The sequence below is a fragment of the Podarcis liolepis genome, assembly GCF_965112155.1.
Source record: "Podarcis liolepis genome assembly, chromosome: 7".
NCBI lineage: Eukaryota > Metazoa > Chordata > Lepidosauria > Squamata > Lacertidae > Podarcis > Podarcis liolepis.
This window is the reverse complement of record NC_139561.1, coordinates 57,363,255-57,505,217: the sequence shown is the minus strand read 5'-3', so window position 1 is coordinate 57,505,217 and position 141,963 is coordinate 57,363,255. Positions and strand designations below refer to the sequence as shown.

The window sequence follows — 141,963 nt, the reverse complement described above, 5'->3', positions numbered from 1 at the left end:
AAATGTGCCATTCTACTTCCAAACACGAAATACACAGATTACGGTATCTGTGCAGGTCCAAACATCTCTGAGATGCAGGAGCCAAAAGTGGCTGTCCCCGCCAGCCTCCGCCCCACAACGTCACCTCTCCTGTTTGTGGTTTCTTCTGTTTCAGGTGAAATGTGTTATGCAACCCATTCCCTTCTCATTCTTCTCTTTAGGCACTTTTCTTCTACCATTTGAGGAGGCAATTGCATAGCTTCTCTCGACAAGACACTTCATGCCCAGTATAATCTGAGCACTGGGCTTATGGGGGATCAGCCAGGAGGAGGAAACTCAGCAAATGGCATTTTCCAAGGACAGGCAGACAACTGGCAGGTTGTGCTGTTCAGAGCCCTGTTGCATCAGACCAAAGGCCCATCTAGGTCGCTGCCATGTTTGTGGCCCATTCATCCTGATTAGTCCATGGGGAGATTAGCTGGCTTGGGTACTTCTTGAGCATTCATTCCAGTTGGTTTGCAGGGAAGTGTCAGACAACTGTGCGCCAAGTAAATATTATTCCATACTTTCCAGTCCATTTGCCTATTATTTTACTTAATCACAAAGAGTTTGATTTTGAGGGTTGGGCAAGCGGGTTGTTGAGCAAGAACTCCCAATCTGCTTTAATTGCGCAAACTGGATTTGCCAGTATGTGACTGAATCTCATCCCAAAATAGCAAGAGCATGGAAGCACCCCTTAGTCCAGCATCATCTTGTCTACAGGGACCAACCGATGGGGAACTCACATGCAAGACGTGGATGTAATAGCATTCTCTTGCTCTTTCACTGCACAGTCCCATGCAAGCTGACTTAGAATCATGGAATCATATAGAGTTGGAAGGGGCCACAAGGGTCATCTTGTCTAACCCCTGCAGTGCAAGAATCTTCTTGGTGGCAATTCTCACAGTGTTCAAGTGGACTTCCCCCCTGTGGTTAGTGGGTTTAGGATTGCTGCGAAGGCTGAAGTTAGGGTGTTTCTTTCTGTCTTCTTTGGAGTGTTTGTGTAAATTAATTCTTAATTGGAATTCTGCTGTGTTTAACCACACAGAGACTTTATGCACCTCTTAGGTTTTTGATCTCTGCGTAAGTCACTTTGGGAACTGTTTCATGGAAGAGAAGGGAAGATGGCAAAGGGGTGGAGGAAGGGAGTGCAGTGGGGGGCGGGTCACCCCGGGTGTCACAACTGAGCGGGGTGACAAAATGCCAGGTGGCACCCATTGCGGGGCCTGCAGCATGCCCGAGCCAAGCGCCTGCCCCAAATGGTCTGTCCGCCGCCTCCCCCTCAGCTGTAGGGCGGCTGAGTGGGAGGAGGTAGGCAGACTCCTCGGAGGCCCCACAGAGTGTCCTGCCCTGGCTGGCCCCGCCCCTGGGCACAAAGCACGTGAGCTGCCCCAGGCGCCCGATTGGCTTGCTCCACCGCTGGATGGCCAGGGCTGTCCCAATACATTTTGCTGCCTGAGGCTGAGCACTAAAAGACACACTCACCCACCCCCTTGCCTCAAGGCACACAGCGCGAAGGCTGCTCAAGCAGAAAACCCCACAAGCGCCTCTCCTTGTTCCCTGACAGTAAAGCCACAACAATAAGAAATTAAATAATGTAACCATTTTTTGGTGTTTCATGAGGACAACCAAAATCAGTCACTCAATGTGGCCACCTCAATCTGCTTGACAGTACAGCTGGCCTGGGGGTATAAGCGTGTCTGTTTGTGTGTATATATGTGTTTGTTCCATATATATATGAAAAGAGCAGAGGAAACGCTTGGATTCAGTCCCTTTTCTGCTCCCCTTCTTATCGCGCCAACCTCTTACGCAGGGCCTGAAGTAGGCATTTGAATGGCCTAAGTACCTCAGGTGAGCCCTGCTGGGTCAGATGAGAGATCTACTCAATTCAGTTTCCCATTCCCATCCATGGCCCACCAGATGCTTCTGGTATAAGCAAACCAAGCTTTTTTTTTTTAATTGTCTGGGCTGGCAGCCAACAGAGGGTTGACCATGGTTTAAATCATTTTTGTTATTGAAAGGGCTAATGATCAACCCATGAGCAAGTCAGGGAGAGATGAAGGAAGTGCAGAAGAGTTTCTCTCTCCTGATTCTGTAGAATTCCAGAGACTTTGCATGTGCAAGACGTCTTGGGCAATGTGTTCTGAACTTAGAACAAGCTTCATAGAAGAAATCAGCAAAATAACTAAACAGGTACTAGAAGTCATCCCAGAACTGGCCCTACTGAACCTCTTCCTTTTTTTTTTTAAAAAAAATTTTTTTATTGGGTTTTCCACTTTTATAACAACAAAACACACACAAAAAAATAACACATAACAAAACATGTATAAATTCAGCCAATCCTCGTTTCATGACCTTGTTCCCTGACTTCCCCCCACCCCCCCTCGTGCATCCCAATTCCCAAAATTATATCAGCAAATTGGTATTTCTCCTCTTAACCATCTTGTTCTTCTTATTACCTCTTTTGTAATTAAAATTGATATTCCTAAGTTGGACTTAAGTTCTCTTCCATCGATTTTTCATTTTGTCTTAATTAAAAGTCATATTAACCAAACCTAAAAATCTTAAGAGTTTCTAAAAGTCTCCTCTTCCCTCCCTCCCATCCCCGGTTTTTGTCCCTTCCCGATGAAAGTCCAAAGTCGAGATTCTCAGCCTGGGTTCCTCACGTCCGAGGCTTTCAAGTCCCTTTCAGTCCCTCTCCGCCGATCTTGTTGGTAGCCCTTTATGTCAGTCGTCGAGTCTGGAAAAAGCTCTTTCAGCATCCAAATATATTCTCTTCCCACAAGGAGATTTGTAATCAATTGCTGGAAGATTTCCACCAAGCCTGTATCCTCAGAACAAAATGTCCAAACAAAGGCCCCAATCATGCCTCTTTGTTTTAAATTCCTGTATTCCATATTGTCCCAGGGCCTCTTCCTTCTTCTTCTGCATCTTTCGCAGACTTGTGGTAGATGTGTTCCCAAGATCTCCTTGCTTGTATTCCACAGATGTCAGCTTTTGGATGTTGCTTCCCAAAGTTACTTTCTCTTTTTCTTGTTTAGTCTCTTCCACCTCTGAAAGTATTGTTTCCTCTTCAGCTGTGGATTCTTTCTCATTCAAGTCCTCAACACAAACAGCAGAGTTGCCTGTTCCCAAGGTCATAGTCACAAGTTGTTTATTCATAGCCAAACTCTGCTCTTGTAAGGTTCCCACCAACTGAAACATCCTTTCAATTTCAGCTAGTAACTTTCCATCCACAGCCATTGTATCCATTGTAGTTTCACAGAATTCCCCCTAGAGGGAATCTGGTTACTTATTAATCTTTTACTCAACAACCCTTTAACTTCTTATTGTTACTTTGTTTCCAACAATTTTGATTCAATTGTGTCTTAGTCCAGGGGGATCTTAAACAACAATTTTTCCGCTTTAAATTGCCCGTTTGTCAGCTTTGACAGCTGTCAAACTCCGCGGCTCTAACACAAGCACCAAGGCAGGACGTTCCCGAGCCCGGGAGGGGGGGTAGTTTAAAACAAAAAGAAAGCTTCTGAAACTCCACTCTCCAGCATAAAATTTCCCTTAGCGAAATCTTGAAAGTTAGTGTCCTTTTTAACTCACCCCACCAAGGGCAGGCTCTCCAGCTTAGCTCTTATGTCGTTGCTTAGATCTTCTGCAAGGGGGGGGGTGCGGACTTCCTTTTAGCACACCCCCCGGTCGTCTCTAATTCAGGGTAGAAATTTTTAAAGTCCCAATCCGTCTTACTCACGGGTAGTTCTTTCAGGCCAGATTTTCAAGGAAGGAAGTCGGCGCTCTCTGGTTATGGCTCGCGGCTTCGCTCCACCGAGGTAGCGATCGACTCTCAGTGCCACGCCACCCCCGTATCCCCTCCGCAGCCTTTAAAAAGGCTCTTCGCGAATCAGGGGGGGCGCTTAAGGCACCCGCCGAGTCTCCTACTGAACCTCTTCCAAGATAACAATGGCCACTCACACTATAAATAGTTCATAACCCACGTACTCTCAGCAGCCAGAAACAACATAGCCAGACACTGGAGGGACCTGTCAGGAGTAAATATGGACCACTGGTATCAAGTAGTATGGAAAACAACCTTACTAGAAAAGCTAACCAGTAGACTGAAACTGACAAGGGGACAAACAGAAGAGGACGCCTTCACTATGGCGTGGTGTAGTGGTTAAGAGCAGTGGACTCGTAATCTGGTGAACCGGGTTCGTGTCTCTGCTCCTCCACATGCAGCTGCTGGGTGACCTTGAGCTCGTCACACTTCTTTGAAGTCTCTCAGCCCCACTCACCTCACAGAGTGTTTGTTGTAGGGGAAGAAGGGAAAGGAGAACGTTAGCCGCTTTGAGACTCCTTCGGGTAGTGATAAAGCGGGATATCAAATCCAAACTACTACTACTACTACTACTACTACTACTACTACTATTCTTCTTCTTCTTCTTCTTCTTCTTCTTCTTCTTCTTCTTCTTCTTCTTCTTCTTCTTCTCATACACAGCCCAGCAAGACAACAACACGAACCCACTAGTAGCATACAATTCAATATGCCTAACTTAACCCAACAACCCCCCCACCCGACCAACAAACAAACCCCACTGGAGCCAACCAAAGACAATCAACCACATCCTTGGCCACCCCAACCTGTCTCCCCACCAAGGAAACATAACAAGCGAATAGAAAGAGAACCTACGCAAGTGACACTGACACAAAAACCCCACACATATACTAAGTAGAAGAACACAAGCCTTATCACCCCACCCACTCTCTCCTGTCCCCCCCTTTTGTTTCCTACTCATATTGAAATACTGCCCCTCAATGAGGCCAAACAAAATGTTTAGGGGTATGCGTACCCCCAGAAAAAGCACTGCTGCATATAACACCATCTCACAACAAATGTAACTGATCTGTAGAAAACACAACCTGAAGAAAGAGACAGTACTTATGCTTTTGTAACGAAGAAAATATTTAATGAAAATTATTTTTAAAATGAAACAAAGTGCCTGGGGCAGTGGGGCAGTTGTTAACTTGGAAGCAGCTAAAAATATATTTCTTTTTACTTTTCATTTCCCTGCCCTCCTGTTTTTAAGCTTAGAGGTTGTAACAAGCATCCTATGCCTTGCTTGACCTTTTGAACTCCCTTTGTAATAAAATATAGGTGATATCCATCTGCACTATGCATTTAAAGCAGTGTAGTGCTATTTTAAACAGTCAGGGCTTCCACCAAGGAATCCTGGAGATTGTAGCTTGTTAAGAGCTGTTGGAAAACCCCTATTTCCCCACTCAGAGCTGTAATTCTCAGTGTGGCTCAACAGTCAATCCCTGTTCTTACTAGGGAGCTCTGAGAACTGTAGCTCTGTGAGAGGAATAAGGGCAGGCATAGGCAAACTCGGCCTTCCAGATGTTTTTGGGACTACAACTCCCATCATCCCTAGCTAACAGGACCAGTGGTCAGGGATGATGGGAATTGTAGTCTCAAAACATCTGGAGGGCCGAGTTTGCTATGCCTGAATAAGGGTCTCCTAACAACTCTCAGCTCCCTTAACTAACTACAGTTCCCAGAATCCTTTGGGGAAGCCATGACTATTTAAAGTGAAATGATACTGCTTTAGATGTAGAGTGTTTAGAGTGCCTAAGCCAGTAAGTCATATTCAGAGTAGACAAGGCTGGTTTAGCCATCTCACAGAAGTGCAAGGTTGCTTGCCCCATCTGAGGACCAGAACTGCTTGTCGCACATCCCTTTTCCTTATAATTGGACTGCAGGGGGCATGTCACTGTTGGATCAATGTCCTTGCTTGTGTCGCAATGATCAGAGCACTAAACCAGGCATAGGCAAACTTTGGCCCTCCAGATGTTTTGGCCTACAACTCCCATGATCCCTAGCTAACAGGACCAGTAGTCAGGGATGATGGGAATTGTAGTCCAAAACATCTGGAGGGCTGAAGTTTGCTTATGCCTGCACTAAACCTTTGGGTAGAAACCACCAACTGAGTTTGAGCCAGGACAGGCACAGCCGTCGTTGCTTGTGACCGCTGCCTTGTTTGTCTCGATGGCTGAGCCGCCCCCGCTTACAGGAAGCTCAGGTGTCAAGCGTTTCTGGCTGAACAGGTGACACACCTAGCAGAATCCAGGAAAGAGAAAGCTGACCTTTTTGATGTTTTTGCCAATGTGGTTATGACTCAGCCAGCCACACTGTGCAACCGGATGATAAACTGTACAATGAAAGTGGTGGGTGGCATAGAGAACTCATAATACTTTGACAAGCTCAAGGCATTGTCATCCCCATCAGTGTTTCTGTTTATTTGAAAAGCTTGCACCTATCTTTGGACATAAAACAGCTCACGTTGTGAAGTTTAAAAATGAAATTAAAGTAAAAACAACAAACACCTAGAATAAGAACCATACAAGGCAGAAATGGGGAACCTGTGGCCCTTCTGAGAGGCCATTGGACTACAACTCCGATCATCCCTGAGCATGGGCTGTTCTGACTGGGACTGATGTGAGTCCAACAACATCTGGAGGGCACCATATGGACAAAGTCTATTTATATATCCCCTTTCAACTGCTTAGATTTCATGGGAGTTTAAGATACATTACAAACATAATATTGTACAACAAAACTACTTTTACTCGGCACCATTACACATGTATTGGTCAAAAGAATCATTTTTAAGGGACTCTTTGAAGGGTGTGGCTAGACGGGAGTTGTAAATTTACCATGTTCCCCAGCTACAGACTTCCTCTGAATCTGGAGACCCCATATCCTCTACAATATCAGCAGCCACAGTGAGAGGAGCCAGGGAGCTGGCTTACCCACATTTTGAGGAATTTCTCCTCCAAGAAGTCTGTCGTCTGGCTCTTATTTGGGACTCTCAGTGCTGAGCTAAGCTTCACTTCCCCCTTGCCGCTTCTTTGAACTGTGAAGCGGTGTGTTCCAATGAAAATGTGTGGTCTGGTGTTTTCTGAATTGTGTGGCTGACCTTTATTTTTTTCATTTGTTTTTGCTGTCCCCTGTAATTTATAATTTTTCCACTAAATGGCCTCCCCCTGCCTGCAGAGTTGATGAAGGCTTTCTCACTTTTAATGTCTACCATTTATTTTAGCTCTGCCCTTGTATGGCTGATATGATATCCACAATATTTTTGATTATGACTCCGGAAAGGTCCCTGGCCCAATCCCCAGAGCTCTAGGAAGGGCTGGGAAGCCCTGGTCAGTTGCTGCCAGCCAGTGTAGACAATATTGAGCTAAAAGAATCCATGGTTGGCATAAGTAAAGCTACCTTTGTATATGGGGTAGGTGGGTGTCAATGTCTCCCTGCTCGCTCTGCTCGCCAGTCCTCCCACTACTTCTCCTCCTCCTCCTCCTCCTCCTCCTCCTCCTCCTCCTCCTATTATTATTTATTAAATTTATATACCACCTTTCACCTGAAGATCTCAGGGTGGTCCACAGCATAAAAATACAAGACAAAAACACAAAATATATCATCTTCGCCTTTGAGCCAGTGCCAACGACTGGGCTCAACTTCTTCAGCCCCGATTGGGCCAGGCGAGCTGGAAAAGCACTCCCAGAGACCTTCCACTGCGGGGAGCAGGTCTAAGTGCTGTGGACTCACAACTTAGAGCTGTGAGCACCAAACTCAGTTCCAAAAGTCAGCGGAGCACAGCAGAGTATGAACCACACGAACGACAACTCTGAAGTATAACTTCTTTTATTCTCTACAGCTACTGCATAAACTACCGTAGGCATGCCACCCGTAGGCATTCCCTCCATAACACGCACAGACATTTCCCCTTACCTTTTAGGAGGAAAAAAGTGAGTGTTATGGTGCAAAAAATACGGTAACTAACGACTAATCGGAGATGATGGACTGCATGAGTGTTACAGCTACTTGAGCAGTCACCTTATCTATATACAGATAACACTCAGACTCCCTTTGAAGTCAGGCTGGAGCGGAAGAAGCAATGAGCAAAATCCGCCCCCTCCTTTCTGAAACATTGCCAGCAGATTCTTGCAATGGGAGGGGTGAAACATCCTCAAAATACATAAGAACCCCCCCCCCAACCCCATTCCCCCACCTCCTCCCACAGACACATTTAAAGTAGCACATAGTGCTAGTTTGGCTACAAAGCCATGTCTCCTCAGAAATAAATATTATTGCATTCAGTGTGACTTATTCCCAGGTGAGTGGGTTTAGGAGTGCAGGTTTAACTACCTGCCTTGGAAATACATTAAGATAGAAATTCAAACAAACGTAAATGCTTCCATTGCATGGAAATGGATAGGGACAGGAAGAAGAGGCAATACTTTGTCAGTAAGAGGAAAGTGAACAAGGGAAAAGAACTCCTAAATATTAGGCAACAGCTGCATTTAACATTTTAAGGTAGAAAATTGTAACAGTGTTGGATGAAAGGTTTTCAATCTCTTCAGTAATCTTTTATCACTCTAGGATGAAACATGCAGTAAGAAGCAGTAGAATTGGCAGTATTGAAACTATGAGGGTCTAAATCACTACTGCTAAACATTGTTTTAAATCAATGTTTTCAACTCCCTGCCAGTTAACTAAGAATGGTATTTGTTCTGCACCTTATTTAGTCTGAATACTGCAAGCTTCTGAAACAGTACAAATACTTAAGTGAGGTACTACTGTATTGTGATTCTGACCATGACGCAGAAATGGTATGGTTCACTGGAAGCTATGACAACTGCCACAAGAAGACTTTCTGAAAGTCTTTCCCACTTAGACCTTCCTGGCTTTGCCTCCCCCTTTCCTCTCCCCCTTTTCTTCTTCCTTTGGTCGTGTCTCCCATCATTAAGGGATACTTTATCTGTGATTGCAGGGAGTTGGACTAAATGGCCACTTGGGTCCCTTCCAACTGTACAATTCTATGATTCGACGATTTACTGCAGATACAACCTTCCTCCAGGACCCCCTCCCTCCCAATCAGCTGCAATTGTGCAACCTGAATTTTCTACTATGAATCCCAGTCAAAAGAAATGAGAGTCTGGAAGTGTGAGGCATCTTGATCTCCTATAGCTTATAGTATATCGGAGAAAGGCATGGTTAGTTTGCTGGACCCCTAAACAGGAGCAGTCCTGCTAAGATGTGTGGATGTACTGCATTATTCCCGCGTTTAGGGCCCTCTCCCGCTCTTGGGGATTTTCTGGATAATCCGCAACACTCTGTCATTAAATATTACAGCACATTCAGTACATGGGGCATTAGTCATAGCCATTCAGAAATCTGGATTGAGGCCATTATCTATTCTGTTCAGCAGAGCCATGACTTAATGCCCCCAAATGCCTCTTGAATGGGTTGGATCTGTTTGCTTTTCACAGGAGAACAGAGGAATCAGTCAGGGGAGTGGTACTAGTCCTTCTGGGAAGAAAGCCGGCTGGGAGGAATATGAATGAACTTGAATGCCACTCAGTGGTAAAGCACAAGACTGGAATGCAGAATGTCCCAGGTTCAATCCCTGGCAATTCCAGCTACAGCTGGGAAAGACCCTTGTCCAAAAGTCAGAGAGCTCCGGCCAGCCAGAAGGACCAGTGGCTTGACTCACCAGAAGGCATCTTCCTGAGCTCCTAAGGTTGCTTCTTACTTGCTGGAAAGCATTTCTCCATGTGTGTTTTCAGGACCCACCTAATTCCTGTGACTGTCATTTGTTTTAACTGTTTTTAATTTGAAATTGTTGTAACCTGCCATGGGGCTTAATATAATAATAGGGTGGAATCCAACATCATAATAATACAGTTGTTCCATCAACACAGATATTTCTCCTTGCTAGACAGAACCATCTCTCCCCTGCCCTCTGTGCTGTCCTGGGGGTTCCACCCCCCAGAGCCAATTGAGGGGTGCACAGGGCATGCAGGAAGAGGAGAAAGTGGGAAAGGCCCGTTGCTCTAGAAGGCTAGCACAACTATTTAGCTGAGTCTGGCCCAAGAGGATGATGATGATTTCCCAGTCACTTGCCGTCTATGTGAGATGCTGTTATCTTTCAATTTAGCTTGACAAAACAGAACCCACAAACTTTTATACTCCGACTTCTACGTTGGTCTAGGCTTCATTTACTTTGTGTTACTGTAATGGCTGATGAAGGATCAGGTCCTAAATTTTGAGTCCAATTTAATTATGCTGAGATTACACCCATTGAAATCAATTTAAATTAGTGATCATTAGCTTATTTCGCCTTGACTTAAATGGGTTTACTCTACAAATGAGTAGGGTTGCAATGTTAACCCCACTTACATAAAAGTAAGCTCCATGAAAACCAATAGGATGTATTTCTAACTTGATGTGGTTAGGATTGAGCTGTGAGTCTGGATCCAACCTATCCGGTATCTCTGAAATAGAGGTTGCCAACACAGTGCCTTCCAGATAATTTGGACTACAACTCCCACTACCCCCAGCCAGCATGGCCACTGGTCAAGGATGATGGGAGTTGTAATGCAAAAACATCCAGTGGATTGACTATCCCTGCTCCAAAGTGTTACTTAAATCCTCAGTAATAGCCATGGATTATTAAGAGGGATTTGTGAAGGGCTGTGAGGATATGCTGATGAAGATATAAGGAGATTTTTATAGCACAGAAGATTTAGAAGATTAAGGCTGGATTCATCCTACATTCCTTATTGGTTCAGATCTTATGTGTTGACCATTGTTCTGAGATGGTTTAAACTATGGGAGATTCTAACTAAGTCTTAGTAAGACCTTTCTGATGGTAAGAGCTGTTCGACCGTGGAACAGACTCGCTCAGAAGGTGGTAGACTCTCTTTCAATGGAGGTTTTTAAGCAGAGGTTGTGAGGCCGACTGTCAAGGATTCTCTAGCTATGATTCCTGCATTGTAATGATGACTCTTGGGGTCCCTTCAAACTCTATGATTCTTTGATGGGGCATGGACACAGACATGAGCAGCACTGACTCCATAATAAACTGCCATTTGACAATGGTTAAGACCTGTCAAACCTGTCCCAATATAATTCTTCAAAGACTAACCCATGTCTACTATAGCCCCTCAATTCCTCTGCCCTAATAGTTTTATCAGACCAGAGAATTGGAAGGAAATTCCATGCAGCATCTGGTTTGTGTGAGGCTTTTAATAGTCATTTGTAGGAAATGGCATTCAATGCCTTGTGGGTGTGTTTACCCCATCCCTTCCCTATATAAACAAAGCTGGGGAATGAATATTCAAAAACATATCCCACCAAGGAAGGCCACCTCTGCCACATAATTTCCAACAATTCTGCTATAAATCGGGTCCAAAGTATGAGGAAGTTGGGGCTGAATTCTTGCTGGGCCTTTAGTGCCTGGAGCCTTTGCATATAACTCCATGGCTCAGCTCTGGAATGTGTGTGAAGCAAGGACCAATGAGGGGATTCTGCAGGAAGTAGAGAGAGAATTCTCCACTTCCCCCACCAAATGCACTGAGTCATCATAAGCACCGAAAGTTGTCTGATCTCAGGGATTATGGTGAATGAAGGTGGGGAGGAGGTGGAACAGGAAATGGGTGCAGCTTGGAGTGCTACCAACTTGGAGAAGGAGGAGGAGGAGGCAACCACCGTTGGAGGCAGCAATGCTTCTGAATACCAGTTGCTGGGAATCTCTTGTGCTTGAGTCCTGCTTACAGGCTTCTTTTTGGAGCATCTGTTTGGCCACTGCTCAGTTGGTTAGATAACATCAAGGTTGCAGGTTCAATCCCCATACGGGGCAGCTGCATATTCCTGCATTGCAGGGGGTTGGACTAGATTATCCTAGGGGTCTCTTCCAACTATGATTCTAAGATGCTGGACTAGATGGGACATTGGCCTGATCCAACAGGCTCTTCTTATGATCTTCTTTCTTCTGAGGCAGACAGTTAGAATAAGAACGTCTACTGGCGGTGAGTTCCACAGGACATGGCATTGCTACATGAAAGGCTTGGCCAGCGAACCTCAGGGGCATGTGGTTCTTGTGAAGATTTTAAAAAGCAGGGGGAGACCTTTCTATGCATGCCACCCTGAGCAGCTTGGAGGAAAATGTGGACTAGAAATGTATTAAATAAATAAATCTCTAAAAGGGGGAGGAGCTCAAAACAGCACATTGAGGACTGAGCATGCTTGGTGAGTACAGAATGCTGACATGTGGGAGGAAGGCACAGAGGCTGTGTACACACTGTGCATTTAAAGCACACTCAAAGCACATTCTTCTGCCCAAAGAATTCTGGGTATTGTAATTTGTGAACTCTAACTCTGGGTACTACAGTACCCAGAATTCTTTGAGGGAAAGAATGTGCTTCAAATGTGCTTTAATGGTATAGTGTGGGGGCAGACTTTGGTCTTTCAAATTTCAGCAAGAATAGAAGAACAATTGAGGACAAAACGAAAATTCAAGTGTTCACTTCAGAAATATCAGTATACCTCCAAAAATCAAACCAAAAGAAAACAAGGATGTATTACAAAGACAACAGGTTCTCTCACACAACATAACACTTCAGTATTTCTATTTTCATGTTGAATTAATTTCTTTTAGTATCCCAAGCTTTGAGAGATGCTGCCAGCAGCTGCTGTTGCAAATCAGTACATAATAACATGCCCCCAAAGTGCATGGAAGGCATATGGTGTCTCTATACCTTGTAAGGTTCTCAAGGGAGGCTGGCAATATTTCAAAAGTTTTTGTACCAAAGAGAAAGTTCCAGGTCCTGTAGAGCTTTCTGTTTCTGTACAATTGACAGTCTCACAGCAGTTCGTAAAAATGTTGGAAGGTCCTAGGGCTTAAGATTCACGTTTGTATCCACATCAGAAATATGCAAAGGAGAAAGCGTTTCAAAGTGCTAAAATTCTGAAAAGCTTTTTCCATACAAAAAGTTGCAATCACATACTGTCAGCCCTTGAAGTGTTTAAAGCTAAACCCCAGCACAGTTATTATATGGGGCCTCAGATTTGGACGGGCCCTCACCTTGGATCTACAGAAGCTGTTCAATCTAAGTTCCTAAGGCAATTTTTTTTCTGTTCCATCCTGTGTTCCAAATGCTTCTTTGTACTTGGAAGCTAATATCCCCTCTGTTGAATGACAGATTTGGTGTAGGACATTTTATTATTGGCTTTGGCTAAATTTAAACCCCATCAGTCTACTACTCTTAGTATCACAAGATTGTCATGAGAGCGCTTGGACTAAAATTGTCATCCAAAAGCTTTACTTTCCTGGTTTATCACCACAACAGTTATTAACACTGGGCTTCAGTAAAGCAAATAATTTAATTAGACAGCACCTATATGATATCAAGCGACAGAATAATCTGGCCACAATAAAGAAATCTTGTCCATGGTATTATTATTTTCCACCTCGTCATTTTGATACGTTGGCACCCTATTTGCAAAATTTAACAATTCCTAAATACAGGTGTGCTTTCACGTACGCAAGATTAAATATACTGCCTTCAGCTGTACTTGAGGGTCAATTTCAAAAAATTCTGGTGGGAAAATGGTTATGTCCATGTGGAGATGGCAGTATTGAGTCAGTGGCTCATGTGCTTCTAGCTTGCACTCTTTATAAAGGTATGAGGTTATTTCCCCTCTACTAATGTCCATATCGGGTTGCTCAACCATTGCTACTGTGTCCTTTCTTCTACAAGATCAAGATGACCAGGTGACAGCAAAAACTGCGATTTTTTTAGCAGGGACCAGTAGAATAAGATATATTATTTGATTATGGATGTAAACCTCCAGAATGTATTTTGTATAGTTAAGTTTTTACCTCTACCTTCCATACACTGTATTTTATTTTATTGCTATGGCTAGTGGCTGATGCAAATAAAGATTTTTTTCTGATTCTGATTCATGTTCACATCTTCAGACACTTCACTTCAAACACCCAACACTTCAAACACACATGTTGGGAATTTCTTGAAACACAGTAGGCCAAAACTTCTTTCAGGTGGAGATCCCCACCCTGGGTGCTGGTATGTAAAAGGTAAAAGGCAAAGGCCCTATGAAGGGTTAAGTCCGGTCAAAGGTGACTATGGGGTTGCAGCACTCATCTCGCTTTCAGGCCAAGGGAGCCGGCGTTTGTCCACAGACAACTTTCCAGTTCATGTGGCCAAGCATGACTAAACCGCTTCTGGCGCAACGGGACACCATGATGGAAACCAGAGCGCACGGAAATGCTGTTTGCCTTCCCACCACAGCCGTACCTATTTATCTACTTGCACTGGCGTGCTTTCAAACTGCTAGGTTGGCAGGAGCTGGGACAGAGCAAAGGGAGCTCACTCTGTCGTGGGGATTTGAACCACCAACCTTTTGATGACAAGCAGAAGAGGCTCAGTGGTTTAGACCACAGCGCCACGACTTGAGGCCATGCATGGTAATTGAATCCAGGTCTGTGCCACCTGTGGTAGATTTTAAATAAACGGAAATTGACTCTGTTGGTTTACTGCAATGGAGCCCCCCGGCCACGAGAGAGGGCATGATTGGCTGAAACACTAAACAGAAGCACTTAACAAAACAACATCATGTTAGGGGACGTGTCCCGTTTGTCTCAAAGCCTTGCTGTTTCTGGATCCTTATGAACACACGAATCTACATTTAGATTTTGATGGATCTATCTGGTTCTATTCCAAACCCTTTCTAGCTAGCAAGGTTTCTCGCGCGCGCGCGCCCTGACTTAGACACGTCTTTGCAAAAAGTACCGGGGCAAACCCCGAAGAGGGGGCGAGGGGCCAAGCAGGGAGCGTGACTGCCGTTGCTGCCGCCAACCCAATCAACCATCCCCAAGAGAATCGCCTGGATTTTCCCAGAGGTCGGACTTGGGCTGCCAAGGGAGGCGTGCCGCCCTCGGGAAGGGAGGGGAGAGGGAGGGAAAGGAGGAAGGAGGCGCAGAATCAGGGAATGGCGCTGCTGCTGGTGGTGGTTCTGCGAGGTGCCCATCGGGCTTAGGAGCGCCCGCCTCAGCCGCCGGGGCAGGAGCATGCGGGACCCTCTGCTGGTGGCGCTGGGCTGGGTGGTGGCGGCAGCGGCCGTCGCCTCGACGTGGCACGTCCAGGTGGCAGGTGAGACCCCAACGGGGAGAGAGCGAGAGCGAGAGAGTCCCCAGCAACCTGGGCAGGGCGTCCCATGGACCACACGGGGGTTTCCTCTCGAGGAAGTGGGCAAGAGGGTGGCTTTTTCACTGCTCACACGGGATCCGTTTTAGCTGTTGGTTATTCAGTTCATGAAATGTGTATTCCGCTTGATCGTAAGGAAAAGCCTCCAGCGGTTTACCAAAACACGTTTTAGATCGGCTGCTTTTAATCGATTGGCTGGTTGTTTGGTGCTGAGCTTACTTTTCTTCTTATTCAATGGACCCGTTGCTTTGTTTTGTAAAATAAAACTGTAAAAGCCGCCCTAATAGTTGGGTAGAAGAAGGCAGTGATTGGAGAGGGGCATTTGGTGATTTGCTCTTTTACCTGGCTTTGAGTGACTGCGCACTCTGTTGCTTGTGTGGGTGTGTTATGTACTGTATTAATCTGTCTAGCATATTGAGGGGCCAAAAAGTGATATATAAATAAACCGTCGTTGTTGTTGTTATGCCCCCAAAGTGATATCTATTTTATTGCATAAAATTTATACGCTGCTTGATTGTAAAAGAAACAAAGAAAGCTCAAAATAGTTTTCAAAAAAAGATAGAATAATTAAATTATCAATAAGAAAAATTAACAACAGTGATTTAAGACTTTTGAAAAGTCAATATAACAGTAGACTAAAGACAAATTAAAACTCTCAGAAACTCAACTTTCTAAACACCTGGGTAGGCTCACCTAAAGACGAATGTTTTTAGAATATTTTCAAAACAAGAATGATATAAGAATACATGATAACAATGAATAATAATAATAATAATAATAATAATAATAATAATAATAATACAACAGTGATGAGGGGCTCCAGCCTGTGTTGAGAACCACTGGCAGCTCTTGCCAACCTGCTGCCTCCCAGGTGTTTGGGAGCTGCTGATGGGAGTTGTAGGGCAACATGGGGAAGGGTCACTACCACCCAACCCAGCCCCCAGCATTGCTCCTCTCTCTTTAACAGTGGTCCACTGCTGAAACGTCCACACCACCTCTTCTTATTTCCCTATCAGGAAAATCACCACCTGCTGAATTTCTGTTGAATTTGCTTTTTAAGGCACAGGAGCAATGGCAATTAAAAAGGTGGCAATCCTGAGTTACCTTTAAGGTGCTTGCTTGGACCATGGTAATTGAACCACCAGCAGATCAATTTATTAATTTTTAGAAAGGGCCATACAGGTGTGAGTCACCCCACTGCTTTTGTACTTGCCAGCCATCTAGGCAAAGGGTGCCTGAGCGTGTTTTGTTTCTGTTTCCCTTTCTCTAACTGCGTAGGCAACATGGGGCACCTTTTCTCTCTTGTACTTCCAAACGGGCCAGGGGGAAAGCAGATGCAGCGGGCCCAGCTATGTTCACCCCACTCCATTCAAGCGCAAGGGTTTGAGTCTTTTTAGCTTAGAGAAAAGGCAAGCGATTGGCAACGTGATAGAAGTTTATAACATGGCACTTTGAAGGTGCACAGAGAAAAGTCCCCCCCCCCTCTCTCTCGTAACGCACAAATTGGTGGATGTACAATGAAGCTGAATGTTGGGAGATTCAGGATAAACAAAAGAAATTCCTTCTTCAACCAGAGCATATTGAAGCTATGGAGACAATGATGGCTCCCAACTTGGATGGCTTTAAAAGAGGATTGGACAAATTCATGGAGGGCAAGGCTATTAATGGCTACTAGGCATAATGGCTAAGCTCTGCCCCCACAGCCAGAGGCCTCATGCGTCTGGGAATCTCAGGTGGGCAGAGTGCTGTTGCACTTATGTCCAGTTTGCAGACTTCCAACAAGGATCTGACTGGTCACTGTGCAGAGAGATGGGTCATTGGCCTGATCCAGCAGGCCTGTTTTATGCTCTTATGTTCTTATGTCAAGGTGATGGGTGGGATGCTGGATTTTGTAAATTAATAAAGCGGGGGTGGGGTGGGGTGGGAGAGACATTGTTAGCTCACATTAAAAATAAGAAAATTAATCTCAATGATATCCAAATGAGACTAATGATTATAAAGATATATGCTCAGATGTAGAAGGGGCAATTCGATCTCCAAACCGTTGAATAATGGATGGTGGGTGTTTTTCCTTTCAGTCTCTTTGGGACTTGCCAGATCCCCTTTCGTTGTTCATCCATTAGCCCCCATCTCAGAGGGACATACCGTATTCTTTGCTCTATAAGACTCACTTTTTCCCTCCTAAAAAGTAAGGGGAAATGTGTGTTTGTGTCTTATGGAGCGAATGCAGGCTGCACAGCTATCCCAGAAGCCAAAACAGCAAGAGGGATTGTTGCTTTCACTGCGCAGCGATCCCTCTTGCTGTTCTGGCTTCTGAGATTCAGAATATTTTTTTTCTTGTTTTCCTCCTCCAAAAACTAGGTGCGTCTTGTGGTCTGGTGCATGTTATTGAGCGAAAAATACGGTAATTTAAAAGTGCGTGAACGTCTGCAAACACCAAGCATTTTGATTTTAGCATAGGAAGAGGTGCTTGGGTGAGGGGTGCTGTACTCCCTCACCACCTTTGCACCCTTTGTTCCATCGCCTCAGGTGCTTTTCTCACAGCCACCTCTGATTCTGGAAATGGCTGGACAGAGGAGAAAAGTGCCTGAGCTGATGTAGCAAGAGGAGCCCTGGTGGGGGAAGGGGAGAGGGCTCAGCTTCCCTTACACTGTAATGTAGGGGTAAGAGCAGCTTTTGCCAGCCTGTTGCCTTACAGGTGTTTTGTATTACACTTTCCAGGAGCTGCAGCCATGGTACTGTTAACTCCAGCATCTGAGAGCCCAGCTGACTGAGGCTGATGGGAATTGTAGTTAGGAATGGGAGAGGATTTTGGTTTGCTCCAGAATTGGAAGCAAACCTCTCTGGTCTTCATCCGATGGCTCACATTGGATCACATGTCTAGATTGGATTGCATGTATGTGAACTTCTCAGGTTGTGGTTATTTGTGCTAACATCCTGGTTTTAGTTTCATTTCTATACAAGGTGGTTCGGGAGCTTTCTAGCTCTTTTTGCCTTTCTGTTCAAAAATCATTTCTAGCTGCTTGAAAGATACAGTATCTGTATTGGAGTTTTAAAAAAGATGTTATTAAGGTGTTTTTATTGCTTTATTGTTTGTCACTCTGGGCTCCTTTGGGAGGAAGGGCAGTATAGAAATTGAATAAATAAAAAACAAATTAAAATTAAGTGTGTGTATGTGAAAATTGCTTAAAATATCCATATGGTTATAAGATGGAACAGACTTGCTGGTCCACTTGTGTTCAAGGGACACAAACCAGATTAAGGCTGCATTCACAACATACATTTCAACTGCAATGATACCACTTTAACCAGTCATGGCTTCCGCCAAAAAAATTATGGGAGTTGTAGTTTGTTAAGGATGCTGAGAGTTTTTAGGAGACCACTATTCCCCTCACAGAGCTACCATTCCCAGAGTTTCCTGAGAAGAGGGACTGATTATTAAACCACTCTGATGAAATTATAACAGGGTAGATAATCTATCAGAGACCCTGATTCCCCGGACCATTTGGTAGGATGGGTCCTTTTTGAAGTGGGGTTGGTCTAGAAGACCCTTGGGGTCCCTTCCAACTCTATGATTCTAAGTGTAGCCACATGGTGAGGCTTCCCCCTGAGGGCAGCTGTTCACATCTAGCACTCTTGAGACTTGATTCAATGGCTTTTAAGATGCCACCAGAACTCACCCACTGTGCTTTGTGGTAGGCTAGCCAAAACCACAGGATGAAGAATGGTGCCTCCAGAATGTCACCATTCTGCACAACAAACCCACTTTCTTAAAATGAAATAAAAAGCCCCCCCCCCCGACTTTTAGTGCTTAGGAAAGTGACAGGAGAGTCACAGGGAACTGTACTGAAAAGTGTGGGGTGAACTAAAGATAAATGGGAAGACATGTCGGCACCACCACCCCACGCCAATTGGAATGAATGCTCATTGTCCTATAACTGCCCCATAATAATATTTGTTAACAAATGCTCAATACATAGTCTAGCCTCTGTGTAAGCTTTGTGCAAGCAGATCAGGATGCTGAATAGCAAAGAGTCCTCAGTGTGATTTAATTTAAAGTGTCTGCTATGCTACCATTTGTCTGCATGAACTGGGATGAAGGGCCTTCCACTTTCTAGTGCATATCTTAAAAGTATTTGTGTGCATGTTTGACCGTATGTGTATTTGCAGAAACGTGGATTGTTCAGGGACACTGTGTGTTGGGATTGGACCTCGGACTGGATATTCAGCCTATTTGTTTGCTGCTGTGTGTGACTGTGTGAAGCAGACGCAACTGAGTGAAAGATGCTTTCATCAAAAACACTTGAGTTCGCCAGCAAACGACGCCAGCTGTCAGGTCTTGGTTACTCTGTGCATATTGAGCTAGGCATCTCTTGCAAAAACAAAAACAAAACAAAACTTAGCAAAATTAAAAGTTTTGAAATATGGGTTTGGTCTCTGTTCCCCACCCTGCATCAAAATATAACTTTTAGTAGTGAGAAACAATTGGCAGCCTTTATTGATGTGTTCTTCCTGCCATCGCGGCCACTGCAGGATGCTACTTCTCACAGTGAACAGCAGGGATTTGTCTTGGGCTGGGAAGGATTAAGAACAGGCAATTAATCTGAACCAGCCTTGCTCAACCATCCACATTCCTGCCTGTCATGCCTCATCTGGAGGAGTCCACAATCAGAGGCCAATGTGGAGCTCCCACTACTTAGTGAAGCCCAGGACCCAACGAGATCTGTGGACAAGGACAAGTTAGGATTCCGGGACAAGGGTGCTAGGTGAGCATCCCATGGAGACCTCTCCTTTGACAACAACTCGTGGGATTCGGCTGGGTGTGGTTCCAGCAAGCTCTAGCTGAAAAGCCCCAGTATCAGGTGGGAAGAGCTGCTTTTTGCCTTGTACCTGGCCCTCTACTTGCGTGGGATGAGACCTTGGACTGCCCCTTGATTTGCATCTTTCCTGAGCCCTTGCTTGAACCACTGTTTACTTGGGACTGGACCTCGGACTGGCCTTGGGTGTTGCTGGTGTCTGCATCCATGGCAGCTCTGTTTATATGGATGTTCCTCTGCAGCTCAGGACCCAGCTAGGGCAGGACACTCCCCTCCCTCTTTATTCAGCTGTAGCCAAGGGTCAGGCAAGGCAGAGAAAGGGGGTGTCCCTCTTACGCCCATTAAAGTGAATCTAATTTCTCCTCTGTTGTTCTTTGGAATGCAGAGGCACCCCTTGAGGTCAGATCCCCAGGCCCTTTCAAATTCTGCAAGGCCTTGCTGTTGCAATTCAAGGAGGGGAGGTAAGCTGAGCCCTTCCCCCCGCCCCCCCTACTTTCCTCCTCACTTCCATCAGGCTCGCTGCTCAACTCCTGTTCTCCTCCTAACTGGCTAAAGATGCTGGCTGAGTTTATTTTAGGTGTGCTCAGGAAACCCAGCTGGCGCCTTTGTGGGGAAGGGACTTGTCCAGGGATAAACACATCTTTCCAGGGCCCAGATAAGATAATATTTGTCTCTGCTGGCACTTCAGCCAATTATGTTGGTTCTTTTTTTTTACTTTGCTGCTTGTAAAACATGATAATTTTCTGGATAAAAATATAGTTTAAAGAACCCAACTTTTTTCAAATGTGTGTGTTGGGGGAGGGTTTCCTAGCATATTGTTATTCAAATGGATTTTTTTATTTAAATATTTACAAAACACAATTTTCAAGCGTATCAAGGTGGCTTACCGAACATACAAAATGTAATAAAATTGCCTGTAAAACTTAATTTAAAACATCAGTAGATGCCAGGGCTATCAGACAGGCAGTACCACCCACAAATGTCAAAATGAAGACTCCCTGTGTTCACTCAAGCCAGCTGCTTCTACCACCTATCAGCTTGTCCCCTCCTCAGACCTGTCCTCAGCGTCCCACCACCAATGTCGTGGGTCTAAGTCTTCTTCCTCTGTGTCATCCCTGGGGATTTTTGGGCTGGCGTCTCCCACTGCTCTTCATCAACCAGCCAGTCTCTGACAGTAGATTGGTTAGAAAGGGAAGCTCATATTGCAAAGGCTTGCCTAAAGAGTAGAGTTTTCAGAAGAGGACTGAAAGAAGGCAGGGATTAATGCTGCCAAAAATAGTTCCACAGGGCAGGGCCTTCCACACTAAATACTCAGTCCCTACTAAAGGCCAATCAAACTTCAAGGCATGGAGATTCATCCAAAGAGCCCCATCAGATGATTTCAGTGATTGACACACAAGGGAACAGACAGTTTTTCAGGTGTTTCAGGCCCAGGGCTTTGTGGATTAACACAAGAACTTTCGAACTGTTGCCTGCAGTCTGCTCCTGTGAGCAGCCTGGCCACTGCCGGAATCAAGTCTTGAGGCTACCAGTGCACGGACCACTGTATGGTCAGGCTGTGTGGTCCAGGAATGGTTTCAGTTGGCATACCATCTAGAGCTGGTAAAAAAAAAAAAAGCACTCTTGGGCATTTTTTAGGCATCCCTCAGTTTTGATATGGTTTGGGCAGTTTGAGTATGGAAATTGAGTTCATCTCATTTATGTACATATTGTCGCTGGCATTGCCTGTCATTTAAGTCCTTAAATGCACCTAGTGTGTCCAATTGTCCAAGAGGATTGGTGGATAAATTCATGGTGGATAAAGGACTATCACTGGCTACTAGGCATGATGGCTCTGCTCTGCCTCCGTGGTCAGAGGCATCAATGCTTTTGAATACCAGTTGCTGGAAGCCACAGGAGTGGCACATGCTCTTGTGTTTGGGGTTGTGGGTTTCCCACAGGCATCTGGTTGGCCACTGTGAGAACAGGATGTGGGCCACCGGCTGGATCCAGCAGCGCTCTGTGTATAGTCTCTTGGGTTGGCGTGCTAATTTAAAAGGGGGGGGGCTCAGTTTCGCTTTTCCCCTGTGCTTTCGCCCATTTAGATTGTGATCTCCTCCGAGAGCTGTTGTTTAAGCACTTCTGTGAGCATTATATAAATAACAATAAATTATCCATTCCATATGGGCTGGATATCACACAGTTGTCCTTGAATGGGGCCCTAAACAACTGTTGTGCAAAAGCCAAATCTAGCTGGGATCACTGATTGCTGAGTAAATCCCTTGAAGGCAGAGGCCAGATTCCACAAGGGTGAATCTGCAGAATATTCATGCCTCCAGCTATTCAAAATCCCACTGCAGGCACTTTGTGTTGTGGGGAAATTAGCATCCTACACCCAGTTTGCATTTAGGTTAAAGCAATACAGTATCTCCCAAGATCAAGGTGGGGCAATCTTGGCTGTTCTTGCCTATCTCCCCTTGTGCAATTCTCCAGAGCCATAGGTGAATATTTCCCAAGTAGCTGAAACTCTTTCTGAGAGGTGTATGTTCCAGATTAATTGATAACCCAGAAGCTCAGTCCTACCTGGCCAGTCCAGGAGCTACAGACGAAGACCCTGATAAAGCACCCCAGCCTCCAGACGGCAAACAGTCCTGCTCTTCCTTTCAACCTCTGCCTTGCGACAATACCTGCACTGTTCCAGATGAACATGTTCAGCTTATTGCTGTTATTCTTTCATAATCTGTGAATCACTTTGTGTAGCTCTGTCCCAAGGTGATTTGCAGCCACATTCTTAAAAACAGCTAAGAGAATATTGTAAGCAGTAGGAAAACAGCTGAGTATATATTTAAAAACAGCACAGAATGAACACCTAAGGCAGATTCGTCTTCATCCAGCTGGAGAAGCCTGTCGAAACAAAAAATACCTTCAATTGTTTCTGGAGAATACAGATATCAGTTGCCTGTTGTATCTCAACAGGAATGCTGCCCCTCCAGAGGACATCATAACCTGGGGTGCATGAATCCACTCTCCTAGTCACAGAGGGATGCAATTTCTCCAACTAACCCCATTTTATGGTGGCTTAAGGTGCGGGAGGGGGTGCGTCTTCTGCAGCAGGATAAATGTTGCTAATCAATGGCTAAAAACCAAGCTGCTGTCAGCTGCAATCCAGGACATGGTTGAAAAACTGGCAACCCTGATCTCACAGTGAGTGCCAGCTCTTAGATCTGTACTACTAATTCTTGAAGTGGATTAGGGGTGGCTGTTCTTGCCTCAGAACTCCATTGAAAATGTGTCTGTGCTGGGCAATCTTACCTTTTATCTCCCTGTGTGTTGACACTCTGCAGCCATAAGCTGCCTTGCTTTCTGTAAAATGGGTGAAAACAGTTTCACCAAAGGTGTGTCCTAGGCAACAATGGGTCCTTGGAGATGTGACTGCAAAGTTAGTTTATTCCTTTGTCAAGCTTGTTTGACCTCAGTGCTCTTTGAGGACCTGTCCCTGAACATTTTACTATGAAAACATGTTAACATTGTTTGGGGTAATGAAAACACCCTAATGGCAGAATTTGATGCATTTCAGGGACATTTTATGCCTCAGGTGGTGTTTTGTTTGTTTGTTTGTTTCCAGAAGAAAAACTGAAAGTGATAGGTAGCTAAAATGTGGGGACCTTGTATGGGTGACAACTTGTGACAATGTCCTAGAATGACTTCCTGGTAGGTTTGTTTCTATGTGAATTGCACAATGATAAGGGTGCTGAGGGGACACTTGGGTACCCACAAAACTGGAAGAAGGTTAAGAAGAGGCTGGAGGGGGCTGCATTCTGCATTATAGACACTGCCTTGAGACACCGTGGTACTCCAGCACCACCCTGAGTGTCTCCCATCCCTACTGCCAGAGACAGTGGAGAAGCAGCGGCAGGAGCTCAGAGTCCCCTGCCTTCTGCTTCTTGTTTCTGCAGCAGCGGGCAGCATGGTGTGGCAGTAGGCAGGCACAGGGGCAGGATTTGCTGTCTCAAGATTCCACCTCCACCTGAGGCAGCTGCCTCAGTTTGCCTAATCATAAGGCTGGCTCTGTCTCTAAGCTCCCTTCCAGCTCTTTATGTGATGCAATAAATCATCTGCAAATCTGCAGAATCATTTCCTCCCAGTTTGCCCTGAGAGAGGAAAAGGTTGAATTGAGCACTATGATGAGGTTACCAGATTTTTTTCAATGAATCCGGGGACACTTCAAATAAATAAATAAATAAATACTACACGTTTGTGACGTTGATGCTGCAGCAATGGCAGTGGCAGAGGGGCGGCCGCCGCCTTGACCTCAACCGCCACATTTCCCCTTCCTTTGAGGCTTCTATCTCCTTTCTCCATGAATCTGGGCAGCCCCTGAGTTGTTGGTTCTTCAGTGGTGGTGGTGGGGATGCAGTGCGCAGTGGGTCAGGCATGGAAGGCAGAGAAGGAGGGGCGAGAGTGGTGGCGGCGAGGCTCGGGCAGCGCAATGCCTTCCTTCCCATCGGAGCAGCCCCAATCCCATTCCTACTTGCGTGCAAGCAGGAGGGGGCGGGGATCCCTCAACTGGGAAGGGAGGCTTCCCATTGCCTAACTGAGAGATCCCTGCCCCCTCCTGCTTGCACTTAAGCTCTGATAGGCAGCATGAAGCCTCCCTTCACAGCTGAGAGATCCCCGCCCTGTTCCTGCTTGCACACAAGTAGGAGTTGGGAGGCTGCTCCCATAGGCAGCATGAAACTTCCCTTCACAGCTTCGTTGCTGGGGTCAGGGAAGGTGGAGGCAGCCCGGAATCTGCATCTTCAAGCCCCTGCACCACCATCATATGGGGACTTCTTAGCAGCTCCTGTTGCCAGCCAGAGCCAACTGCTCGAGGCTGCCGCCCCTGCGTTTCCCGGGGACATTAGATGAAATCTGGGGACATTCCAGGGATGGAATTTGTCTGGGGACTTATTCACAAATCCAGGGACTGTCCCTGGGAAACGGGGACGTCTGGTAACCCTACACTATGAGGGCACTTTGAAACTCCTTCCCCCATTATGAGAACACGATGCCTGCTCTACTCTCACAGAGAGTCTGTGAACAGGGCAGACCTCAGCCAGGTGCCTCTAAATATCACAGAACTAGCAAGCACAGTTTCCTGCTTCTGCTCCATAGGGGCACAAGGGTCCCCTGCAAGGTTAGCTGCTGATGTGTATCTCGGAAGTCACGGCCATTTCTTTTGTTAGCCTGACATTTGGGTTGGCTCAGTGGTGTTAACAGGCACAGCTGCTCGGTTTCAAAAATAAAATAATGAGATTGCTCATCAAAGAGGAAAGAGTTGGGCAATCACAGTCTATGCTGGCAAATCTTTCTCACATGATCCTTTTTCCTAATGCAACCAGAATTCAAGGCACATTTTCTGCAACAAGAATTCAAGAGAGTTGTGCAACCTGCAGCTGTTTTGAATATGGAAACGATTTTATATAATCGTTTTCTGGTTTGAAATTGGAAATGTGTCATTGGCAAAGTATAGTTTTGCCATCTGAAGCCTTGGGCTTGTGTGCTTCCTAAACTTTATTTATCGTTCTGACAATTTGTATAACACTTAATAACAGTTGCCTCTAAGCAGTGTACAAGAGACTCAATGCAATGAAACTAAAAATGAGCTAAAACGATAAAAGCAAGTGTAAAAATGTTCTCTTGCCATCCACATTGATTTCCTCCTTCACCTCCTAGTTTGATCAGGCCATAGTTTACTACTACTACAGCTGAATTAAGCATGCTAGAACTTTAAGCAATAGACCACATAGATGTGTGAGCATCCTGCCCTGAAAGCAGTGGAGCCTTTGAAAACATTCATTCATTCATTCATTCATTCATTCATTCATTCATTTCATTTCATTTATAAATTCCATGACAGCCAGTGTTGCATAGTGGCTAGAGTGTCTGACCAGGACCTGGGAGGCCAGGGTTTAGCCATGAAACGCACTGGGTGACTAGTTGCTGCATCTGAGCCTAACCTACCTCACAGGGTTGTTGTAAGAATAAAATGAGGAGGGTGAGAGCCAGGTACACCACCTTGAGTTATTTGCAGGAAAGGTGTGTGTGTGGGGGGGGTATAAATATAATATATAAAGCACCCAAAAGCAATTTAACAATGAAAGCTTCAACAATAAAAATGTACATAAAAACACTTCCATTACTGATTCAGAGTGGGATAAAATCTTTATTTAAAAGGCTTGTTGTAAAGGGAAGATCTTCAATAGGGGTTAGAACGACAATAGAGACGGCAAGTGGCTGATATGTAATGGGAGTCTGTTCCAAAGCGTAAAGGCCTGATTCTGACACCATGCAGAATGGACCCCTTGATGAGCTGCTGTTGGTTATGGTCCCTGATATGAGTGCAGTGATTTGTTAGGTAAATGCACAGCAAGATGATATTTTAGGTATTGTGATCCCAAGCTGTATAGATTACCAGTACCAGCATCTCAGATATAGCCCAGTGGCTGCTTGGTAGCAATTCAAATCACTGCAGATGTTTGCAAAAGTCTCAGAAGGTGCTCACTGCTGCCTCCCCCTGTTCCCCAAAGACCAAGTGATTTATCTGGGACAAGGCAAGGCCCTGGAGAGAGGGGTGCATGCCAGGTCCCGGCTATCTTTTCCTGCCTTGCCACAGCTAAGTCCCTGGGCTTAATGGCAATAACTACACATACTGTACTTGGTACTCTGAATCAGACTCAAAGTTTGGCATGCTACTAGTCAGGAGAGTGTTGTTGCACTCAGGTCCTGATTTTGGGCTTCCCATAGGTTTTATCTGGCCGCTGTGACAACAGGATGCTGGACTAGATTGACCGGCTTTGACTTGATCCAGCAGGGCTTTTCCTATGTTCTATTTTGTATTTGTTTTTCTCTCTCTTCTATTTAGTATCAGGCATTTTATTAGGCTAGCTTATTTGCATACAGTGTTCTTTAGACTATGCTGTTAAATTAGGTTTGCTCATTTGTATTGTTTTGCACAACGTTGTATGGACTGATGCCTTTTTTCTATTTATTGACATTGTGACTTAGAATCCGTTCTAACGTTTTTGAACAGTAATGCTTATTGTTCGTTTGATGTGTTGTGAGCCTTTTGGGGCACAGTTTTCTGGGAAAGTGGCATACAAATAAACACGCAGTGATTGATGTGCTGTTTTCTTGCTGCAGGACAACCAGAAGTAGGAAAAGGCTGTGCAAACGAATGCATTCAACACTTATCCAAGCCGATTCACCAGACCAGACTTCAAAATTATACGAAAAGGACATGTGGGACGAAGACTTCAGTAATGTAAGTGCCTTGTGCCATTAATGCTATGCCAGTTATTATACAATCCAGTTTTCTTCTCATCAGAAGAGATGGAAGTTAAATGCAGTTGTCACAGGAGACGTGTGTCTTCCAGTTTTCTTTCTACCTATCCAAAGCTCTTTAAGAAGGTCATAAATGATTAAACTGATTTCAGGAACAAAAAAGGGTGGGAACAGGCTTAAAATACATTGATGTTGTTATTATAGCAAAAAGCAATGGCTGTAGTGATGCTGTCTTTTGTTTGACCCTTCCCACCCTGACTTCTATAGGGTGAGTGTGTAAATTCAATTATTACTATGAGTATATTATATATAGTGCTATCAATTTGCATGGTGCCCAGACATTAGCAATGAGAAGACAGGGCTCCACCTCATACAGTATATAATATAAAACACGACACAAGCTCAGACTACAGAGGGAAGAGAGGGAAGGAGAAGGAACAGTGAAGCAGGGAGGACGGTGGCTTCTTAGGGTGCAGAGGTGACAGGGTGCCAAGCTTCACTGCAACTCTTTGGTTTATTTCTGCTACTCTGCAACACAATGTTGATGAATATTTGCAAGGCCTTTTTTTGTTAAATGGAAATGGATGTGGAAAGATATTTAAGAATATCTTAACTAAGCAGTGCTAAAGGATGTGCTTAAATCTGTCCTGTTGATGATCACTGAGTTTTAAAACCGCTTAACTGAGCTGGATCGTGTCCCTTTTAAGTGTTGTTTCCCTTCTCTGTCCAGACTGATCACTAAGATGAATCGGAAATTCTGTGCAAGACCAGAGGATGTCTGGGTACAGGAGGCCATGAGGCAGCTGGATGCAATGAACGCTCCTACAGAAGTGACAGCTGGGTTTGACAAACAAGTGGGAGATACTGTCTCCATATCAGCTCACCCTGGGGCTCCACCTGACACCACTGTCACATTTAGCACAGCTACGTACACTCCCAAACCAGCAGTGATGGTGACCGGAACGACCCTTCATCCCCAAACCCTTGTAAGCGGCACTACGGTTTCCCAAACCTCTGTTGGACCAAAGAGATATGAGGGAAGTCTCACAACTGCTGGGAAAGGCCTGGAAGAGTTCCCTGGATCAACTCATGATTTGGTGGCATCTCCATCCAGCTCCCCCATAAGCAATTTTATTATCGCAGATTCCACGGCAAAAGGCACAAAGCCGACCACAGCATCTGCCGCTCCCCCAGCTTCCTCCAAACAACTGACTCCAGTTCTGAGCAGCTCCAGCACAGGTACCGGAAGGCAGTCAACTGTGGGGCTCCCAACTGCTGAAGCAAACATGCACACTTCTACCAAATCAGCAGGTACTTTGTCAATGTCAGGCTTTCACCAGGAGAACGCAACCGGGAAAAGCAGAGCAAAGCCAACCACAAGCACTCCCGAGGTTGCCTTCTCTCCCAGTGCTTTGGCTGGACCCAGAAGTCACATCATCTTCTTGGCTTCCGCGGGGACTTTTGTGTGTCTCACCATTGTCGCTGTTGTGTGGGCATGCGCTAGGCCCAGAACACCACCTAAGGAACTGGTCCAAGGCTTGCTCTTCACTTCCTCTGACTCTCAGTCTGACTCCTTGGCCATGGAAGTTCTTTAACTTGCCTGTGACTTTGTCTAAGAATGCTTCTTTCACGGCAGGGTTTTAACCAAGGCCATTGAATAAAAGAGGGGGAGCAAGTCAGCCCCATCCTACATGTTCAGTCACAAGATGCAGTGCACACACATCAGATGAATGGCAATGCTGCCAAACTGGGGGGGGGGGGAAGGCTGGCCCCCTCAAATATGTTATTAGTTGACTTCTACGTTCTAAGGCAAGGCAGGTGGTGTGAGCTTCCCCCACAAGAGCGGGACCTGTGACATTAGCTGCTCTTGGGCAGCAGGATGTAGCAAACACATTGCCCAAGGTTAGAGAGAGAGGCCTTATCCTGCAGGAATATGAACTCAGGCCACTTCAAAGTGGGAGGCAGGCCTTCTCACCAAATCCCTCTGCTAGGGGAACAGAGAGCGGCTCCTTCCTGAGCCATTCAAGCCAAGTTGGTTGGAAGCAGAGCTGGAGCAGTGCCAAGGCAACTGTATATTGACCTGAGACCAAGGTCAAAGGCTCACCGGGGACATATAAACAAGCATCCTTGGATGGGACTCCTTCTAAAGTTGTTTGCTTGATCTTCCTTTATTTGTCAAAGTAGGCAAGTGTTGAATCTGTTGGTGTCTCCGTAGTCCACCAAGATTCAAATCTCACAAGGTCGCTTAGACCCTGTAGACCAGGGTAGACCAGGGCCACATTCTGCCAAGAGCCACATTCCCTTCAGGGTAATCTGATAGGGGCCACATGTCAGTGGGAGGGGGGCAGAGCCTCTCACCTCCCTCCTTCTCTCCCTGCCCTTTGGCCTGCAAGCAGAAGGGCAGATCGCTCTTGTCAGAGGTCTGAACTGCTTGCTTGTGGTGGTCTTCCCCTCCCTCCTTCCATTTTGCCTTCCTCCTCCCCCTGCTCTGTCTTTCCTTCCAGGCTTTTGCCCCCCTCAAGCAAGAAATTAGGCAGGGGGCTCCAAGTAACCTGCTGGCTACAGACTCTCCACTTCTGCAACCCGCACCTGCTGGTATCTGTTAGCACATAGAATTACCATTTCAAGTATGGGAGAGAAGTGGGAAAGCATTACGTATGTTGAAATTTGCACTAAACGCTCAAGACCAAAAACCAGGTCATTTAGCCAAGCTCAAGGTGTACAGTAGTTTTTTATCCTTATCCATAGAATGGGTATTTTCTGGGTTTGCTATATGGTGTTTTGTATTTTCTTTAAGTAAATAAATAAAAGTTTAATCCCATGTAGTGTGTCGTCTTTCACAAATGCAAGGTGGAATAAAAAAAGAGGGTCGTCCAAGTGAACCACTACGGAACCACTAACAGATTACAGATGTAGGGCCATCACTTTGCTTTATTTACACCCTGCCTTTCAATTTTATAAATGCCTAAAGTGGTTTAAAATTGAACAAGGAATGGTACTGGAAAAACCAAAACAACAGTTTAAGCAGGAAGGGAAAAAGTCAAAGCATCAAAATCAGGCAGTAGCAAGTCTCAGAGTTTTTTTGTTGGTTTTCGTTTTAACAATTTTTATTGGTTTCTAAACAAATTCAGATACAAGAACCATTAAACACTTATCCAGCAATACATCTAATGGTGTTTGTTTTAGCTAGACTGGTGACTGGGAGTGGCTGCCAAGACCATATAACACCGGTCCTGAAAGACCTACATTGGCTCCCAGTACATTTCTGAGCACAATTCAAAGTGTTGGCGCTGACCTTTAAAGCCCTAAACAGCCTCGGCCCAGTATATCTGAAGTAGCATCTCCACTCCCATTGTTGAACTCGGACACTGAGGTCCAGCTCCGAGGGCCTTCTGGTGGTTCCCTCACTGCAGGAAGTGAGGTTACAGGGAACCAGGCAGAGGGCCTTTATGGTAGTGGCGCCCGCCCTGTGGAACGCCCTCCTATCAGATGTCAAGGAAATAAACAAATAAACAACAATCTGACTTTTAGAAGACATCTGAAGGCAGCCCTGTATCGGAAAAAAAATTAGTGTCATTTTTTTTTACAATTTTCTATTTGCAATAAGCCACTCAGAGTGGCTGGGGAAACCTAGCCAGATGTGCGGGGTATAAATAATAAAATTGTTGTTGCTGTTGTTCTTGTTCTTGTTCATTGACTATAGACATAAACTTGCAAAAAGAATGTTCAAACATATTATTTAATGTAACCTCTGCTCTGAGAATATTGGCATGACAAGGTCTTGGTTTTGGTAATTAACATGCTTAAAGAAATGGGCCCACGTTTCTTGGAAGGTATCTCTATTCTGAAATATAAATGGATGGCAAAGACAGGCTCGGAGTTAAGAGGTTAAAAGGTCTGGATGAATTAAGAAGACAGGAATGAAAAAGTACACACTTGTTAAAGGAATTGCTGGTCTGGTTTGCACATAACACTAAACCATGGTTTTCTAAACAGTGTTGATGGGGTGCTTTTATGAAAAAGTGTACTCACTCCCATAGGAGGCAGTGGTGGCCATCAACTTAGATGGCTTTAAAAGAGGATTTGACAATTTTATGAAGGATAAGGCTATCAAACGGCTCCTAGCTATGATGGCTATGCCCTTCCTCCAAGTTCAGAGGCAGCAATACCAGTGGCTGCAAACCTCAGAAGGGGAGAGTGCTCTTGAGCTAAGGCCCTGTTTGTGGACTCCTCATAGGTTTGTCACTGTGAGAAAAGGATGCTGAACTAGATGGGCCATTGGCCTGATCCAGCAAGCTCTTCTTATGCTTAATAGACCAGCCTCCTAGTTACCAAAGGTAGCTCCAAGGACAGCAAATGACTTGGGCATGTGGAACTTCAGGCATCTATATCTGGCCCTTGAGACTGCCAAGGCCACAACCCCTCTGTAGGCCACACACCCTTTTGACGCTACCACGCCCCTCTTTTTGCCTGGCTGGACTGTTTGCTTGATGATGGCTTGTGCTTTCCTGGGTGAAGAGGGGTATGTAGAAACTAACCTGCAGTATAAAGGTAAGGAGCCACCAAGCTAAGGTACCAGTGGCATGTGGTTCCTGGAAGGAAGTCCAGAGGGGAATGTGGAGTTCAGGCTGGAAAAGGTTTTCCAGCCCTGAATTAAGGACTGGGATGAGAAGAAAGCTTGGAGGCAAGATTAGGACAGGAGGGAGTTTACTCCACATCAGCAGCTGAGTAGATTAGATGGGAGCACTGAGTCCCACAGGAAGGAATTTAGTGGGGGAAATTTGCAGGGATTATAAAATGCATTATGAATAGCATTCATTTTGTGTTTTACTTTCTTTATTGAGCCCTTGTCCTTAGAGTCTGCCCCCTGTTTATAACTGCACAAATGCTGGAGTTCTTCCACTTGATAGCGACTTCCTCTGTAACGTTGATTCTTATCAGCAAAACCAAAAGAAAGTATGACATGTTTCAGTTTAACGCGTCACCATCTGCCTTTATATCGAAAACAATTGCAAACCCTTCTGCTTAAGTGATTTATTCTGCTTCTAACTACTCCTTTTATGGCAAAGTGGGAGCAACACTTGTGGACCTCCTAGTGAGGCGTCCTCCCAGCCCAAAGCACAGGCCTGATGGAGAAACTCTTCCAGTCCCATGAGATACAGCGGCGCACAAGATGGAACAATGCTGTCACTTCACATAAGGCAGCATCGTATGGACAGAGTACCCAGGAACATTTGCAACATTGCGGAATGTCCCTTGCTCATGCAAAGCTGTGGGGTCTGACTTCAGGGTTGTGAGCACCCCTAATTAGGGTGGATGCAAATGCACACCCTCCAACACACTGAATCTCAAAACCGGGATGCTTGTCATCGCGGCCATGTTCCCATGCAAGTCACGTGACCCATATGAGATCACGGAGCCCAAAATATGCACTGGAGGGGGGGCTCTCACATGAGAGCACAGCATGCAAAAATGTGCATTTTGGGGCACCACACAAGATCGTGGCTCTGGAAAAAGCGCTTTTGGGGGGGGGGAGATTGCGGCACAAGATCGCAGCCTAAAATTGCCACCATGCTCTCACGTGAACAAACGGGATGTCCCGGTTTTACCGGGGCACTCGCAGGGTATGCAAATATGGCCCTCCAAGCTTCTCTGCTTGGCTCTTGAGATTCCCTCAAAGGACATTCCCACTCCCCAGGCCACACCTCCTCCCCCCAAACCATATCCCTCACCAACCCTGCTCTGTAGTCTCTTCCATTGCTTTTGCCTGTGTCCTTGGAACCAGGCCCACGCAGAGCTTGTCTGAGGCCCGGGGGTCAAGTCTTGTTCATGGCATGACAGTGTAACTTCAGCCAGCCACTGGCAGGGCCCCCCAGTCAGCTTAGCCCTCTGAGGCCTGGAGCAAGTGTACCCAGCTCCCCCCCTCCCCAGCTTGGAACTGTGATCATGTCACAGAGGATGAAGAGGGTGGTTGGGTGGAGGAGGAGAATCCTCTGACTTCTGCTTGGCTGGAATGTACCCTGTTGTGCAACAAATAAGAGCCACCCACACCTATTGTTCTGCCCACTTTCCCCCCTGCACTTTAGAATGGAATGCAGCTGGAACTCTCAGCCTGAAAAAGGTTCCCCCACACCCCTACTGTAGGACCACAAGTTGTTTGGGACTCGCCCAGCTCACCCAAACTATCTGTTCCTCCTCCCACACAATTTTCTCTGTATTTTCACTTCCTTTTCCATCCTCCTTTCCTTCCGATTGTGTCATCCAGTTTCATTCCGGACTTCCTCCACCCACAGCCCATACTGTCCTTAAATATACCATATTTTTCCGCGTATAACATGCCTCCATGTACAATATTTTTTGGGGAAGCAAAATTAAGAAAATGGGGGGAGATTGCCCTCAGTTGTTCAGCTTTTGGGAGGGAGGATTGCCAAGACTTCTTGTGCTTTTGTGGAGGGGTGGTGGATTTTTTTTAGGGAGAATTGACGAAAATGGCTCACCCATATGGATCGCAAAAGCCACCCATTGTGTGTCTCTGTGCCAATCGTCCACCCTAGTACCGCAGTGACAGCCAATCAACAACAGCCCTTGCCGCAGCCACCAATAACACGCCAAATAGCTGATGATAATCTTCGCATAGCAGCAGTAACCAATCCCACGTCCCCTTATGCAGTACAGTGGTACCTCAGGTTAAGTACTTAATTCGTTCCAGAGGTCCGTTCTTAACCTGAAACTGTTCTTAACCTGAAGCACCACTTTAGCTAATGGGGCCTCCTGCTGCTGCTGCGCCACTGGAGCACAATTTCGGTTCTCATCCTGAAACAAAGTTCTTAACCTGAAGCACTATTTCTGGGTTGGCGGAGTCTGTAACCTGAAGCGTATGTAACCTGAAGCGTATGTAACCTGAGGTACCACTGTATCCCCAATTTAAAACATAATTTCTTAATAAATAAACCTTGTCTTATACATGAAAAAGTACGGTATATCATGCATACGAAGAAAAGAAAAAAACGTCCATGATAAAATGATTTTGTACCATCTGTACCTAGAAACATTGATCCAAAGCCAGAATATTTTCAACACAGCATCTGAATCTATAGACATTTGCCCATAATGGATACATCTCTATCTCAATGCCTATCCCAATTATTTGCAGAGGATGAGGATTGTAAGGGTGGGAAGGGGAGGAGGAGAATATTTCTTCCCTGAAAAGAGTTTTGGGATAGCAGAGAACCCTCAGCTGATCTCTGCCATGGAAATAAGGCTCTTAGTGGCTACCAGCCATGATGGCCAATTTCTCCCTCCAACCACCGGAGGCAGGATGCATTTGAATACAGGCATCCCCGTCACTTATGTGCAATTGACTTGCATGTGGCCACATGTATGCACGGTGCCAGAAAATAATTAAATAATCCAATTCAAACCTGGAAATGATGGGAGAGAGCTGGAGAGTCCTCGTGGCTTGCGAGGAGACCCTTCCTAGAGCCCAAAGACGATGTCAGTGAGGGCTGAAGAAGCTCTGAAGAGACTGGAGATGCAGTGGGGCTTTGCTTACGCTGCTCAGCCTCCCCGCCTAACAGCTGGTGTGTGGGGTAGCACAGCAGTAGCAACCACCATTTTTCCACATGTCTTCCAGAATCCTGCCGGCCCCAGAGCTTCAATTCTAGTTGCGGGTCATTTTTGGATCCGGTGTTTTTTTGTCTGGATTGAAGAGAGAGGAAAGTCCCAGGTTCAGTCTCTGGCATCTCCAGACAGGGCTAGGAATGTACCATCTGAAATTTTGGGGTGTCACCATGGGTCAATGTATAATATTGAGCTAGATGGACCAGCAGCTGGACTCAGTATAACAGGGAGGAAATATGCTCCAGTCCAACAGACAAAAAAACCTCCTGCAAACGTGTTGGGATCTGAACATCAGAATTTGACAAAATAGAATACTGTACCATGCAATAAAAAATAACAATAATAATTTTATTTTTTATACCCTGCCCCTCTGGATGGATTTCCCCAGACACTCTGGGCAGCTTATAGCATATATAAAACACAGCAAAATATCAAACATTAAAAACTTCCCGATACAGGGCTGCCTTCAGACGTCTTCTGAAAGTTATGTAGTTCTTTATCTCCTTGACATCTGAAAGGAGGGTTTTCCACAGGGAGGGTGCACTAGTTATGTAAAACAACTTTGTATCATGAATATGAACCAAGTATGGAGAATATTGAACTGGTACATTCTTTGTATATGTTACACATTGTATAGATTGCTTATAATAGCTCACTGAAGGAGACCCATGGACAAAATACATTGGGTTTAGTTATATTTAGGTTGATTGTGTCAATTAAAATTTGTTTGCAGGGTTGGTGTTTTTACATAGGCAGCTTCCTATGTCGAGAATCATAGTCCATAACCTCTGGAGGGCCCTGCCTTGGCCTCTGCTGCACAAGTGCATCCTTCTATCTGTGGCAACAGGCAGACAGGAGTTGCTTCTCCTCCTCCAAAATAGGCTAGACATTCGCACCTGAAAAAGCGAGATTTGACTCTCTCTACTTCTCCTCAAAGGCCTCCATCTCCCCCTGCTGTTTCCCGCTGGGAACTACATCTCCAGGTTCTCTGGAGCGCACAAGGATTGCCCTCTACTTGCTCAGTAGTAGAGATTCAGTAGGGGATTCAGCAGTAAAGATTCAGTTTACATTTAAAGATTACATTCACACTTTCCAAAACAATGAGAACCGAAACACCGACATCTTTTGAAATCCATCCCTACCTGAATTTTACAATGCAATTCTCCAGCCAAGCAGTGTTTACAAAAATGCATAGCCATGGCGAAAGCGTGCATAAAAATGAATATATAAGTGAAAATAACACTCAGAAATGCATTATATTAGGAGACATTGCTTGCACACATTTGTACACCAGTCAAAACTGCATGCGAAAATCTGTTAGGTAAATTTGTACTAAGACGCTGAAGAATTTTCGGGGGTTTTTAAACACACCTACAAATTGCTGCAAAAGTGTGGAGAGCTGAACTTAAAGTTGGAAAAATGAGAAACTGAGAGAACCAAAATGGATGGATCCTTCTATCCCTTTTGAGGAGGACTAGTCCTGATGGCATCAGCTCACCAAGGACTGAGGGAAGAGATCTGGTTTTTGGCTATTTGGTTTTTAAACTGGGTATGGAGATGCCTGGGACTGTCTGCATGTGAAAGCATTATTTTGACCCCTGTGGTGGCAGGAGCAAATGAACATTTCTGAACTCATGTTTTCCACAGTAACATTGAATGGAGGGGGGGGGAGTATTCTCATTGTGCAAGAAGATGGGCAGGTGGGAAGGAGTGTTTAGCTCTTTATTCTCCTTCTTCCCTGCAAATGGGCTCTAGCCAAGTGGATACCATATCTGCTTTACATGCAAAAGGTCCCTGGTTCAATCCCCGACAACTCCAGGTAGGGCTGGGAATGGCCCTGTTATAAAATCATGGAAAGCCGCTGCTGTTCAGTGTAGGCAATACTGAGCTACAGGGACCAGTGGTCTGACTCTGTACAAGACAGCCTCCTATCCAGCCTTGTCATTTGTGCCCCATTATCCGGTCAGGCTTTTATCTGGTCCCTGGAGCTGGTCAGGAAACTAGTAAAGAAGGGCCGGGGGGGGGGGATGAAGGTGTGTGGAGGAAGGTGGAGGGTGTAGGAAAGAGGGCATATACTTAAAGAGTATACTGAAAAACCAAAAGGAGCCCCAGCGGCTCAAAAACCTGACAGCTTCTAACTTATTCACTAACACAGTGTTCCTAGCTGACTCTTAAATAAGCCGTGAGGATGGTCTGCTTCCTGACAAACAGTAAGTCACAGCTTGGACCCCCAATGGTTGCACATGACAGCTCGGTTTTTAAAGACTTTCTCACATGTGCTGATGTTTCAGTGAATAAACAGACTTCTCTTGAAATAAGCATCCAAGTAGGGGCCGTTTGCTGCTTCCATCATTACTGCTGCAAAATTCAGCCAGTTAAATATTTGTGCCCCATTCACAAATATTTCACTGCATCGTTTGTGTGTTCGTGTCTTGCTTGTGAGCTTCCAAAAGGCCTCTGGTTGGCCACTCTGAAAACTGGATTCTGGGCTAGACAGGCCTTTGGTCTGATCCAGCCTTGTCTACTGTCTTTCGCCAGTTAAGTCATGGTGCTTTTGCACCCAACTTCAAAAAGAAAAGCATACAGTAGCTCTTAGATTCCTTAAAATGCACTCCAAAAACCTCTATTATGACTGAAATATGTAAACATGAGCAAATCCATCAATCAGGTGAAAGGTGATTCTGGACAACCAGAATTACTATATTGTAGCAATACTGGTGGATTGTTGTTTTGTTCTTTAACCAGAAAGGGGGGGGGACTCCCCCACTGATTTTAAATGTATGCAGTGCTACTGCACTGTAGGATAGTGTAGATTATTCAGCCTTATCTAGCAATTCATAATAATCCGGGAGTTCCGGCAGCGATGGTTGTTATGAATAGAGGGGCATTATGAAGCATGTCCCTATTTTCATCTTTGAAATGTTATTAAAAGGTATGGTATATCTGCTTAGCCTGCTACACATGACGCCAGCCTCTTGTTTAGCAACGGGAATCATAGGAAGCTGCCCTGTACAGAGTTAGACCATTAGTCTATCCAGCTCAGTACTGCCTGCATGGACTGGCAGTGGCTCTCCAGGATTTCAGATAGCAGGGATTGAACATGGGAGTCTCTGTGTGAAAAGCAGATGCTCTATGGCTGAGCTATGGCCTTTCCCCTGCAGTTCCCCCAGCCTGCCTTCTCTGACCTGGTCCACCGCGCTGAGTAGCAAACAAAATTCCAGATCCCCCTCTTCTGAAGTAAAGATGTGCCGGTCTGGTTTCACTTCTGCAAACTGAAGCTTTAGTCGCGCGTCGCAAATGCTTGGATTTGAGCTGTGGGTGCCTTTTCTCTCGAAAGGAGAAGTGAGACCCACCTCTCGTGGAATTACGCTTGACATTTTGTGAGTTTCTCTGGAAAGAAATGTGGGTGGAAATACATGGGTAGAATCCTAGGAAAATCCACACTGGGGATGGAAGTGTATATATTCACACAGCTTCGTCCCCAAGGACACACTCTCCAGCTTCTACAAAGGCAGCAGGACAGAAGAAAGCTCCAGACCTTGAGAAGAAGCCAACCATGGGCAGTCTGAAGACCGCATTCCTGATCGCCCTCATCCTGACTCTCTCTTATCAATACACAGAAGGTGAGCAAGTGGCACTTTCCTCTTGTTATACTATATATATGTGTGTGCTTGCTATAATATTTAAGAACTATAAAGCCTCAGAGTCTCTTGCACTGGGAAAACCCAGCAGATCACAGGCTGAGGTTCTGGCATCTCCAGTTAAAGAATCTCAGATATCAGATTCTTGGCAAGCAGGCGTTGAATGGTGGCTTAGTGCTCATACATTGGTGTGCATGAGTGCTAAAGAAGGGGAAGGGACCTCTGTCTCATAGAGCTGCAGTAAGCGAGAGAGTAGGCCATGCCCCAGCTAGGGTCAAACACGCAAGTGGGTTTTGCCAACTGATTAGAGGCAGGAGGGATCAGTGCATCGCTAACAGCAGCTCAATGGGAAGATGGAGCTTTTCACAGCATGGAGAGAAGAACATGGTCACCTGCCGTCAAGTGTCTATGAAGCATCTGTTAAATTTTAGCAGTGACAGGGATTGCAAAGCCGGCAACCCCAAGTGTAACTGAATCAGCGTTCCTCCTAACTGCTTCCTCTCCAACCTGCTGTGTGTATAGAAAATGCCTTTGGGAGGTTTGCTTTGGTAGCTCACAGCACTCCTGTTTCATCTTGCACTTCCTGGCTAACATTCCAGCAGGGTATCAAAGTGACTCTGCTACCAGACAGCTATCCTCTGTCCTTAGAAGGAAAGCACCTCTGAATATGCAAAGGAGCATTGCTGAGTAGACATGTGTAAGATCAGGCTACATGCCTCAATGACAGTAAATATGAGTGTTGTGTCATAATAATGGTCAAAATAATGTTCCTCTCTTCTCTCCTCTTCCCCCACCACCTTCAGCACTGCGTCCTCGGATTCCGTCAGACTGTTGTGAGAGATATAGGATGGGAGGACAAATTCCCCGCAACAGAGTGCAGAATTACTACAGGACTCCCAGTGATTGCCGCTTGGATGCTGTTGTGTGAGTACAGAACGCCACTCCCCAATTATGTGTTCTCCTAACATTCAAATAAGGACACCTAGGTGGCCTTGACTGGGGTGAGGGTGTCAGAAAAATCATTTCTCATTCCATTAAATGGCATTTCATGAAGTTTCTCAAATTTGTGTTGAGCTGCAGTTGGAGCATTTGTTGAACCATTTGCGATGAGACCAGGCGAGTGGAGGTTTGGGGGAAAATAACAAGTAAAAAGCAGCCTCTGAGAGAGGTTCCTCTGAGCTGCTTTTCTAGGACTTGATGGGAAGAATTGGCCCCAATGAAGAGATGGACAGATCTGTCAATTTCAGAGACAGACAGACAGACAGACAGACAGAGATGAACAAGGGTTTGGGGGCAGGGGAGAAGGTAAGAGTTGGAGAGGAAGAACAGCCAAAACACAGAGAAAAGGAGGATAAGCATTGCTGTCCCCACAATGGATAAAAGTGGGGCCACCTGCCTCCATATGTGCCCCTCTGTCAACTATTGCAAGGGGATGAGGAACCTTAACCCAAGGTTCAACTGCAACCCTCCAGGCCTCTTTCTCCAGCCCTCAGGACATTTCCTAGACCAAGGCCCTCTCCAGCCCCACTTTGCATCTTCTTTGTGTCTGGAATGAACCTGCCATTGAACAGGGACCATGCTTCTTGATTGCCTGCATGGAGGATGTGAACATTTGTGGAAATCTCTGGCTGTGGAGAAAGAGCCTTCTCAGTGGTGGGGTTGGTGGCTTCCCCCAGGAAAGTGCCTGTTTTTGTGTCATTTCAATGCTTGGCAAATACCTTTAGGGGTGTTTCTTTTAAAAAGATTTCCCAGGCTTTTAAATTCTTTGCTTCAGTTTCTTTTTCAGTACTGCTCTTTTAGGTGCTGCTGCCGTTAGTATCACGTTGACCTGCTTTAATTGTGTCCCCCAGCCACCCCACTGTGTTTCCACCTGCCCTGCCCTGTCACTGATCTGGCCTGCTGCTTCAGGTGTCATGGAACATACTATCCCATTTGTGTCCAAATCGGATTCAACTGTAATGAAAAAACGCAGTTTGTTCTGTTATGTACATTGATGTTGCTTTGTTCTGCTGTTTATATATGTCATTTTGTTATTATATAAAAATGACAAAAAAATAAATGGATTAAACAGTGGCCAGTCAGTGGGGAACAGGTGAGATTTTGTGCACTTCAGGAAGTGAAATCACATCTAGGGCTGGCCCTGTGGATTCCTGCACTTCCAACAGCTAGTAGATCTTCTACACAAGAGGAAGGGAAATATGATTACAGGAGGCATACGCCAAGAGATCGTTTCTAAACCAAGTTATTTTGCCTTTTCTCTACAGGTTTGTTACAAAGATCGGTAGGCGTGTCTGTGCTAATCCCAGGATGCCATGGGTGAAAAAATTAATGTCACAGCTGAGAGAAATTAAACCATAATTTTGGAGAACCAAAAGAAGAACCTCTGCTGAACAGGAAGGAAGACAAAGAGCCGCTATCCTCCTTTCCAGCTTCTCTGCTTCCTTCTGCTTTTTTGCCACTCACAAGCAAACATCTATAAGCATTTAAACAGCACTGAAAACAGTGTAGCTGTGGCCACTTATGCACTGTCAGAAATGCAACATCAAAGAAGAGGATATCAATTTGCATAATGAATATGTATACATGTAAATTAAGATGTGACTGTTATAGTTTAACTGGAAATACAATGCATCTCACCATTGTGGGGCAGGCTGTGACCTAGGTGGTAAATGGGGATGGGCAACTACAAGGCCTCTGCTCCTTTCTTTTTTAAAGGTTCTTTTAGAGTCTTCTGAGGAAGGGTAGTATATAAATGTGATAAATAATAATAATAATCTTTAACTGGAATAGGTTTAAGGAGATGTATCTCCTCCGACAACCCTTCAAATATAGAAGGGCCCATCAGATTACGTATATAGGCTAGTTAATGCTATATGTTTCCCAATCTCCTCCCAAAAATCTGGGAATTGTAGTTTGTGGCCTACTAAGAAATGCCTCACTCTTTATTCAGTGACATTTCCCAGAATTGCTTGGGCTGGAAACCACAATCGTTAGACCATGGTCAACACTGCTTTAAAACTGAACTGCGGACACAGACATGGTCATGGAAGGAGCAGAATAACGGCAGAGTCTTTGAGGGTCCCTTCTCCACCGTTTGCACTGTGGCCTTTCTGAATTCATTCATAAAATTAGCTAACACCAGATTATGTATGAAACCATCAATAGCAACTGGCAACCAAGCTGTATTTACGACTGTCATATATATTCAATGCCGCTGCCATCGCTGAGCTATTGATGCCTCCTTGCTTCCTTGGCCCTTCCTGGCTTCCTCCCTCCCCCCATTTCTTCCCTGCAAGTATCTGCAGGGTCCAAAGCAGCTCTCAAAGGAGGTCTTCCCCCTCCTCCTCCTTCTGCTGCTGCTGCTGCTACAGAAATTAAGCTGAACCCTTCATGGAGCAGGACCTTTTCCATGCTTGGCAAAGTCCCTCCTGAAGGAAGCCAGGCAACAGCCTCAGTCAAGAAGACCTTTTGTTCTGTTAGGCTGCAATTCTTCCTGCTGACTGACATTAGCTTAAACTTTCCTATGTTTATGGAAGTTTGAAAGAAGAAAGATGGAATATAAGCTTAAAATAATAAAGATTTTTTTTCAATTTATTCGATTCATTCATTCATTCATTTAGTCACTAACAGCATTTGTAGGCTGCCCATTAACAAAAAGTTCTCTGGGTGGGCTTCAGTAAATGGCATTCACGATCCTTGGTGTCATCCCTTCGAGCTTGCCCAGTTCTGGTCTTCTTCCTTTTTTTAAGCACAGAGCATTAGGTCCAGTCGTGGCCGACTCTGGGGTTGCGGCGCTCATCTTGCTTTATTGGCCGAGGGAGCCGGCGTACAGCTTCCGGGTCATGTGGCCAGCATGACTAAGCTGCTTCTGGCAAACCAGAGCAGCGCACAGAAATGCCGTTTACCTTCCCGCCGGAGCGGTACCTATTTATCTACTTGCACTTTGACGTGCTTTCGAACTGCTAGGTTGGCAGGAGCAGGCACCGAGCAACGGGAGCTCACCCCGTCGCGGCGATTCAAACCACCGACCTTCTGATCGGCAAGTCCTAGGCTCTGTGGTTTAACCCACAGTGCCACCCACGTCCCATAGCTAATGCATGGCTTACTTACTTCACAGGCACAGGCAAAAAGCCCTGTTGGTTCAGATCAGAGGCTTGTCTAGTCCAGCATCCTGTTCTCACAGTAACCAACCTCACGCATCTTGGGAAATCCACATGCAAGACAAAAGCACTTTTCCCAATAGAATTCTTTAGAAACTGGAATTCAGAGGCATGTTGTCCCCAATAAGGGAGACAGAACATAGGTATTGTGGCTAGCGGCCATTGATAGCCCTCCCCTCCATGAATTTATTTAATCCCTTTTAAACTCCATCCAAGTTGGTGGCCATCACTGCCTCCTGTGGAAGTGAGTTCCATAGTTTAACCATGGGGTGTATGAAGAAGTCCTTTCCTTTTTTCTCTTCTAAATCTCTCAACATTCAGCTTCACTGGATGGCCCTGAGTTCTAGTGCTATAGGAGAGGGAGAGAAACTTCTCTCGGTCCTTTTTCTCCACACCATACATAATTGTATAGATCTCTAAGATGTCCTCCTCACTCATTTTTTAAACTAAAAAGCCCCAAATGTGGTAACCCTTCTTCATGGGGAAGGGTTGTGCCCCAACCCTTTGGTAATTTTGGGGTTTTGAACCTTTTCCAGCCATGCAATGTTCTCTCTGCTGTTTGAGCATCGTTTTCCTCTCTCTTCTCCCTCACTCCAACTTACAGTGAACCTGAGAGTTTCCTAAGCTTCCCTTCATTCCACCCAAATCCAAACTGTAAATGCCACTAAACTTTGAGTTGCATCCCTTCTATAAATTGTATGGCTGGATCTGTAATTTGACAAGGTAAGGGGAGGGGGGTATCTCTTCCAAGGGAATGAAAGGAAGTGACGATCAGTTGGATGACTGTGGTTATGACTACCAAGCCTAGGAGGGAACTTGGCAGAGACATGTACAAATGCTATCCATTAGATGGCACCAAACGTCAGGCTACAAAGCACAACTTCAGGGAAATATGATAGCAATAATCTTGCACGTTTGTTTCCCTGTTGAGATAGTGGGTGCAATGGTTCAACCCATATTCTCCTGGTTTTTCATGGTGATTTCAGATGATGCTGTCGTTTCCTGGTTTGGGGCCTCATGGAGCAAATTGCTTTTGTCTTTAGCGCTAATTTAGTGGTTTAGGTTCCACCTGCCACTAACCCTTGGGGGCAGCCCTTGGGTCTGGTTTGGAAGCTCCAACTGGGGCCAGACTGCTGAGGGGGCATCTGGCTGACAACACATGACACCATTGTTAAAAGAGCTGCTTCACTGGCTGTCCATCTACTACCGAACCCTTATATCCCAGCTTGATCACTGACGTCATTTGCAGGAATGTCATTGGTCGTTTCCTGAGTTGGCGAGGCTCATGTGACAACAATAAGAAATCAAGCCTTTAGTCAACAGTGGAGGAAGTTGCTTGGGCATCTGGGGCGGCACGCCCAGGAGCAGGGTGAGCCGTCCATAGGAGTGGGGAGAGGGCACCACCACGTGGCCTCCAGAGTCTGTCTGCCTCCTCCCACTCAGCCGCCCTACAGCTGGGGGGTGCATTGGGCAGCAGGTGGTTGTATGACCATTTGGGCAGCATGGAGCCTGCGTGCGCCCATGCCACCGGGTCTCTCCCAGGAGAGATGTATGGCTTGGGCATGCTGCAGGCCCCTGGCATTTTGTCACCCCTCTTAGTGGTGATACCCGGGATGGACTGCACCCACCGCACATCCTTTCTCCGCCCCTGCCTTTAGTGTCGTTGGCTCAGTCCTACAGAACTCTCTGCCAACAGAGATTCAGCCAGCATCTTCTGTGTCAACTTGTAAATGCCTGCTGAAAACATTTCTATTTCATCAAGCTTATGCAGGCAATTAAGACTACGTGCATCCTTCCACAGTGGTTAACTGATGTCTGTTTTTAACTTTATTATGGTTTGTATGGTTTTAATCAGTGCTTTTTTCTAAAAAAAATGTTTAGGGGTACTCTCATTTTGACTCAAGAAAACCACCATTTTATAGTTCAAATCAGGAAAAATAAATACAGTAAATGGACAAAATTACAAAGATTCACAAAATGTTTAAGGGTATACATACCCCTGCGTACCCCCCAGAAAAAAAAGAATCAGTTTTAATGTACTGTTTTATGTTTTTATTGCTGTAAACCTCTTTGATATCTATTAATAGATTTTTATTGATATAGCAGTATACAAATACCTGATCTGTGACAATTGCGATGGATGCTGCCTGCTGACATTCCAGATTATGTAGATTCCTCCTCCTCAGCCTCCATTCTGATTCTAGGATCATTTCTCCTCCCTTCATTAAAAATATATATTTCCTTCAGCTTTTAATTTCATGGCTGGAAAGGAAATGTCAGGTTACTCGAAGGCTGACAGGACACATGCAGCCCTGTCTGCCACACAAGGCATGCACACAACCTCTCCTTGGGTACTCCTCTGCTCTTGAGATGAGGGAAAGGACTAAGATCATCTTACCCATTTATGAAAGCTTGTGTTTTTTTGGTGCACAGAAGTTTCTGAGGAGGTGGGAAAGACTACGGCCCAGGGCTGCAATTCTAACTGCATTCATACATAGGCCAGGCAGCCTGCATGAGGGGAGGAGTGGTGTAGTCAAGAGGGGGAGGAGAAAACAGGAATTGTCAAGCCACGCCCATCACTGCGATTGCCTTGAAGCACAATTCTTATGGGACATTGCAATGGAAAATCATGCATGTTGTGAATACATCGTTGGAACCTGCTAACAAGAGAGCCCAAAAACCTTATGCAAAAAGGTTTCTGTCTGAAAACACACTTTCTGGAATCATCACTGTTCGTTGCAGGATATTCAGTAAAAGCAATGAGCATTGCCATGATGGGCTTTTCCAAGGAAGTTTCTGAAAAGGCTGTAAATGTGCTACCAAAGGTACACTAAGATTTTAAGTCAAATAGAACTGCACTTTGTTGTATTCATGACTTGATTATGCACTATGGCAGGTACACTGTAAACTTAGGTGCCAACCCGACTGGAGCTCCTGTTATGGTTCATTTATCTGGAGGTCCTCAGGGTAAAAGTGTGTGTCTCTGGGAACGGTTCTTCCTGTATGAAGCTCCCTCAAACTTAAGGTATGTCAAGACATCCCTGCTGAAGATTCCATCTTACATGATTAGCTTCCACAAGAAACAGGGCCTTTGCTGTTGCTGCCCCATCAGTCTACAAATGCCCTCTTTCAGCATACCTTCCATAGTTGGTTTGTTAAAAAGCTCATTCTCTGCTGCTTGGTTAGTTTCAGCATCACTTGATTTTTAGAAGAAGATGAAGGAGGAGGAGGAGGGGAGGAGGAGGAGGAGGAGAGAATATGTACATCTCTTTGAAATGTGCTGAAAATCTTGTATATAAATCTTTAAAATAAACGAAATGCATTAAATCCTGCTCCCCTCACCTTTCGGAAGTCCCTGCAGCTCAAAGCACTGTAGCTGTTCCCTCACCACAAAACTCAGAGGCAGAGTTGATATTCCGAGCTGGACGGAAATGCAGTGTAATATGTGTGGCCTGCCAGAGTGAAGGACAAATTATTTTGAAAGGAAAGTATTTTCAGGAAGTTGTGCACAGGGTTCTGGGAAGTAAGAGTTGCTAAGAACTTCCCTGCACTCTGATGTAGCTTTCCTTTTCCTGATGAACTTGCTCCAGCTCTGTCAAACCATTGAATAACAGAACCACATGCCATTTCTGGAAAGACGGGATCCCCATGCACTTTTTTCTGAATACTGTGAAAGTGGAGGCAAGGGGGCAGCCCGGCTGATTCCTCCCTCCCCTGGTTAGAGTCATTTCTGGTGCATTCACATGATTTGTGTTCATGATGAGATTGGGGTGCTGGTCACATGTGATCCTGTTTGCCCCTGCAAAACGTTGCTCCATTTCTGGTCAAGGCAGACCTCTTTCTACTGAAATCCTATAACTTTTCACACCACAGACATTCAGTTTTTGCTGTTGTCCTGCTTTTGTTGCACTATAGCCACTCCAGACAGCAATAATGTGGCAGCATTGGAGAACAAATAATAAAGTAGCACAGAACAAAGCCACCACTGATACGCTAGGATTGTGTCAAGAACATGTTGCAGAATATACCTGCAGTAAGTACTTCAGTGTGGAGGTGCTCAAAGCAGCACAAGGAGCTGCTTCTCCCTTGAGAAAGCCTGTTCTTGCATCTATGCTTTTTAGCAAATGCAACATTGGAACCGGATGTCTCCAGAAAGAATATGCATCTCCATCCTAGGAGTGAGAAATGATGGCCTTTCTGAACTGGAGAAAATATGGATAAAACAGTGAAGTCTCTGTCAGGAGTTCAGCTTACACTCGAGTAGGACCCTGGTAGAGACACATGCCTGACTGGCATGTTCTCTCCCTCCTGGTCGATCCTTTGGGAGCCTCAAAGGCTTTCTTCAGCCCGAACATCACAGTGACCGATGCCAACCAACACCAGCACACTTAGGGATCTGCAGAGTTTGCGCATCTTTTGCGTAACAGACCTCAGCAACTCAGCATTTTGGCTAATCTACTTATTTACATATAAACACACACGAAGCACTGCAACATGGCTCCCTCTCTCTCTAGCATCAGACAGCAAAGAAAAAAAGAACAAAGGACAATAGTCCCACTTCACGGAACACAGTCACACAAACATCCTGCCTCCGTCACGTCCCATACTGTGGAGTCAAAACATACCACGTCATGTGAAAGACAAAAATCCCATGACTGCAATCATGGAGCAGGAATTCTAAAAGTCTCTGTTTAGACAATCTGCAGTGGGATCTTCTTCTGATCTATAGCGAAGGTCACAACATGCTAAATATGAATTGAATAATCTATATTCTGCAAGAGATGAATTCAAATTGGCATATTTGCAGCAGACATAATTGCAGCAGAGCTATTAGGAGAGAGGCTGGGTATACTGCTTATAGTAAAAAAAAAAAGAGGATTTTTATTCCCTTGATTAATGATGAACGTAATATGGTATACAGTATACAACACCAAAAGAAATAAAATTAGAATGTTAAATGATACAGGAAGCCTAAGGAGCCTATCAGGTGTGAGTTTGAAAAAAACATTTATTGAAGCTGGTTCTCCTGCACCTAGGAAACCCTTCTAAAACCACGGTAGTTAAGCCCGCTGTAGAAGAATTGCTGATAAAATTATTGGATCTGGCTGAGATGGCAAAGTTAACATGTTTAATTAGAGAAAAGTCATTACTGGCATTTGTTAAGGATGTGACATTTCATATGAACTGGTAATGAAAATGAACTGGTAATGTCAGGATTTGAATATTGAAAGAATACTGGTTTATAGAAGATGGAATGGTTGGATTTTAAGTTGTTCTAGCAGAAGCCACTGCCTGCTGCTTCTGGCTTTTCAGGCAAATGAAGTGCTTTGAGTCTGCTGGTAGCACTCTAGCAAAGGAAGTGGATTGAACAAGTGGCATTGCTCTATGCAAAGAGGCGGTTCCTCTGAACTCTACACTAGAGCTGTTATTTTTTCTCTGGAAATTGCTCCACTTGTTTCCTCGAAGTCCTGGAGTGAATCAAAAGACAACCAACAACCCCAGGCAGAGTTAGGAGTTAAGTTCTTAAGGGGAGGAATTGGATGGGCACCAGGGTTGGGCAAATCTGTCAAGTTTGCTTTAAAAAAAATTCCTCATAGGAATTCTTCAGCATTTTAGTGCAAATTTATTCTAATAAATGTATTGTTATTATTTATTTATTTATTTATTTATTTATTTAATTTCTATACTGCCCTTCACCCAAGAAGCATGGGGAAGTTCACAATATACAAACACAAAAATACATAGCATAGCATATAGGGCTGCCATACATCTGGATTTTCCCAGACATTGTTGGAATCTCAAAGGCGAAATTGACGTCCAGGAAGGATTTCTGAAAGGTGGCGCTTTGTCCTGGATCTTAGGTAAGTCAGTAGAAAAAACACAGGTTTTTTGTTTTTGGGTGTGGTTTTTTCTTCATTTTTGTAAGAGAAAGCTCAACAACTTTCAGGGTGTCCTGGTTTTTACTTTTTGAAATATTGCAACACTAGTATGGTAACAAACAAAATCAATACCCGCCCCAATAGTTGAAAAGGCCATACTGTAGATTAATTGGCCAAAGGCCTGGGGGAAGAGAAAGGCTTTTGCCTGGTGCATAAAGATTTGAAAGGAAGGCACCAGGTGAGCCTCCCTGGGGAGAACATTCCACAAGCAGGGAGCCACCACAGAAAAGGCCCGTTCTCATGTTGCTGCCCTCCACACCTCCCGTGGAGAAGGCACATGAAGAAGGGCCTCAGATGATGATTGCAGGATCAGCTCATAAAGTATTGTGGTCCCCAGCCATTTGATATACACATTTTTGCAAGCGATTTCTCTCAGTACGATGAAATGTCATGTTGTACTTTTCGCTAGCATATTTATTTTTATGCACACTTACCCATTAATATGCATTTTTGTATACACTGTTCAGTTTGAGAACTTCATTGCAAAATTCAGATAAGTGTGAATTTTGACGGATGACTACATTTGGATCTTGCATTGTTTTGGAAAGTGTGAATTTGATTGATTTGACCTCCAATGTGAACTGAATCCAATTTCTCCCCCCATCCCTAGCCTCACATACCTGAAAGACTGAATACTCTCATATAGACCAAACTGGGAGGTAGAGAGCCTCTGCTGCCCCCAGAGGCTGGAGGGATGGTTATCCTTAGCAGAGACTTCTAACTGGTGGCCCCCAAGCTCTGCAACTCTCTCCCTCTGGGTGTGAGTCTGAAGAGCATGTGCCTTTCCATCCATGCATTTGGGGACTGGTGAATTTGAGTTTGTTCTTTTGTGTATCTAAGGCTGCATTGTTTTGTTTGAATAGAGATTTATGCTCTTAAGTTTTGGATACCATTGTATTCTTATTCTTACTGCACCCTTTTGTGTAGGGCAGGTAACAAGCCACATTCTGCAGTGGAGATTGGGATAGCGATGGTGAATTACTGTTTACATATCTGAGCTCTCTAGGACACCTGATTCTGGATGCAATGCTGAAACCCGTCTCCTGAGAGCTGGCAGCAACCCTTCCCATCTCAAAAGGCTAAGAACATAAAACACTTGTATTTACCTTCCTCAGACAGCTATAGCCTTAGTTCCCTTTTCTTCTAGACTGACTTCTCCACAAACCTGTTTCTGACCACCATTATGCTCTTCCTCAGCCTCATTGCCTGTCGTTTCAAAATATTTAACTTCCCAGTTCCTTTCAGACAAGCTGAGTCTCTTTACATTTTCCAGACCCCTTCCCTGGGGGGGGGGGAGGGGTCCCTGACCCTTCTCAGGGCTCATCCCTAATGTTGCTTAATGTGGGTGGTGAGCTTCCTGCACCTCCATTGATTCTCTGTTGTCCATATGAAGTCCTCCTCCAAGTCACCACATTCCCATGCTTCTAGTTCCTTTTCCAAGCACCCCTGGTATTAGGCTATCCAGATTAGGGAGGGGAAAGTGTGGGAAGGCAGTGATTTGGGGGAGAACACCATATTGTTTTGTGCTACCCCAATTTCCAAGCGATGAGAGACTCCTGGGGTTCCAGGCATTTGCCCCGGTTCAGGTTCCTTGGAATGAAGGTCTTCTGAGACTGTGCTGTCTTTAGGATAGATGGTTTTATTCACACATATACACAACCTGAGCATAAGATGGAGGGGCTCACAGCATTGACACCCCAGCAGATCTTGCTTCCCCATCAGTCACAGCTTTGGATCCAGCACAGATCAAGCATAGCTCTATGTCTCCAGCTTCTGGCCTGCTTCCAGTTCACACACCACACTGGCTATCATTCTTCTACCTAGCAGTTAGGTGTTGGAGTTGAGGAAAGGCCCATCCAATAGCCTAGTGGACACCATCACTTAGCTATAGCTCTTGCACCCTAATTTGTTCTTTTGTGGTTGCTTCTTTTGAAGAAATGCAACCTTTCCCCACCCCTGTAGAGCAAGCCCATCAGATTGATTTAGGGCAGCAGCAAAATAATGTAGGCTACCTCAGTGCCCCTGACTCTACAGCTTTTGGAGCATTTTCTTTTGCCTTCTGGTGCAAAATCAACCTTCACTCTCACTCCCTTGCTTTCCTTCCCTCTTAATTCCTACAGACGCTCTCTCTCTCTCTCTCTCTCTCTCTGTGTGTGTGTGTGTGTAATGGGGGTGTCCCTGGCAGCCCCCTCCCTCCCACAGGCCAGCCTGTGCCCCTCCCTTCCAAGTCAAAGTGCATTGTCCCCAAGACCAGTCAAGTTATTTTGGCCAGAATAACCTTTCCCTCCCATGGCTTCTTTGGGCAGGATATAAATTCAATTATTAGCCTTGCACTCAAAGGCCCATTCCCAGTTTTCATTTTAACAGTCTGATATAGCTTGGGAAAGGCATTTCACTGCAGCTATGAAACAACTGGGAGTCAGAAACTCTTGCTGATCTTGCTGATCTACTGCAAATTGGTCTACTTACTGCTCACCCCTCATGTATGGTGAAGCTTAAGGCTGTCTGCAAACCCTCCATCCATTTACTTGGGGTGTAAAAGCTGCATTGGACAAAGTGAGACTTACTTCCCAGTCCACATATGTAAGACTGGGCTGTAGGATTGCCAGCCCCACCCTTGGCTGTGTAGGTTAGCAAACAGCAGATCTGCAAGGCAGAATGAGGAAGACAAGTTCAGATGCGGTGCTGGTGTAAACAGAACCATCAAAGTCAGATGGGTCTGCAGGCTACGCCATGCTTTGTTTTGGCCCACAGAGATTTCAAGGCTGAATAGGGGAGCTTTTCTCAGCTGGAAGGCTGGACAGCAACCTCATGCCAGCTCATGGTTGCTAGGAACCAGAGACAAAGGAAGGGGACACAAGGCATCTTTGTTGGTTCCCCTATTCTTGAGGCATCCGGGTAGACCCACAGAGCTTGCTCAGAACTGAATGCAGAGCAGCAACACGTCAGACAGAGATTTCCAGAAAAACCTCAGAGCCTAATGCAAAAACACACAAATACCGCTGACAAGCAAAAAAAGGGAAAATGTCTATTTTTGATGCAGAACAGGCTCACACTTTTAAGAGCAGGTTTGCTTATTGAGTTTTCAGACATAACAACATACAAGCAGAAGAAACGGTAAGGAAACAAAGAATAGCAACTATTTGGGGAATAGCAACTATATTGCAGTAGGGATAAAACAGAGCAAAAGGTTTGGTACACTTTTGCAGACATTGTAATGAAAGAGTCCATGAAGGGATGTTTCACTTCCGAAATGTCCCTTGATAGACTTTGTTTCATTACTATGTCTGCAAAAGTGTACCAATATCACATCAAGTGCACCAGTATCAACATATCAGTAAGGCAGCCTCACAGTAAACAGAGACCTGTGTCGTTGGGGGCTTCTGCCGCACTCTGTTTTTATTGATAAAGGATATAATCAGAAACCATACAATGTTTGGATCTCGGTTTGATTCTGCTATCCCTGCATGGATTTTTCCAAATTTCCCCAGGTGGCGTAATTTATTTTTAGATGTCCAGATGGGACAACTTCCCCCCTGCTTTGTGCCTGTGGTCTGCCAGGGAGCAGCTGTTGATGCCAGGAGACAGGCAAAGAACATGCCACCTGCTAACATTTGCTACCTGAGTAGCGATGAATCTAAGGAGCACAATGCACTTGTGGCTGTGGTGTTGCTGCTGACACAAGGTGCTGGATGGATGCATCATAATATGCGTGACTAAGATATACAAGAATACTTAAGGTTAGGTTTCTCCTGAGATATCACTTCCTACCCCGCATTTGCCAAGACTCCAGTTATGTTCAGGTGGGGGGAGACATCAGCTGGGATGGAGTCACAGGGAGGAATCCCTTCACCTGCCTGTGGATTCTATCCTGCACAATAGTGGCTGGTGCCTGCTGGGACTGGCAGAACAGAAGACAGGGTGTCAGGGAGAGCTACTTGCTGACCACAGGGTTGGCCCAGGATGCTTTGCTACATGAGGGAAACCCCTGCTGCTACCTCACGTTCTCTGCCTCCTCCTGGAGGCAGCCTGGCTTGCTGAAGACAGTGAAAGGGAGAAAAGGAGGCAGGCAGCTGTCTTTGTTTGCAGTATCCAATGCTGAATAATTGCTGAAGCTAAGCCAGAGATGAGAGTCTAACTGGGCCATGGTTCAAATTCTTTCATTTATAGCTGTTTGAGTTGCCATCTCTATGGTTCTCAGGGTCTTTTCAGTGATGACCCCAAAATAATGAAATGCTTGGGGAAACGGCAGATGTCTTGTTTTAAAATATTTTTGGTGTTTTCTTGCTTTTTTTAAAAAAAGTTGCTGCTGAATCCTAACCATGTCTGCTCAGAAATACGCCCTATTAAACTCAATGGTTATTTCTGCTGAATATACTCATCAGACCTGGGTTCTATTTCTGCCTTGTTTCTGCCTTCCAATTTGCGTCTCACGTGACCGGACGGTGCTAGCCATGATCCTTGTGACATCAATGTGGTTCTGAGGTTGCTAGAGCTATGGTTTCGGTTCTGCTGCTATGGTTTTGGCAATGTCTATTCAGGGAGATGCTTTGTAGCTCTGCTTGAATGTTGGTCTCTATGCTCTGTCTACTATGGCAAGAACATGAAAGTATAAGAATAGTTGGCAGGATCAGGCCAATGGCCCATCTAGTCCAGCATTCTGGTCTCACAGTTCCTGTGGGAAACCAGCAAGCAGGACCTGAGCAGAAGAGCAATCTCGTCTTCTGCAGCTTCCAGCAACCGTGAAGGCAGAGCACAGCTATCATGGCTAGTAATAGGTTGATGAGTTGACAATGAATGCACATATCTCAGCTGGTTTCCACAAACAACAGGTGTTTCTGAACTAGACTGGATTAGACTCCAGGTGGGGACAAATAAGGATGTTATTCCATGAAATGAAATAAAAATCTGGCCTAGCCTTCCCCCACCAACCTAGCTTTGTGTGCACGTGAAGCATTCAGTTATGCAAGGCCCCACCTGCACTCTGAAGTACCCAGATATAGGACTGGATCCAACTAGCCCCACTGAAATTAATGGGCCACATGCACACCACACATATAAAACACTACAATACTACTTTAAACAGTCGTGCTTCCCAAAGAATTCTGGGAGCTACAGTTTGTGAAGGGTGCTGAGACTTGTGAGGAGACCTCTATTGCCCTCACTGAGCTACCATTCTCAGAGTGGTTTGACAATCAAGCCCTCTTCTTTTCAGGGAACTCTTGGAATTGTGTGTGAGGGGAATAGGGATAACTCACAGTACCCTTAACAAATTAAACCTCCCAATATTTTCTGGGGGAAGTCATGTCTGTTTAAAGTGGTCTCATGGCGCTTTAAAGGTATGGTGTGAATGGGGCCTTGGTCATGCTCATTAATTTCAATGGGGCTACTCTAAGTAGAACTAGCATTGGATACAACCCATAGCTTTTGACCTTGAAGGGGAATTAAGCCTGCAAGTCAAGCCAGACATGGCAGTTTCCAGGGTAAGGTCCGAAGGACCATGAAACCACTGCCTAGCTGATGGGTCTGGTCAACATCTGTAAGTGCATCTGCTTATGCCACTGATAGCCTTCTGCTCCAGGAGTAAGCTGAAATAAATCCCTTTTAAACCTGGAAGTGAGAGCTGGACCATAAAGAAGGCTGATGAAGGCCAAAGAATTGATACTTTTGAATTATGGTGTTGGAGGAGACTCTTGAGAGTCCCATGGACTGCAAGAAGATCAAACCTCTCCATTCTTAAGGAAATCAGCCCTGAGTGCTCACTGGAAGGACAGATCATGAAGCTGAGGCTCCAATACTTTGGCCACCTCATGAGAAGGGAAGACTCCCTGGAAAAGACCCTGATGTTGGGAAAGATTGAGGGCAGAAGGAGAAGGGGACGACAGAGGACGAGATGGTTGGACAGTGTTCTTGAAGCTACGAGCATGAGTTTGACCAAACTGCGGGAGGCAGTGGAAGACAGGAGTGCCTGGCGTGCTCTGGTCCATGGGGTCACGAAGAGTCGGACACGACTAAACGATTAAACAACAACAAGTTGCTGGCCATCACTACAGCTTATGGTAACGAATTACATGGTTTAATAAGCATAGGTAACAAAGCCACTGTGGGGTCAACAATACTGCTCAGTACATTTCCAGTACAGTAACTGCAGAGTTTTGACAAATGTGCAAATTCATGCAAGCAGTTTTCATGTGCAACTTACATCAGTGTATGCACTTGAACCTAACGTATACTTTCTCTTTTTGTACACATCATTTGGTTGGAGAACAGCATTGCAAAATTCAGGGAAGTGCAGCTTCCTAAGGAGAGCTGCATTTAGTTCAACAAGTGCAAATCAGGTAGTTTCACATCCACCGCCCCTGCATAGCACCCACAGACATAAGTTACTCAACTGACAACTCTTTTGTCTTCAGACCAGATCTTCCCATTATTTCCTCATTAAGAGTGACAGATGCTCATGGGAGAAAGTCCGTACTTCAATGGTGCAACGATTTGGTATCTTGTTCTCTTTCTCTTTCTCTCCTCCTTCCTCCCCTCTCATCCTTTCCCATGGAAAAAGAAGAACCCAAGACAGAAGTTTGAACTCATTCAAGCACAGGTCCTTGTGGGGGAAATGTGATGCATTTGGCAGCATGCTTTAAAACAGTTTTTGGAAAGAATGCTTCCTGCACTGGGAAGGAGGAAAAAATAAGCTGTCCCTTATTAAACAAGCTGTACCTGCACTGTATGCAGATAGTGAGGGGAGAGCAAAACCTGAGATGAGAATGGAGGGCAGCAACCCTGTAATGTAGGCCAGGCTTATGTCCGCCACACTGTAGGGGGGCTGGAGATGTTTATGACAGGGGTCAGCAAACCTTTTCAGCAGAGGGCTGGTCCACTGTCCCTCAGACCCTGTGGGGGGCCGGACTATATTTTTTGGGGGAGGGGGGAATGAACAAATTCCTATGCCCCACAAATAACCCAGAGATGCATTTTAAATAAAAGGACACATTCTACTAATGTAAAAACATGCTGTTTCCTGGACTGTCCGCAGGCCAGATTTAGAAGGCGATTGGGCCGGATCCGGGCCCCGGGCCTTAGTTTGCCTACCCATGGCTTATGACAACCTTGCAGTGCAGTTTACTGTTATTATCCCATATATTGTGGTGGTGACAGGGGGAGGAGGGAGGGCTAGAGCTGAGGGAGAGTGACTCATAATGACAACCACATAATGTGCTGTAGTACAGACCACCATTAACAACCCCCATATTGCAGGTTGCAGGTGTGAAGCATCTTACACATGGGTCCATCTAGCTCAGGATTGTCTACACTGACTGGCAGCAGCTCCCCAGGGTTTCAAGCCAGGGTCTCCCCACAGCTTACCTGGAGATGCCACAGGGGCCATCAGCATGTATAGCAGCTGCTTGGTGGGATGGGGCAGACAATGAGAGACAGCGGCTTGTGGTGGCGGCTAGGGTTGGTGGCAAAATTCAAATCAGTTTGCTTTTAAAGGCAAACATACTGAAACACAACCACAGCAACAGCCCTCCTCCAAACAACACCTCAGCCCAAGAGTGTGTTCAGCAGCCTCAACTTTTGTAGTTGGAGTCAGTCAGGGTCCCACCCTCCCAAGCCAGGTGGGAAAAGACCTGCAAGGCAGGGAACACGTCTTCCAGGACTCGCAGCCAAGATTCTCTTGCAGTTCAAGGTTGCCCACTGAGGGTGCCTCATTTGAGCAATGTCAGAGATAGCAGTGGCAATGATGCAGCTATTTGGCTCCTCCTTCCTCTGGTCCCTGGCACAGTTGCTCCCCTTGATCTCTCTCCATGTGGACTTGACCCTCAAGCATCGTAATCAGAGGCACAAAGGTCCAATTGTACCCAGAGTGGACATGAAAAGCCATCATGTTGCATTCGTCAGTCTGTTTCCACATTAGGCCATCTGTTCAAAGGAAGATGCATTATCCACGGTCAAGCTCCATTTCTGGGTGGGGATGTATGTGTTCTTTCGGTCATGTTCTTTCAGCCGCTGTGTTCTGCAAATCTGCCCTCAATAAATCCCAGCAGGGACTGGTTCTTTTTTCCCGTGGGAACAGAAGCATTAAGTTGGCACTAAGCAAGCAGCACTGCCAGACCTCAACTTGAGGCGGGCAGGTGTGGGGGACTCCCTGGTCCTGAATGGGGTAACTGTGCCCCTGAAGGACCAGGTGCACAGTCTGGCAGTCATTTTGGACTCACAGCTGTCCATGGAGGCACAGGTCAATTCTGTGTCCAGGGCAGCTGTTTATCAGCTCCATCTGGTACGCAGGTTGAGACCTTACCTGCCCGCAGACTGTCTCGCCAGAGTGGTGCATGCTCTAGTTATCTCTTGCTTGGACTACTGCAATGCACTCTATGTGGGGCTACCTTTGAAGGTGACCTGGAAACTACAAGTAATCCAGAATGCGGCAGCTAGACTGCTGATTGGGAGTGGCCGCCGAGACCATATAACACTGGTCTTGAAAGACCTACATTGGCTCCCAAGTATGTTTCCGAGCACAATTCAAAGTGTTGGTGTTGACCTTTAAAGCCCTAAATGGCCTCGGTCCAGTATACCTGAAGAAGTGTGTCCACCCCCATCATTCTGCCCAGACACTGAGGTCCAGTGCCGAGGGCCTTCTGGCGGTTCCCTCGCTGCGAGAAGCCAAGTTACAGGGAACCAGGCAGAGGGCCTTCTCGGTAGTGGCACCCATCCAGTGGAATGCCCTCCCACCGGATGTCAAAGAGAAAAGCAACTACCAAACTTTTAGAAGACATCTGAAGGCAGCCCTGTTTAGAGAAGCTTTTAATGTTTAATAGACTATTGTATTTTAATATTCTGTTGGAAGCTGCCCAGAGTGGCTGGGGAAACCCAGCCAGATGGGTGGGGTATAAATAATAAATAATTATGATTATGATGATTGGGGGGGGGACTTATTCTGTATTTTGTGTTTTTATACTGTAAACAGACCCATGATCTTCAGATGAAGGGAAGTAAATAAAATTTAACAACAACAACAGATGGGATGAAGCCTCCTTAGTGCTAGAACCCCACACTTTTACTTGGGTTCTTCTGTAAAACAGCATGTGTATTGATGTGGCAATTTCAAAATGCTTTGCAGCTTCTTGGAGTATTTTTGCCCCATTGAAATGATCTTTTTAATGCTGATAATGCCTCTGGTTTGCTTTAATGTAGGGCTAAAGAAGTGTGTATGTGTGTGTTGTAGAAGCTAGCCTGCTGCAAAAAGGTAAAAAGGCACATTTATTGCTCCACCCATTTTTGCCTCTGGCACTGCCACCCACTGGCATGTGGCCCTGGGAGGTTGCTCTGGACTGGGAATCTGGCCTTCAGGCTGAAAAAGGTCCCCAGGCCCTGTTTTAGAAATGAAAAGGTGAGGTTTTTGGTGCTTGGCTCCGTGGAGAACCACCTGCTCTGCTGCTGGTGGGAAAACTCACAGCAACCTCCAAAGACTGTTGAGGCAAACTGTGTGGCTTCAGGCAACAGGCACTTGCAGGTGTGATATCAAAGGTTGTTCAGTAGACCAGTGTGAGCAACTCAAACAGGCATCCTGCAAAACAGCGGCACTGAGCAGTGAAGGCCCCAGGCCCCCAACTGTAAAACAATGGATCTCTACACGTGTTTTGGGAAGCAAGTCCCATTGAGTTTAGCGGGTCTTATTCACAGATGACTTGGTATAGGATTGTAACCTCAGCATATCTTACTGCATTTGCTTGCTTTCATCTTTGGCAGCAAGAGCTGAAATCTGTAGTGCCAACCTGGTGCCCTCCAGATGTTTTGGACTGTCCCATCAGCATCTGTAGGGCACCAGGTTGGCGAAGGCTGATCTAGCAGAGTCACTTGTTAGAAGGATTAAGAATATGAGAAGTCCCTCCGTTATTAGCTACTGTAAGAATCTGGTGTGAAATTGAAAGCAGGATATATGTGGGTCTATTGCCTTTAACTTCCCCATTTTATAATGAATTTCTAAATCTGGAATCAACAATAATGGCAAATTTCCAGCAACGGCAAAATACTGGTTTAGAAAGCATAAAAATTATTCCACAGGGTCAAGTCATGGAGAAAAGGAAGCTTCCACTCTTCCAATATTTTCAAAATAGAGGTACAACCTCCTCTCCTACACAAAAATTTGGGGAGGTCAGGAAAGTGAACAAATAGTTAAACTTGGATATCTGAGAAAATGGGTGTGAGATTTGGATCAAAGAATAACCAGGAAACAATGGACTTGGATTTGGGACAAGTTACATTCTAATATAATCTCAGCAGACCTAAATGATAACTACTTTATAACCATTTATCAATGGTAGTTAATTCCTTATAAACTGAATTGGATAAATGTTGGAGATGTGGTTTAAATAAAGCAGAGAACATACATATATTTTGGAATTGTTCTCCAATAGAGATATTCTAGAAACCCATTCAGGCTTGGATATGTTAGGATATCATATACTGTACCCCTGGAACCTAAAATATTTCTGCTTGGTTATCTAAAAGTCGTTATTCTGGAAAATGATCAATAAATAGTGTTCAACCTTATAACTACTGCTAATATTACAATAGCTAAAAATGGGTGGAGCATATCTCCTACTACATCTGAATGGACTGAGGAAATTTAGTTCACAATAACCATGATTAAACTAATTTATTATAAAATATACATATAAGCTAGCCTAACAGGTTTATGGAAAAACGGGTATTTTTGTAGTACTTTGGAACACGAAGATCAGTGATAATGTCCAAAGTTATGCTGCTTTCAACCAGCTGTAACAGTATTTCTTTATGCTCTAGCTTTCATTTATTTTGTTTATTATAGGGACACCGGTGGCATTGTGGTCTAAACCACTGAGCCTAGGGCTTACTGACTGGAAGGTCAGCAGTTCGAATCCCCGCCACAGCATGAGCTCCTGTTGCTCTGTCCCAGCTCCTGCCCACCTAGCAGTTCAAAAGAATGTCAAAGTGCAAGTAGATAATTAGGTACCGGTCCGGCGGGAAGGTAAACGGCGTTTCCGTGCGCTGCTCTGGTTTGCCAGAAGTGGCTTAGTCATGCTGGCCACATGACCCGGAAGCTGTACACCGGCTCCCTCGGCCAGTAAAGCGAGATGAGCACCGCAACCCCAGAGTCGTCTGCAAGAGGTCCCTTTACCTTTACTATTTTGTTTATTAATACAATAAAATTTATTAAAAAGAAAAATGGGGGTGGGGAGAACATGGGAAGCATCCTGCTGAAACAGGCCAATGGCCCATCTAGTCCAGCATCCTATTCTCATAGTGGCCAGCCAGATTTCTATGGGAAGCCTACAAGCAGGACACATGGACCACACAGAGAGAAATCTCCTACTCACAGTCCCTCAACAGCTGGTATTCAAAGGCACACCGCATCCAATATTCGCCTTCCATAAATTTGTCTAATTCCCTTTTAAAGTTGTCCAGTTTGTTGGTTACCGCTACATCTGGGTAACTGTTTGAAGACGTACTTTGTTGTGTCTGTCTTGATTCTCTCACCATTCAGCTTCTTTGGGGTTTATACCTTGACTGATCTAAAAAAACCCTCAAACATTGCCACCTTATATTGGTAATTATTGAGTCCTCACAACCACAGGACAAAACCAAGACATTCTCACCTTAATCTATTCAGAACAATTTCATCAATTAAGGAGGTGTCTCCAGTCATACAGGCAGCAGGTTTGTGTGTATATATAAAAACTCTTCACAAGCTCAAGAGGTCAAGACACGAAAGCTTTAGCAACTAATCCACACCTAATGACCCACCTAAGTGGTACTCAGAATATCACTCAAGAAATCACTCAAGATATCCCTCAAGTAATTAAGGAACAAAAGAAGAAAAGGCACACTAACCTGGGAACTTCCTCTCTGCCCAGAACGTTGGAGGCTATACACCACACCCCCTCAACAGTATTTATAGGAACTCAAACACTGAGATCCTGCTCTGTTCCAGTAACAAGAAGCCGAAAGCACCAGCCTGAAGATGACGAGTGAGACCTCGTCGAAACGTCGCCTAGACACCCCAACTCTTACACGGGAAGACACCCGAAGACACCAAAACCTGCATTCCTGTACCCGTGAAAATCTACGAAAGCATATATATATATATATTCAATGTATTGATGTTTTTAATACGAGTACTTGTCAAATCATTTTAGAGAAGGAATCTTCTCTCAGATAATTTTTATGTTGCTAGTTGGACATCACATGTACTTGAGAAACCATGCTTCCCTCCCCTATCAGAAATGTAGGGTCCCCCCCCCCCACATACAGTTTTATTCATATTAAAACAAGTCATTAGTTTTTTTAAAAAAAAATCCCTCACACAATTCATTAAATATGTGTGTTCTCTGAAAGTGGGTCATTCCCCTGCTTTGCTTAAACCCTTCTCCCTCTGTCTTGTCTTTCTTCACTGTAGAAATTAAAAATGTAAACTCTTTGGGGCAGGGACCTGCCTGTTTGGGGTGAGGTTGTTTATGAAATTTTGCAAAGTGCTTTATTCACTGATTGAGCAAGGAATGCATTAAACGTACCAGCCAGCCAAGGATGTTCTCTTGGGCAGATCTTGCAGAAAGAAACCCCTTGACTGAACCTCATCCCTGTTGTGCGACGGGGAGGGAAATGCACTCTGCACATGCTTTGGGAGCATGGATCTATTCTCATTTAAAGCACGGGGCCGTTGTCAGTCTGCACCGAACATGCCTTGCGTTGGCTGAGCATCGACCATGAATTTATTCCCACTAGATGCGTGGGAGGGCGGAGAACGCAGCGCACCCTGCACTGGTTCCAGAGCAATTCACATTGATTCTTACATTTAAGGAGTCGGAGGGCTGACAGAGCCAGCACCTGGGGGTCATTTTAGATCCTGTAATCTTACGGGGAAAGGGATTGGGGGCTCTTCCCTTCCTCCGACACTTGAGGGCCTCCTCTCTCAATCTCCTTTCGTGAAGCTCCCAAACCCTGCTGGCCCCACTGCACTCTGCACATGCTCGGCATTGGCGCTCTCCTTTCGCAAGTCTGAAAAAGCCCGATCAGTGACGAGCGAACACGCGCGGGGATCGAGTGCCCCCGGAGTGGGAAACACCCACCCAGACGCCGCCGCCGCTGCCACCTCCGCGGCCGCCGACGAGTCATCCTTTCCCCGTCAGCGAGGGACCTTGTTCCACTCCCTGCAGACGAGAAGAAGCGCGTAAGAGGAAAGTCCAGCTCCGGGACGCGCGGAGAAGCAGCAGCAGCAGCCCTAGCGCAAGGAGACGCGCCAGAGCAGGTGGGCCGCGGCTGCTGGAGACGCCTCTTTCTCTCTTCGAAGGGGCGGGCAGGCGGGCGGCTTCCCCACGCCGAAGAGCGCCGCGCCCAGCGTCTCCTCCGCCTCCTCCGTGCACCCTTTGCGAGGCGCGTCGCAGGCGGGCAGCAGGTGAGCCGGTTGAAGGGGGCGCGCGCTGGACGTCGGGGACGGGCTACGTGCGCGCTTACTCGCTGGGGTTCCGCGCTCGCCTTCTGTCAGGCTTAGGATCGGGTCGCCCGGTGCGTCTGTTTCAGTGGGGTAAGTGCGCGCGAGCCCCTAATTGCGTGCATTGCAGTTAATTATTCTCAACCCCCCCTTTAAATTAATTCTCAACCCCCCCTCTTTAAATGGAAATGGCAATCGCGGAGCAAACCGAGCAGGGGAGGGGGGTGGCGTGCTTGATTCGTCCCCACCCCACGCCACCGCTGTGCTTTGCAGCTGAAGAGAAGCCTTCAAATCCCGGTGGAAATGGAGAAAGGGGGGTGGGTGGCATGTTGAATTTCTCTCCAGGTCACACCCACCTTGCCCTTGCCTGTGCTTGCATAAGAAAAGCCGTTCATTTTAATTGCGCGCAGCCGTGTAATGATTAAGCCGTGCCCAAGTCTGTTTTGATCCCAGAGCACCTTTCGCCACGCGAAACCTGGGGAATTGTTCTCTAGGAGGCTGCGCTATGCTTTGAGCAGCCTGATCCTGTTCCTGTTGTCTTGGGTTCCGTCGGGTTTGTTCCCCAAGTCAGCGTGGATTAGGATGGCAGCCTCGCCACTGCGACCGTAAAGTCTCTGGGATTTGGGTTGATTTTAATTTCTGGTTTACCTCCAATTAAGGGTGGCAGGCATCTTGGAATGTCGTGGGCAGGATCCAGCCAAAGTAGGGCTTTGAAAGCCTCGTTTGGAAGTTGAAGAGGTGTGAGTGTTTTAAACGCTAAGTCCTAGGCATGCTTTAGTTCATAGAATTACATAGAGTTGGAAGGGGACCCCCAAAGGACATCTAGTACAACCCACTGCAATACAGGAATCACAGCTCAAGAAGCCCTGACAGATGGCCAACCAACCTTGGAAAATGTCCAGTGAAGGAGAGTTCACCTTTTGAAGGGAGTCTCTTTCGCTGTCAAACAGCTCTTACCACCAGACAGTTCTTCCCAATGTTGGGAGTCTGCATAGGATTATGGTGCATTTCTCGCCCTTCAAAAAGAAATGTCGTTTCAAAATGTTTAAATACTTGGGGTGGACCATGTCCTTATCAGTATTCACCAGCCAGACAACGAATGCAAACTGGTTTCCATAGCTACACTAGGGAAGGACCAATCACCTTGTGATGTGGTGGTCAGAACAGGAACTCATTCATGCCTCAGCCTAAAGACTGTAAGTAGCCTCATGGCGAATTTCATTGTGAAATCTGTAGTCTATTTTTATATTTTAGTGGGTATGTTAGGGACTTTCTTTTCTTCGTTTTATACAGTTGCGGCATCTCCTGTTTTGTACCGTTCTAATCCTTTGTAAACTGCTTAGGGTCTTTTTAACAGCAGCAGCAGCAGCAGCAGCAGCAAATTAATCGGGATTCAAACAAATAATAATAACTTAAGACAGCCCTCAAGGTGGAGCAGGGTGAAATTCTAAATAGATAAGTAAAATAAATGGGGGTGGGAACCTAAATAGGATTATTCAGTCCTATGGAGGTAGTTGCTTCAATTTCAGCTCAGAACTGCTCTTTGTTTGGGTGTGTGAGAAGCCAGTCATGGCATTATGAAGCAAGGAGACGAAAGGACCCCCCCCCCGACCCCCCTCAATGTACATACTTGCTCTCCTCAGTTGATTAATGCAAAATTCATGTGTGTGAGTCCCGCCCCCACTCCAATTTTCAATTCTTAATTACTAGCACGGCATACAATCCCCACTGGGCTCATAACCTGCATTGTGCAGCTGAGGTCCGGGCATTCTCCGCCAAAGCGCCGGCAATTGTTCATACGGTGCCGGGAAGTGAGCTAAAGAGAGATATTTGACTGTTTTACTTTAGCACTGGGGAAAGTGACTGATGATATGCGTAATAAAGGGAGACTAAATGGGGGGGTGCGGCGGGGGGGGGGGGAGAGGTAGGAAGACCCTGAATCCAGATCAGAGACCCTGGGTAACCAATTGCTACAGTTACAGGTAGGTAGCCGTGTTGGTCTGCCGTAGTCAAAACAAAATAAAAAAAATCCTTCCAGTAGCACCTTAGAGACCAATTAAGTTTGTTATTGGTATGAGCTTTCGTGTGTATGCACACTTCTTCAGATACTATGCACACGAAAGCTCATACCGATAGCAAACTTAGTTGGTCTCTAAGGCGCTACTGGAAGGAATTGCTACAGTATATGCCTCCCAAAGGACACCCCCCCATCTGCTGCTCTATCCAACATGTAACATTTGCTGTGCTGGGTTGTGTTTGCTTCTTACATTCAAAATATGTACCGTATTTTTCGCTCTATAAGACACACTTTTTCCCTCCTAAAAAGTAAGAGGAAATGTGTGTGCGTCTTATGGAGCGAATGCAGGCTGCGCAGCTATCCCAGAAGCCAGAACAGCAAGAGGGATCGCTGCGCAATGATCCCACTTCTTGTTCTAGCTTCGCCGTGCGAAGCCACTTCAGGGCAGCTGGGAGCCTTCATCCTGCTGCCCTGAAGAGGCTTCGCGCGGCTATCCCAGAAGCCAGAACAGTGAGAGGGATCAATCCCTCTTGCTGTTCTTCTGGCTTCTGGGATTCAGAATATTTTTTTTCTTGTTTTCCTATGGTCTGCTGCTTCTTATAGAGCGAAAAATACGGTATCTTGGGAACTGTAGTTTACCCTTCACACAGTTGCAGTTCCCAGTGCCCTTCGCAAACTGCAGCTCCCGATTCTTTGGGGGAAATCATGTGCTTTAAATGTATGTTGTGTGTGCAGCCTTAGATATATAGTACAGTAATTTGCAAAATCAGAATTGCAGAGTAGGAGGGATCCCAAACTTCATCTAGTCCAACCCTCTGCAGTGCTAGAATCATAGGTAAGGAATCTCTGACAGATGGCCACCCAGCGTCTGCTTAAAAACCTCCAATTCCAACCAGCTGTCTTGGCAAGAGGGCCACATCTCAAGTCCAGAGTCTGAGACCATGCTGTTCTGGTTAGCTGGTGCAGTGTAGTGTATTGGTTAGAGTCTTTGACTACTGCATCCACACACTTAGGGCTGCGTACACACCATACTTTTAAAACCCATTACTTCCCACAAACAATCCCGGGAACTGTAGTTCACCTCTCACAGAGCTACACTTCCTAGCACCCATAGCAAACTACATTTCCCAGGATTCTTTGGGGGGAAGTAAATGTGCTTTAAGTGTTTGCACACAGCCTTAGATACAGGTTATGCTCAATGACCAGAGTGTGGTGAATGTTGACATTTGTGTCTTGTGAGTCCTAGATGAACACTAGAAGTTCTACAGACAGAGAGGTGGTTCCTTGCTGCTCGATCATAACAGTGATTTTAAGCTGACAATATTTAGGTCACCTGAGTATCTATGAGTTTTCAAACATTTACAAAGACTGTTTTGTGGCTGTCAGCTTTCACCACCATGTGTGAGAGAGACAAGCACACACACACTAAGTGTGGTGCATTCTAAGGACTGGATTAGATGTGATGAGAGCAGACCCCTGAGTCAGAATTTGGTCAATGCTGATTCTTTTTGAAGGGGGTGGGGTGGATGGGGGCTTGCAAAGCACAGCTTGGTTGAACGCAGGGGCAGCTGAACTCCTTGCCTCCAAAAAATCTGGTTTCCACCTGGTTGAGCTCCATAATTGAAAATAATGTTTAGGCGGAGAAAAGTTATTTCAGCTCAACTCTCCCCTCCCCCTTTCATCCACTGGTGCTGTGTTTAAAGTCCCTCTTTCCCTTCTACTTTTATAGGTATTTGCCATAACCAACCTGGGTCATGCGCCCAACACCTCTAGTTATGCCCTCTTTCATACATTACATTGAGCAAACTATGTTTCCCCAAATGGGTATCTGCCACTTGATACCTGAGTTCGTTTGGCATCCTCCGTGATGTATATTGCATGTGTGATATGGACCTCAGTTATGGCACTGTTAAAATGTGCAGTTCTGTGTACCAACTAGGGGCTGTGCCCCTGCTCCCTTCCCTCATCAACTCCTCTACCCCCACTTGCCAGCCCCCCTAGCCTTTGCTCCCCCTTCCCTCTCCTTTCCACAGTAACCCATTGACCTTCCTCATCTCACCTCATGCTGCTGCTGCCGCCACTACCACCATGGATTTCAAGGCAGCTGCCTGAGGCAGAAGTGAGAAAGCCACCAAATCAGGTGCCTCTGAGCATTAACAGAGTGCAGGAGGGAACGGCTTGAAAGGCATGAAGGATAGATAGAAGCCTTCTTCCTCTTAGACCTTCTGCGAAGGGATGTGGTGGCAGGAAGTCCAGGTGAGCTGCAGAGAAGCCCCCTCCCCACACCTTTTAGACCTTTTCCTGTGAGAAGGAGGAAAGTGGGACAGCTCAGGTGAGCTGTGCAGAGCCTCTCCCCTTTAAATCTTCTCCTGTGAGGAAGATGGAAGCGGCCCAGGTGAGCTGCGGAGGAAGAGTGGTGGCAGGTAGGGACAGCTCCTCAGCAGCCATCCTGATCATAGGAGAGGGCTAAAATGATGGTGTCAGTGAGCTGGGTGGGTTTCTGAGGAACTGCCCCAGCATGTTGCAACTCTTCCTCTGTGGCTCACCTTGGCTGACTGCCACCGCCCTCCAACAATGGCCCAGCAACTCTTTGAAGGTTGTCATCATGCTGCATTTCACAGTGCCACCTATCTGTAGTCAAGCAAACTGCAGCATGATGACACTCTTACATTTTTTATTATATGGTAAGAGAAGATAGTCAACTGCCAAGCTTTATAGGAAGGAGAGAAGCTTTTAGCCTTTCTGAGTTGGTCAAGCTGGGCCTGGATTGTACCACTTCAGGCTGCAGGTGGGGCAGGTATATGATGACATGCAGCTCGGTACAAAAAGCATTCACGTCATGTGGAAAATTGGCACCTTCTCTCTGCCATCTTATTCCTGTATGTGCAGGGAGACGGGAGGGAGGGAGGAGGAGCATTCCTAGAGTTGGCCATCTCACTGAGAACTGGAACATAGCTTGACTGCATCACTGAAAGCTATAATTTATGAAACATGGGCCAGTGCTCCCTCTTGTTGCAGAGGGATGAGATCCTTCAGCAGGAGACCTGACTGTTTGATGTTGGGCCTTTCCTGTTCCTGTCATGAGGAGTTTCAGTACCTTCCCTAACTTTTGTGCCCTCTAGATGCACTGGGTCATGCTGGCTGGGGCTTCTAGGAGTTGTAGTCCAAAACAACTGGGAAATACAGCTGGCAACTGGCAGCCCATGAACTCAGTCTGGCCCCTTGAGAGATATTTCATTGATGTGCATCTTCAAACACAGCGGGTGGAGGAAGAGGTGGACAGGAGTGGACAAGAAGAGGAGAGGGACTTTTTGCCCCATCTTCCTTAACCCAAGTCTGTTTCCTTGCTGACTTGTACTTCAGGGTTTCCCTTTGTCACTGTGACCAGTGGGTTGAGTGGCTGACCTTTGCCTTTTCCAAGCAGCAAACGTTGACCATAGTGGGTGCCAACCACATTGTCTGTGTGACACAAGGCATGATGTCAGCCTCATCCTCCCACACAATGTTATGTTCCGCTCCTCAGGAATGTCTCCTGAAGTTCTGGTTTGACAAGTCCAGCACTGCACTTGGCTCAGGAGAAGCTCCCACACGTGTGCCCTGAAGTGGCTGACATGGAGTGGGAAATGGAGCAGGGTCCATCAGCCTCCCCTTTCATTGCCTTTAGATATGACGAGAAATGTGGTTTGTGTTCCTTTGGAAGAAGAATAGTCCCATTCGCTCCCAGAAATTGGACACTGAAGTTGGTCTCCTGTTGGTTGGTTCTTGTTGGTTCTTGTGCCTCCCCCCTGCAGTTTTAACCCTCTGTTTGTAGTTATTGCCTCTGCTTTTGGCGAGAGCCTGCTTTCCTTTTTTTGTCATTTTGCTATTTTCAGACAGCGTGCTAGCAAGATCATTCTTCACGCAGCTGAGATGTGGCTTCCTTCTAATGCAAGATGGTTCAATGCACTTTGTTTCCGACTCCTAGATGCTTTCACGAGAGTGACGTGTTGGGCTTGGTGACACGGCATTTCTGTGATGTTTTTCTGTGACGCTAACAGAAAGTGTCACTTCGTTTCCTAGCAGAGCAATTTGTCACCCCAAACAAGGAGTCCATTCACCTCAACCCTGGGATAACGATTCATTGGCAAGGCAAAAGGTTGCCAAAATATTAAAGAATTAGCATAATAATTTCCCAGCAGCGTGTTGGACAAGATTTGCTAGTGCATTGTGAGAACCAAATTTAATTAATAGATCATATCCAACCAAATTCCCCATGCCCAGAAGAGGCTGCCAACTGCACCCCTGTATGGTTTGTTGGTCTGGCTTTGCCTCCTCCCGTTCAGCACTCACCAGGTGCCAAGTATGACTTGGAGCATTCAGTAACGGCCACAAAGAGGCAACAGAATTAGTCCTAGGAGGCTGACTCCTGTACCTCTGAGAACTGCTGTTCCGATCTTACTCCAGTTGAAGGAGATACTTCTTTTGAGTTGCAAATAAACACAGGTCCTTGGCTCCTTCGAAAGCAGACAGCCATTATATTTTAAAAGTTAGAACTTTTTGGGTGTCTGAGTGGAGCCTGTCTGCAACTACAATTAAATAGCAGAAGTGTACTCTCTGCTATTTAAAAGTTTGGCAAAGACTAGGTCACAGCTTGATCAGCCTGGGATGGTTGCCAGTACCCAGTCTGAGATGTGTGGTATCCACTGTGTGGTATTACTGATCTAAGTAGCTTCTTTCAGCATGGACCAGCCCTCCCCCAGCTGTTACCTTCCAGATGTTTTGGACTACAACTCCCATGCTGGGGGAGGTATCTGCTTGGAGAAGTCTGCTGTTACTGGTAGAAATAATTTCAACAAGAATTAGCAATAATGAATTGTGTTGCCCTTTGCTGTGAGCCTTCATTGTGGGCTGAATATTATGTCAGTTGTCTGCGGCAAATAAATAAATAAATAACCGTAATCAGATCTAATCAGATGCAGCAGAAAGGCCCTGCTGGATAAGGGCAAAGGGACCTCATGATGTCCAGCATCCTGTTCTTACAGTGTGGACAACCAGACACTCCAAAGGGGAAGCCTGTAAGCAGGACCTGAGGGCATCAGCTTGTGAATCCCAGCTACTGGCGTTCAGAAGCAAGCTTCCTCCGACAGTGGAAGGAGAACATTGCCATGGCAACCATGGAGGTTGCCTTATCCTCCATGAAGTGAGCTGGCACCCTAGAATTCCTGCAATGCAGGGGGTTGGACTGGATGACCCTTTGGGTCCCTTCCAACTCTACAATTCTATGACTACATGCTGTGCAAGTAACCCCACTTCTGTCTTGGTGCCTGGCAGGAAGAAAAGGGCAGTGCTCAATTGGAGAGTGCGCCAATAAGTTCCTTTCTCCCAGCTGCAGTGGAGCCCTCCTGTCTGTCCTGTCTGCAGTTTCATTCTTCCTTTCTCATCTTTGTGAGAAAAGGGGGGGGGTGCTTGCAGAGAGAGGAGCTAAGGAGCAAAACACAGTGACAGGCCTCCTCTTCATTTGCAGTTACTCTGAAGAGGGGATTTTCCTCTGGGCGTTCAGCCCGAGGTGAGGGAAGCAGTTCCTGCTGGGATTCCCTTTCCTGCTCCCCCCCCCCCCCGCACTGCCGCCACCACCACTTTTCCTTTGTATCTGGTCTCCCAAGAGGGCATCCTGCCTGAGGCACTTGAGCACTTCCTTGCTGCTTCCCTTCCGAAGGCTGTCAGAGAGGGCAAGTTGACAGGAGCCCAAGAGCTGCACATGCAGCCTTCCTCACCTCGCAGCTGCTGGGCAGCCACCCGTGCAGCGTGGTTTGGAGTGGGACTGGGAGCAGTGACTGCTAGTCGAGGCAGCTGGGGAATAGGGGAGGCTGTGTGGTTGTTTTCTAAAATAGCTCTCCATCTAGAACCCAAACATCGAAAAACCACTTGATCTAAAAACAAACACAGCTGCAACTTTGACACGAGAGGAAGGCACAGTCCCATATCTGTTTAGCACAGGGCTGAATGTGGCCCTCTAGGAATCTCTGTCTGGCCCTTGGGATTCCCTGTAGGCCAGCCTTTGCTTTTCACCCTCCTTGAGTGCTTTTGCAGCCATAAAGGTGTCCCTTTGGGTTTTGTCTGCATTCAGGTAGTCTCCTCACATCTCTCTCCCTGCCTCCCCCCAACCCCCCAATTTATTCTCTCCCCCCCCCCCATGTGCATGCACACACTAGCACAGACAGGCCCCACAGCTCTTGCACAGAATAGGCTGTGGCTGCAAAATGTTACATATTTGGTTGTGATCCAGGTTTTCAGCGAGTGCTTTGAAGGGAGAGGAGGGGGCGGGGAGGTCGGGATGCAGCAAGGCTGCGAACAGCCACAGGGTGGGAGGGTCGCAAGAAGCCTCTCCTCCACACAGTCCTGCTAAACCGTGTGGGGATTCAAACCCAGGTCTCCCAGGTCCTAGTCCAACACTCTAACCACTACACCACCACTGGCCTACTGTTCCGTTTCAATTTTCTGCGAATCTCAGGGATGGGGGATCCCATGCCCTCCCACATGCCCGGGAGGTAAACCTGGATGCACGTCTTTTGGGGCTGCATTCTTGGGTAAGTCATGTGACTTCCACGAGAACATGGCGCCCTAAAACACATGTCTTTCATGGCCATGCTCTTGTGGGAGCCAAAACAGGACATCCCAGGAGCCAACTGGAAGCCAGGGTGTCTTCTGTAATTTCTAGCATGTTTCATTTAAAATGGGCCAGTTGAGGGGTATGGGATCCTCCGGTCCAAATGCCACCTTCCAGGCCTCTCTGTCAGAATTCCACCCAGAATTCTACACACCTCACCAGCCCTACTTCACTGCCTCCCACCTAGTCTTTGCCTGGCTGGAATATGTCCCTGAATTCTGACGATGCTTCTTGCTTGGCCTGGAAGGAAGAGAGGAAGAGCTCTCTCTCTCTCTGTGTAGGTGTGTGTAGAAACTAACTACTACACAAGGGTAGAATTAAAAATAATTGGTCTACCCGCCTCTGGCATGTGGCCCTCAGAATGTTGCCCAGAAGGGAGTGTGGCTCTCTGGCTGAGAAATGATTCCCAATCCTTGGCTTTATCTCTCGCCCTCTCTCCTAAAAGGGTGCCTGGAGCATTCCCCAGGTGGGTTTTTCCACAGGGAATGGCCACGCAGGATGCAGTTGCCAGCTTCCCAGCTGCCCCTCAGAACAGCTGTCATGTGGCAAGTGCCTCTGACCGTGGTCACCCAGCAAGACGAGCAACATTTGGCAGGGAGGGTGCCCCAAGTCTTGCTTGCTTTGTGAGCAAACCAGTTGTGGCCACTCCTTGGTGCAAATTGCGCACAGGTGTCTTCAAAAGTTCAGTCTTCTATTATAACACTGTGTGCGAATCGGTTTATCCTGAAGGAGGAAGGCTGAAACAGGCAGAAAATCAAGTGAATGGCAGAAGGTTGGGACTCCCCCCTCCCCGCCTTTTCTTCAGAAGCAGAATTTCACACTGAATATGGTATGGATTGCAAGGCGTGTTGTGGGGTCCTGAGACCCGTGGCTTTCATTTACAGCAGAAGAACTGCTGGAGAAGTTAGGAAGAACAGGCAGAGCATTCATGCCAAATTCCCTTAATTCTGTGTGCTTTTGTGACTGCCCTGCAGCTGAAGAAGAAGAACGATGGAGATCCAAAAGTATGGTGGGCAGCCTCACTTTTTATCTTTCCACAAAGAATCTCCCATTTAAATTGAACCTCTGAATTTTTCGTTAGGAGGGAACCTGCCCTGCCCTCGTTCTTCTTACAGCAGGATTCTGTCAGTCCGGAAAGTTATTTGGCTAGGGAGGGGAGTTAAGTTGTCTTCAAGCTGGGTACGGGTGTGCGGGAGGTTCCTTGACATACGTTTTCTTTTATAAAGAGAGTTTCAAGGTGGGTAAGGGAGAAAATGCAGTTGGAAACGGGGTGGTGGGAGTTGCAGTCCAGAATATCTGGCGGGCAGCAGGGTGGGGAAGTCTGCATTCATGGGCTCCTCCTTCAGCGATGGGCACTTCACTTTATTTCATTTGTTGGATTTATCTTCTGCTGTTCAACCTCAAGGTAGTATATAATATAAAGGCACAAAATAGTACCAAAAAAATTCCACAAAGCCAGCAATCTCAAACAAATACCAGAAAGCAAAATACTGAATTATCCAATTGCTCTCTGTTAGGTGAAGGAGAGCAAGGGGAATCTGACAGGGACAGGCTTGTCATACTTCAGCACTAAGAGATGAGGAGAAGCTGCATTTGCCCCAAATTCCTGAGGGTTCTGGGTACTGGCATGTCTGCGGAAGCTGATCCCCTCTCAGGGGCGCCGACTTATAAAAAATATTGGGGGAGCCCGCGAAAGCTCATGAATAATAAATAAGCTCATGAATATGCAGATAAAGTGGCGCCGCCTCCTCGTGAGTGAATAGGGGAGAGCGTGCTGCGCCTATTAATCAGCTCCGAAGGAAATTGGGTGGAGCTTTTGCTCGGGAGGGAGGGCAGGAGGCATGCAGCCCGACCCTGTGCATTTTGGGCTGGGGGAGGGGCGGCGGTGGCGCTCTGCTGGAGGAGCGCCCGAGATTATTGGGGGGGCGGAGCCCCCCCAAACAAATTTTTGAGGGGGCTCGGGCCCCCTCAGGCCCCATGGAGTCGGCGCCTATGTCCCCTCTGGTTTTGTAACAGAGGATTGCTGGGTTGATCCTCTTGTAATGGATGTCATTGATCCTACAGATTTGCCCCTTCCTGGTGCCTGTCCAGCTCCTCCGTGTAACTCTGCCTGGGATCACACAACAGAGAGCAATTTGATAGTTTGATGCCCCATGCAAGCAGACAGTTCCTCTGACCACCTCTCCACTGGGACAGTTCAATTTTCGCTGGAAATTGCAGCACTTATAGCCCCAAACCCTAGAAGCGAATCAAAAGAGAATTATGGGGAGGAATGAGTGGGGGACCAGGGATGGGCAAACTTGTCCATTTTGGTTCTCTCCGTTTCCTAATATTAAGCCCAGTTCTCCACATTTCTGCAGCAGTTTGCTTGTTTTTTTTAAATCATGAAAATTCACCACCCTTTTAGTGCTAATTTATCCTAATAAACACATATTTGTAGCAGTCTTTCCCTAATATAATGCATTTTTGTATGCTATTTTCACTGATAATGTGTGTTTCCATGCACATCTCCCCTAACACTTGCATTGCAATATTAGTAGACATTTGAATTTCCAAGGATATTTGCATTTCCGTTCAAATTAGGTGGTTCCTAGTTTAAATGCAAACATGGTCGGATTCCTCCTCCCACCCTCTTGGGCATCCTGGCCGGCCCCTGGGGCTTCCTGGGGCTTTACCTGCTGTTTCCAGAGTATTACATCATGGGAGGACAGCTCATAGGGACAGGAAGGTGGGGGAGGCAGGGTGCCATTTGCAGCGGCATTCCCCTTGCTTATCTAATCCCCCTGGGGAGCACTCAGTTCTCTCTCTGACTAAGCAGAGACTTCTTTTTATAATGTCCTATTGTTCTCTTTAGCACAGCCCGTTGAAGTAAGGGGCTGGCTGGTGTGCCTTCTAAATATACCCCAAGGCCTGCTTGGAACAGCCTGCTTAGGGTGGAGATAAGGCTGTTTGTTCTGCGTCCGTTCCAGGATGTGTGGCTGCAGAAAATAAAGAAATGGCCAAGGAGGAAGCCATGCCTGACCTTCTGAGATAAGACTGCTCCCGCCACAAGCGTGTGCCTGCGCTTCTGCTGCCAGGGTGAGTTTTGACGCATATTGGTCTGGATGCTGTTTGGTTTCTAAGAACAGGAAAGCTTCTAGAAACCACAGCGAACTGGCTGGCACAAGATATGATGTCCTCCTATGACAGCTGGCAATGGTCTAGCTTGTGTGGTATGGCCCCAGAGGAGAGTGGCACTGGAGCAAATCTGCTGGCTGCCATAGAATCATGGAATCATAGAATCATAGAATCATAGAATCATAGAATCATAGAATCATAGAATCATAGAATCATAGAATCATAGAATCATAGAATCATAGAGTTGGAAGAGACCACAAGGGCCATCGAGTCCAACCCCCTGCCAAGCAGGAAACACCATCAGAGCACTCCTGACATATGGTTGTCAAGCCTCTGCTTAAAGACCTCCAAAGTAGGAGACTCCACCACACTCCTTGGCAGCAAATTCCACTGTTGAACAGCTCTCACTGTCAGGAAGTTCTTCCTAATGTTTAGGTGGAATCTTCTTTCTTGTAGTTTGGATCCATTGCTCCGTGTCCGCTTCTCCGGAGCAGCAGAAAACAACCTTTCTCCCTCCTCTATGTGACATCCTTTTATATATTTGAACATGGCTATCATATCACCCCTTAACCTCCTCTTCTCCAGGCTAAACATGCCAGAAGGAGCCTGTTCCAAGAACTTGGGTACACACGATTTTCATATACAGTGGTACCTCTGGTTATGTACTTGATTCGTTCTGGAGGTCTGCTCTTAACCTGAAACTGTTCTTAACCTGAAGCACCACTTTAGCTAATGGGATTCCTGCTGCTGCCGCTGCGCCACTGGAGCACGATTTCTGTTCTCATCCTGAAGCAAAGTTCTTAACCCGAGGTACTATTTCTGGGTTAGCGGAGTCTGTAACCTGAAGCATACAAGCAGAACACTTGGAACCGAACCCCTGTGTAAGATGTGGCCATATTATGCTTCCTCCTGCCTGCTGTCCTACCAGGAGCAGTGAGCATGTTTCGACACTCTTTCTGTGGCTTTGTCCCATTGATGCAGGAGGTTAACCCCTTCCCTGCCTTGGTGACTCACAAGGATGGAGCCTTCCTCTCCCTGCCCATCTCAGGCCAGAGTTCTCTTCCACACACACAACCTGCCCCTTTGGGCTGTTTCTTGTGGTTCTCCCCCATTGCGCCTTGCCCACAGGCTCCCTCCTGAGCATGGTTGGCCCAGGACACTTGGATCCATGAAGGGGAGCCACGAGGAAGACCATCCACTCAGCTCAGGCTGGTGCTTTGAATGGCCTTGCTTGGTTCCTCCCCTTGTTTTCTTCTGCATCTCAGGACCAGCTGTCTTGGAGCCCTGGCTTGGTTTTTGCACCCGTCATGGATACACATTGCCTCCCACAGCCCTCCCCAACTTGATGCCATTCAGATACTGTTGGACTATGGATCCAATCAGTGCTGGCTGTGGCTGGTGGGAGTTGCAGTCCACAACTTCTGGAGGGCATCAGGTTTGGGAAGGCAAGCATACTTCAGCAGGGCAAGTATAAAAGAAAGAAAAAAGTTGTTACAGGAATGATAGACCCTGCATGAAATTATTACACTTGAAAAGAGTCTAATTGAATTTGGCTGGCAGGCAGTGCCCTGATTGCAGAGATCGACGCAAGTCCTATTTTATCCTGACTAAACTGCAAGGACTAGTTTGTGCAGAAAAGTCCTCTTATCTGCCGAACTCTTGCCTCTTCTCCCCACCCACCTCTTTTCTCTCTTCATTTGACATTTCTGTCTCCGAATTTATGCTTTTCTGCTGGGTGAGGAGGAGCTGTTTGCTCCAGTTTCAACAGGAGTTGCTGGCTTGGGCCTTATTTGGAAGGCCAGGGATGCAGAAGGGATTAACACTGAGTCTTTGCACCATGAGCTCAGCTAGGTAGGTGCAAGCAGAGCTAATGCAAGGCTGGTTGGAGACAGGCAGAGGGTGGGGGAGAAGAGAAGCTTGTCCAAGTCCTTAGCCAGAACTTCGCTTACCTGCACTAATGAGCGTCATCCACCCCAACCTGCTTCTCTTTTTCACCACGTTGAAGGAGAAGTAAAACTGGGTACTCCGCACACCACCTGAACTCCTGTAGGATGCACAGCCCAAGAGATTATTTTCCAGCTCTTCTGGGGCTTGAGCTTTCGGGTGTCTCCCCAGATTCTCAACCATTTTCTCTCATTGCTCATACATTCCACCTTCCATTGAAGTAGACCCTCAGTTGTTCTTCTGGAGAGGACTATCCCGACTTCTGAAACATATCGTGGGATGGGCAACCGGTGGCCTTCCTGGTGTTGCTGGACTCCTAGCAGCCTGCATGACCAGTGATCAGGGATGACAGGAGTTGGTAGGCCTTCTGGAGGGCCTCAGGATCCTCATCTCTGCAGAACTTGGTGCAGGGCCGGCATCACTACTGCCGGTGTTGTGGTCATGTGGCTTGCTCTCAGCCCCCGATTGTTACCTTGCTGGGGTGTAAATAGGAGCAGAAGAAGCTGCTTCCTCCAGAGCTGTACAGAGCATTGGCGTGTCTGCAAGAGAGGGGTGCTTTGTTCCACAGAGCTGTGGCTTTCTTCTTCTGAAAGCTGAGTAATGCAGTCCTGCATGCTGACTCCTGTAGAGAGTCACCGCTACATTGGCAGAAGCACTCAAGCTGCTGACGCCATTTCTTGCATGAACCTCTTCCTTCCCATGGAGATTCACTAGAGTTCAGGGATGCCAACTTGAATGAAATATTGTGGGGGCCCGGGTAAGCCCCGCCCTGCGTAATCGATCACATGATACAGGGCACACACCATTTGAAAGGGAATGCCCATCAACTTTGTGGGGGCCCAGCCCCCTGAGATATTTTATTGTGGGGGCCAATGGCCCCATGGCCCCTGGTAGTTGACTCCTATGCTAGAGTTCAAATCTTCCTCTCTTCAGGAAGCTCTGAGAGAAGACCTTCTCTTTAGTCCTAGCTAGGAATAGTTGCCCCACTTGAATGTAAGAAATCTGATTTATGCTTAGTCAGTCTTTTGTTTTGTTTTTTAAATAAATATTTTATTAAGTTTTCACAATAAAAGACAAAGAAAATACAAAATCACAAAAAATACAATACAAAAATACAAACATTAAACACATCAAAAGAAAAAGAAAAAAGAGATAAAAACACATATAATAACAAAAAACAAAAATTCCCTCTTTCTTAATTTCTCATCTTCAATTAGCTTATTTTCCCGACTTTCTCACGTCTCCCGTTCTTGTATCCCTTTTTAGAAATTAATTCAGCAAATTCATATCCTATTAATTTATCTGTTGTTAATCCAATCTTACATTTTACTTTGTTGCTAAAGCCCCTGCGATTCATTTCAATGTCCTTAACATTCATAAATTTTACAGTGTTTCTGCAAATAAATTTTAAATTTCTTCCAATCTTCCTCCACCGTCTCCTCTCCCTGGTCTTGGATTCTGCCAGTCATTTCCGCCATCTCCATATAGTCCATTAGTTGCATCTGCCAATCTGCCAATCTTCTAAGGTGCTTAGTCAGTCTTTTGTTCCATCTGACTCAATGTTGTCTACACCAGGGGTGGGAAACCTCTGGTTCTCCAAGCATTCTGGGGCTCCCAACTCCCACCTGCCCCAGCCAGCATGGGGGTTGTGGTCCAGGAGCATCAGGAGGACCATAGGTTTCCCATCCCTGGTCCAGAAGAACATTGTTTTTTTTGGCCTGTTTCTTCAGCTGTGCTCCCTTGGTTTCTATCTCAGGTCACTTACCAAAAAAAGGCCTGAGATAGCTGTCAAGGGGTACATGCCAAAATTCTGTGTCCAACTTTACATATCTCTAGGTGAGCTTGCCTAAACCAAAATAGTTTTTAGTCGGGGTGAAAGCTGCACAGCCTTTTCTACCCCATTTGTCGCCTGCAAAAGTCTCATTTGTTTGCCCCCACTTTAGTACTGATGGGGAAACCCCAGCTTCTTTTTGATGTGGTTTTCACTTGTTGAAATCTGACTCTTGAGATCATTACATTGCTGGAAAGCCCTGAGAGGGGACTCCTGTTCTTCCTCAGCACCCTTCTTCCTTCCAGCCTTTGGGTTTTGTGATCCATCATGGGGCATTTAGCATGTGCCCCAAATTCAAATGGCAAGTGAGCCCATGTGATTTAGCAGTGCTCTAGAAAGCCGTGGGAAAGTAGTGGGGGAAATGGGGAAACCAGCCTCGTGACTGAAGCGTTATCGCCTGCAGCCCATTTGTGGGCACCTTTTTGACAGGGCAGCACTTGCAAGTGAGAAGAAGGATTTCCAAACAACAGCATGAAGAGAGGGCATGTGAGTTCTGACAGTTAAGCGAGGGGTTTCCCAACAGCAGCAAGAAGTGAGGGCACCTGACTTCTTGCTTGTGGAATCCTATGAACTTGAATGGATCCCCACTTGTTAAAATAAGTCGTTCCTGTTGGCTAATCTTTCCATACATAATTTTGTCAACGTATGCTCAGTATCTTTATTTCTTATTTATGGCACAGTGTTTCTAGAGTGAAACATAATCGAAAGGGCAGGGTCTCTGCCACACAGGTGCTACAGTCTGAAGTTTTGAGTGAGGAAGAGGCCAAGAAAGAGAGGTCAACAGACTCTGAGGTTATCAGTGAACGCAGTTGCATAAGTGGATAGAAATCAAAGATGAACCCAAAAACCTCTAAAGAGGGGCGAAGGGAAGCAGATAGTTGGGTCCAAGCTGGTGATCCACACAAGTTTGCTATTTATGGCTCTGTGAGGAATTGAGGGGCCTGTGCTTACAAACTGATGCATAAGCAGACATCAGGATAGACAGGATGCAGTGCCGAGGGAGGCAGGGATGAGACTGTGAAATCCCGTTACAGTCAAACCTTGGTTGTCAAACATAATCCGTTCCGGAAGCCTGTTCGGCTTCCAAAATGTTTGACAACCGAGGTTCGGCTTCCAATTGGTTGCAGGAGCTTCCTGCACTCAAGCAGAAGCTGCATCGTACGTTCGGTTTCCAAAAAATGTTAAAAAATCAGAGCATTTACTTCCGGGTTATCAGTGTTTGGGAGCCGAAACATTCCAAAACGGAGGTGTATTTGGGGTTGTTGGGTTCTTAATGTCTTAAGTAGAGAAGAAAGTGCTGTTGACTTTTTAGAAAGCCACGTGCACACCTAATAACTGGCAAGTTGAGGAAACTTCTATTTTAGTCTTGATCAGAGAAAGTGAAGAGCCCAACCAAGAAGCTGGCAAGTGATATGGGTTTGCATTAACCATGGTTTCCATTGGTGCACGTGTGACATGAGATTAATCTTGCAAAGGGAGCTGGGTTCACTTCGGGGACAGGACAGGGAGGGAGGGAGCGCACATCTCCACGACTGACTCCCAGTTTGCTGATGTGCTTGGCAAGGTGCCAGCATTGCACCTCCACTGGTCCCACAAATGAACTACATCTGGGTGGGAACAGTGCTCCAGGATGATTAGAAGATATACAATGAGCTTCTGATATGTTGCATGAGTGAACAGTTAAAAGACCAAGTTTTGCTTAGCAAAAAAGTGATGGTGCATTCTGAGTTGCTAATGTCTAAAGTTTCACTGACATGCTTTCATATCAAATGATTTGCATTCATTGATGGCAGTAGAAGCTTGGGAAATTCCTGTTGCCAACATTGCAGCAGCAAGAAAATTTCCCACACCCACAAATACTCTATTTTTATGTGCCAATCAAAGTGAAAATGTCTTCTGAAATTTATGAAAAATGTGAAGTTTCATTCTGATACTGGGGTAGGGAAAGCAAGCAATAGGCTGCATTCATTACTAACATCTAGCCAATTTCTATACAGGCTCTATCACCTTGTGAAACAATGTTATGTATGATCTGCTTTTAGTTTTGCCCACAAACACCATTTTGAAGGTAGCTGTATTGAACAATGCCCCTGTTTCTCATCAAGTCAGTATTGCAAGGAGTTTATTATTCTGACGAAGTGATCTTGGCCTTAATGAATGAGAAAGCAATCCAGCCAGATTGCTTTATGATGTGCAGGGGGTTGGACTTAATGGCCCTTGGGGGACGTTTTCAACTCCATAATTCTATGATTCCCTACCAGGGATCTCAAGAAACCAAAGCCGTTGCAGTCCAGCAGACACAGATAATACAGAGAGGGATTCTTGTGGCTTCATCCTCCATCTCTAAAGCATCCTTCTTCTGAATATCTGTCAAGAAATTATGAAAGCTTTTCTCCTGGTTGTTGACAATTACATGCGGAATAATCCTTATGGAATGGTTTCATCAACTCCTTAAGTGAGCATATTTGCACATGACGTACTTCTTGATGCGTGGACACAGTGTGAGATGGTCACACATCCAAGATATGTGGTGAATAAATAGAAAGAATCGAGTGGATCCAAACTCTTGCACCAATTTAAATTACCATGCTAGCACCAGGGGGGCCAAAGACTGGGTGAAATGGAAGGTTAGAGAACAGAGGACATCACACACCTCATGCAAACATTCGTCCACACTGTTCCAAACCTGTGCTGGAAGTCTAGTATTGACCAAGTCTAGTACTACTGAACGCAGTTGTTTGTTTATTTCAGGGAATGTGTGTTTTCCCCGAGTGTCAAATTGAAACATCACGTTTCCCATCAAACTGGGTACACATTTTTGCTTTAGTTATCTTCTGTGACATAATCTGTAAACCTTGGGATGGCTCAACCGTTGGTTATATAACATTTCCCAGACCTGCACATCCCCTTTGGTTGATTCCCACAGGAAACTGGAAGCTTGCCAGCAAGGAGCTGAATCTTAATCTCAGATGGGGGTGGATTTGGTTTGGATTTGCATTTTAATGTGAATCTACCTAATTTGCACTTCCTGAAACAATTCAGAAACCAAAACACTGCAATGTTTCATATTTGCACTTCTTTGAATTTTGTGGCGCAGGCCTCCAGCCAAAAGTGTGTACGAGAATGCATGTATTGATGCATTATATTAAGCAAAACTGTATATAAAAATCAATTTTAGGAGAAATGTGATGTAAGTTGCTGACAAACTTTTGTGAAGACTTATTTTTTATAACAACAACAACAACAACATATTTATTCCCCACCCATCTGGCTGGGTTTCCCCAGCCACTCTGGGCGGCTCCCAATAGAATATTAAAAACACGATAAATACGTCAAACATTAAAAACTTCCCTAAACAGAGCTGCCTTCAGATGTTTTCTAAAAGTCAGGTAGTTGTTTATTTCATTGACATCTGTTGGGAGGGTGTTCCACAGGGCGGGTGCCCTCTGCCTGGTTTTCTGTAACCTCACTTTTCGCAGAAGGCCCTCGGCGCTGGACCTCAGTGTCCGGGCTGAACGATGGGGGTGGTGACACTTCTTCAGGTATACCGGGCCAAGGCTGTTTAGGGCTTTAAAAAGCACAAACTGCTGCAGAAATGTAGAGAGCTGAATTTGAGGTTGGAAACATAAGCAACTGCACGAAAGCTGGTTTGACAGATCTGTCCACCTTAACTCTCAGCATGTTAACCACTGCTGTATATTTGCACCCCAGGAAGTCTTTGATCACACCTGTCTGCATTGCAAACGGGGTCAGGGTGGAGATTGTGGAGCCAGAATGGGAGGGGGAGGCAGCCCCAAGGAACAGTGTACAAATCTCGTTCCTATTGCACTGATGTTGTCATTCCATGCACAGTCTGTATGGTTGACTCAGACTGGAACCAGACAGATTTCTATTTATTTGTAAAAGCTGCCTACAGCTTCTGTAAACTTACTGCTGGTGTCTGGTGGGGCTAATGGAAGGATGCCCTTTGACAGTGGGTGGGGAGTTGAAACGTGGGCTCCTGGTTCCAAGTTATTCCAAGATTGGGCATGGTTGACATGTTATGAAAGAAGCTGAAGTGTGTTTTTGGAAGGGAAAAACTCACCTCTTGGATGCATCCCTCAGTCTTAGGTTCTCAGCATGAGAAGGACTGCCCTGATGGAGCAGAGTTGAGGAGCCTCCAGCCCTATGAACTGAGGGGAGCCCCTGGGACTGTGTGGGACTGTGCCAGAATTTCCAACCTGGTGATTTCCAGATGTTTTGAACTACAGCTCCCAGTAACCCCCACCCAGCACAGCTGTGCTAGCTGAGACTGATGGGAGTTGTAGTCCAAAACATCTGGAGGGAACTGGGTTGGGGAAGGCTAAACTATACTGACAGCGTAATTCTTTATATGCCTCCTCAGAAGCAAAGTTGTGTTGAAGTTCAGTGAGAGGAAAGTTAGTGTACTTGAGGAAAAGCCCTGTGGAACTCAGTGGATCCCATTTCTGTGGTGACATGTTTAGGATTTCAGGGTCAATTCATAAAATTAACCCTCTGCATGCATTAAACACGCATCTAGATTATAGTGCCACACACCCCTGCTTCCATGGAAAGGTTAAGCACCCAATGTCAGTGGGGATTGAAAGCACTTAACTGCATATTGTGCCAGTGAAGCTACCAAGAGCATCATTTTAAAAGGGTGTAGGTAATTCCAGAACCCAGAACTCTTTACAATGTTCCCTTCCCTTTGCAGGCTCGGGGCAATGAGTTTTTAACTTCCACGATTGCTGACACTTCCAGCTGGGCTGAGGAAGACAAGAGTGTTCATGGGGCCACATGGAGAAGCTTGAGGGGAGCCCTCTGTCGTTGTAAGACCTTGACTGTGAAATAAGGTCTCCAGAATCACTCAGAATGCTGTTCTTCTTGTTGCCTCTCCTCTTCCAGTCCCAAGGTAACGTATATGTCTTGTTACCACTATTCATGGAACAATCAGGCTGCACCCCCCTGTCCTCACAGTAAAATGATTCCCTGCATTTACCACCTTGTGTCAGGGTTCTTCCTGGGATTCTGAGGCTTCTTCCAATGCTGCTATTTTGGAGGTGGGGGGTTCAATCGCATCCCAGCAAATTCAGGTTGTGTTAGTTAAAAATAGATATGGGACTCTGGTGCAACAAACTTGCTCCCTCCACCAAATCAGGTGTGGGTTTTTTGTGATCAGGAAATGCACTGGAAAGTGCTTAATGCAACATCATACAACCTCTGCTTTAATAAAAAATCAGAAGGAATGCTGGAAAAAATATCTGACATTTTCTAACCTCCCCACAAACTTGGTGCAAAGAAACCAGGATGAAGGCTCGATAAACAGGTCATCCAGAAGTATCCTAAATTGCTAATGCAGAAAGTCCTCTCCAGAGTGCTGCTGGTTGATGTAACTGTGTAGCTGAGGGCTCATCCAGACTTCTTTTTCCTGCTGTGTTTCTAGGCACAGTTCTGTGCTTTAAAGTGCCATGTCCAAGTGTCCCCCACCCACCCCCCAGCACTTTCCCCATAAAAACCCACTCTTTACTGATGAATCTGAGCAAACAGCATTCCACAGAAAATCCGAATTGCCGTTTGTTCCAATTCAGCGTCAAAGAGTGGCTTTTGTGGAGCAACAACAAAACACTTGGACATGTTGCTTTAAATCATGGACCTATACCTAGAAAGTGCTGGGGAGAAGCTAACTGTGGATGAGCCCTAAGAATCCCTTGTAGGGCTGGTCGATATCTGGCTTTCAGCATCGTCATATGTCACTGGCTAAACAACACAATATACCAAAATATCATGATGTCTGGAATAAGGATGTTGAAGCATTGACTGGCTTCACAGTCTTTCCCACATTGTGATTTTTGCATAACATAAATACACATCATGATTCATGATAAGCTGTCAGGTCAAAAATTACGAAACTGATATCACAATATGGACTTCAAACTGGTTTGGGATGATATATGGATATATTGTCCAGCCCTAATCCCTTCCACATTCCTATATAACCTAGGACTTCTGTTTTAATAATACAGTCAGTGCAAATACTTCTGGGTGTTTTTCTCATGTCCTGATACAATGTCTTGTGTTGTTTGGGGGTGTCTGTGATGCAGGTATTTGTGGGATCAGCGGCGATGAAGGAGACTTCCAGTTTTGTGCAACCAGGAATCAAACAAAGAAAAGCAATATCAGCTATGAAATCCAGAGCGACGGCATCAGCATTATAAACAGTGCAGAGAAACTGATCCTAAGGGCACCTTTCACTCCAGAAATTCAGTGTGGACGTTTTACAGGATCCAAGGAGTGTCCTCTGCCACAACAATTGGGGCCTTATCGCATCTGTTTGCACTGGTTTCGGCATGGCAGTCTTTTGAAGATCACCTATGGGAAGTCCCAAACGAATTTCAGCCTGACTAGCCAGGCATATACCTTGTACTGTCCCATTACAACTGAAAATTCTTCTCAATATGGCCCAAATGTGCTTTATAGGGTCTCCTATGCCTTTAATAGGGGTGTCCACAACACATCCCTTCCGGACATGTCTGCATATCATTTCTACTTCACAGGTAAGCTTGCTTCTTTTTAGAAGATGTAATTGTGGAACCCAAAGATCCAGCAGGCCCAGGCCCATTCTTGCATGGCAGCACCTCCTCCCCAGAAAACCAACTTTGCAGCCCAGAGCATAGTGGGCCACAAGCTGCTGTGCAGCTGAAAATTTCTTGGGGTCTCCAGACTGTCAATATTTTCTGGCAGGGATTGCAAGAACTTCGGGTTTGCACAGTTAAAGTGGATTATCCCTAGTGTAACAAGCCACTTAAAAAAACAACAACAATTTTGTTGTTGTTTGGAAAGCAGTTCACTGAAAAGTGAGGAATGAAAGGGTGATTAACTGGGAAACTTCTAAACAGCCTTACAAGCAAATTGGGATGAATTCACGATGAATGTTCATCATCGTATAACTGCAACATGAACAAATGAGAATGCTCAGTGAAGACCAGTTATAGTCTCACTGTCACATAAGCTTTGTATAATCAAATTGGGGTGAATGCTGAATAAACCAGCATCTAGAGGAACCCACCAATAAGCAAGCTGGGTTATATAACCATATTTCATAGAGCCACCTGTTCACCAATTCCTCGCTTTGCCAAAGCCTTGGCTATAAGCTAGCCCATCCATGTCTGGAGAGCAGGAGGGCATGGAGACCTGAAAGATCTTGTATGGGGAATCATAGGTGGAAGTACTCATTTCCCCTAATTCAAATTCCTCCCCCCCCTCCCTCTATCATCTCATGGTCCAGCGGCTTCTCCTCTGGGTATACCAGGCCTGTGCGTGGAACGAACACTGAGGGCAGGTGGTGGGCTGTTGTATGCACCTAGAGGGGGGAGAGAGGAGGAAAGAGGTGGGGGTGCATGTGCAGGGACGTGCATCGAGCAGTCCTATGGCAGGAAGTGGAAGGGGAAGAAGGCAAACCAAATACGACAAAATGATGAGTTTGTTAACCAAGGAGAAGTGGCGGCAGAGGTTTGTCTTAAGACACACAATGATCAAAGCTGCCTAATGAGCTACTATAACCAGGGCTATGTGCACTGCAAAAAGAAAATCAGCATGCCCTTTCCCCAAAGAAAATCAGCATGCCCTTTTCCCAAAGAAAATAACCATTCCCAATTATCCAGAGAAATCCAGCTGAAGTATGGATAATTTATTCTGTGGACAGAGAGCTGTGCAGGACATTGAGGCCCTGCCTCCCTTGATCACTGGAAACCTTCCTGGACCCCTTTGCCGGCTCCTGAGAGTTTGTGAGGCTCAGGTTATGTTTCTGGACATATGTTTACATATGAAAGCTGGGACCTTATTTTTAAAAAACGAAACCTGAGTTTATCTGGATGCAGAATCCGTGCCTTTTCTGCTGCTTTCACAGTGTGAGTAAGGAGTCCTGTAGCCTGGAATGTAGTCCCTAATGAGGCTGTTCCTTTTTTGCTTCCTTTTTTGTGTTTGATTATGGGAAAGGTGATCAAGGAAAGATGCCTGTTCGAGTATGCGATATGGAAGGAAAAGTTAGGAGCGTAGAAGAAAAGCTGAAGACCCTGGAAAAAGGCGGGAAGCTTGGCAAGAATGGCAGGAACGGCCTTCGGCCAAACCCATTTGAGTAAGTATTCATGAGCCAGTCAACATTCTCTGCTGGTGAACTACTTATTTAATAAATCTGTATGCCATCCTTTGTCAAAAAGCTCCAGGGCAGTTTACAGTGTCACAGCATAATAAACAACGTAACATACATACACTCTTACCATGACAGTAAGAGCTGTTCGACAGTGGAATTTGCTGCCAAGGAGTGTGGTGGAGTCTCCTACTTTGGAGGTCTTTAAGCAGAGGCTTGACAACCATATGTCAGGAGTGCTCTGATGGGGTTTCCTGCTTGGCAGGGGGTTGGACTCGATGGCCCTTGTGGTCTCTTCCAACTCTATGATTCTATGATTCACACAATAGCCATAAATTACAAAATAATATAAAACAACAGTGTCAGATTATTCGCAATGTCAACCCAGCAATAAACTTCACAGCTCAGTCCCTGGGAAATGCAACAGTCTAGAAACCTGTTATCATCTACTCCTGTCAGGTGCAACTATAAAAAAATTCTGTGTGATTCTGTGAATCCTCGCTACGGCTTCTCTGTGGCAAAGTGGGGGTGGTGGGGGAACAATGTGTACAAGCCACAGGAAGTGTACGTGTGTGTCTGTGTCACTCTTCCCACACTTGAGGAGGCTTTGTATTGTCTGCATTTTTAAGCAAGCAGACCCTGATTCACACAGAGCAAAATGCCATTCTCCTTAGCTTTTGCACATCTCCAAATGTTGTGATACCAATGCTCATTTCTGAAAATTCACAAAATGTGTATTTTTAGGTTAAAATGCCTACACAAATACACATGTAGAAAAATGCAGTTCCAATACTTTCAAAAAATAATGTATTTTTTCAAAAAATAATAAATATTGGATTGGTGCACAAATGGGGACTAACACACCAAACTCTGAACTAAGGCAACCAAAACTGACCTGGACAGGAAATAACCACCTGTCACTCCTGTTGCTCACTGTGGCTCCCTCCCCATGCCCAACATAGAAGATGTACACCTGGGAATTCCAGGTGCAGGGAAAGGCTAAGCAATCTCCACCTGCTGCTCCTCTTCAGGAATGGTCCCTCTCTTCTCCTTATGCCCAGCTGCTTTGCAGGGAGAATTGGTGAAGACTAGATTCCAATTTGTGTGTTTGCCACCGAATGCAGAGATCCACTTTGAGTGAATCCCATTCCCCAGCTCAGCACACTTTCCCAGCAGGTCACTGTAGCTGTGTCCCACCCTCCCCATGAGCTGTGTCCCACCTGTGTGGAAGCACAGCTTTACCTTGGAGCTTTTCATCTGATACGCATAGCAAGTGCAAGGCCCCAGACTGTGATTTGTGCAATATGGAAAAGGGTTACTGCCCCCTACTCCCTGGCAGGGTCTGATCTGGCATGGGCTCCCTGCACCTGCAGGCTCAGTGAGCAACAGGTGTGATGTAGCAATATTACAACCAGACCTCAAAGTAGCACCTGCAAATATTGGAAATGTGCCAGCATTGCATAGGCAGTCTGCTCTCTACTGCTGCGTCATCTTGTTCAATATTGCTTATGTTTATGTTCACCTTCACTAATCTGGCGCTGTCCGAATGTTTTGGACTACAGCCCCCATCATCCCCGACCAGCTTGGTGACGGCTGGGTTTCCTATATGGGTTTTTCACCTATCTAGAGGAGCCAAAGACTGAACCTGAGGACCATTGGATGCGCTGGTCTTCAGATCCTGACTATGTCCAGATACTCTGAATATTGTGGTTTGCCAACTATGAAACATATCAGTGACTCAATACAGTTCCATGCTTCCTATCGGGTACAGTCAATTCTGAAACAGTGTCGCATGCCATTATGCAAATGTCGAAACCACACCTTACCAGCTTTCATTCACTGACACCAAATATTAGCTGAATATTAATCAAAATGCAAACATTCAGAAAAATGGCCTGTGATTATTTGACAGCAGCCTTTGACAAGGTTTCTGGGAGCAAATTTGTTTTCAACTCTAAAAGCAAAAGTCCACAATACCAAACAGACTTGAAGGCTAATAAATGACCAAGTTGTATCAGCTATTTTCCTTGGCACATATAGTTACCCAGGAAGTAGCTGTGTGGACCCAGCCATACTCAGTTAACCTTTTCCCGACAGGTTGCTCCAGCGTTTGGAGACAGAGTTGGGAGAAGCAGAATTCCAAGGGAAGAACAAGACTTTTGGGAAGGGAGCACTGCTACATGCAAGTGTCTGGAATTTCCAGTCCTTAAGTCATCAGAATATAACTTTTGGACCCAAGCTGGAGGTGAGTAAAGGGAGAAAGGGCCATTTTAAATTACCTGCTATACAAATTATTGCTCCATCCTTACCTCCCCATTGCAAGAAGTTTCCTTCTCTGTAGGGGAGAAATTCAGTTCAGTTTGCAGTTAACACCAAACTTACCTCATTCACATTTTCTGACGCAGCATGAAAACCGAAATGCAGCCATCCTTCACAGCCAACACTTTTCCAATTGTTGCCAAGTAATGTGTACAAAAGTGCATATACCAGGGCAAAGTGTTCATAAAAATGTCTATCTTAGTGAAAATAGCACACGCCAACATATTGCGGAAATTGCTTTGCAGTAAGTTCACATTAAGCAAAAACGCATACAAGCATGTACATCGGGATAAATTAGCACTAAAATTCTGATTAGTTTTCATTATGATTTTTAAAAATTGCAAATTGAAAGGTGGAGAACAGAACTTAAAGCTGGGAAAATGAGAAGCTGAGAGAAACCCTAATGGACCTCGCCCACCCCCTTTTCCTTTTCTACAAAGCATTTTATTTTATTTTTGCAGGAGGACAAAGAGGTTCATGGCTTTGAAGTGATGCTGCCCAAAGCGGTCCTGGACAAAGCCGTCCTCGCAAAACCCAAACTCGGGCGCAGGCCTGCTACACCGAGAGCAGTGCTGCTGGTGGTTTCAAGCTCCACCCTCTTTCAGGTAAGGATGTGCAGAGAGGCTGTGGGTACGTTCTCCGAGGAAACTCACCTATCAGGCACAGAGATATGAAGCTCCTTCAGGGATGAGTTTCTGCAGCAAGAGCACCAGATGCTTCAGCACCATTTGGCAAAACAATCCCTGCCCAACTTATTGAGGTCTTTCGTGAACTAGATGGTGGCATCTTTAAACTATAGGGTTTCTTTTTGGGGTGGGGGGAATCAGTCTGTATGATGCCCTGAATGCCTTCTGATTCTTTGGTTTCTGTGAGGGTAGACAGTATGGGAACAAGCCTGCCAAACCAGCCCCATTCTCTAGGCAACTGTAAGACAATGGCCGTAGCTGACTGCTTAAGCACCATGATTAGCACAATAGATAGTCGCCTTGTGCCAAAGAGCAAATGGGTGGGCCTTTCCCCTCAGCTGCCTGGTACTTAGAAACCAGAGTAGTTGTGTGAGAGCTGAGCAGCAAGAAAGCAGGCTGAGGAGCTGGACACAGACCCATGAATCCAATTACAGATAGGTAGTCGTGTTGGTTGAATCCAAGGCAGTAATGAAGGGAGAAGCAAGTTCTGTTAGGGTGTTAATACACTTCCATCTTAGGCTCAGGTTCTATATATGTGCAAATAAACCATATATCCAGTGCTTTTTTTCCAGAAGGTACTCAAGGGTACACAGTACCGGCACCTCTCTTTTTGTTGTTAAAAAGTGTGACACTTACTGTAACAACTTCATGGCAAGTACCGGCACCTATTTTTCTAGAAAAAAAGCACTTCATATATCCTAAAGGCACCACAAATCTCAACCAACCCTCATTCAAAGGAAACCAAAGCTGGGTAAGTGCCTGGAACCCCAGGAGGCTCTCACTGATCAGAGATGGGGGTGGCGTGGAACACAATGACATTTCACCCCCTTCTTGTTCTGTTATATCTCATCCTGGCCCTCCAGATTACTTTTGCAAATTATCTGCTGGTGCGACAAGGAAAGCAGTTGCTGCTTTGAGATTCTGCATGATGCCCCTGCTTATCTATGTGGGCTTTCGTTCTGCTTGGTGGGTTGTAAGTTGCTTTGGGTTGTCTTGGGCTTGATAAAATGACTAACAAATTTAATAAATAATAACAAATAATAATAATAATATGTTGAGAGGGAGGATATGCTGGAGTACTTTTAAGTGGCTGTTTATGCACTTGTGGCCAGGGAGAGGCAGAGAGTGATTTTTTTCACCAGGTATTATAGTATTCACTGTATAATTCCCCTAGGGGGAATATAGACATTCTCCAGACAGTTTCTTCTTTTTGAACAGTAGGCTGAAAGTCTGTTGCCTAATGGTTGATAGGGCTAAATATGTTGCATATAAGGTTTCTGTGACCTGATTTGCGCAACACAGTAAGCCAGTCTATGGCTTAGCAAGACCACACAAACCTTCAAGCTATCACGGACAAGTTCACAGCTACTTTGTTGCTTTCTAGTCTTTTTTTACTGTTGCACTGCACTGAACTAATAGCATGTTGTCCAATTTGGGATTCCCCTCACTAGCCAGGAACTGTAGCCAGAAACATGCTTGCCTTCAAGTCTCTAGGCCCCATCCCCGGCTGATTTCCCTTGGGTCCAACTTGTATGCTCTTGGATGAAATATGGAGCACAGGAAGCTCCAGACTACAAGGGAACAGACTGGTCCTGCCAATAAAGCATCACTTAACTGAAAACTGAGCAGTTAGCTTCCTCCTTTAGGGCATCAACTGAAACGCCTTCCAAGCCAGGGATAAATTCCAAACTTGCAGAAACATCAGCTGCATTCCAACAAGCTCAGGTCATGGCATGAAGTTCTTGGGTTCTGCTGCTGTTGGGAGAAAGAGACTCAAATTCTGCATGTGATGGTGGTGACTGTGTACAGGCAGGATCAGGTCAGCATGGAGGGAAGGTTGGGCAGAACCAGGTTTCATGCAGCAATACTGCCCCCAGAGGAGAGACATGCAGGTGGACTTTGGAATATATTGGTATGCACAGACTACACAAATGGGCTGTAAAAATGAGGTGACTTGGGTGTTCTCAGATGCTCTGATCTTTATTTCCTGCAGGACCAAAATTCTTCTGACCAGATCCTGGGTGGGAAAGTGATTGGCCTCTCCATCTGGAACACTTCAGTCCATGGCCTGCTCAGAGAGGAGCGGGTGGCACTCACTTTCTGGCACAACAGTCTTCCGGTAGGCCCTGAAAACCTTCATTCCACTCAGAAGATCACGGCATCTGCTGGTGTCCCTTCTGATGTGGCTAAATTCTCCCTAAAGCTGGGCTGTTTTCCAGTATGAATTTACAACTCAAGTTTTAGCATTGCATGTGGAACCTTCTGAAAATCTTGGCCTGGTCACTTTTTCAAAGAGAAAAACACCACCAAGTGACAACTTCCTGTGCTGAAATTATTCTATGGATGCTTGTTCTTGGAACCGAACCCCTATTTCCAATCTCCTCTCTACAGTCAGGATTCTGTGCCCACTAAGCATCCCGAGTCCTCACAGAGCTATTTTTACTCCTCACCCTAAATATTTCTTGCACTCTTGCAAAAACTGTGCTTCCTGCAATGTAGGGAGTTGGACTAGATTGGTCCCTTCCAACTCTTTGATTCTGTAAAAACCTTCTGCACTTCTGTAACCTGCCAATTCCTCCCTCCTGTGCAAATTTTGCCATGTGCTTCCATAAGGTTGCACACGGAACTGAAGTTGCTATCACTAGGAACATAGGGGGCTGCCTTATACTGAGTTAGATCATTGATCTATTTAGCTCAGTGTTTCCTACACTGACTGGCAGCAGCTGTCTATGTTTTCAGGCAGGAGTCTCTCCCAACCCTACCTGGAGATGATGATGATGATGATGATATTATATTATTTCTACCCTGCCCATCTGGCTGGATTTCCCCAGCCGCTCTGGGCAGCTCCCAACAATAAAAACACGATAAAATATCAAACATTAAAAACTTCCCATGGGGGACTGAAACTAAGACTTTCTGCATGCAAAGCAGATGCTCTTACTGCCTGTTTCCCAAAGTATACTGCTCCTGTCTTTCTATCTCTGCTTCACTGGGTGGAAGTATATTTAAGAGAATGTGTAGTTGTGAGAAAGCTGTAGGGACATCTCACTTAACAGCCATGTTTCCCTGTTTTGGCTTTTAAATTAAATCACCTGTGTTAAATTCACCCTCTGATATTTGTTCTTTCAGGCGAACGTGACTCCCCAGTGTGTGTTCTGGGACACTGGCTCTGAAGGTAAGTTCCTACAGTAGCTGGGGTGGGTGAGATGTTTGGAAGGAATTCCCCTGAGCCCTCCTTCCACATTCCCTGTATTTGGTTGCTCCTTGAGAGCATGCGAAACCAGGTGTGTAAATCACACCCTCTCCCTGCAGTAGCCCACATTAAGGACGGACTATTTGCACCAGAGTTTCCCAAATTTCTGAGAGCTGAAGCAGACTTTTCTCTGTGTTAAAAATTGGAGGGGCCATTTTTTCCACCTGAAATTATGTACCTTGGCAGCATGTATGAATTATCACTGTCTGGAATTTCTGCATGAGTCACAGTTCTGGACATGCCTCTTGGTTGGAAACTGGTTGAGACAAAAGCAGTTCAAGTTTCAGAGGCCTGCCTGAATAAAAAAAGCTTTTTGGGAGACATCTAGGAGCAAGCAGGGACGATTCCTAAGAAGCCTCCACTGTCACGAGTTCCACAGGACAGCAGTCCTGCCCACAAAACCCTCGGTCCCTAGTAAAGGCCGACTGAATCTTACAGGTGCAGAGAACTTTCTGTCTGGATTAGTAGAACCCAACAGACCTCTCCCACACTGTATATGTTGTAGAACCATAGAACTGTAGAGTTGTAAACGACCCAAAGGGTCCTCTAGCTCAACCCCTTGCAATGTATGGCCTTGCTCACTTCCTTTACATGGGGACACCCACCTGCAGTGAGGCTTCTCCTTTTCACCCCTAGCTGGCCACCCAGGCAAATGGAATTCGTCTGGCTGTGAAGCAGAACGAGGAGCGGACCGAACCATCTGCCGCTGTGACCATCTCACCTTTTTTGCTGTGCTAATGGTGAGTACTGGTGGCTCCCATGCCAGGTAGACCTGTGCAAAGATTTTCCTACCCCGCCCCCCATTCTCTGCCCTTTTTAAACCATCTCCTTCCACCTTCAGGTGTCCTCCCCAGAAATCGACCGCAGCCACCAGGTCTACCTGACCTTGATCACTTACATTGGGTGTATTGTTTCGGCTGTGGCATCGTTCTTCACCATCTTCTTCTTCCTCTGCACAAAGTAAGGCAGAACCCAAAAATTCCTTCAAATATGGCAGAAGTCCTGGGGGATTGGGGAGACAGCCCAGGAGGAAGACTTGCTAGATCCTAGAAGGAGATCCAAAAGGAAATCATGGACTGAGGGGGGGGGCAAGAATAATCAACAGAGGATGGAGGAGAGATGCAGTGAAGGTGAAAAGTCAGAACAGGCTTCCACAACCTGGTGCCCTCCAGATGTTTTGCACTGCAACTCCCAACAGCCCCATAGTTCAAGGAACCATGGCTTTGTGTTATGTGCGAGCCAGGCCATTGTCTCACTAGTGAGCTCGGTTGTGTTTTTTACTACACTGATCTCAAGCTACCAAAATAGAAGCATGGAAGAGGAGTATCCCAGGAAAAGGCGAGTAGGTCTTTCCTTGGGAATACCTAGCTTATGGCAGTCTTATTCTGGCCACCAGCTGACGCATCTGTGGAGGGGAACACCATGGAGAAAAGCCTATGGACTGCTGGAGCCAGGTGTGCATATGACAGACATGTGTGGCTTGTATTGAGAAAGAGTAAGGCATTGATTATCAAAACATTGATTGAAGCCATATCCTGGGAGACTTAGTGTATGGTTTGACTGAAGCTTGGGGTGGGGATCCCACACACGATTGGGAAAGAAATATCACACTCTCTTTTCTCCCCAGGAGAAAGCAAGGGGACAACATTGTCTACGTTCACATGAACCTCCTCTGGGCCATCTTCCTCCTCGACATGAGCTTCCTCATCGCAGTGCCTCTGGCCCCTACTGGTGGTGACATAGCTTGCAAATCTGGCGCCATGTTTCTGCATTTCGGGGTGCTGGCCTGCCTGACCTGGATGGGTATCGAGGGCTACAGCCTGTACCTCCTTGTGATCAGAGTCTTCAATTCCAACATCAAGCACATGCTCCTTAAGCTTTGCCTGGTGGGCTGGGGTGAGTGGCCAGGGGTCGCTGGGAGTGGTGCAGGTCTCTTGTGGACATAGCCAAAGAAGTTTGTGACTAGGTCCATTAGGAAGCTGGGCTGCAAGAGAAGAAGACCAATAAGCAGAAAGAAAGCATCTGATGCAGTGGAGTGGCTCAGAGTGTGGCCAGATTGCTGGGAAGCCCCCAGTTCAAATCTGGCCTCTATCACAAAAGAGGCTGGTCCATTTGGCTCAGCATTGTCTATGCTGACTGGGTGTGGGTCTCCAGGGGCTGGTATTCAGCTGAGTCCTACTCAGAGTAAACCCACTGAAATTAATGAGCTGAAGGTAATGCTGGCCATTAACTTCAGTGGGTCTATTCTGAGCAGGACTAATGTTAAATACCACTCAGGGTCTTCCCTATCTCTACCTGGGGATGCCTTTCAGTATTGAACCTGGGACCTGATCCAGCCATTGGCCTAATCCAGCAGGACTCTTCTTAGGTCAATTGACAGGAAGTAGCTCTTTTTTTTTTTTACATAGGGGAATATTCAGAAGTGGTATCCTCTCCCTCTGCTTTGAACTGGAAACTTTTATCTATGGTAAAAATTAAATAAATTCAGGTATAGTGCCTGAAGTTGGGGTGGGAGTGACCTCATAGAGCAGGGATGGGGAGCCATTTTCAACCCCAGGGAACCCTTCCAGGGAACTTCCCAGGGAACCCATGTCAGTTGCAGATGGGGGCAAAAGTGGGCAGAGCTAGAAATGTGCATTTTGCCTTTCTGCAATCTGCTGGCTTCCACGCACAGCCCTCCCTTTCCTCCATTCAGTCTAGCAGAGTTGAAGGACACATCCCAGCCAGGCCAAGCCACTGTGGAAGGGTGTGGCTTGGGGAGAGTCCTGAGGGCCAGTTAAGAGAGGCTTCAAGGGCAACATTTGGCCCCCGAGAAGACTGGGGCTTCCCATACCTCTTCTCAAGCTTGGGGAGCAGCTGCTGCCCCTTTTCCTTGCTCCACCCCAAGATACATTTCTGAGTTGTGGGACATGGGAGGGCATTCTGTCTTTCCAACTCTGTTCCTGTTGACCACTCACAAAAAGAACATTTGGCCCCCTTCAGAACCCCTTGGGTCCAACAGGAGGGCAGAATCCATCCTCATTTTGGATCCACTCATTTTCCTGTCTGCTGTTCAGAGTGATTTCATTCTGCTGCTTGTGGTTGTGTTCCTTTTTTTGCTTTTTTACAGGTTTGAAATTTTTATCTAGCATAGTTCACTTTTGCCTGCTTTGGAGATTTTTGTACGTGACTTGCAAATACTTAGAAGTAAAATGTATGTGTGCATGGGGAGGCAGGGGGGTGGATGCAGGTGCCAAGGACCACCCAAGGAAGTGGGGTATAAACATTAATGCATATTGTCCTCTGCCTTGCAGGTCTTCCCCTATTCATTGTTCTGCTGATCTACGTGATCAACCAGTCGCATTATGGACATTTTCCCATTAAAGTGTATGAATCCTCTGGGGAATATACCAATACAACAATGTAAGTGGCTTTTTTTGTGGGGGGTGCAAGTCCTCTCACAGCCAAGTTGATTAAGGTAGCTGCATTCACAGTTTAGCCATAACACAGAAGTATAGAAGCCTTTTCCTGGTAGTGGGCAGGGCAGAGACAGGAGTGGGTTCTCTCTCTCTCTCTCTCTCTCTCTCTCTGTGTGTGTGTGTGTGTGTGCGTGCGCGCCACCCTATTTCTCCACATTTCCAACCCCTGCGTGCTCTGCTCCTGATGGTTCCTCTGCAGACACAATGTGCATTCAGCCCATTTAAATTTAGTGCCGCTTGGGCCCGGGGTGGGATCCACCTATCAGATGTGGCCTGTGGAGGGTTGGCCACCATTTGATCTGGCCCCAGGTGGTTTTCCTACTTCTGCCATCCATGTTCCTGCTCCACACAGGTTTCACATCAGCAAGGTTCCAGCAAGCACCAGGCAGCTTTGTCCCTAAGGGGTGTCAGGTAGTCGGGCTGCCTGCAGCTCTCTTCCCAGTGGCAGCACTGGGTGGGTGGGCGGGCGGAGAGGGTGTAAAATGGGCTTTCTTCTGCCTTGAGATATTCAATTAACTTTGAAAGTCCCACAATGGATTGACAAAAGGATATCCTTTTGTTGTGTCCCTCACCCAAACGGAGGTTCTACAGTCTGTCCCCAAAATTTTCTGACAAACACACCTCACTCAAATTTTTGATTAGCCACCTTCCAAAATGCAAGCATGGGTGCCCCTATTTCAGTCATTTCTGATCTCAGAAGAAGGGGGAAAGAACATTCTAAAGTTCCTAAGCTTGTTTCTCTGGACTTGATGTTTCTGGTCGGCCACTGTGAGGTCAGGATGCTGGAGTAGATGGGCCATTGGCCTGATCCAACAGGGATCTTTATATGTCCTTATGAACATGCTTTGGGACACTGTGCCACATCCCTCATGCCTGCTCCCTCCCTCTTCTTTTCCAGCTGCTGGATCACCAAAAAAGAGATCAACAACTTCCTGAATCTGGGCTTTCTAAGCCTGGTGCTCTTCTTCAACACCATCATGCTGGGCGCGATGGTGCATGCAATCCTCAAGCTGCGATGTCAGTGGGGATATGTCATGATGCTCCTGGGGCTGAGCTGTGTGCTGGGCATCCCTTGGGGGCTGGCCTTCTTCTCCTTCGCCTCTGGGACCTTCAAGCTGGTGTCCGTGTACCTTTTCACCATCATCAACTCACTCCAAGGTCAGTGGGTGGCAGCTGTTTCCTCCCTTCACTTATTTGGGTTGCCGTTTTGTCACTGTTTCTTCTCCCCACCGGAATTTGGTCTATTAGGGTGAACAGGGCACTGCCCCACCAACCTTAGTCTCTACCTGGCTGCTGCCTTCATTACAACCAGTCCAAGGTTGGCTCTCCTTGTTGTTGGCTCTAGCGCCACCTAGGGTTGACCTCCTTGCCTATTGCCCTACCAGTCCCAAAGGGGAACCAGCCGTCATCAGTGCCAGATTTACATATAAGCTAAACAAGCAATAGTTTAGGGCCACACTCTCTTGCCCCCCCCAAAAAAATTCACAATATACTACTTCTTAATTGTATTTCAGTTCAACAATTACTTTGATAAAATACATATTTTGTCATGTGCAAATGGCTTTAGATACCTATTAGGTCCATAAATTACCATATAGCATAGATTCACCACAAAAAACAGTGACAATTTGTTGTTGACAAAGGACAGTTGGACATATAAAGGGACCCATTACCTTCAGTAGCTTAGGGCCTCATCAAACCTAAATCCTGCCCTGGCTGCTATTGAAACCACCTTCTTCGGCTTGCAGTTTATTTATTACCAGGGCAGCATCTTCAGAATCAGCCCAAGGGTCAAACTACATGTGACATTAGTCAATAGGGCTGTGAGTTTTGTTTTGGTTTTTTGACATGGGGCAGGGAGACAGATCCTAATATGGAGGCTTAGGGTTTTTAGCCCTTTTCCTCCCTTGCTACAGTACTGATGCAGATTGGGGCCTTCACGCTCGCAGTTTGCACTGCAAAAAAGAAAAATCGTCCCTCTCATTTCAGTGGGATCTTGTTTGACCACAAAATTGCAGGGTGTGGGTGGGTGGGTGGGTGGGTGGGTGGGTGTGTACAATCCAAAGCAACTCCACCAAAAGAAGCAGAGGGCTTCTTAAAGTCCCCTCTACCCTCCATGTTAGGGTTCACATTAGTAGGAGCAGAGGAAGCTGCCTCATTCAGAGCCCTAGAGCATTGCTGCAACCATCACAGCATCATCAGCCCTGACTGGCAGATGCTGCCCAGGTTTTCAGGCAGGGACTTATTCTCAGCCCTACCTGAAGATGCCATCAGCGATTGAACCTGGGACATTTTGCATGCAAAGCGGTCCTTTAGCCCACCTCTGCTCCACACTGACTGGCAGTGGCTCTTGGGGGCTCTCCAACACAGAGTCCTTCTCAACCCTACCTGGACCTTGTACCTGGGACCTTTTGCCCTCTGGTGGCTGGTCCATTGTGATGCATGGGGCTCCCTTGGAAGGTGGTGGATGATCCTTCCTTTGAGATTTTTAAGCAGAGGTTGGGTGTTGTTGAAGTTGTGATTCCTGCATTGCAAGGGGCTGGGCTAGACCCTTGGGGTCCCTCCCAACTTTATCATTCTATGTTCCCCTCACTTGTCTGCACTCTTGCAACCAGTTGTCTCCACCTCTTGCTGGCCTCCCTGCCTCTCACGCAGCAGTCTCTAGGAACATCACCCACTGCTGCTTTTGCATGCAGAGTGTGGGCTCTGTTGCTGATCTGTGTTCTTCCCTGCCACTGCCACAGGGAAGGTGCACACAGGAGGACAAGTCTTGGCATGCTCTCCAACTCCTCCAACTCCTCATTTCATGTTTCCCTCTCCTCCTCCTCTCCCCACAGGGTTCCTCATCTTCCTTTGGTACTTGGCAAAAACCCTCCAGTCCCGCAGGTCTTCCTCCTACTTCTACAGCACAAATTCCAGCAGCATCAAGCTACAGCCGAGCAGCACCAGCATATGACCCAGTGAGGAGTCACATTCTGCTTGGATGTCCTGCCTTGCCTCCTGTGGAACCAAAGGCCTCATCCCTACCTGCATCGGAAATCCAGGCTTTCAGGGATCACTTTGTCCTTGCACTGCTCATAGCTGAGTGGTTGGCGTACAGGCTATTTTAAAACCTGGAACCCTCCATGCCTATCTCTCCCCTTTTTATCAGGGGTATCCTTACCTCTAACCTCCGTCTCCGTGGAAAGTGCTCATACCTGTTGAGCATGCGCAAGGGAACTGTTGCAAAGAGGAAACCACGTCCACAAATGGTTTAAATGCAGTATTTCGTTCTATATATATATTTATGTAATTTTTTTAAAGGGGAACTCTTTTTTGACTCCTTTTCCTAACAAAAAAGGACCGCTCTCCTTTTCTGCCATCGGTTATGAGGCATGCCGGGGTATGTGATGGCAAAAAAAATTTGGATAGGTATTGAGAGCATGGATAAAAAAAGACCCTGCAGAAATACAATGGAAACAAGTTAGAAATTATTCTGTTGCCCAATCTCCGAGCACTGCGAAGTTCCAGGCACTTACCCAGGTTTCGTGTTTCCTTCACAATGGGCCACAGTGGAGACTGTGGTGTCTTTGTGATATACGGTTTATTTACACACATCTATACAATCTGATCCCATGATGGAGGTGCTCACAGCATTAACATCCCAAAAGGATCTTGGATTCAAACAGACATCAAACATTGCTCTCTGACCCTCTTCTGGTTTACATCACAGCCCCCAAACTCTACTCCAGACTCTGGCATTTATCCTTCTCACTATCTGCAAGTTGAAGGAGGAGCCCTGCCTGTTTGTCGTCTCGCACAGAGCTTCAGTCTCTTAATCTGGAAGCCTCATCTAGAAACTAGCCTGGCATATATTTTAACACATGCTGGATCCAGGCATTAGAGGGGTCTGGTACCTCCGATCTCATAACAATTCTATAATTTCCAGAAAGAAAGAAAGAAAATCCTTTAAAACAACTTTAACTCTCACTAACAAAGCAGAAGCGGCCAAGTTCACTGCCGGACTTGCAAATAGGATTAAAAGACCTAGCAGAAGGCGTGGAAAACTGGAAGGAGTGAAAACAACCATTTTGGAAAAACAAATGCAAGAAGGCCACAGGACTGCTGAGTGGGCTGACTCTCTTTGGATTTTCCTGAGCATAGAGAAAGTCTAGATTTATGGAGGATAAAGTGTGGCACAAAAGTAGCTGAAGGAGAATGTTGCATGGACGAGGCGGAATTAAATGGATCACAAGGGGCGCAAAATCCACATTCTGCCGAGGTGTGGACAGACCCCGAACAGTCCTTTCTGTGTGTATAAGAACAGCAGCCCTGTGGTGTGTCCAACCATACAGGCATTTTCATCCTGAAACAGTAGCTTTCTCTCTCTCTCTTTTTAAACTGTAGTGTGGAAAGCTGATAAAACTCCTTTTGTAATTCAAAATGCATTTGTTAGAAATCCTTTGCGGCAGATGCTTTGCTTCACTTCACCTGGATCAAGTAACTCTTTCAAGGGTGGGGTCCCTCCGATGATACATTCCTCCCTGGGGGCTGCTCTTTGAAAACACCAGCTGCTGCAGAACTAGCCCAGCAACACGCCCCCCCCCCCGCCGTTCCCTTACTGGCTGTGCCCCACCCAGAGCAAGTCCCAGCAGCACTCTCTCACCAGCTTGCAGGCTTCCTGTTCCCTTCTGGGCACAATTCAGAGAACAATAAAGCCATTTTCTTCGGGATCAGAAAGTACTGACCAAAAATAATCGTCGTTCCGTGCCATTTGGCAGGATAAAGGAGGAGAGGTGGGGAAAGCAGGCATCAACTTACGTCACAGGACTCCAGAATGATCACACTTGTTTTTAGTTCCAAGATCACACAATATATGGGGGGGGGCACCCTTCATTTTTGCTTTCTCCCAGCCTTCCCTAACCAGATGCCCTCCAGTTGTTTTGAACTACAACTCCCATCAGCCCCAACGAGGGGCTGATGGGAGTTGTAGTCCAGAACAGCTGGAAGACACCTGATTGGAGAAGGCTGCTTTTATCAGAATATAATGTGATAGCGCAGCAGGCTTTTCTATAAAAGTAGGTCATACATTTTGACAGCTTCAATGGGAGAGAACAGCTTCTCAACTAAGTCCCAGTATGTTTCTGAGCACAATTCAAAGTGTTGGTGTTGACCTTTAAAGCGCTAAATGGTCTCGGCCCAGTATACCCGAATAAATGTCTCCACCCCCCATCATTCTGAGGTCTTCCTCCGAGGGTTTTCTGGTTCCCTCCCTGCAAGAAGTGAGGTTACAGGGAACCAGGCAGAGGGCCTTCTCGGTAGATGTCAAGGAAATAAACTACTATCTGACTTTTAGAAAACATCTGAAAGCAGCCCTGTTTAAGGAAGTTTTTAGTGTTTGATCTTTTATCGTGTTTTTAATATTCTGTTGGGAGCCACCCAGAGCGGCTGGGGAAATCCAGTCAGATGGGCGGGGTATAAATAATTATTACTAAGACAATAGAATTGAATGTACTGGTAAGGGAGACTCCAGCATGAAACAGTTGAACTAGACCATTATTTATATGCTGTTGGAAAATTAGACTTGTAGGGGCAAAGCAGAGTCTACAACCAAATTAATGCCACAAAAATGTAAGCACATAGCAAACCCAAGAGGATTCTTGGGGCAAGATTCATACAGCTGCCCTGCTGGACAGTTTTGTTTTTTAACATACAAAAATTATATTTATTGACCCATTTATAACTAGGGGCTGTTCCCCAGCTCGCACCACTTGCCAGCCCCCCAGCCATTTCCCTCACAGTTTGACCCACTGGATCTTCCCACCCCATTTCTGGAGCTACTTTTCTATTCTACGCCCCCATGCACTAGCCTCACCCCCCCTTTTGTGAAACTGCACCTTGCACACAAACCACCCCATGGTAAGTTGTATCTCCCTCCCCCCCTTAGAATAATAGAATAGTAAGTTGGAAGTCTAGATGACTAGAGGGTCATCTAGTCCAACTCTCTGCAATGCACAAATCCTGCCCATAGCTGTCCCTGGGTGGGCTCCAAGCATCAACCTTCTAGTCAACAGTGACCCATTGCACCAGCAACCAAGCACCCTTTTCACCTTCTGCCCAATTTTGAAGGCACCCACCTCTCCTGTTCTTTTGTCCATGCTTTCATCTTCAACCCCATTTCCATGCCTCCTACTCCTTTTTTTAGCCCTCTTCGAGCCCTCAATTCCCCCCCCCATTACTTTTCTCAACTCTTCCTTGCACACAGACCCTCCCCCTCATTCCCATGCTGCTTTTTCTCCAATTCCACAGCCCCTTTTTTCACGCTCACCAATTTCCCCATGCTGATACATGCTACTGTATCTTTAAGACAAATAGACTCTTAAGAGCAAGCTTGTCACTTAGTGTGTTCAATTACAGAAGTTTAAGTTCTGTTACATGGCTGTTGTACACCTATGGATGCTTGGTTGTTAAAAAAAGAAAAGTATTAACAACTGTTTTGATTGTTTTTTGTGTGAAAAAAAATCAAACAAGTTGGTAAGGCACAGAGTATCTGAAAGGGGCCATTAGGACCAGCGAACCATACACGGCCATACAGTTTCATAAGGGGTATTCAAAGTGTGTACAATGAATGATTCCTAAATAAGCAGGACCAGCCTGTTGTACGGCAGTGCAGAAGGCGAGAGGAGCTATTGCCCCTGTTAGCACCTTGTATGAAAGGCTGCCAAGACTCAATAAAGCTATCCACCTGGACGATTCCTTGACAAAAGTCTATTTTGTTGTGTCAGTTTCTCTGAAAGAACCAAAGACCATGATCACTAACCACCTAGTGTGAAAAGCGAGTTGTGTTTCCCGTGGTGTAAAAGAAAGAGTAGAAGTGATATGTGAGTTAATTGTGGCAGGTCTTGTGGGGAAATAGATAATGTAGCTAACTGAGGAGAACGTGGAAAATCCTGGTCCAAAATGATGGTACAACTGGACCTAGCCACCAGCACATACTGTATGGTAGACAGCCCCAACCAAACAGCACCCCCAGCAGCAGTCTTTGGATTGGGAAAGCTCCCTGTGTCCTAGTTTAAGAAGCATCAAGTGCCACCTTTGCGCCTCTTTCAGCACAGATTCCAGCAGGGGATGAGCTCAAGCTCAATTCTCCGGCTGCCAGGTTGCTCCAGGAGTCACACCTGTGCTCTAACCTTGCGTTGCTGCAGCACTGCACATGCATAGCAAATGATGGGGAGAAACTGGGCAACCTGATGGCTTCCCCCACCACCTGTATTTGCCCCGCTCCCCTTTCAGACGTTACTGGAGCAACGTGCCAGGATCAAATGACAGGCTCCCATGCCGCTGTTACAGCGCATAAGCCAGGCTGCAAAGTGCAAAGGTTGGGTGTGTTTGTGAGATCTGCTTCCACTTGCATTATAATACTGCAGGGCCTATGCAGCCCTTACTTGTTGGATTACAACACCCAGCAGCCCCAGCCAGCGTCGCCGATGGTCAGGAAGTCAGAGTCGTGGTCCCAACAACATATGGGGACCCAGGTTGATGCTAATTGGATGGAGGGTAGCATATACATGGATCAAATAAATACAGACGATGGTAAAATCACAAAATACCTGGTAGTGGCTTATCTACATAGTGAACTGGCCAAAAGATGATGCTGATTGATTTAAACTATGCTGTCTCATTTAACCTTAAGCTCATTAACCTTCACCGCAAGCCTGTTGGACCAACCTCTCTTGCTATGTTGGCTAGAAGGTATCTGGGTCCCTGAAGCTCCCTTCTTGGCCCTGCAGCCTCCTGCCACCCAGGAGATAGTCCCACAGTAGTATCTCAACCCAAAGAAGTTCTTTCACTGCTTGCTTTGAGTGTGAAATGGGACAGCAAAGCTGAGAACAAAACAGTTCCATCATACATCATATCTCTCACCCCTAAATTGACTCCCAGAGTAAAGCAAGCTAGTGAGTGAGACACCACATCTATTTGCAATTGTATTTATTTGGAATTCTGCTGCTGCCCCCATTTGTTTTTACAACTTGCTCATTTCTTCATGGCTTTTGCAACAGCAATCAAAATGATGACGACAGCAATACTTGCTGAAACCACGGCACCAGGGATCCACAGCTGCATTTCTGAGGGGAGGAAAGAGAGAGTCAGGCAGGTTAGTGTAACTGAGGATGGGGGCTGTGGCAAGAGAGAATGACCAAGACTAGGTGGGGATGATGGGAGATGGAGTCCAGCAGGGGCCCAAGGCCAAACCCCAGTGGCCCAGATCAACCTTCCCCAAACTGGTGGTGCCTTCCAGATGTTTCAGACTACAACTCCCATCACCCCTGACCATTGACTGTGCCAGCTAGGACTGAGTGAAACTGTGGTCCAAAGTATCTGGAGGGCACCAGGTTGGGAAAGGCTGGTCTGGGCCATTCATGACCTGATCCAGGAAAATAGGTACATACTCCAGATGAGCTGCTGGTCTTCAGCATCCCGCACTTCCAGGTGTGATGAGGCCAGGGAACGGATGGGACCATAGGAGATGATCTTCTGGTAGTCATCAACCAGCTCCCTCTTGCTTCTTTGCTTGCTGGGACATTGCTGCAGTCAAAAGCAAGAGGGAAAAGGTGTGAATCTTACTCCACTGCTGAATGTGTACAAAGATGCATCATCTTATATAACACAGAATTATAGCCACATAATGAGCCATCTCTGCAAGCCCATCAACCTGCGGTTTTCAAAGACCATTTAAATAAATTAAAACAGATCTCCTCTTCCCTCCCAAGAGCCACAAGGAAGGATACAATACACAAGCATCTCATTTGATCTTTTGCAACAAGTCTTGGGAAAGGGAAGAATCTAAAACAATTTGTTGTGCTGAATCAGCACATGGGTTACTGTAGTCCAACATTTCAGTTTCCAGCAGTAGACAGATCAGCCAAGCTCCGCTCTGGGTCACTTTCACATGTTCAATCGTTAGTCTGTCCTGCCCTGTTTGTGCATTACTCTATTACAAATGACTGTGCAGATTTTTATTTTATTTTTTTAAAGGTTGAAAGAAAGACTATATACACATCACACATTTAAAGCACAAGACTTCCCTGCTGCAAGAATCCTGGGAGCTGTAGTTTGCCAAGGATGCTAAGAATTGTAGCTCTATGAGGGGGTAAATTACAGTTTCCGGGAATCTTGGGAGGGGTGGGTGCTTTAAATGTATGGCATACCTGCAGCCAAAGTACGTTTAAATGTTTATTAAATTACTAAATTATTATTTTTGTTTAATTGCCATTTTTTTAGATTATTAGTCTCACAAAGCTGTTTACAAGCGCTAAAATATATCAAAAATTATTGTTAAAATTTACCTCCCCCCCCCCTAGAAACAGTTGTTTGTTGGGCTATTAATATCTTAAAAACTGATTATTTTATTACTTGACTAATGCATAAAGAAGTCCTTTATTTGTCTGGAATCTTTGAACATTCAGCTTCACTGGATGTCATCATCCCACTCCACCACCACCACCTCCCCGCCCTGCAACCTTGACCTTAGTATTTAGCTTTGCATGTGCACACATGCTCCTAAATCCAGTCCTTCTCAATCCAGGAGTTTAAATTCCCAGCCCTTTCTTTTCTCATCCTTCCTACCCTTCTACAAAATTGTTTGTTGTTCTTTAATAGTTAAGTAAAAGGTAAAAACAGAAAAAGTAAAGGACTTCCCACCACAGGAGTACCTATTTATCTATTTGCACTGGTGTTCTTTCAAACTCCTAGGTTGGCAGGAGCTGGGACAGAGCAATGGGAGCTCATTCCATCATGCGGATTTGAACCGCCAACCTTCTGATCGGCAAGCCCAAGGGGCTCAGTGGTTTAGATCACAGCGCCACCCATGTCCCTATTAGTTAAGTACAATACCCTTGTCCCCACCCATCAAGGGGCATTAGCTGTCTTCTTTTCTCTGAAGCAGTGGCTGGGTTTTATACTGTCGCCTCTCCATCCTTTCATAATATTTTGCTAAATTGTATTTTAAAAAATTGTATCTACTTTAGCATATACCTCTGCTGCTTCATTGGCACATCCTAGTAGCTGTTTGCTCACTACTGTACTGGGCATCAACAGCAGCTTCATAGCTTACAAATTTATTTTTAATTTCCAGTCACTGGTAAGCAAATATCTCACCTCTAGCAGCCTCACCCTTGCCAGTGGGTTTGCTCTGCTTCTACCCACTAAGCAAGTGCATTTCAGAATTTCCAACCACTCTATCTCACCTTTTGCACCAGCAACCCCACCCTGACAATGGTTTGCTATAGTTCTATATACAGCTGCAGCAGCAACCACCAACTAGTGGGCACAGTTATATTTTTTACAATACTTCATCCTTAAGAGTTGCACCCTTATATGCACATATTTTTTGCTATACTTCTGGGCATTAGCTGCAGCCTAGTGGACAAATGTTTGTTTTTAATTCCCCAACAACTAGACCTCTCAAATTTAGTATGCCACCAGCAATTATTCCTTTATTATCAAAATTGTGGAGTCAGACCACAACCCCTGCAATGCAGGATTATTACTCGCTTGCGATATTTTTATATACCGGGCATAGCAGCAGCCTAGCAGATTACACAGTTCTATTTTTAAATTACAGTGTCAAGTTTAGTACACCAGTAGCAATACCCTTATTCCAGTTTACAATCCTTTGTTTTGCTCTTCTACATTTCTTTGGTGTGATTGTACACACAAAAACACACATACACGTCATTATAAAAGAGAGGCACTCATTATAAAACGATTTCACTGGTGGTGGGGGTGGGGAGAGGCTTCCATTGACTAAAGAAGATATTTTCAGCACAAGGGAGGGAAAGGTCGATGGGACCCTGCTAGCATCTGAGGGTACATGCGAGCCCAGGAGCACCACAGTGGCGACCTACACCCTACAGAGATGCAGAAGAGTGGCCAATATCCTAAAGACACACAGAGAGAGGTTACCTTGGCGCAGGGCTCTTTGTTCTCCGGTACACAAAGGCGCACTTGGCAGTGCAGGTACAGCTCCTGGAAGTTTTTGAACTGGAACATCTGAAAGCTAAACTTTGCCACAGTGCTGTTACCAACGGCATTGAGGAAAGTCAGCGTCTTGTCGTACGGGCACCTGGAAGAGACCAAGCACAAGCTTAAATGCCCAGGCTCCCAACTTAACCCAGGCTGTAAGCATTCAGTCCTGGAACATAATTTTTTAGAAAAAAGAGTGCATTTGATAATGTGCAAAGTGCCTTTCACCCCACTGGTAACCACAGGCAGCTTTAGGAGCATCGTTGGTCATACCCTGCATTGGCAAGGCTCATTTGACAACGGTGAGAAACCGAGCCTCCAGTGTCATCGGCTCAGTCCAGTGGAACTCTCTGCCAATGGAGATTCAATTGGCGCTTTCTGTGCCAGCTTTTATTTTTATTTTTTATAAATGATTTTTATTGGTTTTACATATAATCACATTACATAACATCGCATCCTCTTGTTTTAACTCTTTGGATCGACTGAGCCTAACGACTTCCCTCCCTCCCATCTGATGGTTTACAAAATTAAACTTTACATCTTTACATTTCGCTTCAATTCCTATCCTTGTTGTATCATTACCTAAAATATTATATTACTCATCCTGAATAGGTAGCAATTTCACCTTACAAATCATCAGATAATTCTGTGCCAGCTTTTAAATGGCTGCCGGAAACATTTCCCCCCCACCAGGCCTATGCAGGCAGTTAAGAATACATCTTTCCCCAATAGTTAACTGATGCCTGCTTTTAATTTTTTTTTTTATTGTATGGTTTTATGTTTTCATTGCTGTAAACCATTTTGATATTCTTGTTTATGATATAGTGGTATGAAAATATATTTTTTATAAATAAATAATGGGGGGGGGAGTTTACTTGTAAAGCCCGCAACTCACTTGCAGAGGCTTTGCAACCCACAGGTTGGGGAAAGCAGATATACAGGATCAAACCCCTCAACAAATGCCATGCCAGACTCTCACCCCTTCATGATCAGGAAGTACTTTGTGCTGTCCTGTGGGCTAGCTGTCGGAGTGCCCCAGCAGTCCTCCATGCCGAGGAAGAAGTACTTCGCCTGATCCCGCCCTTCTATTTTCACGAGGACGTAGAGCATGTCTGTTACGAGGAACGTCAGTTGTGACTTGGGATAGGCACGCACATAGCTGGCGTTTTCATACAGCTGCATGTTGACTTTGAAGTCCCCTTCCTTGACCGTAAACTGGACAATCCTAGGAAAAGAGGCAGCCACACACAAACCCCGCCAGAGTCAGTCAGGGATTCACCTGGACAAACCTAACCCATCTGCCCATGCTTATCTGCTCTCCCACAATCACCACCTTTCCCCACCCAATTCTGGAGTCCCAGGACAAGATACAAGAAAGTTAAGTCTATCTAATAGCAAACTCAGGTGATGAATGCCAGAAGAAGCAAAGACAAAATGAGAAGAGGGAGATTCCAGCATGCCTAGGGAGAACCCATTTTCAGAAGTACCAAATCAGACTATTGGTCCATCTAATTGGCCCACTTCCAGACCGGATTGTCACAATAATCTCCATGTGGGGCTGCCCTTGAAGACTGCTTGGAAACTTCAACTAGTCCAAAATTCAGTGGCCAGATTACAACTAGGGATCCATTTAGATCTCATATAATCTGGTACACTGGTTTCCAGGCCCAATTCAACATTGGTGTTTAAAGCCCTAAACAACTCAGGTCCCAGATACCTGAAAGACCCCCTCCTTCCCTATAGACCCCCTCAGGCATTAAGATCCAATTCACTTCCAGCAGGGTTTAAAATATCCTCATGAAAATTCACAGCATTTTAGTATGATTTTCTAATATACATGTATGGAATTGTGTCTCATATACACATTGTTTTTGAAAACATTTTCTCATTATGTATTTTTGTTTCATATTTTCACTTTCCATTTCTGCGCACACTTTACCCTAGTGCATGTGCTTTTGTACACATTACTCGGCTGGAGAACTGCATTGCAAAATTCGGAGAAGTGTGAATTTTGGGGGACGGCTGTGCTTTGGTTTGCGTCTTGCTTCAGGAAGTGAAAATTAGATGGGTTTGCCTTTAAACTGAACCAAACTTCTCCCCCACCCCCCTTGGCCAGCCCTGCAGCACATGCCACAATGGAGCAAGGATGGGGGAACAGGCCAAAGGCTGTGGCTATCAGATGAAAGCCCCTGGCCAGAGTCATCACAACAACAACAACAACAACAACAACAACAACAACAACAACAACAACCTACTTGTCCACAGGCCTGAGTCCGTAGCCCAGGCCAATCAGCTGCTTGGAGGCATACATGCAGGAGAAGTGCAAGCGGATCTGGACGCTCCTGGTGATGATACTCTGGTCATTGTCAGTGCCGGACTCAATCACATTGGTGTAGGACACATGAGTCTCATTGATCTGAAAATGGACCAGAAACTGGATTAGGGGGTTCAAAACCACATGTGGATAAAGAGGGCAACAATATAAAATCTTGCCACAGTACTTCATGCATTGGTTACTTCAAGATTGAATTTCTGTAACGTAATGGATGGAAGGAGGAAGAGGAAAACGAACACGGAGAAGAAGAGAAGGAGGAGGAAGACTACCAATGGCAGTGAGCATGTCTATATATTTTTTGTGAAATTGCTCCAGATTTGTATATGAAATAAAAATAAGTAGTTGCACACTTGTGTGGATCTTCTTCTTTACGAACTGCTCCAGAGCACTTACATTAGTGGTGGAGCCACAGGTGGTGTGGTTCTCCCCAGTCAGCTTTGCACCAAAGTAACTGACTCCGTCTTGCCATTGCTCGGAGACCAGGCAGGTACGGCTACTCAGGTGGAGAGAGGCCAGGGGGATCTTCAGCATTTCAAATGCTTCCTTCCTCACCAGCATCCTCATGAACTCTTCCATGCATTCCAGTTTCACCACAATTTCTGGGGGAGAAAATCCATCAATTAGAGCAAGTGGGGAACCTCCCTACCTCTGAGCAGTGCATGCAGTGGTGGATGGGTGCTTGTGGGTGCATGCCAGTGGGCGTGGCCAGTGCTGGAGATAGGAGGGGCCATTAAGACCCCATCCATACTGTACATTTAAACCAGTATCATACCACTTTAATTCTAATGGCTTCCCCCAGAGTTGTTCGGAGCTAAAATTCTCAGAGTGGTTTAACGGTAAATTCCTTTTTGCAGGGAACTACAGTGGTACCTCGGGTTAAGAACTTAATTCGTTCCGGAGGTCCGTTCTTAACCTGAAGCACCACTTTAGCTAATGGGGCCTCCTGCTGCCACTGCACCGCTGGAGCACGATTTCTGTTCTCATCCTGAAGCAAAGTTCTTAACCCGAGGTACTATTTCTGGGTTAGCGGAATCTGTATCCTGAAGCGTATGTAACCTGAAGCGTATGTAACCCGAGGTACCACTGTATGGGAACTGTACCTCTCTGAGGAGAATATGGCATCTCCTAACAACTCTCAGCACCCTGAACAAACAACAATTCCCAGAATTCTTTGGGTGAAAGTGGTTCAAAGTGATATGAAACCATGGTGTGCTTTAATTTTATAGTGCAAATGGGGCCTAAAACACACACACACACACACACACACACACACACACACAGAGTTTTATCAGGTTGCTAGGGTGGGCGGTTAAGCACTTCAAACAATTCCAATGCAGCCCAAATTTGCTGTCCTGTTGCTGCAGGGAACTCTCTAGAGTAGCAGGGCTCTGTATGTGCACATCTGTGGGCTGAAAAGGTTTGGGTGTGTGAAAGAGTGTAGACAGAGCCCTGTCCTATTACAGCTCTGGCCCCGCCCACTACTGGCATGTGGCCCCACAGAAGGCTGGTCTTAAGCGACCATGGCCCTCAGGCTGAAAAAGGTTCCCCACCTCCGCTTCAGAAATACCCCGGAATCTTTCGTAATGTAAAATATGATTTGGCAGATCCTTCAGGAGTTTTTTTGGCAAAGTGCTGTGAAAGGAAGGAACTTTGAAAGCCTACCTCAGAAGGCAGTGGACTCTCCTTCACTGGAAGCTTTTAAACAGAGGTTGGATGGCCATCTGTCAGGGATTCTCTAGTTGCAATTTTTGCGTTGCAGGGGCTTGGACTAGATTGCCTTCGGGACCCTTTCCAACTCTACCATTCTATAATTGGGACCAACCACACCCAGGGATGCAAGGGGAACGGGGAGAGAAAGAAATACACTTCCCCACAGCACAGCAGACCTGTGTTACCTTTACAGCGCAAGCCAGTGAACCCTGGCTTACAAGAGCAGCTGGCATTGTTCCCAACTGCAGTGCAGTCTCCCTGGTTCCGGCATGGGTTTGGGAAGCAAGGCTCTCCCAGATTCCTCCGAGGACGTGGGGCAGCTTCTCCTCTTGCACTGGGAAGCTCCGTCAGATGACCTACAGCAGAGGAAAGCCGTCATTCTGTTGGCCAGTGGAGGGGTGGGAGGTCAGGTAACCTACTTTGCAGAGGACAGTCCTCAGTTGGACGGGCTGCCCTGTCCCCCGTCTGGTCCTGAATGGGGTAACTGTGCGAAGGACCAGGTGCGCAGACTGGGAGTAATTTTGGACTCATAGCTGTCCATGGAGGCACAGGTCAATTCTGTGTCCAGGGCAGTTGTCTACCAGCTCCATGTGGTATGCAGGCTGACAGGGCCGTCTTAAGCATATCCGGCACTGTGGTTCAAAGATCTCTCAGGATCCCCCTTTCCCAGAGTTGTCGACCTTTCCCCAAGCCTCTGTGGGGATCACTCTCCTCCCACGGAGGCTTGGGAAGGAAGCTGCATGCCTGCCAGCCATATATAGTTGGTGGGGTGCAGCTTCCATCCTAAGCCTCTGCAGGGATCGCTCACCTCCCACGGAGGCTTGGGAGGCAAGCTGCATGCCCACCAGCCATATGGTTGATGGGGCACAGTTGGCAAACTGTAAACTCAGTTTTCAATGACACATCTGTGCCATCTTATCTATTGCCCTGATGACGTTCCAGCAGCCTCTTTGTTTTCCAGGAAGGCCATCAGGAAACTTACTGTGATAAGTTGTCTCAGTAGCAGGCAGGAGGAGTACCAGAACTAGGAGCAACAAGCACTTCATGGCCATTTCTAAGGGGCAAAGAGAAAGAGAGAGAGACCTTGGAGTCATAGGCGATATTGCGAATATGTCAACCCAGTGTGCAGTGACCATGGGGGGCGGGGAGCAAATTCCATGCTAGAAATCATTAGAAAATGAATTGAAAATAAAACTGCCAGTATCATACTGCCATTATGCAAGTATATGGTGCGACTGCATTTGGAATATTTTGTGCGGTTCTGGACGTCTCACCTCAAAATGGATATTGTGTAGTTGTGAAAGGTTTAGAAGGCAGCCCTGCTTAGGGAAGTTTTTAATGTTTGGAGTTTTATTCTGTTTTTAGTGTTCTGTTGGGAGCCGCCCAGAGTCTGGGGCGTAGCAAGGGGGGTGCGGTAGAGTGTCCCACTGAGGGGGGTGACAAAATGGTGGGCAGCACTCACTGAGGGGCCTGCCGTGCTCCTGAGCCACATGTCTCTCCGAGGAGTGACACGGTGGCTTGGGCACCCACAGGCTCCGCACTGCCCCAAACGGTCCACCTGCCACCTCACCCTCAGCGGTAGGGCGGCTGAGTGGGAAGAGGCAGGCAGACTCCTCAGAGGCCCCTCTGTGCCCCTGTGGGCGGCTGGCCCAGTTCCTGGGTGCAGGGCAGGCGCGCCACCCCAAGTGCCTGATCGGCTTGCTCCGCCACTGCCCAGAGTGGCTAGGAAAACCCAGCCAGATGGACGGGCTTTAAATAATAAAATGATGATGATGATGATGATATAATGAAAAGGGCAAACCAAATGAACAACTCCCCTGTGAAAAAAGACTGCAATATATGGGACTTTTTAGTTTAAAGGTGAGGAAGAGGCAACATTATAGAAGGGTATAAAATTATGCATAGCATTGAGAAAGTGGGCAGAGAAATATTTATCTCCCTCTCTTATAGCACTGGAACTCAGGTACACCGACGAAGCTGATTGTTGGAAGATTCAGGACAGATAATAGAAAGGACTTGTTCATGCAGTGCAGAGTTAAACCCTGGAATGCTACACCTTGATGGGGCTTGTTGCATTTTTAAGGTTGGTTGTTATCATGCTGAACAGGTGTGAGCAGGAGGATTTAAAAAACCCTTGGCTAATTTTAAAGTCAGCCAATGACCAGGGATGATGATTGCAGTCCAACAAGGTCTGGGGAACTGAAGTTGAAGATGGAAGGGCTGTTCAGTGTGGTAGAAAGTCTGGTTTAAAAATAAGGAATCCTAAGGAGGAAAGTATGGATGGAGGGGTGTCTTGAAATAGCCAACCAGCTGTGAGCAACAGGACCCGAGCAGGTACTCAGGTCAAGAGTCTTCCCCTCTATGGTTAGATATATGCATTTCTATTTAAAATATAGTAAATATTTTCTAAATTTGAAAACATTATGGAATTCTATGTCCCCCTTTGTCCCCATTTCCGATGACACCTCTCCTGGTTTGGCAATGTGTGCATTCCCCCCCCCAAAAAAAAAAAATCTACCCACCAACAAACTGCAGCAGCTTGTTGTAGCAATTGTGATGTGCAGTGCTAGGTGCTGTATGATTTCAGCGGCACTTTATTGATGCTTCTATTTCTCATACATTGCATTTTATTGCATTCAGTATAATTTATAACACAATATGTAAGGAATAAAGGAGACACATTAAAATACTATTAAAAAATGAATATGCTATGGATGTGCCATCTTCCATCTTCAACCACAAATCCAAAGACACCATGCAGATAACCTGAATGAAGCTAAGGGAAGACAGTTTGGGAACCCCTGGGAAATATTAATGGGTGGGGAGTGGGAAGCAATGAAGGAGCTCTCCAATACTGAGGGGCTGTAGAGTTGGAGAAAGTGCCACACAGGTACCAGAAAACCAAAATGGCATTGAGGGATGGATGGGAGGCTGTCTTAAGGGTAGCAAGAAAGAATTGTAGTAAATAATACTATAGGGTTATCCACAGAACTGGTTCTACAATTATTATTTTTGAAAATAAACGATTAACCAAGCAGTTAAACTTCCACAGTCTCCTTCATATTATAAAGGGGGAAACAGACTGTTTTGCCTAGCAGTGAATAGAACCTTTACCCAATTGTTTGCAAAATTAGCAACTTCAGAGAACTTGAGATTCAAGCTTAGATAGGATTGCCAACTTTTTTTGCAGCTAAGATACCTATGCCTTTAAGAGCTGCATCTCACAGGCAGATGTTGGGTGGATCTAACTTTCTCAACTAAAATGTGTTTCAGGCACCTGTTAAGACATAGGATCCCTGACTGGGAAAAAAATTGCAAACAGACATGGGAACAATTATATTCTACATTTAGAATGCCAGTTTCCAAAATTGTATCACCCCGGCATACTTTGGGGGGAAAGCAAAACAAATTAGCTATCAGTATCACCATTTAAACACCAGCATCTCAAAGACATTTACCAAGCCTTTTGACTGCTCATTGCTTGGGAATACATATTAGGGTTGTCATATGTCCAGAATTTCCCAGACATAGCTGGAATAAGGCAGTCAGAACCAGTGTCCAGGTGGAAATCGCTGAAACGTCTGGGAAAATCCAGACGTATGGCAACCCATGTCAGAAGTCAACAACTTTGTCCCCCACAAAAAAAAACCCTCAACAAACTCACATTTTGAAATACAGCAACTCTCATATATATTTATATAACATTGCCTTCTAACATAGCAGCTTGAGAGAAAAGAAAAGAGAATTGAGACTTTTTTCCGAAGGGAGCACTTGAAGACAGAGATAGGATACTGCCAAAACTAGTTAGAGCTCTGTGCAGTCAGCCTAAAATGACAAAACAATGATAATACAACGCATCCCTTTCCAAAGCTTTTAAGGGTACAAGCCATTGCACACTTACTTGGAAGTAGGCCCCTTTGGCTAGAGATGGATAAAGGAGACCAGGCTGCACCCACAACTTCGCTGCTCAGTCTCTTACTCGCTTTAGCCAGCTTCTTGCAACCTCACAGCTCCTCCTCAGCTGCCACACAGACCTCCCTTTCACCCACCCAGCTCCTTATATTATCTCTCAGCAGCTGACCCTCTTCCAATCCCACCAAGGCTTCCCTAGAGATTGTTTTTGTGCCATTTCGAGGTCTTCTCATTGCAGCTGCCAACAGAAAGTTTCATCTTCCTGCTTTTAATTTCAGGTCTCCATCAACTGTCACCCAAGGTCCAAAACAACTGTCCGGTTTTGCTCTTTATGTTATTTTATTATTTTCTGCTACACATTTAGAGAATTATTGGTATCCTCCCTCTCCCCAACTGTGCTTTGAGAAAAGTGCTTTCTTTGTGTGTGGGGGGGTGTTGTGTTCCAGATGTTCCTCATAATGATCATTGAATGGAAACATTGCAGGTGTTTAACTACATCTCTGCTTTTATATCTAAAGGGCAGAAGCAGACACAGATAAGATTTCTGCATGAGTTTTCCTCCCCAAAGCAGTCAGAAAAATCTCACGCTTGTACTGAACTGGGGGAAGAGGCAAGAGAAAGGTTCCTTATGAAACCGATTCCAAGAGCAGCAGTTGCCCATTATCTTTATTAAGACCAACTGGAAATCTCAAAACAGTTAGTTACCTTTCATTCTGCACACCTGTGGTCCCCAGTAAATGGTATTCAGTAGCAGATGAGGCTGGTGGAAGTTCCACAGGGCTGTGGTTCAGTAGTAGAGCACATGACCATTGGGAGAAGCGCAGAAAGAAGATTTGCCATGGTATATCCAGGGGCGCAGGAAGAGGGCAGTGGGGGTAGACGGCCCCAGGTGTCAGCCAAGGGGTGTGTGACAAAATGCCCCCTAGGTGAATCGCTGCTGTGCCAATCGCCGCCCCCCAGTGCATCGCCACCACGCCGATCGGCCCCCTGGGCGGATTGCTGCGGTGCCCCTGTGCATGAATCGCCGCAGTACCCCCATGGGCAGATCGCCCTGCCCCTGCTGCTCTGGGTGCCGGAGCAGCAAGCTACACCCCTGGGTGTATCTGTAGCAGCACAATCAGATGCCTTCATCTGCCCCAGCTGCAGCAAAACATCTCTCTCCTGCACTGGTCTCTACAGTCACAGCAGGCGCTGCAACTGTCCAACTGCTTGACCTCACCCGCAAAGGCACACTCCTCCATTGTCTCCCAAGACAGACGGATGCCAACCATTCCATGTTTTGCATGTAGCAAGACCCAGGTACAACCCCTGATTCCCTGGCACCTCCAGATAGACATGGGAACATCTCCTGCCTGATATCCTGGTATTCAGTGCTAGTCCTACTACTCAGAGTAGTTCCATTGAGATCAATGGACATGTCTAACTTGGGTTCATTAATTTCAGTGGGTCTACTTTGAGTCGAATACCACCCACACTCTTCAGCTTCATCGTGGCTTCCGTTTTCTAATTGGATGAAGACTGGTTTGAGGGGAAGCAAATAAAACTGGAGTGTGTCTCAAGAAGCTGGAGGATACCAGTGGACTGTGGCTAACATCAATGGTACTCGGCTTCAAATACCAGAGGTGGGAGCTAGGGGTGGGGAAGACGTTTGGCTCACATTTAAAGCCTAATTTATCAAATTCACACTTTCCAAAATAATGAAAAAACGAAACACAGCAAAATTCACACTTATCTAAATTTTGTTCTCCAACCAAATAGTATTTACAAAAATGCATAAGATATACATAAAATGAATATATTAATGAAAACACAAAAATGCACATTATTAGGAGGAATTGCTTGCCAAACAAATATGTTTAATAGGAGAAATTTGCACTAAAATGCTGAAGAAGTTTCACAAGGAAGCTAGAATAAGTGGTAATGTGTGCAAGGTCCAGCTTCCCACAACTGGCTTCTGCATGTTCCTTGGGAAAAGGTGCCATCTTGTCTTGCACCTCAGGCAGCAAAATATACTGAGCTGGCCCTGCTCCTGCTTGACTCTTAATGATAATTAACACCACTTGAAATAATAGCAGCAGCTTTCCATTGAAAAGCACCCCGGTACAGATTAAGTGACAGGCAGAAATTCAACTTATAAGGTATCAAGAGTGTTACAGTTTTGTAGGAGCAAGGAGTGTTTAGAGTTGCTGGTTTGCATTGATCACGTTTGTATCTGTGAAATGAACTTGTAACTTTTCTTCAGGAAACAATAAAAGTTATTAACCAGAAAAAAATGAAAATCAAACCAATATCACTTTCCCCCACGAGTGCATCTCTCTGTTTTGGGCATGCTGTATTTAGTCATTTATTTAATGGATGGAATGATGGAATGGATGGAATGATGGAAAGAAAACCTCAAAGCTGTTTACAGAAATATGAAAGAAAACATTATCTTTATATCTAGATATATATATAGAGAGAGTTTTACAAAACATATTTAAATTCAAACAAAACATCCACCTCATCATTTAGGATTCCCAGAATCCTTTGACTCCCCTCCCCCCTTCCATGGTTACCATTATCAATCTCCCTCCCCCCAACTGCTTCCCTTATTTTCTCTTTTTTTCAAAAGAAAAAGAATCCGTATTTACCATAGTTTTTCATACATTACAAGCATTACTCAAATCCTGCCAAAGTTTTTAGTTGTTTACAGTGTTCTTTTAAATACATTATAAAATTTTCCCATTCCTTCTTAAAATTCTTCTCTTCCTGATTTCTGATTTTCCCAGTCAATTTCGCCATTTCGGCATAGTCCATCATCTTCATCAGCCATTTGTCTCTGGTCGGAACTTTTTCTTCTTTCCATGTCTGAGCCAGTAGTATCCGTGCTGCTGTCGTCATTTACATTATCAATAAAAACAGGTATTTAAAATATAGGAAAGTTGATGAAAAACAACAGTAGCTAAACACATGTTATATTCTGCATGTCTGGATAGGCTGGCCTAAAGAAAAATGTTTTAAGTAGGTGCTGAAAGGGATAAGGTAACCTGCCTGCAGGGAGTTCCTAGAGCTGGAATTGTGGGATGGAGTGGCTGGGGGAGGGGGCTTCAATGTAACCAAAAAGCCCCACTGCCTGACTTTCCCCAGTTGTAGCTTAATCTTAAAAATAAAAACGCAACTAAGGGAACCATCAGAAAAACCATCAGGCCCCCCCAATAAATTACGCACTGGGGAAGCTGCACCAGCTGGGTTTCTGCCTGTTAGGTTTTGCATTCTTCCAGAATTGAAAAACATGGTTCCCATGCTAAATTGTTGGGGGCGCGTTGCCCGTCGCAAATGTGCTCTTTCTTTGCAAACTTGGGAAGAAAAGACAACTCAGAGGTAGTTTCTGGACGAGGAAATGGACACAGACGACTACAACTCCCAGAAACCTCAGCTTCCAAGGAGGTGGTTGCCATGGAGACAGAAATCAACAGAACCAGAAGAACCTGGCGAGGTGAGTAAGTGGGAAGGGCGACCGGTCTGTGCGGCTGCTGCGTGTGCAGCTTCAGAAAGGGAAGAGAAAGAAAGTGTGCGCACAAAAGCTCATCTACACAAACAGGACGTTTTGGTAGATATTCTATCCCTGGCTTAGCTCCCCAAAGAGGCCGGGGTGTGTGTGTGTGGAGGGGGGGGGGAATGTTAGCTTGAATTCTGTGCGTAATGCGCACTCTAAACCTCCTCTCCTGGGCTCCCCTTCAACTGCTTTTCCAGTGTCATTTACATTTGGCAGCCAGGACAAAGCACTAAAGCAGTGGAGCAGATCGTTTAATGGCTGCTCAGTGGATAGAACAGATAACTGACTTAAAATGAAACCACTTCCGATCTTAACCACCTGGCCAGCAGTATTTCGTTGGGCCAAGATTGTGCCATTGTTTCTAACTCAGCTCCCCAGAGCCCCTGGGTTTACCCTGGAAAGGTAAATCATCTGAAATAAAAATGAGGTGAAATAAAGTTAAATGGGGCAGGTTTCAAAATGCTGAGTGTTCAGTTGGGATCTATGTTTGTATGATGGAGAGGAGGTTGAAGCAGGACGCAGTCATGAAATCAGAAACCATTATGTGACATTACGGATGAACTGCCTTTGTGTGTGAGAGAGACACACACAGAGAGAGAGCGCACACTACATTACCAATTCTTGGTCAGATGATGGTTGTCTGTGCACAAAGCATTTTCCTTTGCCTGTTACATACTTTGTATATTTTCTGGCAGTATTTAAACTTTTTTTGTTTGTTTAAATTCACGCTAATTTCTATTAAATTGTCAAACTTTTATATAATCAATGTTCATCAAGAAATATCTTGCTGTTGGTTAACTTCTATTTTGTCAAGACCATGTTAATCAAGTAAATAAATTCTGCAGCCATTAAAAAAACACACATTGCCAGTTCTTTGGCTTAGTTCTGAGCAATACTAGATGTCCTCCACCTACCCACGCAAAGTATTTCAGGGGGCAATCCAGATGGCCTTCTGTCTTGGTAGGGCTTGGTTGAAGGAACAAACACTGACATGTCCTTGCATTTATCTGTGTGCATAATTCTCATTCTTTCCCCTAAAACAAGTGGAAGTAAAGGGGATGTACAAGGTCCTATTGTCATTTGGTTATCTGTGCCGAGCACAAAAACAAAATCAGAGAGCAGTTTCCCTTGTCAGCCCTTCTTTCTTTTCTGATCATTACCCATTTTGTTTACATTCTTGGAATTGCCTCTCTAATAAGAATATTATTTTTTTTTTGGGAGAATGGTGACAGGGGCAGGGGGATCAGCATTCCCATAGTTCCAGGGCTGAAAAAGTGTCTTTTCAACTCAGTTTCTAATTTAGGGCTGAGGAATTTCCATTTCACAATCTGTCCAGGGATGTTTGGGGAAGGATATGGGGAACATCCCCCTTCTCCCCGATTGTAGGCCATGCATGATGGAGCCTCTCTGATCCTGGCCAGCTCATCACTGCAGTTCATCATGGTTTGAAACAATTGAATGGACCAAGGTAAAGCAGAAACTCCATTGACCTCTGCTGACAATCTTCTCATGTTGCACTGTAAGGATGTATGAAAGCAACCACAGCAGATGTTCATAACAAATGCACTCTCTCTGTGTCTGTGCATGCTCACACAGTTCACAGTGCAATCATATGAAGTTTATTCAGAAGCAAGTCCCATTAATTTCAACTGGGTTCATTCCTAGGTAAGCAGGTATAGGATTCCAGCAGATGTCACCAACCTTTTGGAGCACATTTGTGGACCAGAGAAACTGTTGTGGACCTCACACACACAAGCACACCCTGTAATCTCTTCTATTGGCTACATCAGAATGCTTCTTTCCAGCCCAGTTTGAGCAGGAGTGTGTGCCAGAGGACCCAAAGAAGGCCTCTGTGGGAGTATGTGTGCCACAGCTCACTGGTGGAGGAACAGGGGTGCGGGGGGAGTGCCCTGCCCCTGGCGGCATGATCTCGGTGGGGTGCCACATCCCCAAGATGCGCACCACGCCCCTGTGGGCAGCATGCCATGTACCCAGGACGCACGCCACGCCCCTGCAGGCAGAATGCCACACCCCGGGACTCGCACCAGTCATGCCCCTGCCTGCTCTCCACCCCACCCCCGCCGGAGCTCGAAGCTCCACCACTGCCACAGCTGCCACGTTCAGAACATGCTGAGCTAGATGAACCCATGACATAGCCCTGGGTAAAGAGAGCATCCATCAGGCCATGCCAGCCTGAAGCTCTGATGTCCTTCAGTGGGTCTTACACAGGACAAGTTTAATGGGCTGCACTCATTGGATGGAATCCAAATGAAGTTGGACTTGTCCAGACAAGTCAGCAAGACTTGTCTAAGGCTAAGTTAAGCCCTGTGGATTTCACTGCAGTGTTAACCCCATTGATCCTCAATTCAATAGGATTGACTTCTGACTAGACATGGTTAGGCTTGGACTCTAAAGCAGCACTAAGAACCTCTCGATCCAGCATGTTGGCCTGCAGACATTTTGTATTAAGTGGCAGATAAATAGAAATAATATCGGTAATAATGCAAGAGGTAAATTATTTTTAAACACTTCCCTTCATTACTGCCCTAGGTCTTCTAAACGCCGACGTGTGCAGCCTCTAGGAGCAGGATGGAGAGCAGTGAGGGGAGCTACGTCTCATCAGGAGAGGAGGAGGAGGAAGAGCTCTCCTCTTTCCAGCTCAGCGATGAACTTCAAGATCTAGAGAAGCAGCTGTCCCACATCCAAGTCCATATTCCTGAAGTTGTATTGTAAGGCGGGTCTTAAAGTCCATCTCTGTGTGAACATGGAAACACCAGCTTCATCCACACCTTCCTGGCTTAGTCTTTGCTACAGAAACCCCAGCCCAAAGCAAAAGATTTTGCATTCTTCTAAAACAGATGGGGAGCCTGTGGTCCTCCAAATGTTGATGGACTCCAACTTCCATCATACCCAGGCATTTGGCTGGGGCTGATGGGAGTTGTAGTCCAGCAACATCTGGAGGGCACCAGGTTGGGTAGGACTGGAATATGTAGACAGTAACTGAGCTAGATGGTTCAATGGTCTGGCACAGTGTAATTCAGCTTCCTATGTTCTTAAAGCAGGAGAGGGGAACCTCTCACTATCTGGCCCTTAGGACTCACTCCAGGCCACACACCCTCTCCACCCACACCTCTCACCAGCCTTATTTCCCATCCTCCTTGTGTGATTTTGCCTGGCTGGGATGTGTCCTTGTGGGTGAATGACTAAGGGACTTGGGAACAGTTGAGGGAACTGGCTGTGTTTAGCCTGGAGGAGAGGAGACTAAGAGGTGATATGACAGCCACCTTCAATTATCTGAAGGGCTGCCACATGGAAGATGGAGTAAGCTTGTCTACTCCTGCTCTAGAGGCAGGGGCCTGAGCTGTGGATTCAAGAGGCAAGAAAGGAGATTCCAACAAAACGTTAGGAAGAATTTTCTGAGGGTAAGAGTTCAACAGCAGAATGGACTCTCTTGGAGGTTTGATGGCCATCTGTATGGGATTCTTTAGCTATGGTTCCTGCACATCGGGGTTGGACTAGATGACCCTTGGCGTTCCTTCCAACTCTGCAGTTCTATGATTCTATGAACTCCTATGATGCCTCTTGCTTGCCTGATGAAAGGATAGAGAGGGGTGTGCCAGTGTGTGTGAAACTTGAGTACTGTAGAAAGGAAAAATGTTCACTCTTGCTTCTGACCCCACCTGCCCACCCCACCCCCACCCCCACCCCCAAAGTTGCCCAGGAGGGAACATGGCCCATGAGCTGAAAAATGTTCCCTGCCTTTGTCCTAAAAGAAGGAGCTTGCTTGTACAGTGGTACCTCTGGTTACAAACTTAATTCGTTCTGGAGGCCTGTTCTTAACCTGAAACCATTCTTAACCTCAAGTACCACTTTAGCTAATGGGGCCTCCTGCTGCCACCACGCCACCGGCGCACAATTTCTGTTCTCATTGTGAGGTAAAGTTCTTAACCCGAGATACTACTTCTGGGTTAGCGGAGTCTGGTGTTTGTAACCCAAGGTGTTTGTAACCCGAGGTACCACTGTATTGAATGCTGCAAGGATGGTGCTAACCCATTGCTCTACAAATGGCCCATTTATCCACTTGTTCTTCTGCATACAGTGAATTTGACTGGAGTTCCGTTGACACCAGCAACCTACCCGAGTCCTACAAGACAAACTCTCCCAAGGAGCAAATGTTGCTGCAGGTGGCTGACAATTTTCACCAACAGTATGCGCATCTCTGCCCAGACCGCGAGCCTCTCTTCCTCCACCCTATAAACGAATGCCGTGTGGAAGTAAGTGGAAGGGCTGGGATTGGTCCAAGAGCTTTACTCAGATTACAATTACAATTACATGGACAGAGTTTTGCATGAGGTAAGGCTCACCATGCCTTAGCTAACAAGCTCTTTTCAGAACCAGGCTCAGACGCTTACCTTCACTTACCACATACTTCACTGGGTGGCCTTCCAGATCTGGGACAAGGTTACTTTGCATTGTTTCTGCGTACATCCTCCCTGTGTAGAAAATAAAACTCTGTTTAGACATTTTGAGTTCTCACAAGGAGTCCTGGGAAATGCAGTGTAGTGAGTTTCCCAAGCACCTGCCTTCACCAGTTACAGTTCTCCAGGAAGAAGGACTCATAAGCCAGTTTAATACTGTAATGGAGATATGCACATATTTGTGCTATACCTAGTGCTGGTGCCAGGCAAATTTGCACCCTCGGCAAGGCTAACTACTTGCACCCAGGCTCAAAGATTGCTCACTTCAATTTTCAGAAACGTATGTCTTGTATAAAAAATGAAAAGGACATAACTTGAAGCTGCTAAATTTATTTTAAATTGCAAGAATAATTAAAACAACAATCTTTGATTGTCTTTCTCAAATACAAAAGAAAATGTAGCATGCAAATCATTTTGAATAATCCTGTAGACTGTGGTGTTAAAATTTAAGGCTCTTAAAAGTCTCAGTTTCAGGCACGTCAAAATCTCACTTTACATGCCTTTTCCTATGCAAATTTAGTCACCAATTCCTTCAGGTCGAGTGCTGATACTTGGGCATGTTCATTTGATATACAGGTGACTCCCCACTTATGTGGGGGCTACATTCTGAGCCCCCCACACACATAAGTGAAATTGTATAAAGTGGGGAGCACCTTCTATACACCCTTTAAACGCCCTCTCTGCCACTCTCTTCAATCCATACCAAAAATACTGTGTCCAAAAATATCCACAACTAGAATTGAAAGCCTGGAGCTGGCAAAATGCTGGAGGACATACAGGTAAGCTGCTACTACTGCTGTGCTACCCCCCACACCAGCTGTTAGGCAGGGAGGCTGGGCAGCATAAACAAAGCCCTGCTGCATCTCCAGTCTCTTTGGGGCTTCCTCTGCCCACAGTGACATCCTCTTCAGGCTCCGGGGAGGGTCTCCTTGCAAGCCACAAGGACTCTCCAGGTCTCTCCTACCATTTCCAAGTTTGAATTGAAGTACTGTATTTTTTGCTCTATAAGACTCACTTTTTCCCTCCTAAAAAGTAAGGGGAAATGTATGTGCGTCTTATGGAGTGAATGCAGGCTGCACAGCTATCCCAGAAGCCAGAACAGCAAGAGGGATTGTTGCTTTCACTGCACAGCGATCCCTCTTGCTGTTCTGGCTTCTGAGATTCAGAATATTTTTTTCTTGTTTTCCTCCTCCAAAAACTAGGTGCGTCTTATGGTCTGGTGCATCTTATAGAGCAAAAAATATGGTATTTCATTGTTTTCCGGCACTGCGCATATATGCAGTGACGTGCGAGTCGATTGCACGTAAGTGGGGGAACATCAGTAGCTGCTAAGTCAATTAGTCCCTTTTGCCGCCTTGTTGAGCGTATGTAAGTGTTTCATAAATTTCAGCTTTGAGAAATTGTGTTCACCACTCACCACTGACACTGGAAATGTGAGAAGGATCCTTACAGAAACAGAAAATAAAGGCACATTATCCAGGAGTTTTTGTACTTGTAGCAGCATAGACTTTGGAAGTCTTTGAGCTACTGCTATAAGTTCACACCATCAATATGTTTTGTTTCCACTGTGCATCAGTGATTTTTCCAATTTCTTGCAGGCCTTTAGTACATCTTCAGTAGATGTTTTGTTGATAGTGTATATATCATACAGGAAGCCAAACAGGGAATTGTGTAGTAGCAGTTGGAATCTCCCTTCAACAGATTGTATAGCCATGATCTAAGATAGCATAGTAGAAACCTACTTCGGATTTCTACTTTGAATTTCAGCTGTAGCTCACTAGAATAATGAGTACATTTTCTAAATTAAATTAAGATGTGATAGTAAGATTTAAAATTAAATGAATTTTCACTTTTTATGTGGGTGTGTGGGTGTGTGGGTATGTGTGTGTGAGAGAGAATAAAGTTCTGTGCAATACATAGTGCAACAGTTGCACTAGCAGAAACTGGTTGTGCATAATCTGCATATCATTTGCACAAACGGAGCAAATCCCAAACAGCAGTTGGTGAGTATATGTTTGCTTTGCCAGATGGTCATTCGGAAATTATTGATCCAAATGGGGAATTCCTCAAATTAGTTCCCCCCCCCTTTTTTGGCTTTTAAATGATTGATTTATGTATTTATTATTTAAAGGGCTTAATTGTTTTGCAGAGTGTGTTGTTTGTCATACCAACCACAAATGAAGAGAATATATTTTACTGAAATCAACATGCTTAGGACTAGAATATAGAAACTTTTTTTTAAGTGAAAGCTGTGATTTTCACATATGCAGAAGCAGCCACGCAGCTGTGCTTCCAGGGCCATAAGTAGCCCTCTGCGGGGAGTGGGGTTGGAATGTATTGCTCTCTGCTGAAGCCCAGACTCCTTCCTTGTGATCAACTTTTCTCCTTCCCTGATACATCCACAAACCGGTGCTATTTTCTTGCAGAAATTTGTGAGCACCACTGTGCGCCCAACTCTGCTTCCTTACTCAGAGTTGTACAACTGGGATGGCTGTGCCCGCTTTGTGGCAGACTATCTCACCATGGAGCCGCTTCCATCTCCTATCGCGCCGGTAAGAAACAGGGCCTTTTGGCATTATTTTCTTCGCTCAGATTCTTTTAGGCCATGTTAGCCAACAACACTAGGGTGTGCGGGTTATGCTGGGGAATTTCTCAAGGGCAGAGCAATGCAAAGAACAATTCTGGATGCTGGTTTTGACTTGGGATCAAGTGAGACAGAATGCTAAGCATGTCATTAACAACCCTACCTGCTTCTTCTGGAAAATTAATAGCAGGTATGGTGTGGGTGGGTGATTTTCACCAAGGCTGCAAAAAGAAGGAATGTTTAATCCTTTCCTCCAATGCAACAACCCATTGCCAGCTTATATTAGCCCCAGGTAGCAGGAGGAATGGAGGAATCTGTCAGTTTCTCTCTGTTTCTCATTTCTTCCAGTCTTAAATTCAGTTCTCCACATTTCTCCAGCAATTTGCATTTTTGAAAATATTCTCATGAAAATTCACCAGCATTTTAGCGTGAATTTATCCCAATGAACACATTTCATATGCAGTTTTGCCTCACATGCTCACTTTTGCAAAGCAACATCTCCTGATAGAATGGGTTTCTGTATGTTATTTTCATGAATCAATGCATTGTTATACGTACTTCCCCCCTCGTATATTGCATTTTTGGGGAGTCACTGTAGGATTGGCAAGCTGCATTCAAAAATTTGAAGAAGAGAGTTTCAAATGATATCTATGTTTCGGTTCTCACTTTGTTTCAGAAAGTGTGAATTTGACAAATTCAGCTTTGAATGTGAACCAAAAGATACTCTCCCCATTCCTGTTCAGTATAAGGCAGCTTCCAACAACAACAACAACTTGTTGCTTGTAACCTGCCCATCTGACTGGGATGCCCCAGCTACTCTGGGCAGCTTCCAACAGAATATAAAAGAACACATAATGCATCCTGTGTCCCTAACCCTTTCCATGACTATTTGGGCTGCAGGAATAATGCAGGGGGCTATTCCATTGAAAACATGGTCTTTTGTCTACACAGCCCAGTTACCTGTACTCCCCGACCACGATCCTGCGCTACCAGCGGGGGAACTGCTTTGACTTCAGCATCCTGCTGTGCTCTCTGCTAATTGGCGCAGGTTATGATGCCTACTGCGTCAATGGCTATGCCACCCGGGAAATATGCATGATGGATGAGTCCAGGGAGGTGTGCCCACTCTTGAAAAAACCAGAAGAGGTGAGAGCTGTGGGTGTTTTCAGAGCCAAGCAGTGTGTGAGGGGCTTTAATTAGGATCAGGGGGTGGGATTTGAAGGGCCAAATATCAGTTGACTCCTTGGCTGTGGCTCAAAAAAGCTTTGCTAACTGTTCTGCCGATACTCTCCCAGCAGATGGCAACAGGAGCCGCTAGGAGGCAGCAGAGGCATAATTTTAATGGGCATCAGAAAGATTTTCTCTCTGTGTCTCCTGTATATGTTGATTACTTCTCTATATTTCTTTTTCAAATTTATAAATTTTATTTAATCATCCATATACATCCCTGTATTTCAACTGCATATTCTTAGGCATATCTAAGATATCATACCACATTTATATGCTTATATAGAAACATGTAATTTGCACGTGGTCTTTAATATATACCATGCATAAATACCACATGCTACTTACACATTTCATCGGTACGTTTGCTATACTATGAAATGCCTAAGATCCTATTTGAAAAGGTATAAAAACTGAATATTGTGTATTATATAATAATATGTAAAGACTACATGTGTGCATGTTATGTATTAACTGTGGCATAATTAAGAAAGATCAATAAATAAACAAATGAATGGTGTATAAATGTTCATGTAAGAGCACACAAAATCACACTCATAATAACATTAAGTCAACCCCAATCCCAAAAAGTTTAGACTATGTTTTTTATATTGGTGTCTTGCCAAATGCAAGGGGGTTCTTTTAATGAGATTCAGAAGCAATACAAACAAAAGTGAGTGAGAAGATTAAAGATTTTATTCTAAACAGCAAGCAATACAGTGGTGCCTCGCAAGATGAAAAGAATCCGTTCTGTGATTCTCTTCGTCTAGCGGTTTTTTCGTCTTGCGAAGCAAGCCCATTGACGGATTAGCGGATTAGCGCTATTAGCGGCTTTTAGCGGCTTATCTGCTGATTGGATCAGCTGATAAGCGGCTTAGCGGCTTAGAAAAAGGGGGGGAAAGGGGAAAAAACCCGCAGGAACTCGCAAGACATTGTCGTCTTGCGAAGCAAGCCCATAGGAAATTCGTTTTGCGAAGCACCTCCAAAACGGAAAACTCTTTTGTCTAGCGAGTTTTCCGTCTTGTGAGGCATTCGTCTTGCGGGGCACCACTGTATATACATTACCAAGCAATCACTTCAATCTGCCACTGGGAAGCCCTCAAGAAGTGGCGAGGTGACCCACAGGTAACCTCAGGTTGCACGAACCTGCAATCGATCAGTCCATGCATGAGCTTCTCAGAACTATGCCCCAAAACCATCCGATTTATTGATAGCTAACTTGTTAGCTTACATGCATTGCCCGACTAGCTAGCGCAGATTATTAATTGGCTACCCTCCTCTTCCGATACCACACATTCCTCCAAACAATGTCTAACAGAATGTACCCTGCATTATCACTGGCCTAAGAAGGTCAGAATGTACCCTCCATTATCATTTCCTTCCAACAAATTAAAGGCTGTTCTCAGCCATCAAAGAACAGAACCAAGAGATAGAGAGGGGAAGTAAACAGAGGCAGGAAGAAATGACCATGTCAGATCACTAAGTTCCTCGAAATACAAATATCTTCCGGAAAAGATTGCCCCTACAATCTTTGTTGACTGGAGCAATTCTGGGAGCTTCTGTGGGCAAGGACCCTTCTCCTTGTGGAGTGGAAGGGGTTTCATTTCTCCAGGGGTGGGTTGGCCACCCCTTCCCCCAACGTTTTAGTCCCATAGGTTCCTACATCAGCTGATGAGAAGCAATTTTCATCTTGGGAGTCTAAGCATCTGCTTGCTTGCTTGCTTGCTTCTTCTGCTTCCCTTTTAAACATACCTCTGCCTTTCCTCCAAAGAACTCATGGCAGCATACATGGTCCTTCCTTCCATTGTCCTCCCAGCAGCCCTGCAAGGTAGGTGAGGCTGAACAATTCTGGCAGGGTTGCCCAGGTGAGCAAAGATTTAAACCCAGGTCTCTCCAGACTAAGTCAGACATTTCCTTTCCAGTATACCACATTGGCTTATACAGCAAGATCTTTGCTCATAGTATGGCAAGTCCCATTCCTATCCACCCCCACCTCTGGCTCATTCATGAATTGTAATAAGCCCACACTCTTCACACTGCCAGAGGCTCCCAAATAAACACACACAACCTTGCCCAACTGCATACAGGCACCCTCCGCTTAATGGCAGTTCATTTAATCTGAGGGTAGGCAGAATGTGATTGTAATATTCTGGCAGATGAAAGGCAGTGTAAATGAATGAATGAATGAATGAATGAATGAATGAATGAATGAATGATGTAGCAGCTCAGTGGAGGCTGCTGTGATTGACACGGGTAGGAGGGAAGGCAGGGAGTCCAACAGTAGGTAGTGCCAGAGCCAATGATAGACAGAGACAACCAGTTCTGGTCTTGTCCCCATCCTCCTCCCTGCTGAGTTCTGTAAGGGCAACACAGACTGAGGAGCATGGCTGTCAATGTTTCCCCCTTTTTAAGGGAAATTCCCTTATTCCAAATAGGATTCCTCACAAGAAAAGGGAAAAGTTGACAGCTCTGCTGAGGAGGAGGAAGTGCTTTCATCTGAACTCAATGTAGTAAGAAGGCAAGGAGTGTGGGGCTGGCCAGGAGGAGGGTCAGCACCCCACTTAACTGAAAGGACTTGCCTCTACTGGAACAGCTTCCTTTTTGATTTATGACTACAGGTCGCAGTAGAGGCTACAAAACAGAAGCCCAAGAAGTACGCCATCAAGCCCCCCCGGGATTTAAGCAGCAAATTTGAGCTGCGCCAGGAAGCCAAGCAGGAGGCAATTGTGCAGGCTGCTCTGGAGAAGAAGCGGAAGGAAGAAGAGGAAAAGAGACTGGTGAGCAAGGCTTGCAGAATTCTGTCTTGCTGCAGGCACACAGCCTGGATGCGGAGAAGGACATCCACCCCCTGGGAAGAATCCTGGGTGCTGAAACATTGTTCCCCCCAAACGTTTTCATTTTTGCAAAAATCACTCCACACACACACACACACACGTTTGTGCATTCATTAGGATTGCCCTTCACTTGATCTTACTCAAAATTGCCTTCAGTGACATAATCCTCATTTAGCGACAGCATGCTTTGTCTGAGCATCTGACCTCAGCCCAGCCAACTAACCATGGTTAGTTTTCTGACAACAAACCATGATGTGAAGCCATGGGGTTTTTTGCCAACTTACAAACCATGGCAAAGTTTACCCAACAGCCCAACAGCCTTGTTCAGCTGTGAGGATTTCTTTGGCCACCTCAAACATTCATCAGACTGCCGTGGCACAAAGCAAGAACAGCTAGAAAACAAACCAGGTTTTGGAGAAACAAACAATGGCTTGTTTTTTCATCTCTTGAACAAACCATGATTAAAGTAAACCATGGCTCAGTGATGTGTACAAAGGGGAAGTACAATTGCTTTTAGTTGTATTATAGTCATTGCTCTTCTTTGTTTCTGTGTGGCAGGAAGCTGAGAAGCCCCCGCCAGACAATCTGTATGGTCTCCGGGTCCATGCCTGGGTTCTGGTTCTTTCAGGCAAGCGTGAAGTGCCAGAGAGTTTCTTTATCGACCCTTTTACAGGGAAAAGCTACAGTACCACAGACGATTACTTCCTTGGTATTGAGAGTGTCTGGAACCACCGGAATTACTGGGTCAATATGCAGGACTGTTGGAATGCCTGTAGGGTAAGCCAACGGAATGACTGGCTGGGTCTGAGTGTGGAACAATTAATTGCCTTCTGGCTAGAGGGGAAATGTTTCCCTTCACCAGATCTAGCCTGAATGATACCCTCTAGTTGTTGTTAGACTACAACTCCCATCAGGCTCAGCCCACACAAGTGATGGCCAAGGATGATGGGAGTTGTAGTCCAATAGCACCTGGATTTGTAGTGGTTGGCTATGTAAGCTTGGTACCACTGACAAATGGAAGCTATCAAGCAGTCTAGGAGTGTTGAGAAGTGGGATGGGGAATCCTGCAGGCCCTCCAGATGTTGTTGGACTCCAACAACCACAGCCAGCAGACCAATGGTTGGAGATGATGGGATGTGTAGCTCCTGAAGCCCTCCTTGGATCCATCACAAGGCACATAGTCCTGCCTTCGGCACACTCTTCACATTCTAAATCATGGATGGCCAAAACATGGGTTGTGAACACCGCCAAATGCAATTCAACCATGACACACAGGTGGCTGCCCCCTCTTTCCACCCTGGCAAAACAGAAGGGGTGTTCACACATTACATTCAATGACTGTACAATCCATTGAGCTGCACCCCCCTGCAGTGATTCGTTCAACAAATGTTCAGTCTGCGTAACTGCGAGCATGATAGCGGAGCTGCCCAAATCAGAACGCGTCCATGCATAGAGACAGCTTATTATACCTGTCTTTGGTGCAATGTGTGAAGGAGCCTCCAGGGAAGGAAAGGGAAAGAGGTGGAAAAGAGCAAATGGAGGACAGGGTGGGGGCACAGTGGCAGCGTCTCTGAATGATCTGGACTCAGAGCATCCCTTGCAAAGTTCCTGAGATCTGATTCCTTTGGCAACTGATTGTTTTTCCAGGATCTCCAGTTTGACCTCGGGGACCCCGTGCGGTGGGAATTCATGTTGCTCGGCACCGACAAGCCCCTCCTGTCACTGCCAGAAATGGAGGAGGAAGAGGACCTTGTGGAGGACGAGGTGGATGACATGGTGAGCCATCCCACCTTCTTCCTTGCTTGCCCCTCAGTGGCAGATGATTCTGTGCTGTGCACTAGCTCTTCCTGAGGATGAGCTCATGCCTTCCAGCAGCCTTCCTCAACCTGGTACCCTCCATATGTTTTGGACTGCAAAGACCATCAACTCCAGTTAGCAGGACTGTGCTGACTGGGGCTAATGGGAGCTGTAGTCTGTTGACATGATGTCAGCTATTTACATAGGATCAGAAGTCACTTGAGCAGCAAAAGATCCTAAGAATGCCCTCAACCCCCCAATCCTTTCTCCTACCTCAGAGCAGGCTTGGTGAGTTCGTTGTCCCCATGACATGGACTCAGATTATCACTGAACTTTCATTGTCTCAGTTTCCAAGAGCTTACACTCCTGGTAAATGGGGTGGTGGGTTGGACCTGAAGTGATGCTACATAGCTGTGGTTGATCCCAGGAAATGTTCTTGCCTTCCTTGTTGGACCAGACAGCAGGTGGGTGGCAAAGGGGAAAGAAGAGAACCTGAAAGATTGTTTGGTGTTCAGCAGCACAGGATCAAATAGAGCAATGCAAGAGATCAGGAAGAGGCTGGCTGACTCAGTGGCAAGTCAAGACAGTGATTCCTTGCCATATCAGATATAGAAAGTAGATGGGGTTTGCCCAGATGAATATGAGGGTAGGTGTTTTGGGCAGAGCAGGATTCAGCCTCCTAATGGCTTCTTCTCCTGGGTCTTCTTGATAGATGAAGGAAGAGGAAGCAAAGGGCTTTGACATGCCTGCATCTTGGGTGGAGCAGATCCAGATATCTCCAAGAGGTATTCTTCTCCCCACCATCACCGCCTTGACTGTGTTGTGAGTGGCCAAAGTGTAGATCACTGATGCAGCTCCTCGGTGCTTCAGGGATTGCGTCTGGAGAATTTAAGAGCGAGGCCATTCAAAATTGTATTGTCCTCTTCCTCCTCCCTATTCTTCCTGAGGCTGAGAGAGCTTGGGAGAAGACAAAGGTCAATGTCAATAAAGACCTTCCTTGGATGTTTTTAAACAGAGGTTGGGTGGCCACCTGTCAGGGATTTTTTAGTTGTGATTCCTTCATTGCAAGGGATTAGACAGATCTTGGGGTTCCTTCCAGCTCTATGATTCTGTAGGTCCTGCTGGCCTCAGTGAACAGTTGGGAGCTCATGGGTTGAGGAAGGAAAAGAGCAGGAGGATCAGCTGGGGATCAGGAAGCAACAAAGGATGAAAGGACTATAGAAGGTTCAGACCAGGCAGAATACAGCAGGCACTTCAGGCAGCAGATGAAGGGGCTGAGGAGCAGCAGCAAAACATTGGAGGATGAAGCTGTGTATATCCATGGCCTGACACCCCTCCCCGCTCAAAGACAGCTGCTTGCACTGTAGTCAGGCGCAGCTGCCTGTCCATTTGGCTTCTGTACATGGAATGGGAAGGCCACCATCTTTGCTTCAGGCAGCAGAATGTCTTGGGCTGGCCCTGTGAGGGGGCTGAAAGGAGCCACAGCAATGTCTAGGCTGGTCTCTGGTGAGCAAGTGAAGATGTGAAATCCAAGGAAGTTGATCAGCTGACTGTTGAGGTGTAGCACCTTGCATGGAACATTAGAATTATAGAAATGCAGAGTTGGAAGGGACCCCTAGGGGCCCTGTAATGCAGGCAGAACTAAAAGACTTCAAAACTTTAACACCAGCTCTTGGACCACCTAATGTAACACTACAGATAGTGTATTCCAGTGAGAAGTTTAAATGGGGATTTGTTTATTTATTTAGAGCATTTGTTCCTCACTTTTCAGCCCAAAAAGGCTCCCAGAGTGGTTTACAGGCCGTCAGTTAAAACTAGACAGTCCCTGCCCCTTCAGGCTTACAGTCTAAATGACATCCAAGGAGAAAGGGGGGGGGGAGAGAGAGAGAGAGAGAGACAAGCTCAGGTGCCAGTTCTTTAATGACTGGTTCTTATAATGACTGGTTTGCAGAGCATTTTGTACCATTAAAATGCATGCTCCATGGCCAGTGGTCATCTTTGTTCATCTTCTTGCTCCTAGAATTTGAGACACGTTGTCCCCAAGGCAAGAAGGTGATTCAGTACAAGAACGCCAAGCTGGAGAAATGGGCGCCGTATCTGAATAGCAACGGACTGGTCACCCGCCTCACCCTCTATGAAGATCCAGACCGTGAGCCAGCTCTCTGGGGTTCTGGACAGGGGTCTCTCCCAAGCCCACCTAGAGACGCTGCCAGCGATTGCACCTGCTGGGGGACATCTGCATGCAAAGCAGATGCTCTACCCACTGAGCCACCATCTTGGCATTGCCGAAAGTTGCCTGAGTTTATGGGGCTGATAGGAATTGCAGCCCAACACCACCTGGAGGGCATCATGCTGGGGCAAGCTGGTTTCCACAACGCAATCATTTACACCAATCTTTCATTGGGTTCTCATTTACTGTAGTCAAGGTCTGATTGCTCCCAACACCCTTCTAGCATAGTCTACAAATGAGTGGAGGGGTTCATTTATTATTGCACTTATATCCTGCCTTTCTCAAGCAGCAAAGCATCCAGGGCCACCCCATGTGTAAGCCGCCATTGCCATGGATTGTTCTCTTCTCCTCCTAAGGCACCAAAGTGCTGGAAGTGAAGGAATGGTACAAGAACCGGGAAGACGTGTTGGATACAAGAGAGCTGAATAAGAAAACGGAAGTGACGAAGGAGTTCTTCATGCCTGGGCATGTGCAAGGCCTCAAAGGTGTGTGTTTTTGTATTGTAATTTTATGTTGTGAACTGCCCTGGGTATAGGGCGCCATACAAATTTGAATGATAACAATAACAACGGTAGCCAAGCCTTTTCTCAATGTCCTGGTTCAGGCACTGAAGTCTGGGGCTGTTTCTCCAGCAGCGTCTCATTCCTGAGTCTCAGCTTCCTTGGTCCTCTGCCAGGCCCTGATCCAGGCAGGCACTTTCACAACCTTCTCCGTCCTCTGAGTAGACTCACACACGGCTGGCAAGGCTCTTCACCAGCAGATCCAAAGCGCCTTCCTAGGGTCGCAGCTTCTCTGCTTGTGTGGCCCTGCAAGTGACTGGCAGGAGCATTACAATTCATGGAGGAGAGGGCTATCAATTGCTACTGGCAACAACTGCTATGCTCTGCTCCACAGCTGGAGGCAGCAATGCTGCTGAATACCAGTTGCTGAGAATCACAGGAGGGGAGAGGGCTCTTGTATTAGAATACTGCTTATGGGCTTTCCATTGGGGCATCTGGTTGGCCACGGTGAGAACAGGATGCAGGACTCAGTTGGCCTGATCCAGTGGGATCTGTTGATGTTCTTACTGGCAACAGAGCTATGCTTCCAGAGCGGTTGTGCTGCTGTGCCAGTGGAGGGGCCCTTTTGCCCCATCCAAACCTCTCTCAACAGGCTTGCTGTTAAGGTATGTATGCTTCAGCCCACCAATTGCAATAATCATGAATGTGTTTGCCGGTTAAAATATGCCCCAGAGGCTCTGATCTGGTTACCCATCAGTAGCCCTGGGGAGTTACTGAGATGGGGCATTTGCAGTGGAACTATAATAATTATAATAATTGTTTATTTATACCCCGCCCATCTGGCTGGGTTTCCCCAGCCACTCTGGGTGGCTTCCAACAAGAGATTAAAATACAATAGTCCTTCAGATATTAAAAGCTTCCCTAAACAGGGCTGCCTTCAGATGTCTTAAAAGTCTGGTAGTTTTTTTCTTTGACATCTGGTGGGAGTGTGTTCCACAGGGCGGGCGCCACTACCAAGAAGACCCTCCATCCCCAGATGTGTTTTGCTGGTGTCTTCTCTCTGCTATCCTTTAGGCTGTAGGAGAAAATCATCCCATCCTTTAATCAGATCATCTGTTGCTTCTCAATTGGGCTCTTAATTGCAGGTTTTATTATGCATAGAACTGTAGAGTTGGTAGGGAACCCAAGGACCATCTTGTCCAACCACCAACAATGCAGGAATCACAGCTCAAGAACCCCTGACAGATGGCCATCCAACCTCCGTTTAGAATTCTCCAATGAAAGAAGAGTCCACCACCTTCCAAGGTTCCACTGTGGAATGGCTTATATTGTCAGAAAATTCTTACTAATATTTAATCAGGATCTCCTTTCTTTTAACTTAAGTTCATTGGTTTGGGACCTCTCCTCTAGAACTGGAGCAGGAGGAGACAAGCTTGCTCCATCTTCCATCCGACAGGCCTATGAATGTGGCCATCATATCACCTCTCACCTTGCTATCTTGTATTTTGCAGTATATAAATGTAACACATCAAATAAATAAAAATAACACACCTTCTTTACCTGGCAATTCACCCTATTGGGCTTCTGTTTTGGGTTCCTAGCACATGACTACTTGACGATGGACCCCGAGACCGATCGCACCATGGAGTTTTATAGCGAGACGCGGGTGGATGGCCTTCAGAAACGGGTTGAAACTCCCAATGAAATGGAGGAGTATTTTGAAGGACGGTCGGATTTCCTGTATTACCGGCACGCTGAGTTTGGCAAAAGAATAAAGAAACCAGGCAACGCTGCGGCCATCACTGAAAGCAATGCCCGACCTATACTGGTAAGTGGAGCACGGGGGCTCCGAGTACAGCTGGGGTAGCACAGTGCCCCTGAGAAACAGAGCTGCAGATCAGGAAGCCCTTGATTGGCTCTGGTGCTACCTACTGTTGGCCTCCTTCCTTCTTCCCTAACAGTCCCAGTGGGCACCAGCCACCACTACACACAGGTTAGCCCTCCCATCTCTTTGCCATTGCTCCCAGCATCCACTGACTCACTCTAATGCTAGAGCCAGCTCAGTGTGGCATAACATCACCAACTGCTGCTGTGCCAAAAACTTGAATTTCCTCCTCTCCCTCGCTCTCTCTCCCTCCACCCACCCACTTCCTCCTGTTAACTTGGTGGCTAGGAGTTTGATTCCGGCTGACACCCTTTTTCTCTCCACACGCTCTTCCCAGAAAATCACTGAGAGGTTCCACAGGAACCCACAAAAACCAGCTGACGAAGATGTGGCAGAGCGCATCTTTTCGATAGTGGAGGAGAAGATCTTCTTGACCTACCATTGCAAGGAGAACTACATCACCCCCTCGAAGAGGGACTTCAACAAGCGGGCAGACGTGGACAGCATGGGGAATAAGATCATCATGACCCCTGAGATGTGCATCAGTTACCAGGTAAAAAATAGATGGGGAGATCTGCATGTTGCAGAGAGCAACTGGAGTCGCAGCTGAGATGGGGCAGAGAACTTAATGGATTGTGGCTGGCAAGGAAGCCACTGGCAACGAACCTCAAGGCCTGGTCTTGTTTTTGTCATAGAATTAACTTCAGTGTGTGCATTTGGGGACATGCATTTTAACAGATTTCTTTTTTAAAAAATATGGCAGCTAATTAGCTGGGTAAGAGCCACGTGGACTACTACTCACCATACCTAACAGCAGGGCTGGCTTGGGTCCTCACATACTTCTTCCTCCCCTTCCCTTAATGCACTGTGATTCCCTCCCTCTTTCCTCATACGAGGCAATCCATGGTTTGGCGTTGCATTCAAATAAGGGAAACAATGGTTTGTGATCATTATTATGATTACTTTGATTTCTTACCCCTTGTTCACCAGAAGACCCTAGGGCAGGTTTCAACCATTTAAAATGCAATATTAACAACAGTTCAAAACAAGTGGCAGTCACAGGAATAGAGTGAGTCCTGAAAATAGGTCGCCCTTAACATCAGGATTGGAAATCATGGTTGGGTCGTGGTTTGCAACTGATAGTTTGTCAGCTTGGGACGTGTGTGTAGCAATCTCAGGTTTCTCTCAAAACAGGAAGCAGAGGAAGAGAGAAGAAATCAGTGTGTGAGGGGAGGTGTGAGCTTGAGGCTCCTGGCAAGTTTATGCTCTTAGTGCCCAGCTGTGGTTTGGTGGTGTATCTCAGCTGAACTCGTGTGCTGTAGCAGATTGCCTGTTGAATGGCTGCCGGCTGGGCTATGAAATCCCAGGTGGGTTATGAAGCCCTACAAGTGAGCTTGGGCCAGCCAACCATTTCTCAGCCCATCCTGCCTTACAGGGTTGTTGTGGGGAGAAAATGAAGGTGACCCTCCGTCCCCCACAGCTACTGCAGCTTCTTGAAGGAAGGGCACTGTGGAAAACTAAGTAGTAATAGGAGTATATTTTAATGCTGCCACTGGCTGACCATTTTTTGTATGGTTATCGATGACTAACTTTTAGGTTAACTTAAAGCTCATTAGCATCCTGTTCTTACAGTGGCGAACCAAACACCCCAAAGGGAAGTCTGCAAAAAGCTCCTGAGTGCAACAGCACCCTCTTTACTTGTGAGTCTCATAACTGGTATTCTGAGGCATACTGCCTCCGACAGTGGAGGGACAACATAGACATCATGACCAGTCACCAGGAAATTGTCTGATCCTCTTTCAAAACCAGTGAAGCTGCCTTTTGAGGATCCTGGACATATGTGCAAGTTGATGTGCAATGCCAGAATCATGTGCCTTCAAGAGTGACCCTACACTGTTTTGAGGCAGGTGGTGGGGGTTTACAATCAAGTGGTCTATACATTTTATGAAAGAAATAACTCTGAAATTAGCTGTGATTCCCGCATTGTGGGGGCAGGGGGCCAGACGTTGCATTGGGTCTCTTCCAGCACTGTGGTTCTGTGATTCTGTGTGCCATCTACACCTCTGAGAGTGACCCTCCCTTAAACCCAAGATGTCTTATGTGTTTCGGAAGGGCTGGCCATTCCTTCCCCTCCTCTTCCCCCTTCCTCACAGGGTCCTTTGCCTTTAGGCAGGGTCCACAGAGAAGGAAAAGAAGCTGTTCCACCTGTATGAAATGATGATGCACCTGATAGAGGACGAGAAGAAATCCCGGCACCTGGTGTGGGAGTCAGAGATGGAGGTAATGGGAAAGGAGTGGAAGGCGGGTCATAGCTTAATAATGGCCAAAGGCTTTGTCTACAAGCAAAATAGCTTGCAGAGCAGATTTGGGAAAGACCCCTTCCTGAGGCCCTGCAAAGCTGCTGCTAGTTTGAGGAGGCAGAGTTGAGTTTTTAATGCATTGCATTCATTGCTCTACTCACCACTGGCATATGGTCCTCAAAAGATTGCCTAGAAGGAAATGTGGCCCTCAAGATGAAAAAGACTCTCCCTGCCTCTATTCCAAAATATAATATGTGCCATTAACTATCACATTTGCTAAACACAAAGCCACCTACTCTCCTTTTTCAGATGTGGTGGATCTTTTGGTTTTGTGTGAGTTTTTTAAAAAGTTTTCTGAGTCTTTCTAAGCTCCAGCAATCTCTCATGCACAGAGTGTGCTATGCACACTGGCCGAAGGGGTGTGTTGGCAACAAGGTTATTGCTAACATTTCTATCCCATCAAAGGTCCTGGATATTCTGAGGATTCGAGAGGAAGAAGAAGCAGCCAGCAAGCTGACCGTATCTATTTATGATACCGAGAGGAATGAGAAGAGCAAGGAACAGCGAGAGGCAATGGTAGGTGATGAGGGTCATCTTTAAACTCAGGAACATTCATTCATTCTTTACATTTTTATCCCACCTTCCCTACAAGGAGCTCAAGGTGGTGTACAAAATTCTCCCCATTTTATTCTCACAACAACCCTGTGAGGTAGGTTAGGCTGAGAGACAGTGACTAGCTCAAGGTCACCCAATGAGCTTCATGGCCAAGAGACGATTTGAACTCTGGTCTCCCAGGTCCTGGTCTGGCATTCTTAACCACTGCATTCCCTCTTCCTAGGGAACCCTTCCTCTGCTAGTGGTGGGTGGGGCCAGAGGCCAAAGTGGGTGGAGCAATGGATGCCGCCGTGCTAGGCTCATTCCGGCCATGCAAAAGTAAAAGGTTTCTGCACACACAAACCCCTCCATCCAGGCAAGCAATTCTGACAGTTCCAGCTGGCCAAAGCACTCGAGGTGGTTGTGGAGCAGGGCTGGGTGGGGGGGAGTGTGGCTTGGGGAGCATCCAAGGGCCAGAAAGAGAGCTCTGAATGCTTGAATTCTGCCCCCAGGCCCCTGACATGGAACATGCAAAAGGCCCCACTGAACCAGGTCCTGTTCTCAGGGTAGCTGTGAGAATCAAACTCATAAGAAAATAAAAGAGCTTCCTGGGTCAGGCCAGTGGGCCATCTACTCCAGCATCCAGTGGGAAACCAGCAAGCAGGATTCAAGCACAGAAGCCCTCTCTCTCCCTGTCCTGCAGTTTCCAGCAACTGGTGTTCAGAAGCATTGCTGCCTCCAACTGTGGAGACAGAGCCCAGCCGTGGCAGCAAGCGCAGTGCCCACAGGCTTTCTCTTTTTATCCCCTCCTCCAGGAGCGCCAGCTGCAAGAGGAGCGCCAGCGGCAAGTGGAGCAGGATCTGGACTACCTGGCGCCTTTCCTGATCCAGATTGGTGGCATCGAGAAGATGACCAAGTGGCTGGCTTTGCGCCTGAAGGAGGACTGCCTCACCGATTTCAAGCACCGTCTCGTTGACAAGGCCAACCTCATCCAAGCGCGTTTTGAGAAGGTGCCTCCTCTTTCCTCCACCCTTTGGCTTTCTTGGGGGGAGGGCCAAAGCATGATGAGCTTTTACTGCCTCTTTGGGGCAGAGAAATTCAACTCAGCTCACTTTTAAAGGCGAAGGTACGTAATCCACAATTTCCAAAACAACCGAACCAGCACAGCTGGTTATGGACCACACCTCAGCTTTTGTTCCAAATGGAATGACAGCCAGCTCCTTCTCCTCCAGACCTAAGCTGCCCAGTGCCTGACCCTTGCTAAGCCCTGGTCCAATGCCCCTCCTTCCCCTCTCTCCACAATCCTTTCTCTGCCTCTTTCTCCCTGCACAGGAAACCCAGGAGCTCCAGAAGAAGCAGCAATGGTACCAGCAGAACCAGCTCAACATGACCCTAGAGGATGAGGATGCCTACCTGACTTACTGCTCAGATGCCATGTTCCGCATACGCATCCTGGAGCTCCGTCTCAGCAGGTACAGGAAGCAAATTTTTATAGATGAGTTGTATGAACCTGCCCAATGGTTAAGGTCTACCTCAGAGTCCCTGCAGGTGTGCCTGCCTGCTAGCTCTATGCTGTTGGCAGGCACAAGGGTCGGGGGCTTTTCTGTGGTGGCTCCCAGGCCTGTAGAACTCCCTCCCTGAAGATGAGTGCATGGCTCTGATGCTGCAGGCTTTAAATCAGGCACAGCATCCCAAAGAGCATAAATGTCTGCAAAGTAGAGGATATGCCTCTATTTTCCTCATCTTTTTCTTCTTCTTCCCTTCTCAGGCACAAAGAGAGAGCTCCGCTAAAATACATAGCGCTGGAAGAGAAACTATGCAAAGACCCTCGCCTGTCTGAGCATCTCAGATTTTATATGTGACTTTGCTCCAAATTTGCACAACCGTAGCTGGGAATGACCCCTTGATACCTCTTGACGGCTTCCTTGATCTGCCAGTGCAAAGTATAATGACCAAAGAAGACTTTTGTTCTATATTGTTTACCATTGGCCTTCCTTTTCTTCTTCCTCCTCCTACTCTTCCTCCTCTCACTCTATCCCTTTCTCCCTCTCTCCCCCCTCTCTCCCTCCCTCCCTCCCTCCCTCCCTCCCCAGAAAACACTGGGAGCTTCCAGCCATGCAAACACCCAGTGAATTGTGTTTTTTTTTCTTTGGGTGTAACTACAGCTAGCAATTCTCAGTTTGGTCAGGTGAGCACAGCTGCCCCTCCACACCAATCACCGCTGACCACAGCTTACAGGCCCATGTCTGTCACAAAAGCCCACTAGCGGCAGTCTGGCTCTTCTTACATCTGTATTCATGTGAAGTGTCTTTAGGCTCCCTTCATGCCTGTTTCATTTGCCAAATGCGCTCCCAGTAAATGTCTTCCTCTGGCATCTTTTGTTCCGCATCATATAATTGTAGAGTTGGAAGGGGGTGCTGGGGGCCATCTAGTCCAGCCTCCTGCAATCTAAAAGACCATACGGTACTATTGTTTAAAGGTTTCACAACTCTTCGCTGAACCCCTAGCTGAGGGCTCAGGGTGCTGGTCTCAGCTCCACTTTGCAACCCTCAGGACCCACCTACGTATTGCAGTCCAGAAGACCTCATAGTGGTGAGCAGAAACTTCAGAGCAACAGGAATTTCCTCTCTGCCCTCCACATGCCTCCAACGCACACAGAAGAGATAAGTGAGAAAGTGGTCAGGGCCAATGACAAGAAGGCAATGCATTGGCATATTCGCGTTGTGTCTAGGACAGTTGTAGGAATCTTGAGCAGCCTTGGGACCAGGGCAAGGAGGAGAAGAGTGGAGAGGGGTGGGGAAATTTCTTTGTCCCCCTGCCAGTAAAAATAACCTCTCAGAAGCTCCTATTTGCATTTCAAGAGAAGCCTCAGTTACCACCACTGGAGAGGCTTCCCTCCAAATGCAAATAGCAGCCTGTGAGAGGCAATTTTTACTGGCAGGGGGGCAGGGATTTAAATTTTCCCACCTCACTCTCCACAGCTGCTCTATAACTGACAACAGTCATGCATAGTAATTGCATTCAAGCAATTAACATCACAGCAACATCGACCCTGAGTCTGCCTCTCGGCTGCAAATTATCATGCCCTTCTACTTGTCTGTATCATTGAACCAAATTTAAAGGTCCTTGGGTTGATGGCATTATGGGGGCCTTCTACTTGTCCATATCATCGAACCAAATTTAAAGGTCCTTGGGTTGATGGCATTATGGGGGCATTGCGGTAGATGAAGAGTACAGGCAGGTTGCTTAAACCAGACAGAATAAAATCAGTCAGACCTGAGCAGCCAGACAGTGCAAAGGATGTGTGGCTCTGTGGCTTGATCAAGCTAGCTTCTAGGGCTGCATGTGTCATTCCTCTCCTCTTGTTTGAACAGCCAGGGCTGCACCAGGTTCACAGACCTTGAAAGAGCGCACTCAGCTGTGCAAGAGGGCTTCCTCCACTTTCCCTGTCTCACCCCCCCTCCTTTCCTGCCAAGAAGGTTGATGGGTGAAGCATCTGTGCACACAATCTCAGCTACTCCAAATAAACTTGGATAGGTGGGGGTCATGGGATGCAGATTATCTATATTGGGGGGGGTTCCAAAAGGAGGCAAAAA

The 141,963-nt window shown here is 46.1% G+C and overlaps 4 protein-coding genes and 2 long non-coding RNA genes across 20 annotated transcripts; 4 read left to right on the top strand and 2 right to left on the bottom strand.

The window, feature by feature from the left end:
- The first annotated feature begins 14,817 nt into the window (after positions 1-14,817).
- Positions 14,818-30,018, top strand: CX3CL1 (C-X3-C motif chemokine ligand 1). The gene is made up of 3 exons (XM_083511505.1): positions 14,818-15,024; positions 27,057-27,177; positions 27,928-30,018. Exons 1-3 carry the CDS (start codon positions 14,943-14,945, stop codon positions 28,790-28,792), a joined length of 1,068 nt encoding a protein of 355 aa, XP_083367631.1. The 5' UTR covers positions 14,818-14,942; the 3' UTR covers positions 28,793-30,018.
- Positions 30,019-32,015: 1,997 nt separating this feature from the next.
- LOC310710602 lies at positions 32,016-33,098 on the bottom strand. Its single transcript, XR_014528148.1, has 2 exons — positions 32,930-33,098; positions 32,016-32,130 (listed from the first exon to the last, which is right to left on the bottom strand). It is a non-coding gene; the product is annotated as an uncharacterized lncRNA (long non-coding RNA).
- Positions 33,099-38,128: 5,030 nt separating this feature from the next.
- Positions 38,129-42,052, top strand: LOC310710598. Its single transcript, XR_014528143.1, has 3 exons — positions 38,129-38,440; positions 39,262-39,382; positions 40,723-42,052. It is a non-coding gene; the product is annotated as an uncharacterized lncRNA (long non-coding RNA).
- Positions 42,053-61,147: 19,095 nt separating this feature from the next.
- On the top strand, positions 61,148-102,187 carry ADGRG1 (adhesion G protein-coupled receptor G1). Of its 12 annotated transcripts, none has more exons than XM_083511469.1 (15): positions 61,148-61,989; positions 73,658-73,766; positions 82,295-82,492; positions 83,682-84,134; positions 85,576-85,714; positions 87,824-87,971; positions 88,507-88,650; positions 90,725-90,850; positions 91,861-91,906; positions 92,621-92,724; positions 92,826-92,944; positions 93,612-93,880; positions 95,278-95,386; positions 96,341-96,600; positions 98,280-102,187. In XM_083511469.1, exons 3-15 carry the CDS (start codon positions 82,453-82,455, stop codon positions 98,396-98,398), a joined length of 2,076 nt encoding a protein of 691 aa, XP_083367595.1. In that variant the 5' UTR covers positions 61,148-61,989; positions 73,658-73,766; positions 82,295-82,452; the 3' UTR covers positions 98,399-102,187. The 12 variants fall into 12 exon arrangements, 11 of the variants coding, with proteins under 11 accessions (XP_083367595.1, XP_083367600.1, XP_083367599.1 ...); XR_014528127.1 differs by lacking the exon at positions 73,658-73,766 and having other exon boundaries at positions 61,379-61,989; positions 98,280-100,361; positions 100,409-102,187; XM_083511473.1 differs by having other exon boundaries at positions 61,422-61,842.
- Positions 102,188-103,393: 1,206 nt separating this feature from the next.
- On the bottom strand, positions 103,394-117,806 carry LOC310710578 (uromodulin-like). 2 transcript variants are annotated; one of them, XM_083511498.1, is made up of 9 exons: positions 117,611-117,806; positions 111,474-111,545; positions 110,677-110,847; positions 109,175-109,380; positions 108,702-108,862; positions 107,426-107,671; positions 106,387-106,546; positions 103,872-104,007; positions 103,394-103,547 (listed from the first exon to the last, which is right to left on the bottom strand). In XM_083511498.1, the coding sequence occupies exons 2-9, from the start codon at positions 111,541-111,543 to the stop codon at positions 103,456-103,458; spliced, it is 1,242 nt and encodes a 413-aa protein (XP_083367624.1). In that variant the 5' UTR covers positions 111,544-111,545; positions 117,611-117,806; the 3' UTR covers positions 103,394-103,455. The 2 variants fall into 2 exon arrangements, with proteins under 2 accessions (XP_083367624.1, XP_083367623.1); XM_083511497.1 differs by lacking the exon at positions 117,611-117,806 and adding an exon at positions 114,393-114,805.
- A 34-nt stretch (positions 117,807-117,840) lies between these two features.
- Positions 117,841-140,741, top strand: DRC7 (dynein regulatory complex subunit 7). Of its 3 annotated transcripts, none has more exons than XM_083511459.1 (18): positions 117,841-117,878; positions 120,489-120,667; positions 122,038-122,212; positions 124,843-124,968; positions 125,952-126,146; positions 128,846-129,004; positions 129,620-129,838; positions 130,709-130,837; positions 131,571-131,643; positions 132,879-133,007; positions 133,445-133,573; positions 135,190-135,416; positions 135,811-136,026; positions 137,643-137,753; positions 138,239-138,349; positions 139,183-139,377; positions 139,700-139,839; positions 140,136-140,741. In XM_083511459.1, exons 2-18 carry the CDS (start codon positions 120,528-120,530, stop codon positions 140,227-140,229), a joined length of 2,568 nt encoding a protein of 855 aa, XP_083367585.1. In that variant the 5' UTR covers positions 117,841-117,878; positions 120,489-120,527; the 3' UTR covers positions 140,230-140,741. The 3 variants fall into 3 exon arrangements, with proteins under 3 accessions (XP_083367585.1, XP_083367583.1, XP_083367584.1); XM_083511457.1 differs by having other exon boundaries at positions 117,873-117,992; XM_083511458.1 differs by lacking the exon at positions 117,841-117,878 and adding an exon at positions 117,881-117,953.
- The last annotated feature ends 1,222 nt before the right edge of the window (positions 140,742-141,963 follow it).

Excerpts from the sequence above, each read along its gene's own strand:
- CX3CL1 (XM_083511505.1), top strand. The coding sequence starts at position 14,943 with ATGCGGGACCCTCTGCTGGTGGCGCTGGGCTGGGTGGTGGCGGCAGCG. Across the intron at positions 15,025-27,056 it reads GTGGCACGTCCAGGTGGCAG|GACAACCAGAAGTAGGAAAA; the intron begins GTGAGACCCCAA and ends TTCTTGCTGCAG. Across the intron at positions 27,178-27,927 it reads GGGACGAAGACTTCAGTAAT|ACTGATCACTAAGATGAATC; the intron begins GTAAGTGCCTTG and ends TTCTCTGTCCAG.
- LOC310710578 (XM_083511498.1), bottom strand. The coding sequence starts at position 111,543 with ATGGCCATGAAGTGCTTGTTGCTCCTAGTTCTGGTACTCCTCCTGCCT. Across the intron at positions 104,008-106,386 it reads ACAAAGAGCCCTGCGCCAAG|CAATGTCCCAGCAAGCAAAG; the intron begins GTAACCTCTCTC and ends TTTTGACTGCAG. Across the intron at positions 103,548-103,871 it reads AGACCAGCAGCTCATCTGGA|AAATGCAGCTGTGGATCCCT; the intron begins GTATGTACCTAT and ends TCCTCCCCTCAG.
- ADGRG1 (XM_083511469.1), top strand. The coding sequence starts at position 82,453 with ATGCTGTTCTTCTTGTTGCCTCTCCTCTTCCAGTCCCAAG. Across the intron at positions 87,972-88,506 it reads CTTTTGGACCCAAGCTGGAG|GAGGACAAAGAGGTTCATGG; the intron begins GTGAGTAAAGGG and ends TTATTTTTGCAG. Across the intron at positions 92,725-92,825 it reads CCTTTTTTGCTGTGCTAATG|GTGTCCTCCCCAGAAATCGA; the intron begins GTGAGTACTGGT and ends TTCCACCTTCAG.
- DRC7 (XM_083511459.1), top strand. The coding sequence starts at position 120,528 with ATGGAGAGCAGTGAGGGGAGCTACGTCTCATCAGGAGAGGAGGAGGAG. Across the intron at positions 122,213-124,842 it reads TAAACGAATGCCGTGTGGAA|AAATTTGTGAGCACCACTGT; the intron begins GTAAGTGGAAGG and ends ATTTTCTTGCAG. Across the intron at positions 126,147-128,845 it reads TCTTGAAAAAACCAGAAGAG|GTCGCAGTAGAGGCTACAAA; the intron begins GTGAGAGCTGTG and ends TTATGACTACAG.